Source organism: Equus caballus, chromosome 20 (assembly GCF_041296265.1).
Source record: "Equus caballus isolate H_3958 breed thoroughbred chromosome 20, TB-T2T, whole genome shotgun sequence".
NCBI classification, from domain to species: Eukaryota; Metazoa; Chordata; class Mammalia; order Perissodactyla; family Equidae; genus Equus; species Equus caballus.
In genome coordinates this window covers 9622711-9766889 of record NC_091703.1, presented here as the reverse complement: position 1 = coordinate 9766889, position 144179 = coordinate 9622711, and the positions used below count along the sequence as shown (strand labels likewise).

Sequence of the window (144179 nt, the reverse complement as noted above, 5' to 3'; positions counted from 1 at the left end):
GGACTCAGTGGCACTAGGTCCTTAGAAGGTGATGTCTGGAACTCTAACAAAGAAGGAAATTTACCCAAAATGTTGTCTGACCTCCTGAAGGCCACCTTCTCTTGTGTCACATTTTTACCAAGGCCCAACCCAAAAGTTGAAAGAACTAAATAAGTTCCAAGTAACGTTAGTGAGAGGTGTCTAAAGTCCACTTAATGGTGTCAGTTATTTCTCTTAAATATGGCTTAAACAAATGATGAAAATACTCACACCTCTCCCAACACACTGCGCAGTACTTTTTATTAGTTGGCCAGAGGAAGCAGAAGGAACCGAGAAAGGTCCCCCTGGATAGGTGGGGAGAAACTGGATCAGTACTCCATCAAATGTTACCTTCTGAAGGAGGGTACCATCTCTGTCTTCTTCAATACTACACTGCCAGCACAAAGCCCAGCCCTGGGAACAAGGTCTTTGGTGACCGTTGTTAAATGACTGACCGTATGAATAAATATCATATGACCATCATTACATTCCTGTGACATCTGCAGGGAAGGTATCATTTGGCCAGTGAGGAAACTGAGGCTGAGAGAAGTTATGGAATTTCCCTGAAGTCACACACGACAAAAATACAGGTGCTCCTGGTGCCTCTTAGAAACCAGTTCTGTCCAACTGGGTGCCTCTCTCAACAGACTGAATGTTTGTATTCTCCCAAAATTCGTATGTTGCAGCTCTAACCCCCAGGGTAATGTATTCAGAGGTGAGGCCTTTAGGATATAATTAGGTTTAGATGAGGTCGTGAGGGTGGAGCTCCCGTGGCGGATGGAATTAACAACCAAAACACTCTCTCTCTCTGTCTGTCTTCCTCTCTCTCTCTCTCTCTCTCTCTGCCATGTGAGGATACAGCAAGTGGGCAGCCTTTTGCAAGCCAGGAAGAGGGCCCTCCTTACCAGGAATCAAATCTGCAGGCATCTTGATCTAGACTTCCCAGCCTCCAGAACTGTCTGGAATGTCTGAACTGAACAGAAGTGTCTGTTGTTCATGCCACCCACTCTGTGCTACCTCGTTGCGGCAGCCTGAGCTGACTACGACAGCCTCCAGGCTGATCTGGAATTTGCTTGAGTCTCTTATCGCCACCTGATATAGCACCATATTTCACAGAATCCAAAACACTATCTCTGGTGACATGCACCAGCATTTTATGTGTACCACTGAGAGAAAAACTACCTCCAATTCCGCTAGGACAAGGCTTCCTTATCACATAGAAAATCATTTTATGCTCATTACAATAGCTTTTTAAGACCTAATTAGGCACAAATTTTATCAGTTATCCCCCTTGCACATACATTTTTTAAAAGTGAAATAAATCGGTTAAGATATTCCTAAAACTTTTTCACAGAGTCCAACTCTTTTGAATCATTCTTGACCAGAGCCATCTTGTGTTTATGTTTTGCCATGCAATGTCATATTCAGTGCCTTGAAATCACTGGCCACACAGCATTTCTTAAAATAAACCCATAAGATACCTGAAACCCACCAGAGAGGGTTCCTGCCCAGCTTTGCATCATGTGGAGTGGGCCCATTCAGACACCATCTTCCAGGAGGCTGCTACTCTGCACTGATTTGTCCCTGCCCCACCTCCCACCCCATGACCATTTGTTCACAGAGGTTGAAAGAGTGATACACATTGTCCCAAGAATTTTCTTCCAAGCTCTTGACACCCATTGTGAGGTCTTTGATGTCACACATTTCAGACAATGACCACTACAGACCAACAGTGACTATAAGATGCATCTCGATATTAGAGATGTTAAAAAAAGCTAGATGAATTTGGAATCAATGAAATGCAGTTTTATGGATTTGCTATTTGCTCCGCTGGAACATGAGAGCAGAGATTTTGCCTATTTGTTTACGCCTCTCTCCAGCCCTAGGACAGTGCTGGCATGCTCAGTGTTCAATAAACATTTATGGAAGTCGTGATTGAACTAATTCATTCATAAATTCCATTAACTTACCAGTTTAGGAGATGTTTTCTTCTTTTCAGTTAAAATTTGTTCTTTTTGTTGAAAAGCAGTATTTATTTAGTCATCTTTTAAGAGAGAAATAAAGAAAAGATAAATAACCCATTGTTAAGAGTTGTACCTAACTGATTTTTCTTCCTTTTATTCATCTATACTATCTAAATTTTCCAACATGACATTATTATGTTATTAATTTTGCAATAAAAGTGTAATATCTGCACATTATTTTAATCCATGTTGCTTTAGTTTTATGTAGCAAAGGGCTAAAGAAATCTGTACTGCATGGTAAAAGCACCATCTCAATTCAATTGTTTTTGTGTTAACTCTATTTTCAATAATTTAACTTTTAGAGCATCTGGGTATAGAGCTTCTTAAAAGTGCGTATCTGCAGCCTGAGGATGAACGGAAGGAGGCTATGTGAAGGTACTTTTGGATCAGTCAGAATCTCTGCATGAACCCAGGCGTGGGGCCGGCTCCTGTGGGCTTCAGGGAGGCGCCCTGGGGAAGTCCTCTCTGATCTCATGGTTCTGAAGAGGAGAACTGCAGTCTATCGGTGAGTCAATACCAGGCTACTAAAAGGCATAGAGCAGCTCAGGAAACTGGGGGACATATATCAGTCAAATAATCAGCATCCCAGACTGGTCCACTTCAACCTAGATGCAAGACTGGGGTGGAAGGGGTGTTATCAACTGAATTGCCCACCCCCTTCAGTTCATATGTTGAAGCCCTAACCCCCAGCACCTCAGAATGTGATTGCGTTTGGAGATAGGGCTTTTAAAGAGGTGATTGGATTAAAACACAGCCCCTAGGGTGGGTCCTGTCCAATCGGACTAGCGTCCTTATAAGAAGAGGAAATTTGGACATAACAAGAGAGACACCAGGGATGCACACTGCACAGAGGGAGGGCCATGTGAGGACACAGGGAGAAGAGAGCCATCTACCAGCTGAAGAGAAAAGCCTCAGAAGGAACCAACCCTGCCGACATCTTGATCTTGGACTTCTAGCCTCCAGAACTGTGAGAAAATACATTTCTGTTGCTTAAGCTGCCTAGTCTGTGGTATTTTTCTTACGGCAGCCCTAGCAGACTAATGCAGGTTTTGCTAATGCAGTTAGTGACTCTGAGTTAGCATAACTCTTCTTTTAACACACCTTTAACTCAGAAATGTTTATCTATCCCCTGTGGCCTCTGAGAGCTTGTACATGATTTATGGTGAGGATAGGAAGTGGGGGCATAAATGCCTTCCACCTACAGAGAATTCCAAAACTCTTATTCACTCTACTCTCAACCTTCCCCCACAGCAAACCTCCACGATTAGCTAAAACTTTGTGACCAAGAGACTGATTTGAAATCCCAAGTCCAGCTCTGTGATGGCCCAAATAGATCAAAGACAGAAACAGAAAAGGATACAGGAAATAAGAAGTCTAGAAAATACACCACCCGGTTGATAGATAGTTCTAAACTAGTTGTACCTAACAGGATGGAAACGAAAGCTTACAGGGTGGGAAAAAGAAACCGATGGACTATTAGCCTGACACTCTCCATTTGCTAAACACAGATAATAGATTCATTATCTCGGCCCCCCTCTCCTTAATAGTATGGGTTTGATTGCCCTCTTGCCTACAGGTAATTCTCCATCAAAATTGCAGGTTCTCAATTTTATAAACTACACAGGCAGGGGAGAAAGGAGGTCGGGCAGAGGCTGGCACGCTGTGGAAGGGAGGTGATGTTTCCCAGGGCTGTGAGGAAGCCAATCTAGTCTCTGTCAACCAAGGGCCTTGGAGGATGCCTTCATTCACGGTGCCATAGTGACATCAGCTGGTCGGTTCCCAAACAACAGCTTGGCTAGGTAGGAAACGGCTCAGGAAAATGTTTAAAAGTCAACTATAGCCAAAAATCACTGGGTGAATGCGATTTTTCCAACACCTGCACATAAGCTAGATTTTCAAAGTGTCTTTTATAATGATTCTTCCAAATATGTAAATTTCATAGCTGGTAGTAAGTACAAATTTAGAGGTAAGCTTTTACAAGTGGGAATTTAAAACCTTCCAGCGGCAACAATTACAATAATAAGGCCAGATAAAGTACATGAATTTTATAGATCATGAATGGATTCAATTTTAAAATAGAGGGTGGAAACCGAGCACAGTGTGAGATGGATTCTCAGACAATATTAAGACATAAAGTGCCTCCTTTTAGAGAGTAACACGGACGTGCCAGTTAGCCCAGACCCAGTGTGAAATGCAAAAAAAGGGACAATTCAGGGATGTGGTGATGGGAAAATACAGCCGTCTGTCTTAGTTAAACCTCTATTGTTGGGTTCCCAGATGAAGGCCTTCTGGAGGGAATTTTGGCATGGTCCTGAGTTTCTTAACCCTATGGTTTGCACTTTTTTTTAATAGTGCAGGAGATTCTGTGGTTGAAGCAGAACAAGAATGCAGCAGTAGAGGGTTGAAAGGAGGATGGAAGAAAAATCTAGAGCCTGTAATTCACAGCGGGGAGAAGATGGGAGATTAAGAAATATCCCTGGGATCCACAGAGTACAGTTTGAAAATAACTATCTAAAACCTAATATGTTCTGAGGGGAAGAAATCAGATGACTAAGCATTAGATGAGATAATCTAAGTGCTCAGGAAATGATTTATTTTTTAATTCAAGGTAAACTCATTTAAGGTAAAGAAAATATATTGGTAAAGAAAAAAATAAGGAGATTGATTAAAACTGAAAAAGCCCTAAAAATTTGGACATTGGGATGTTGCAGTATCGTAAAAACACAACCAATTATTCAATTGTTTGAGTTGATTTTCTCACGTACTGAGTAGCTAAGCTCTTATTTGTAACTACTGCCTACGATCACGGAGATTTCTTGCTTAATATCCATATCAGCCACAGGGTCAGGAGTTGTTCTGTTCTATGTGCCATCTTCATTCAGATTCAGGCCCAGGTGCCCCCTGTCTGGGGCACAGCAATCTTGTAGCAGAGAAAAGAGATAAAGTCAAGCCACTGAATGGCTCTTCAAGCTTCTGTTCACATTTCATTGACCAAAATAGGTCAAATGTCCGCCCCTAACATCAGTGGGACAGAGAAGTATAATCCTCACATAGGGAGACACTGCAGGCCACATGGCTACAGACAGGGACGTATAACGCTCTTATAGAGAGGGCAGAAAACAACTAGCAACAATAATACAACCTACCATTCCACTAAATGCCCAATGTCTATCACAATACCTTGTACAAAGTAGATGCTCAAGAAATGCTTTGACTTAGTAGGTGAATGACTTAATGTTGACCAGGACCTCACACTAAATGTGGATCGATTCATCTTTTCTAGTGCAGAGTTTTATCCCTTGGAGTGTTACATAGTAACTTCCCCTTTTCTACCATAATTGTCCTATTAGGAATGATCTCTCAAACATAATGTTGAGCAAAAGAAACCAGATGTCAAAAAGCACTTACTAACAGATGAATGGATAAAGAAATTGTGGTGCATCCATACAATGGAATACCACTCAGCAGTAAAAACGAATGACCTATTGATATCCACAACAACATGGATGAGTCTCAAAATAATTATGGGGGCGGGGGTGAGAGACTAAAAAAAGAGTACGTTCTGTATAATTCCATTTATGTAAAATTCCAGAAAATGCAAACTAATCTGTGGTGACAGAAAGTGCTGGCCTGGGGAGAGGCAGGGTAGAAGTGGGAGAGGTGGATAGGAAACTTGGGGCATGATAGATATGTTCATTATCTTGATTGTGGTGATGGTTTCATGGGTGTATTCATATGTCAAAATCCATCAAATTGTATACTGCAAATATATGCCACTTATTGTAAGTCAAATATGCCTCAGTAAAGCTTTAAACATGCTCTTAAGAGAGTACTGACCATATGATTCTATTTATATGACACTGGACAACAGGCGAAACTAATCCATGGCGGTCACTCTCGGGACACGTCGTGACGGGAAGGATCGCAGAGGGGTGCAGGAGATGCTGCTGCTCCATCCGGATGCAAGTTAGAGCGACACAGGTGTGTTCTATTGGGGAAAGTTCACTGAGCTGGATGTTTTGGACTGGTGCACTTTTCTGGAGTCAAGTTATGCTGCAATAAAAAGTTTATAAATGTGTTATTTTTAAAAACAAATGCAACCATCTTAAAAATATCAAAGAAAGGCATCCTGATGGATAATTTATTTATTTATGACAGAAAAATGATAGTTGTGTGATTGCAGTCCTTTATCATCTACTTTTGGAATTCGAGGGTGGTGAGCGGATTTTTCCTGCAAGTCTCCATGATTGAGGACACACCACAGGGACAAGTAGGCTGTAGACATGGGAGTAAGGAGTCGCCAGGACTGGTGGAAGGATGCATCAACATGCTGACCATGGCGCCAGCATCTCTCCCCCAACATGTGCAAATGCTGACGCCTCTGCTCTCTTGTGTGTCCCTAATTTTAGTTACTGTTACCTGCACTCTCTCCTTAGGCAGTGGCACAGGGAGAAGCCACATATATACACAAATGGTGCACACACACACACAAAACAACTCAAAAAGCAAGTGAGCTGTGTCACACTCCCACAGACTGAATAATACTGTTGCAGACAGCTGAGCTAAGATAGGAAATGAAAATTCCTAGACATTTTTATGAACTCATCATTTTCACTATTTAATATACTTAAAAAAGGAAACCTTATTCCCACCAATTGATTACTTTAATGAATAAATATAATGTACAGTCAATGGTTTGATGTTCGAGGTGGATTAGGTTTCCCTTGCTGGCAAGAATGGTCTTAAATAAAAGTGAATTGCAGATTTATTATTTTCAGTAAGCCCCATACACCCCAAAAAAGACAGAAAGTCAGTCTGAATTTCAAATGACTTTGATCTTTGTGTCTACTTTCTTTACCTGGTCTCCTCTCACACATAAAACTTTAAGATTCCCCACTAGGCTCCATCTAATAAAAGAAAAATGAAAATAACCATAACCACATGATTATCATTTAAAATATGAAAAAGGCAAAAATAAAGAACTGAAAATCCAATTTTGCATCAAATATCCACTCCTTTCCAGGTGCTGTGCGATAGACTACATAGATCAATAAAAACTAGAGCTTGGTACCTGGAAGTGAGTGCTGCCCTAGCAAAGCCCTAGACCATAGGCTAGTTTTCAGGACCAAGTGGCTGCTAGAAGTCCTGAGGGCCTTCAAGAGACTGTTAGCAGGGCTGGCCTGGTGGCGCAGCAGTGAAGTTTGCACGTTCCACTTCTCAGCAGCCCAGGGTTCGCCGATTCAGATCCCGGGTGCGGACATGGCACCGCTTGGCACGCCATGCTGTAGTAGGCGTCCCACGTATAAAGTAGAGGAAGATGGGCACGGATGTTAGCTCAGGGCCAGTCTTCCTCGCCAATAAAAGAGGAGAATTGGCAGCAGATGCCAGTTCAGAGCTAATCTTCCTCTTCAAAAAAAAGAAGAGACTGTTAGCAGAATCTTGATGACGGCCCCAAGGAGGCTTTTAGTGAGAGCTCAAAAGAAAGGGAAGAAGATGTTACAGGAAGCTAGAGGAAAGGGGACCCTTGTGATGTTGAGGCAGAAACTTCAATAACTCTTGCTGGGGAAATACGGAAATAGGAAATATACTTCTGAAAGGATAATCCATCTAAGATTTCCAGATGGAGTACTGAGGTGTCTCCTCCTCTCTTTGTTACTTACAGTAAAATGTGAGTAGAGAAATAAAGGAACCTAAAGAAACTAAAGAACTGCTCACTATAAAGGAACCAGGACTTGCAAGTTTCAAAAACAAAACTCTCTCTCCTTCCCAGCCTTTCCAGATAGGAAACAATGCTAAGATTAAGAAATACCTCTGGACAAGACCAAATCCAAGGCCTGATCAGGAAAACATGATCTAAAGACAAAGCCACGGGTGTCACTAGAAAACCTTTGTAAGATCTCAGAAGGCAATACCTCTTTCAAATAGAAAAAAGTCTCTCTAAGGGTCTTAGAGTCACTGTCCCTCAGTTGTCTTACAGGGAATCTAAGCCAAAGAAGGGTTTCTTCAAGAGATTACAGGTGTTGCCTTTGTCTAATAGAATGGATTACAAATCAGTTCACAAAAAAAGCTACGGATTTTTTAACAGAATTATATTAAGTTGAATTGAGAGGGATATACAGTACAAAATAAAACGATGTCTTTGAATGCTAAATTTTCTATGGTTAAAAAGTAGACTGAGAAATTACTCAGCTTCAACCAAGAGCCACATTGTATGGAAAAAGAAGGCTATTTCAGAGGATGAAGCCAAGAGCCACAGTGACTCATTCCTGGGCATTACGACTGACCCTAATCGTGGAACTGTCACCACGTGCCCAGTCGGATCTCAGAGTTGTTATGAACCTGTATCTGCTGTGTGCCCTCACCGTTTTTGAACAGGAGTGTCTATAACGGTTATTCCATCATTGTATGTTGGGCCAGTGAGGTCCAGATGACTCATCTCTGTAGTTCACAGGTCTTTCAGTCAAAAGGAACAGTTCTCAAGGGGTTCTTCCAGAGGAATAGTGTTCAAAAAGTCTCATCCTCACCTGGACCAGATTTAAATGATGAGATGCTGGACGTTGAGTTGGAGCCTGGCGTCACAGTGGGATGAGGCTTTGGGGCAGGACAGTTTCCATGTGGGAGGGACTTGCATTATTGTGGGAAGGGAGACTCTAGCAGATTGCATTTTCCAAAAATCGCTGCAACAATAGTTTTAGTCCCACATGCTCTTCCAGAACCTTGCAACTACTCTTCAGTCCATTTTCTCTGCCCTTGAATCAGGGGATCCTTGATCAATAGAATGTGATGGAAGTGATACTATGAGGCTTCTGAGGCTTGATAATTTTAGAAGTAAATTTTTCAAAACGTCATTGATCTGTAGGAAAGCTGCAACTCTCTTCTCATCCATAAAGCTTTGAGATTCCCCACTAGTCTCCACCAGAAAAGAGAATAAATTAAAACACCCATAGTAACTTATGACTGTCACGTGAAATACGAAAAAGACAAAAAAAGAAATAAAGTGCAATTCAGAACTGGATATACACCATTTATCTGGCACTGTCATAAGACTGAGTGTGCACAGAAAAATAAGAAGCAATCTCTATTCTCATGTAGTTCACTGACAGGGGGTACAGAATACAATGTAATATATTATATTATAATATAAAATATATCATATTATAACAATGTAAGAAGCCAATAATATAATATAATATATATAATATAATAAGACAATAATATAACACAATGTAAGAAGAGCTATAAAAGATGGCTGCATACAATGCTCTAGGTATGGAATGGGACAGCACATAATACTTTTTTGGAGGAGACAAAAATAGTTTCGTAAACATTGTATTTGCGTTAAGTGTTGAAGGATGAATAGGAATATTCCAGGCAGGCAAAAGTCATTCAAATAAAGGCCCTGAAATAATTAGGTCTAGGTTTCACTACGTGTATGACAGAAAAACACACACACAAACAAAGATATCCGGCTTAACAAAACAAAATTTTCTTTCTCTGTCACAGAGAGGCATCTGGAGCTGGTATGGCAACTCTATCATCATCAGTGAGTCAGGCTGCTTCTGTCTTGTTTATCCGCCGTCTTCCATATACTGCTTCCTTCTCATGGTCCAAGCTGGCTGTCCCAACACAAGCCATCATATGTGCATTCCAGCTGGCAGAAGAAGGGAGTTCAGAGAAAGGAAAGCTCCTTCATATGACACTTTTGCTTACATCCTACTAACACAACTTGGCCTCACCTAGATACACAAGAGACTGGGAATGCAGACTTTATTCTGGACAATCATGAGTCCATGTGAGAATCAAAGGTTCTATTACTAAGAAAGAAGTGGAGAACAAATATTGGAAGAGAATAAGAGTCTCTGCCACGATCGTGGAGAAATTAAAGGATGTGGCCCATGGAAGGAGCTGGGAGAAAATCAGCATCTTAAGAACTAGAGAGTGTAGTGGTGGGAAAGTGAAAAAGGAAGTTGAAGATAGGTGAGCACCACTCGATGCTGAGGCCCTGGCCAAGCCAGGGAATTTTAGAATGGTTCTGTAAACATTGAGTCACGTGGAAATGTTTAAGCAGACAAATGACGTGATTACAGCATTGTTTTAAGAAGGTAACCCTGGCGTCCATGAGGTGATGGCTCTCAAAGTGAAAGATAAAGAATACAGGTAGTCCAAATACTACTCAACCATAAAAAAAGACAAAATTGGCCCATTCACAACAACGTGGATGGACCTCGAGGGTATTATGTTAAGCGAAATAAGCCAGTCAGAGAAAGACGAACTCTATATGACTCCACTCATAGGTGGAATTTAGTATATTGATAAGGAGATCTGATCGGTGGTTACCAGGGAAAAGGGGGGGTGCGGGGAGGGCACAGAGGGGGAAGTGGTGTACCCACAACATGACTAACAAAAATGTACAACTGAAATCTCACAAGGTTGTAATCTATTATAACATTAATAAAAATAAATAAATAAATAAATAAAAATAAAATAAAACAAAGAATACAGGTAGTCCAGCTTTAGTAGATATTCATCACATGTGGCCAACTACCATCTCTGAACACCTTCCTCACATTTTGGTAATTTCTTTACTTATGAGTTCTATCTTCTCAAGGTAGAAGCTGGAAACTCTCAACCCTAGACTCCCTTGGAGCCATATGACCTGGATTCCACTTGTCAGCTACATAAGGCTTGGGTTCAGAAGCAAGCATCATGAGGAGGCAGCTGTGCTGGGCACTCAGTCTTCTGGCAAGTACAGCAGTAGAGTCTGGATCTTCCAGGAGCAGAGGTGATGGAGCTTCAGCATCTGGTCCTGAGCATCATAGAAGCCAAGTGGCATGCAGTGGAATTGCCAAACTGAATTCAGCTTTGACAAATAATCCTGGCCAATAGAATAGTTTCCTGATAAAAAGGATAGACTCAGCTGGCATATGCTTTTTCTTTTTGCCCTTCTTCTTAGCTGGATTGCAGATGCAATGGAGATACAGCAGCCGTCTTTCAACCATGAAGACAAGAGCAACATGTCGGAAAGGCAGAGCAGGGAAACAGAGAGAGCCTGGGCTTTTGAAGGCATAGTGGAGTGGCCGTGGACTTCTGTGGACTGCCCACCGACAGACTTCTCCTTACGTGAGAAACTGAAACCCCTTAGCGAAGCCAGCGTGCTCAGATTTCTAATGTAATCGCGGAACATAATCCTCAATGACAGACCAAGCTGCCGTAATCCATGCCTGAACCACAAGGGTGGCTTTCAAATTCACTTCCCCACTGCCACTCATTCTGCCCTACTATAGTTTCTTCACATGGCTGCCAAAGTGATCCTTAAAAGTGTGGATTGGGGGCCGGTCCCGTGGCTGAGTGGTTAAAGCTCTGCATGCTCCACTTCAGCGGCTGGATTCGCAGGTTCAGATACCAGGCATGGACCTGCTCCGCTTGTAAGATGTGCTGTGGAGGCATCCCAAGTACAAAATAGAGGAAGACTGGCACGAACGTTAGCTCAGGGCTAATCTTCCTCAAGCAAAAAAAAAAAAAAAAAAGGAAGATTGGCACAAACGTTAGCTCAGGGCTAATCTTCCTCACCAAAAAGAAAAAAGTGTGGATCAAACCACATCACTCTGCTTAAATCTTCTAAAGCTCCCCAGTGTATATGAGATAAAACCCAGAGGCCCTGTCATGGCCTGTAGCACCCTGGTCCTTATGTCCCACTCCGACGTCATCTCCTATCTCTCTCCTCTCTATTCACTAACTTCAGTTCAACCTCCATGCAATCCAGACCTATTACACTTCACGATATTACACTTGCTGTGCCCTAGAAACCTTCTCAGAGCTGGCTCTTTCATGTCATTCAGATCCCATTGTGAATGTCACCTTAGAGAGGCCTTTCCTGAGCCCACTTCCTAAGACAAATCCCTATTTTAGTTTCTTAACAGCACTTATCACTATTGAAATCATTTAAACTATTTATTGTTTGCTCGTTTTTGCCTCCATCCAGAGGATGCTCCACATGGACCAGCTCACTCTTTCAAGAGCGAAATTGAATGAAAACATTAGTTTGCTTGATTTCAGAGACCCAATTCATGGATAAAGCAGTATAATGGATAATCAAGGTGTAGAGTTATATGTTACTGAAGAATGAAATCACTCTTTTTTAACTACTCCTTCCCCCCGACAGTGTAGGGCTGAGAATACACTTTACCTCAGAAACACAAGTCATTTCAAAGCTTGTCATTCATTTGGGGCTGTACAGAAGTGGATCATAAAGAGATGTTTGCTGGGTAGTGAGCCTTTTGAAAAAGTTCCTGCAGGACTGGGGGAGCTACAATTCGGATGCAGGGGGAGGGGTGTAAAAAATGGGCCAACACTTCTCTACATAATAAACAGAACTACACTGGGGTGTTAACAAGGCAGTCAGGAAAATATTGGTCTTCTTTATGGGTTTAAATCAGGTGTCACAAATTCAATTGCCTACGAGGGCCGGGTGAGAAAGAGAAATGGGCAGGGAACAAGGTGATAAACAGTAACTACTTCACTGCCTTAGTTTTCAGGGATACTGAGAGAGGATGAGGTCTGTGTGGGACCGCAGAGAGCATGCTGTCCCTTCAGAGGGAACGGGAGCCGCTCAACCCTAGACACTTGTCCCTAAGCCGGAGAGAAGGCTGAGTGCTGCCAGATTTTCCTCTTCTTCAAGGAAAGCCAAAAATCTGGGTTTTTATGTAAAATCTCCTGGTTTCAAGTATTGTCAACTAATTCAAAATTTTTTGACTCTATGGGTCAACATCCTGCTGGATAAACAAAACACATCTGTAGACTGAGGCAGATGTGCTGGCGGCAAGTTTGTGACCCTTTACTTTCAGGTATACAACTTAAACCAAGAATTAAAGTTTTACCCTAAAAATGGGTAAGTGTATTTGCCTTAATAATGACTCATTGAACAGAATGGAGAATAAAGAGGTACAGAGGCCACACTGGTGTGTATTGGACTTGCATGTCCGTATCTTCCTTGAACTACTGCGTGGAATTAGCAATGCAAGGGCCAGATTTACTGTCCTCCCGGAGCTCTTCCCCCTGGAACAGAGTTCCGGATGAAAGAGCTCAGACGTGGGGACACACAGTGGTTGGAAGAGAGGGACAATCTCAGTGAGTATAGGATAGGATTTTCTGGAAGATCTACGGACAGCAACATCATGGAAATTAGAAAAAAAGGGGCACCTTTGCAAAATTGTAAAAATCTGTGGACAGAAGTAATGAGGTCAGAATCTGGGAATGCCCACGAGTGTATCCTGGGTATCCTCCTCCAGAAGTGTGCAGAGTAACTTCTGTATAGGGACCAGCCTTGAACCAGAGGGACAGGCACATTTGGAACATAACTTTAGACTTCTTCCCTTTGTTGTAACTCCCTGCAGATGCTTTGAGCATTCAGCAAAATCAGGTGGTATTTGAGAAAACAAGGGATGAGAGCAGAAAAGGATGGAGCCCGCCCCTCTTCAGCCCTCCACAGGCACGTCGAGAGGGAGCAATATTTATCAAGGAGTTGTATCCAGCAGAGAAATGAGCAGTTGTCCACAGCAAAGCTGGGAGCGGAGATGAAGAGGACCGTGGCCAAGAGGACAGCTCAGGAGGGACACAAATCAAAATCTGCTCTTTCAATTTATAGGAAGAAAATGGACCTTCAACACAGAAAAGCTTATGCTGCCTATAAAACGGAATCGTGGGGACTTCAGACATCATGCAATCCAGCAGTTTCTAAATTCGTTTTTAGCAGTAGCACCTCTCTTCAAAAGAAATTTTATAATTGTTGAAACTGGGTGATCGGTAATGGAGATTCATTATATTAGTCTCTCCACTTGTGTCTATGTTTGAACTTTTCCATAATAAATATGTTTTTTCTTTCTTTCTTTCTTTCTTTCTTTTTTTTTTTGTTGAGGAAGATTTGCCCTGAGCTAACATCTGTGGCAATCTTCGTCTATTTTGCATGTGGGATGCTGCCACAGCATGACTTGATGAGCACTATGTAGGTCCATGCCCAGGATCTGAACTCACAAACCCTGGGCCTCTGAAGTGGAGTACATGAACTTAACGACTATGCCACCGGGCCTGCTCCCATAACAAATACTTTTAAAGAAATATTGCACTGAAATTTAACATATGAAATAATTTGAATGCATTCAGTTTAAATACTGCCAAATTATTCTTCCAATATTCTGCATACTTGCTTAGAATCACTTCCAAGGAATTCTTGGCAGGTGATCTGCCATTGCTTAAATACTTATAATGACAAGGAGCACACTAATTTTGAGTCGGAGTTGGATGGCTCTGCTTGGGAGAAGATAATGTTGATAGCAATCCAAAACATGACTTCTTATAACTTCAAAGGAGAATCAGACAATTTTTCCACCAAGAAATTATATTTATTGTTTTTATTTTATTCAGTGCATTTTCAAATAATCCCAAATAACTGGCAAAGTTTGGTATTCAGTATCACCCTAACATATGCTACAAAGTCTGCTAGAAAGATGCTAAGAGCTATGTTTCCGTCCTCTGGGTTAAAAAGATGTGAGCCAAGTATTTAAGTAAAATTAAGATACCTACAGGCAAAACCTGACAAAGTGTTGCACTTGGTGCTACATAATAGATTGAGGTTTTTTTTTAATATCATGGCACTCTCCATCTTCACCCACCTGTCAGCTCCACATCATTTGTTATTAATTTAACACCAGAGAGCCCGGACAGCTGCAGGCGAGCAAGAACACACAAACCAGGAGCAAAGACAGCAGAACGTCCTGGGAGATTCTTGTTCACAAACTTTAAGGAAATTTGAAAAATGCCCCTCAATGTAGAGGATGCTTGATATGAAATCAAATAAAATATAGAAACACAAGATTCAGTTGCCTAATTTAAATGCAGAAACCGAGAATAAGTTATGGACAGCAGGTCATCTGTGGAATTCCAAGCAGCACTGTGGGAACACATACCTCTCTTCCTGATTTTCTTCAGCATCTCCTCCCTTCATTCCCTGGGCCCGTTCCCAGCATCAACTGATTCTAAGACAGGACAGCTATGTGCACCTCAGCAGGACGAGTTGGAGGAAAAATTGTGTCAAGTTTGCACACGGATTTTTACAGTAGCGCTCCCTCCCAAAGAATCCCGTATGACCTTCCACTGAAGAATGATGTAAGACATGCCTGTCCTGTATTAGCCAAAGTCCAGTCTCGGGGGAGTGGTCTTCACCCCAATACATGTCCAAATGCCACCCTGCTCTCAAAAATGTTTTAAAGCAAAGTGACACTTTAGTGTCGACTACATGAAAAAATATCCCCCCCCCATTAAATTTCCTAATCAAATCCCATCTACGTAGGTCAGTATGCATATAGATCCATGCCTGTTGAAAGCCAGGGATAAAATCTAAAGGTTGGCACTGACCATATTGTGACAGCAACTGACTAAATGCTCACCAAACCTCTTTCCTTTCCTTCCAGTATCAATCAGGATTCTTGCAGGAAACAGAAACCAACTCTGATGATTCAAAACACTCTAATGAAAGGACTATTTACAGAGGCATGGAAAGAATTAAGAAAATCAATGAAAGATATTGCTGTACCCAGGGACTAGCAAGAAGAGAAAGCTACTACTACCCCTCAGTTACCAACTGCTCTCAGATAACACAGCCTGTCTTGTGGTCACCCCACGTATACGAGATGGACTCCTTCTCAACTATCAGGTTGGATGTCTCCACTGATGACACTTCTTCATGCACCAGGAGAGTTTTAAAAAAAGTGTATCACTCACAAACAAAGGACTTCAAGGAAGAGAAGGGTAGATGCAAGCCTGTCTGTAAAGGCAAGAGCAAAGGGCACAGAGTGGGTTTGGCCTTCATCATGCCTGGGGGCTGAGGCTGGAGAAGGGTTCCCATGCCCAGGCTAGGGCTGCAAGGTTCAAACTTCCCACTGGTGTCAAGAACTCAAAAGGTGGATTGGTCTTCCTGACATGAAGTACCAGATGTGTGGTGGTGGGGTGGGGGACTGAGAGCCTAAATGCTGTCAATCATCAAACATCAGAAACACAGTCAGACTCTATTACGAAGCCAAATGCAAGAAGGGAGAAGGGTATAAAAACTCCAGACTCTAGCCCTACAATCTCCTGCCTGTGCCTCCCACACTGATCCTATTTGGAAACCAGAGGGTAGGAGATTCTGGGTGATGTCATCCACAGGGTGATGTCAGTCTTCTGGGGCTCAGAGCAGGGCCAAAGAGCATGGAGAATGGAACCCGGGCGCAAGTGCAGAACAACCAGCAGACAGACAGACGATATTACCCAGCCTCCCTTTGGTCAGGTGGCGTCGCAACTGAGTTCTAGTCAACGGCATGTAGACAGAAGTGATGTGCCACATTTTGAGACCTAGCCCAAAATATTTGGCATAGCCCTCAACACTCTCCCTTCTTCCATCTACAGTTCAGACTAGAAGGGTCCAGAGGAGGACTTTGAGGCCTTTAAGGATGTTGGAGCCACTAGACAACATGAGCCTGGGTCCCTAAATGACTGTGTCTATCAGAGACCCACAAGGAACAGCGACATGAGTGAGAAATCAGCTTTCATGCGCTAAGCTTCTGAGGCTGTAGAATTACTTGCTATGTAGACCACTGCAACCAATGCACGCATGAATGTTGTTGGGAAAGAAAAAGTCTAAAATGAGCTGAAGTTTACGAAAGATGCTAAGAATAATTTTTTTAAGCCATTAAAAAGAGTATTAGCAGGGGCCAGCCCTGTGGCTGAGTGGTTAAGTTCGCTGCGCTGCTTTGGCTGCCCAGGGTTTCGCCAGTTCGGATTCTGGGCGTGGACACGGCACTGCTCATCAGGCCATGCTGAGGTGGCATCCCACAGAGCACAACCAGAGGCACTCGCAACTAAAATGTACAACTATGTACTGGGGGGCTTTGGGGAGAAGAAGAAGGAAAAAAAAAAAAGATTGGCAACAGGTGTTAGCTCAGGTGCCAATCTTTAAAAAAAAGAAGAGTATTAGCAGAGAAAGACCATGAAATAATGGGCTACCTACTTTGGACCAAAGTTATCAAAACTTTGCTTCACAAGCTCCGCCCCTATACTCTCTGGCAGCCTTATGGAAGGTGTGCTGTGTTGTATGGAAGAAAAGGGAGGGCAATAGAGTCGGGGTAGGAGCTCAACAGTATCTGCCGTAGATGAGACAGGTGGGGCCCTTCGACCCCAGCGTGTAGTTTGCTCATCCTTCTGCGTGTGTACAGCTTGGAACACTCGCTATAAAGCCCATCCTCTGTCTTCAACGCTATTCTGTCTCCCTAATATTTCACTCCTACAATTGCTATTCATTTACTCTTCATTCACTCATTCTAGAAACATTTATCAAACGGCAACTCTGTGCCAGTCACCTCTTAAGTGACTTAGAGTCTACCTGGAAGAATCCTAGATGTGAAGGAATAAGCGCAATGAAGGGTGGCCAGTGCTTTGTTGGAAGTAGGTATGCGATTCAGTGGGACCCAAAAGGGGAGTGGCCAGGGCTGCCTGGGCTGGAGGCAGGGGGAAGAATGGATTAGAAAAGTCTTCAGAGAGAAGGCGCCCCTGGGCAGAGTCTGAAGGAAGCAGTACGTGAGCATGAGTCCCTCCAACAGCCTGTACTCCTCCCAGAACAGAAAGGATTCACCTACCCAGGGGTCGGATCTGTAAGAATGTGCTGTCCACAGGCTAACTCTTCACTGTAAGGGGAGCAAGGAGGACCCGCCTCTCCTTTGGGCCTTCCTTCACAGAGGTTGGGGATATAGTCCGCTGCTAAAACTCCTGTGATTATCTGCCATCCATAACCCTCAGACTGTGGTTACAGCTGTGCCAACAGCATTTCCCTTACACGTCCTCAGCTCAGCAACAGTCTTGATGCCAGCAGCCGCTGCTGGCGGGCAAGCCACAGCTGTGCAGCTGTGACCCCTGGATGGCTCTCAGGCCAAGCTCTACCCAGGCTCTGATGAACTGGTGTCCCCAAGAAGAACCTGGAGCTTCCAACTGAGTTGCCACTGAGTCCTGGGGTTATGAGGCTGCAGGGAGAACAGCAGGTAGGACTGAGTCCAACCTGGGAGAGATGGGACTATTTCATTCTTCTAAGGTATTCACTATCTGGAATGCTCTGAAAACTCAGCTCCTCGCCCTTCTTTGAGCTCCATTTCCTCATCTTTAAAATCGGGTGGTAATAGTATTTGCTTCAAAAGTCAAGAGGATCCATGAGTTAAATCAAGTAAAGAGCTTAGAACAGAGTCCGGCAGAGCAATGATAGACAAATGTTTAATAGTCCAATGATGAGGATGAGGATGAAGGTGACGATGGTGATGAGATGATAAACAGCCACTTCCTGAGCCCAAAGATGGTTCAGGAGCTCAATGAACGAGTGATTAGGGGACTAGGGAATGAAATCATTTTTCTTTTAGTCAACTGGCTGCCAACTCCTGATTTGTAGTTTTCCAAGTCATTTTCATTTGCACTGGCCTACCCACCAGATATAGGTTTTCTGCTTTCAGATTTTAATATATACTTAAAGGCAGAATTCTACAATATCCTATAATATGCATGTTAGCCATTTTGACCCATTTGCCTGGGTTTCAATATCATTCTGCATCTTTGCATGTTCATTTATTCATTCAAGAAGTGAATTTATCGAGTTCCCACTCTGTTCCAAGCCTCATGCAGGTGCTGATGACTCAGTAATAAACAGGACACAGTGAGCTTGCCAGTGGGGGCCAGAGAGACAAGAAGGCACCTTCAATACAGCGGGGTACTCGTCGGGCAGGGAGCATTCCCAAGGCTGCCGTGAGAGCTCAGGGTTTCAGGCCTAAGAGAGAGCTAGGGTGGGAGGGTGGGGGCATTCCTGGTGTGGAGAACCACAGATACAAAGGTCTGAAGGTCAGAGAGCATCTGGGGATTTCTGGGAGCCTGAGGAGACAGGCAGGACTGGAGCACAGAGCACCAGGCAGGAAGTGTCAGAAAGTGAATTTGAAGAAGTCAACAGAGGTCAGGTTATAACAGACCTTAGTTGTGGGCTGAGGAGTCTGGACTAAATTCTAAGTCCTATGAGAAACCATGGACACACTTTCACCAGGGGAGTCACAAAATAGATGGCAGTTTAAAGAGATCTCTAGAGTAGCAGGGTGCAGGACAGATGGGAACAGAGAAAAGTGGACATCGGGACCAAGGTAGGAGGTGGCTGAAGAATTTCAGACAGCTGACGATGGTGCTCGTGCTAAGGCATGAATCATGAGGACAGGAGAAGTGGACATAAAGAGCAGCTTTCAAGGGGGTGACAGTGGCCAGAAGGCAGTCTCACCCAAAAATTATATCTAGTGTAAAGAGTTTTAGCCAATCTTCCCATGCTGGGGTGGCAGGAGAAGGAAGATTGCTCTGTCGTGGGGCTTGAGTATACCCTCTGCTGTCTGCATGTGGGACACGAAGAAGAGGGAGGAGGCACCCGGACTTGTCATTTGGGCAAATGTTTGAATGTCATTCAGTGAGACGGGGACTAGGAGAAAGGGGGCAGATCAGGGGGAAAGGCACAGCAAGTTCAGGTCAGACATGTTGAGTTTGAGGTGCCCAAGAGACTTTGGAGTAAAGACTTCTTAATACAGCTCACAAGGCCCCTTCTGATCCAGCATCTGCTAACCTGTCCAGCCCCACTGCTCACCTATTCAACCTGAGCAGTTCCTGCAAAGAATCCTGTTCTCCTGACTTTACAGCCTCTGCAAATGTCATTCCTCCCAAGAGGAACTCTCCAACACCATTCCATCTCACCTCCCACCCACCAACGCCTTTCATCCTTCAAGTCTCCGCTTGGACATCGTGACCTCCTGGGAACCATCCCTGACATGCCCCCCTCCAGATTCAGCGATCCTCTGTGTTTTATTGTTCTACTTCCTGATCATTGCCTGTCACGCGATTCTAATTGTCCGTTTTCAAGTCTCTTCCCTCAAGACACCCTGAGCTTGTTGGGACGTTGTTCATCAGTGTGTCCCTGGTGCTTAGTCCAGTTCCGGGAGCATGGTGATGACTTAACGAACACAAGGGATAAATGCAGGACACACATAGATGTGAGAGGAATCTGGGCAAAGAAATAAGAGCACGTGTCGCACCTGCAACACCTTATTTCCCACGGGGTTGATGTCACTTCGAGATGGGTTTAAAACCGCAACATATTCTCAAACACAAAGTTAAGCTCTCCTAAAACTGAATATTGCCAGATAGGCACTGCTAAGAGCAATCGGATACAGTTAACAGGTTCTGGCATATGCGGCTCATTTTAACAGATGCCAGTATGACATACAGAAAGCTGTCAGGCATGCTCCAGAAAGGAAAGTCAGCCAGTTCGTGTTCCCCTTGCCAAATTAATTTCATTTGATGTTTAATTTGTATCCTAAGGTACTGTGGACTTAGAACTTGATTATGATAGCAGCAGACTACAGAAGTGTTCCATTTGACAAAAATCAAATCAAGTTATTTTTATTATGAGTAAGGCTGTCTTGATATGGATATCTCCAAATTAAAATGCAGATCTAAAAAATACATTTATTGATTATTTTAAATAAAATACAATTTTTCTCCTCTTTCATATGCTTCATATTGAGTGAAGTAGAGTATGCGTCAACTCACCATAAAAACAGGGACAGGAGACAGGAGGAAGTTAGAACCGTGTGGGCCCGAGAACCAGACAGCTGAGTTGGAATTCCAGATCTTCCATCCACTAAAGGGGTCTCAACACTGGCTGCTCATTAAGATCACCTGCGGATTTTTTTTTAACACCAATGCCTAGTCCCACCCCAGACAAAATAAATCAGAATCTCTAGGAGTATGGTATGACGTCTGCATTTTTAAAAACCTACAGCTAATTCATGCATAGATCGATTAGCTACGTGAATTTGGGCAAGTAATTTAATATCCCTAGTGTATAAAATGTACTACAGGAAACACCTGCCACTGTCATTGTTGAACATCAACTTTTTTCTTATTTAACAGTTTTTATTGTTTTTGTTAGAATTAGGCTTGAAAAAAGATCCATACATTGCAATTGATTGATATAGCCCTATAATACTTCAAAGCTGTGGGTTCTACCTCTCTCTGTCTTTTCTTTTTTCTTTGCAAGTTATTTATTGAAACAATCAGATCTTTTGTCCTATAAAGTTTTTTGTGATCCAGAATTTGCTGATCGCCTCTCCATGGTGTCACTTAACATGTTCCTTTTTCCTGCTATTATTTCCTGTAAATTGGTTGTTAGATCAAAAGCCTTGATCAGATTCAGATTCAACTGGCAATTCTAGTTCATATGTGATGATGTGTACCTCTCTCAGAAGCACACCATGTCTGATGGTCTCTGTGTGATCTGAATAGTTATTGATAATCATTGTTCTGGTCTATTATTACATTGGGGGATGCAAAACAAGGATATTCTGTTGTTTTCTCTTCGTTTGTTAGCTGGAGCACTTCTATAAAAAGAAACTTTATCCCCCTCATCAGGATTTGGTTTCCCTGAGATACAGTACTATAGGATAATGTTTTTTCGTTTTTGGGGTTTTTTTTTTTTTCCTTTTTTTTATTGAGTTAATGATAGGTTACAATCTTGTGAACTTTCAGTTGTACATTAATGTTTGTCAGTCATGTTGTAGGTGCACCACTTCACCCTTTGTGCCCACCCCCCACCCCACCTTTCCCCTGGTAGCCACTAATCTGTTCTCTTAGTCCACATTTTTAAATTCCTCATATGAGTGGAGTCATACACAGATTATCCTTCTCTAACTGGCTTATTTCACTTAACATAATTCCCTCAAGGTCCATCCATGTTATAGCAAATGGAATGATTTTGTTCTGTTTTTCAGCTGAGTAGTATTCCATTGCATATATATACCACATCTTCTTTATCCATTCGTCTGTTGATGGGCACTTAGGTTTCTTCCATGTCTTGGCTATTGTAAATAATGCTGCAATGAACATTGGGGTGCATAGGACTTTTGGAATTGCTGACTTCAAGCTCTTTGGATAGATATCCAGTAGTGTAATGGCTGGATCGTATGGTAGTTCTATTTTTAATTTTTTGAGGAATCTCCATACTGTTTTCCATAGTGGCTGCACCAATTTGCATTCCCACCAGCAGTGTATGAGGGTTCCTTTTTCTCCACAACCTCTCCCACATTTGTTACTATTAGTTTTAGATATTTTTGTCATTCTAATGGGTGTCAGGTGATATCTTAGTGTAGTTTTGATTTGCATTTCACTGATGATCAGTGATGATGAGCATTTTTTCATGTGCCTATTGGCCATCCGTATATCTTCTTTGGAGAAATGTCTGTTCATGTCTCCAGCAGGATAATGTTTTTTAACTGTGTCTTTATCTGTCCCCATTATTTATCACTTTTCAAAACGATGAATTGGCTCTTTAGAATCCTCCCAAGGTGATCAGTGAGAGTTCTTTTTTATTTTGTTCCTGTTTTCATTTTTTAGTATCATTATGAGCTCATAGATTTAAGCAAAAAGTGTTTTAATCCATTGCAATTATTTTTATTGACACTCAAATGGTCCTATCCTATTCTTTGACACTCCTTATTACTCTTTGATAAATTCTTTGCTTTCTGCTATGACTAGATGATCTAGGTTTATCTTGCAAATTTCCTATCTCAGATCTGGAATCAACCAATTCTCCAAGGAGCCCTCATTGCTGGTATTTGTAACCAGAATCTGGATACTAGGAGCTCTCAGTATGATGAAGTAGTCCTTGTTTCTAAGCTGTTTAAGTGAACAGAGCTGGATAGGAAATACTTTTTATTTTCTTTAAGATAAAATGATCATGGGTTCATACTGATATTTCAGTTCAAATTCAGAACTGAGGAGTTTAGATTTAACCTCATCTCTCTTACATCTGCTTTTCTTTTCTGCCATACCCAAACTCCCAAGTTCCAGCAACGCCACATAATTACTCCTTTGCGTTGCCCCACAGTATCCATGCCTTAGCACAGAGTACATAGTACGCATGCCTTACAATAACAATACCAACGGTGACACTGCTGATATGCTAACTGAACCAAAAATATACGCTTTTTCATGAATTTTCATCCTTAGAATAAATCTCACTAAGAATGTACAAAGTATTGTTATAAAGTCACTTAAAAGAGTTCTACACTATGCGATCATGTCACCAACTTGAGGTACAGTGTGTTTTCTTTTAATTTCAGTTTTTTAAGGATTTCTTTTTTAATTTAATTTTTTATAATTATGTCAAAATATGCATCTGGTTCCAAAGTCAAAGCTATAAGAAAAAGTACAGTTGCAAAAGTCTAGTTTCTCTTTCTGTCCTCTCCACACCATCTGCTCCATCATAGGCAATCTTTTTTTAAAGTTTTTGGTTTATAATTCCGTTCTTAAAAGCAAAAATGGCATAGATTTGTAGCACCCCCAACTTACTAGACGAATGATAACATGACATAAACATCTTTCCTCCTTGCCTTTTCCCTTAATAATATATCCTGGAGATCACTTTATACCACGATATAGAGATCTTCCTCAGTCCTCTTCAGAGATGCATAGTACTCCATAGAACTTTGGGGATGTACCAAGCTTTCTTCAACCAGTCCCCTTTAAAGACATTCGGGTGTTTACAGTTTTTGCTATCATAAATGGGATAGCATTCAACAGCCTTGTTCGTACATCTTTTTTTTTTTTTTGCCAGTATTCTATGGAACCGATTCTCAGAAGTGGGATTTCTGGGCCAAAGGGTAAACATGTATGTAATTTTGCCAGACATCACTCAATTCCCCTCATAGGGATTGTACCCTTTTGCTCTCACTTGAAATGTGTGAGAGCAGCTGATTCTCCACAGCAGCCTACCATAGAGCATCTCATCGCACCTTGGAAAGTTGCCATCTGATAGATTAAGAAACGGTGTCCATGTGATTCTAATTTGCATTCCTCTTATCGTGAGTACATTTGAGTACCTTTTTGTAGATTTCAGGGACACATAAATTTTCTGTGAAATGTCTATCCATGTTTCTAGCTATTTTTCCTTATAGATAGTATGATCTTTTCTCTCTTTTTAGAAGTTTTTATTACATTAAAGATGTTAAACATTTATAATAATATAAGTTGCAAATGTTTCCCAGTTTTTCATCTGTTATTTTTATGTTGTGTATGACTTTTTTTGCCACTCAAAAGTCCCTTTATTGTTATGGTGTCAAACGTACGGATCATCTCCCTTAGCGCATGTGGATTTGGAGTAATGACTAGGAATGCTGCCTCCTTTCCTAGGGTACAGAGGAACTTACCTAGAGTACTTGTGCTCATTGTCCTTGTACTTGTAAGCTTTTACTTTTTATATTTAAATCTCTAATGAGTTTGGAATTTATCTGTGTGTACGATGGAAGCTATTGAACACCATTTATTAAAAAGTTCATCTTTTCCCACATTAATTTGAGATGCTGCCTTTATTGTATATTAACAAATACAACCAGGTCTGTATCTGGATTTTCTATTCTGTTTCATTGATCTGTCTATTCACATGTCAACAACACCATGTTTTGATTATAGAGGATTTATTGTGTTTTATTTTCTTAAATGGCTCTCCCAGCCCTCACCCTCCATTCCTCCTTTTTTTTTTTTAAGAGGAAGATTGGCCCTGAGCTAACATCTGTTACCAATCCTCCTCTTTTTTTTTCTCCCCAAAGCCCCGATACATAGTTGTATATCCTATTTGTAAGTCACTCTAGTTCTTCTATGTGGGATGCCACCCCAGCATGGCCTGACGAGCTGTGCCAGGTCTGTGGCCAGGGTCCAAACTGGTGAACCCCAGGCCACTGAAGCGGAGCACATGAACATAACCACCCAGCCACAGGGCCAGCCCCCCATTGCTCTTTTTTTAACCCACAGAGTTTTTACGGCATTTCTTGCTCATCTGTTCTTCCAAATGAACTTTTTACTGTATCCAGCTCCAGATTTAAAAAAAAAAAAAAACCAACTACCTGTTGTTTTTTTATTGGAATTTGCTAATTTATAAATTAGAGAAGATTGATATCCATATGGCATGTCTGTTCATTTGTTCAAATATACTTTTCAGCCTTGTGTTTTTATATTGTTATTCACATAACTAACACTTCTTATTATGTTTACATCTAGATTTCTTAATATTTAATACAAAAGATATTTTTAATTATAAGTTCTAATTATTGATTTTTGAATGTTCATATTATAATCTGCTACTTCAATAAATTCTCTTATTGTTTGTAGTTTTTCCACTGATTCTCTTGAGTTTTTAAGAGATAAATCGTACTATCTACAAACAGAAATAGTTGATCTCTTATTTCCATTCGTATGCTCTAATTACTTTCTCTTATCTCAGTGCATTGGCTAAAACCCTCTAACACAATGTTATAAAATAGTGGGGATACTGAGCATTCTTGCCTTGTTCCTAACTTTACAGGAAAGCCTCCAATGTCTTCCCAATAAATAAAAAATAAACTGCTCCCTTTGGAACTTCAGGGCACACACAACACATGCATATATTAATTGCTATTTTATTGAATGTTATTGATGTGAATGAATATTAAATAATATCAAACTTTTATGAGCCTGTAGAGATGATCATATGATTTTTCTTCTTATCTGTATTAATATGATGGATTATATTCATTGATTTCCTAATGTTGGACCACCCTAGCATTCTTTTTTTTTGATGAGGAAGAGTGTTCCTGAGCTAACACCTGTGCCAATCTTCCTCTATTTTGTATGTGGGATGCCGCCACAGCATGGCTTGATAAGCGGTGTGTAGGTCCACACCCAGCATCCAAACCTGCGAACCCCAAGCCACCAAAGCAGAGCATGTAAACTTAACCACTATGCCACTGGACCAGCCCCGACCTAGCATTCTTGGAATAAATACTACTTATTCATGATGCATTATTATTGGTTTTTTGTTTTTTTAGTAAGATTAGCCCTGAGATAACATCTGCCACCAATCCTCCTCTTTTTGCTGAGGAAGACTGGCCCTGAGCTAACATCCGTGCCCATCTTCCTCTACTTTATATGTGGGACGCCTACCACAGCATAGCTTGCCACGCGGTGCCATGTCCGCACCCGGGATCTCAACCAGTGAACCCCAGGCGGACAAAGCAGAACGTGCAAACTTAACGGCTGCACCACTGGGCCGGCCACATGCAGCATTTTTTAATGTGCTGATGGATTCTATTTGCTAATATTTTATTTTTGACTTTTACATTTATATTTATAACTGAGATTGTTCTGTAGTTTTCTTGTTTGGAGAAATCTTTGACAGGTTTGGGGACCAATGTTTTACTCCCTTTGTAAAACGAATTGCCAAGTTTTTCTTCTTCGTCTATGCTCTGGGATAGCTTTACCACCATTGGGATGATCTGATCTTTCAGTCTGATAGACTCACCTGTGAACACACGTGGACGTGGTATTTTCATGTGGGGAAGCTCTTTTACTCCTTCCTCTATCTCTTCTGTAGTAATTATCAGTCTATTTAGAATTTCTGTCCCGCTGGTGTCAATTTTACATTGCACTTTTCTAGAAAATGATTCTGAAAATTTTTTCTACAAAATGTCACCTAAGTTTACACATTTATTCTCATAGACTTGTACAAAATAAATCTCAAGATTTTTAAATTTTTCTGTTATGAGGGTTATTTCCCCCTTGTCACTTGAAATTTTGTATTTGTGCTTTCTCCCTTTTCTATTCGCTATAGTAGGTAGTAGTTTGTTAATTTTGCTGTTTTTCAACTTTTGTAATTTGACTTTATGTATAAGTTCTCCTCTTTTGTTGTTGTTGTTTTCTTACACATTTCTTTTATCTTTATTACTTCTTTCCTTCTGCTCTCTTTTGGCTTATTTTTAAATTCTTTATCTAGATTTAAATTTTATTTATTTTTTATTAATATAAATATTTTATAGTACAGATTTTCCTCTTCTAACTGTATCTCAAAGATTCAAGATATTCTGCGGTTTCACCCTGTTTCCTCTTTCACCTAAGAGTTGTTTATTAGAATGTTTTCTGTTTTTAAAAAAAGCCTTTTAAAATTTTTATTTTATTATTAGTTTCTGATTTTATTGTATTGTGGTCAAAGAATCATGTTTTTGTTATTTTTATTCTTTAGGATGTATTTATGCTTTAAATGTATTTTCTTTGTGACTCAACATATGATCAGTTTTCATAAATGTTCATGTACACTTGAAAAGAAGGCATGGTACGCAGACAGCGGCCCCCAAATATATCAGGTCCTAATCCCCAGAACCTGGAAACATTGCTTTATAAGGAAAAAGGGTCTTGAAAGATATGATTAAGTTAAGGGTTTGTGGATGGGGAGACTACCCTGGGTTATCCAATTGGGCCCTAAATGCAATTACAAGTGTCTCTGCAAGAGAGAGGCGGAGGGACATTTGACACACACAAAGGAGAAGTCTGTGAAAAGACGGAACAGAAATAGATTTGAAGATGCTGGCCCTGAAGATCGGAACAACGCCGTCCTGCTGACACCTTGATTTTGGTCCAATGAAACTGATTTTCGACTTGTAGCCTCCAGAATGCAAGAGAATAAATTCTGTTATTTTAAGCCACCAAGATTGCATGAATTTGTCATAGCAGCCATAGGAAACTAATACAGAAGGTGTTTTCTCTATTTATCAGGTTTGAGAGATTTGTATATGGTGTATGTTCTGTATTATTGATTATCTCGTCTCGATTTTTTATATTCTTCCTGATTTTTCCTCCCCTTTCTCTGTCTCAGATTGAGAGAGAGATATTAAAGGCTCTTATTATTACTGGATTTCTATTTCTCCTAGCATCTCCTGTTGTATCTGCTTTAGTGAAAATTTTGTCATGTTATTGGATACATAATATTAATCACTATTTTATCTTTATTTCGTACTGTAGCCTTTAGCATTATAAAGTGCCCTTCCTATTGTTTTAGGTGTGCTCTTGTAAACAATATAATGTGAATTTTGCTTTATTGGCCAATTCAAAAAATCCTTTTCTTTTTAAAGGTAAGTTAAGCCTATATATATTTATTAATATAATCTAGATAGTTGTCTCAGTTTTGTAATACTGATTTATGCTATAGAAACTACACACACTCATACAGACAGACACACAGTCATCCACTTACGTGGTCTGTTTTATTTGCTAGCCTTCTCTCTTTCTTTTGGCATTTAGGAAAATTGGTGTTTTTGTTTTAAGGTTTCCTTTAGAATAATACCTTTATATGATAACCTTAATCCCCTCTTCTTTTGGATACTGCCTATCAGTTACCTATTACCAACAATATTGGAATTAGCTAGTAATCTTTTCTTTCTCTTTCCCTCCTGCTCTTTCAGCATCTAATTTGAAATAATAGCTTTTTTCTTCTAATTAATATTGAGGACAATCAGCAAGCTGTTCTCATTTCCATATGCTCTTCATCTTATCTCTGCATTTTTTGATAGTTATGCCAATGGTCAGAGTTTTTGATAGTTACACATTTTTGGTAGTTATGTTGTTTCTATAATGCAGAGCAGATAAGCATTGCATAATGAGTGCCTCCTTTATTTGAATCATTTTGTCACGGTACAAGAGATAAATATGTAATCAATGGCCCTTGAATATAGAAGTCAAACTCAATTTCCGGGATTACCTTACAGCCAGGACACAAGCAAGTTCTGCCAGTCACACATTCTGATTCAGAAGTGAGCAACGTTAGGAAGCACACTATGTATGGAGCTGCCATTTGTGCTGCAATAGCTGGTAGCCCAGGGCATCCAACTTCCAAAGGCAACAGTGGGAGAGGAGCAGTTTCCCAATGATTTTAAGGTCATGCTCCTGATGCAGAAGCGGCATTGGTGCTGATGGCAGTAGCAGCTGCAGTAAAATCTAATTTCTGGTGTTTGTACTTTGTAGCCATCACATGAGTGGGCAATTCTCCAGCTTGGTTTTGGAACCCTAGCTTTGAGATCGTTTCTCCAGCCTTCTTGACGTTATTGTGAACTTCCTAAAAGCGTTTAATATATCTCTCCTCTGCTTAAATTAATCAGAGTAGATATTGTTGTTTGCATCCATAAGCACTGACTAATACCTAAAGGCCACACATCTCCCATTATTGTTGTGAAGATTGAATGATATAAAGTATGCTAAACCACCTAACACACAAGAGTGCTTAGCAAGTCTTTGTTTCCTTCTGGCTTCACGGAGGAGGGAAATAAAGGATACAGAGGCAGCCACGCTAGATCATGCTGAAGTTTCTGAAATAGATTACACTCATTAAAGATACATTCAGTTCCCTTTGTCTAAGTACTGAATGCTAAAACCTCAAATGCTTCTTGGAATCTTTTTAGTCTATTAAACAAAGAGAGCAAAAGTAATAAGCTTTACATGCAGGACTGGCTATGCAAGTCATGAAGCTTGGTATTAAGAGTAGAGAGTATGACAGGGACACCTAGACCCCTTTCTCTGTGGCCACCCCTAAATTCTGTTCAAAACAAGCAAGCCACTATATTTATATGCCACAGTTGGCCACAACAAAAGGTTCTTTCAGCCAACAATACAAAATTGTACAAGTAGTGCAGTTACACTACAAACTTACAATTACAAAATTACATCAATAGTACAAAAATACATGTTCACTTTAAGGCAAAAAGTGAAATATATGTTCACCTTAAATATCGAAAGATGGAATGTCGATGTCAAAAGGAACCAGAGAGAATATCTAATCCGAGCCCATTCGCTTATACTTGGGGAAACTGAGTCCCAATGGGGTTAACTGCCTACCTAGAGTAACACAACTAATTAGTGCTGAACAGAGACTAGAGCCTCTGGCTCCTGAAATCCAGTTTAAATCTGCCTCTTTTTATATGGCATCACCTCCCTTCCTTTTCATCTGAGAAGTGCTGCAGCGGTCAACCAATTTTCTTCCCCAGTCCTGAACATCCACCTCAAAAGTAAGAATATCAGAGAAGAAAAGGAAATTCAAGGTTAAAAACCTTCAGGACTTGAAAGGAAGAAAGAAGCTTATAACTACATTAAAACAAACAAACTTTCTTTTTAACTGCATAATCTATCTGCAATAATTCAAATCAAAGTGCATGGATTAAAAAGTGATATTCCACCCATTTATCCAATGGTACTCTCCCAAAGTTATCACTTTCATCATTTGGGTGAATATCCATTCAGATACTTTATACTGGAACTCAAATCTCAGTTTAGTCATTTATCTCAGGCCTTATTTTAAATCTACCACTCACTGGAATTAAATAAACGTGAATTTTTTTAAAAAATGTTTTATTTCAAGCAAAAAGTGTGCCTAAACACTGAAAATAGACATGTGAATTCTCTCAGAGAACTGGCCTTTTTGGAAGTAGGGAAAGAGTCATTCAGTCCTCTATAAGGAAAATAAACCAATAACTAATGCACAATAATCCACTTATACGGGAATTTCCTTTGTATTTTATTTATGTTGATTTGGATAAATTCTCTTTCCCTTACATTTACTTCTGCTGCCAGTGTTAACTCATTAAGTATTGAGGGGTAGAGAATGCATCAACAGTGACAGCATATCCCACTAAACTTCTATATTTCTGATTTAGTGATTAACTACCTTGCAGCATTTCTTTGCCATTTCTCTCAGACTAATACACGTTTTGGTTATTCATGCTTCAATATGGAGAGAAAATCAGCCATTAATAGTTTTAGTGATCTTTATTTGCAATACGAGAAAGATGAAGCACTGATATGCTCCATGCATAATCTTTAAATCCATAATTCTACTGCTACTATTGAACTGCAGATTGGGAGAAGAAAAATTAGTTTTTCCAATTCACCATTACAACACAATTAAAATCCCCAAGAATAATGCTATATGTTAGAAATTCCAATAAATTGTGAACTCTTTGCTACTCAATTCAATTGTTCTAATTCACAGAGTCTTGAGTCAAACGAAAGTAAATTTCGGTTCCATTTATGTATAAAAAGTCTCTTAGCACGTCAAATGAGTTAACTAGTTAACCCTAGCAGCCAGGCCAAGAGCCTGCGGTTTAGAAGTTGGCAGATCCTGTGTACTGCGGCAACCAAAGCTCATCTCTGAGGTAGGTCCTCCAGAGCTCCAAGAGGTGAGAATCTCTCCCGACCTGTCCCACACCCCTCCGTCGGTCCCGCCCCTTTCCTTAGCCCCGCCTCCTGCGCGCAGACGCGCCTTCCACGCCCCCCTTCGTTCAGCCAATAGCCGGTGACGCTTGTAGGAGTGGGCGTTCCCTTCCCGCCAATGCGGGAGATCCTTGCTGTCCAGGTCCCGCCCCTGCCAGGAGCTCTCCCGGAAGATGGCGGCGGCCGCAGAGTTGACGCTGCTGGAGAAGTCCCTGGGGCTGAGTAAAGGGAACAAATACAGCGCTCAGGGCGAGCGCCAGGTGAGAAACGGAGGTGGAGGTGGACGGGAGTGGGGCCTGCTGAGCCCGGGTGCACCGGGCGGCCGGCACAGGCGGGCGGAGCGAGGATGCGGCTCCCGGGCTTTCCACGTGTCCGCGCCCCGGCTGGGCTGGAGCCTCTCTGTCTGCTCTTGCAGCCCTGGCTCTCGGAGGGAGGAAGGGAACCAGCTCCAGTGGGCTCGGCCTGAGCTTTTCCTCCTGGGAGATTATCATCATCCCATTCTGAGAAAGCGAGGAGGATCCTCAAAGAGCCCTTAGATAGACCAGCCTGGAGGCCCCGCGTTTGCGCTCAGTGACAGCGTTTACTGTGACAGGACCTTTCATTCAGCATGACGCGACTACCGCAGAGCTAACTGGGTGCCAAGTAGAACTGTGCTAGGCCTGGGGTTAAGGCGGACACGCTCCCTCCCCTCACTCAGAAAGTGTGCTTTTCAGCTGGGTGCACAAACATTTCAGCTATTTTAATTACAATACTGAAAAGTGCTACATTGAAGTGAAGACGGCTGAGAGAGCCCACCATGGTATTGGCTCAGTCTGGGAGGTTCAGGGAAGGCTTTTGTGAGGTCTTGTGATATCAAGTTCATTGTGCAACGTGCAGAGAATGAGAGGGGAAGTTACACGGTATGAAATTGACTGCTGAGGTATAAGGACACAGATTTCTTAGGGCATTGAAGGACATTTGTGTTTTATAAAGATCAATGTTTGCCTCTGTGGGAATGTATTAGAGGAGAATGATTGTAGGAAGACGACTTGGGATATACACATTTTTTGCCCCTTTGAAGTTTTTTCCGGATGATGTTTTCGTTCTTTCTTTTTCTGTTTTTTATTCTAGTCCGTGTTCAAATCATGTCCCTAAAGCACTATTATTATCATTTTTACAGTAAGTAAAACTGGAATGTAGAAAGGATACATGACGTGCCTGGGATCAGCAGAGTGGGCATTAGTGCCCAATGGGCCTGCTTTTGCTTTTTCCTCTGGCCTCATGCTGCTTCCTTCTCTTCAGCCACTACTCCCTAGTTTGGTTTCTGTTTCTTAAGGCACATTGCCAAGAGGTGAGTCTTGCCTTCAGGGAGCTTGTTATCTAGTATGAGAAACAGTCCTCTGCAACTAATTTAAAGCAGAACAAAATATTTACAAAATGGGGGGAAAGATTGTGGAGCAGTGTGGAGGAGAAAGTTAATTCAGACTATAAGAATGGGTTTGTACGCTTCATGGAAGAGCTGGTGTTTAATTGTGTAGGACCAATAAATTATGAAAGACTGGGAAGTTTGAGGCAACTAGGAGAGCATATAATGAGTGGTGCAATGCAACATAAACCCAGAATTACAAATTGAGGCCCAATTTTGAGGGCTTTGGAGTTCAGAGTGTCATTTCTTATTTTATTTTAATTACAATTTTTTTTTTTTAGTGGAGGACAGCTATTGAAAGTTTCTGTTTGTGTATTTGCGGAAAGGGATGAGGATGTGTGATAAGATTCAGTCATTTTTTGGAAGACAGCTGACAGCAGTAGTCCAGCAATAAGGCATCCTCTAATGTTACCAATAATAATTAAAAATGGAAAAAAATCCAGAGATTCAGCTCTAGGAGAATGGTTCATTAAATTATGGTACATCAGCACATTGGAATATTGCTTAAACAGCCATTGAAAGTGATCACTTTGAAGGCATGGAAGCTTAAGATGAGTATGAAAATAGTATATGTCCCATGATTTCAACTGCATAAGACTCGTATACTTTAGGTTGTGTAGAGGAAAGAGAATGGACTTTGGGCAAGTTACACTTTATTCAAACCCTGACGGTGCCATTACAAACTTGGTGACCTTGGTTCTTTATCTGTAATATGAGGGTGAGATTACTAACCTATCTTAAGAGATCCAATGATTAGATGAGAAAGTAACTGGGAATTTTTTGAGTAACTGTGGTGGGGTGGATAATTTATCTTCATAAATAATTCTCTTTAGAATTGTCATTTTCCCCTCACACTCAGCAACTGCGAGTTTTCTTTCCTTCTTTCTTCTTTTTTTTTTTTTTTAATATAACATGCATTCAGAAAAGCACACAGAGCTCAATGAGTTACCACAAAGTGAACATACTCAGGTAACCACACAGTTGAGGACAGAACATCACCAGCACCCTCAGAGTTCCATATTCTTTTCTTTTCATGCGTTTTTCTAAAGGAAATTATTGGTGATCTTGGAGGTAGTGGTTTCATTTGAGTGTGAAGGCAGAAGTGAGACTCCGAGGAGCTCCGTAGTGAATGGGAAGCAGCAGGTGCGGTGGAAAGCCCAGACTACCTGTCGGTACTTCCTTCAGCTTCTGGAGGGAACCTTTCAGTCTGCATCGGTAAAATGTTATCTCTCCGTATACCTCACAGAGCGCTGTTGACCTCAATGTGCTTGTGAAAGTGCGCTGCGAAGTGTAAATCATTATACCAGATACTGTTTATGGCTGAAAGAGCGGCAGCTCCAGAAAGTGCTCTCTTCTGGTTTGCTTAGGTTGTTTAGATTGTACGCCTGTTATTTATAATTGGTCTGCCCTTTGGATGATACTTTCCGTTTTCTTTTGAATGTCTCATAATGCTTCGCTTAGTTGTACATCAAGAACATTTCAGTTAATTAGCAATTTCTTATAATCTCACCCTTTGTATTGCTGTTACAATGGGGGTTTTGGGTTAAAAAGTAGGATTAGGGGCCAGGCCGGTGGCACAGCAGTTGGGTTCACATGTTCTGCTGTGGCAGCCCAGGATTTGCCGGTTGGGATCCCCGGGTGTGGGTGTGGCGCCGCTTGTTGGGCCATGCTGTAGTAGGCGTCCCACATGTGTGGTGGAGGAGGATGGGCGCGGATGTTAGCTCTGGGCCGGTCTTCCTCAGTGGCAGATGTTAGCTCAGGGCTGATCTTCCTCAAAAAAGTAGGATTCGTTTTCAGATGATTACCTGAAGCCTAGACTTTATTATCGGTAGTCTCTATTACATTTTGGAAAGTTTTCAAAATATGAATTATTGGCCGACATTTAGAGTGACCTCACTATAAATGACTCCAAAACTGATGAATATGCAATCCATGGCAACCAAGCCACTGTCACAGTCAGCACTAGTTAATGAGATAGCTAATTATGTTAGACCACATATTGCTAAAGCCAGCCTAGATCCCATTTGGTGGTTCTGACTATATCAACATGAACCCAGTGTTACTATAATTGTTTCTTTTTTTTACGGAAGTCAGGTTTATTTAAGTATGTTCACCTTACATACTTACATCCAGGATATGGATAATCCTGATTGAAATTAATGCATTATTATTAGGATTTCCATTTTCTCTTTTTGTACATACACAGTTATAAATTATGTAGGAACATTATACTGATTTTTGCAATGTTGTTACCAGTTTCATCATCAAGCATCTGTTAGCAAATGTAAATTATATAACTGCTATTTTTCTGATTTCCATTTGTACGTAATTTAGTATCGTGAGAGTATTTGAAAAAACACTTGAGGGGTTTCACAGTTTCTTAAAACTTGCAGTCGTGATGGTATGTTTTTAAAATTTATCTGAAGCACTTTTTTTTTCTTTTTAAGATTCCGGTTCTTCAAACAAACAATGGCCCAAGTCTCACAGGACTGACTACCATAGCGGCTCATCTAGTCAAGCAAGCCAACAAAGAATATTTGCTTGGGAGCACGGCAGAAGAAAAGGCAATAGTTCAACAGTGGTTAGAGTACAGGGTCACTCGAGTAGACGGGCACTCCAGCAAGGATGACATCCGCGCTCTGTTGAAGGTATCCGGACTTCACTTTATAGGCTGAAATGCGTGCATATTAACAGCAGGAATCTCTCTCCCCTGAGATTGAATAGCTGAAGCTATTGGCCATCTTTCCTTGTTTCCTTCTGCCTCGGGGTAGTTTGTACCTGTTACTACCTTTGCCTGGAATAGACTCTGCCAGCCCTCTCCCTTCAGATCTCAGCTCAGATCCCCCTTCCTCAGAAACGTGCTTGACTGTCTCTCTCTCAAACAGATGCTGTTCCTGGTGCTATATTCTTTTCCTTCATAACACAGCACCCTATGCTTTCCTTTATAATGCTCATCATTGTCAATAATTATAGCTTTGTATGATTTTTTTTTATGTGATGGCTTAATATTTTTCCCCACCACTCTGCACCCTGATTCCCTAAGCAATAAAGTACTTCCTCAAAGGCAAGGGGAAGTCAGAATCTTTGGAGGTTGTAGTTTGAAAAAAACTAGTTGATCTGACTTACTGCTTTAGGATTTGTATTTTCTTTCCAAAGAAGTCCAATTAGAATAAAAGAAACTACTGATATAAAATACAAACCAGATATGGCTCCAGAGTCACCAAGAAGGAAAAACATTCCAAATGAAATTATTTCTGTTAATTATTTATATAAAAATAAAACAAGTTTTTTTGTTTTTGTTTTTTAGGCTTAGAATTTGAAGGAACCTTAGAGATCATCCAGACAACCACTTATCATTGCAGGAATTCCTGTGTTTCCTAATTTTATTCCCATTATCATATAAATTGGTAATATAAGTTGTTCAAGAAGATCTTATAGTACTGAAAGTTTTTCATTTGTCCCTGGGGGGAGAATGGTTTAAACTGTATTCCTGGTGTTACCATCAAGAGAACTGGTAGAGAATAGATTTCAGGCCTTGTTGCTTTATAGGTCTGTCATGATCAACTATTCATCCCTAATGTCCATGCTCACCCTTCCCTCTGCCCCCTGTCATGCTCGGCAGCATTACCAGAGGGAGCAAGCATGTCTTCCCTCTAAGGGAATGTGAGATTTCAGGCAAATAAAAAGTAAATATAACTATCTCTTATCATTTTCCAAAAGAAAGGATAGTAATAAAGTACTTAATTCTGAAATATATGGACAGAATTTCATAGAATTGGGTTTCTAAGTTCGAAAGTTGTATTCACAGATATGGTATTAGGAGCATAGAAGGAATTCCACCAGACCGTTGTATCTGGGATATGTAAATATTACCTGAAATTTCAATCAGGAGAATCTGACTGGAGATAGTGACATTTTTGAAATGTACAGGGCACTGGGTGATTGGGATTGTGGTCCTTGCTGTGTTGCCACAGTTTGCTCATCTGTGCCTACAACGATGTGCCAGGTACATGCAGTTCCAGGGGGTGAATCAGTGGCCGTCAGACACAGTCCCTGCCCTGAGAGAACTCGGACTGTGGGGGAGACAAACGTGTGGGTAATGGCCTGCAGAGGGATTGTTGGCTACGTAAGCCCACAGGAGAAAGGGCGCTTTGCTGTTTTGCTTTACTTATTGCTATTTCATGGTAGTGTTTTTATTTTAAAGGCATAAATATTTATTATGGAAATTTAGCAAATAGAAATAAGCAAATAAGAGAATTTCAAACAGTGGTCCCACTATCAAGAGAGAACCGTTAGTAACACTTATGTTCAATCATCAAATATTTATTGAACTCCTTTTGTATTTTTTCCATGCTTTTTCTTTTCATATACACGTGTTTGTGTTTTATTTTAAAAATGAGCAGCTATTGGACACTGTAACTTGTTTTTTTGTTCACTGACAATGTGTTGTGAACATCTTTCCATGTCCATAGATAGTTATTTACACTGTCTTTCTGATAACCTGCTAGTACTCCATCATATAGTTATATCAGAATTGAAATAGTCTATCCTCATATAGTTACTAGCTTGTTGCTAAATATTTTAACACATTCCCATTTGTTTTCTTGGGCTAAATTCCTACAGGGGAAATTGCTGGGCCAAAGCTGTATACATTTTTACGGCTATTTTGCTCATTTGCCCTCCAGAAAAGTATATTGTTATAGTTCGGTGGTATAGAAGAGTGGCTTCTTCCACTAAACCCCTGTTCACATGTATATGACCCTTTTTCTCCCTCACTACCCCAATTTCATTACCAAAAGAAACCAACAGGTGATTTCTTTGTTCATTTGGTGTTTTTTTCCTTAAAATTATTAATGCTGTGGCATTTTTTTCATAATGCTTATGAGCATTTTTATTATTTAAAAAAATTTGCTTATATTTATTCTTTGCCCATTTTTATACTGGGCTATTTCTCTTTTTATTGGTTATTTTTAAAATTCCTGCTGTTAGGATATTATGAAAGAGTTCAATTCCTATTGTCTAAGGGTCCATTTCAGTGCTAAAAACCACGATTCTAAGTTCAAATGGCTCATAATTAAGGTAATATGTAATTTCAAAAAGCAGGCATTGTGAAACACTAACATTTATTGAGTCTAGATGGAGTATATATAGTTGTTTATTATCCTACTTTTTCAATATTATTAGAAAGTTTAATAATAGATAAGAGGAAAAAGAAAAATCAGGTGGAACTCTATAAGCAAAAATATTTTTAAAAGTTTGGCAATGGCATCAGAAAGACTTGTGGGAAAAAAACAGGAAATGAGCATCAGACATCAGGTTTGTTCTGTGAATATTTTGAACGTGTGAAATTCTGTTTTGGTAGGAAAAATGTGATTTATATCACTAATCAGAAACATATTACATAATCAATTTTTTTAAACTCCATTTTCTTAGAGTCTTTATAACTAAAGACTATAACCTTAAAAAGTCTTTATGACTAAGACATAGATATGGATTCTATTATAAGAACATTGTTAAATGTTAAGCAGTGTTAAATTATTGTTTCAGACCTTTTTTAAAAATGCTTCTTAAAATTAATGAAGATATATTTATTGTATTCTTATGCTTTGTCAGAGTTGTTTCATTTGAAGACATTTGGAGAGAAACCATCTCTAATTTAACAGATTACTATAGAATTTAAGCGGTAGCCCATACAGACCAACATATTTTACCCTCTCTACCCAAATTTTACTTTGGTTCTTCCGCATTTTTCTCCTCATTTGTGTCCACATTCCTTTATGTCCTCATCTGTACCTCTCCAGCGATTTCATATTCATATACTGTTTTGAAAATTACTATCTTTAAATGAAGACATGGGCAAACTCCAAGAGATTAAATACAATTTACCAAGTATTTACTAATTACTGAACCACTATGTACCAGGCATTTGAGATGTGATTTGAGAATTAAAACAAAATGCTTTCTCTACAGCTTGAATTTTTCTAGAATAAATGCTATTGACCACTGGCCAATAACTAGTCTTTAGACTAGTTTAACTAGTCTAAATAATAATAATAACTAGTCTTTAGAGCAGCCTGTGAGAAAATCTGATATTAGTTCATGTAACCTATTTATAAACTTTTTTCTGAAGGTTATATGACTCTTTTGTCTCATTTAATTTGAATGTAATTTAACATAAATTCCTATGCTGTTAAATTACATGTTAATTTTGAGAGAGACCAAAAGTATTCATATAATACTTTTAATCTAGATTTTTTTGTTTTCTCCAGAAACTAATTGACTTATTCATGCTGATCTGTCAAACAATACTTCTAATTTAGATTAAGACCTTTTAAGATTTTTATTTCATTTTTTAACATGTACTTTAACATTTTTTTTCCTTCAAGAGTGCCTTTTATCTAGTTATGGAGCTCAGTGCTTACTGGTGTTTTTTTGGTAATGATTTTAAATGAATTCTTTTTTGCATATACTTAAATTAACATGCCTTTTAAAAATTGATGCTCATTGTCTGGAGAACAAATGACAGAGAACTTTCTGCAGCTTTTTTTTTCTTCTTCTCCCCAAAGCCCTCCAGTACATAGTTGTATATTCTAGTTGTAGGTCCTTCTGGCTATGTTATGTGGGACGCCGCCTCAGCATGGCTTGATCAGCAGTGCCATGTCTACACCCAGGATCCAAACTGGTGAAACCCTGGGCCGCCAAAGCGGAGCGCGGGAACTTAACCACTTGACCAAAGGGTGGCCCTTTCTGTAGCTGTTTTCTTTCTTTTTTTTTTAAATGGCAGTAATGGGATTTTTTTGTTTCTTTTTCTTTCTTTTTTTTAAGATTGGTACCTGAGCTAACATCTGTTGCCAATCTTCTTTTCTTTTCTTCTTCTTCTCCCCAGAGCCCCCCAGTACGTAGTTGTAGGTTCTAGTTGTGAGTGCGTCTGGTTGTGCTATCTGGGACACCTGCCTCAGCATGGCCTGATGAGCAGTGCTAAGTCTGCGCCCAGGATCCAAACCAGCAAAATGCTGGGCTGCCAAAGCAGAGCACCCGAACTTAACCACTCAGCCACGGAGCCGGCCCCTTTCTGTAGCTTTTAATGGTACTCTATTTAAAACCGGAGTCTTTAAGGTGTTAGAAAAACTAGATGTCCAGTTGTAAAAGAATGAAGTTGGACCCTTACCTTATACAATATACGAAAAATAACTCAAAATGTATCAAAGTCCTAAACATAAGACCTAAAACTATAAAACTCTTAGAAGAAAACATAGGGGAAAAGCTTCATGTCATTTGATTTGACAGTGATTTTTTGGATATGATACCAAAAGCACAGGCAACCAAAATAAAAATAGATATATTGGACTACATCAAAATTTAAAACTTCCATGCATCAACAGATACAATCAACCGAGTGAAAAGGCAACCCATGGAATGGCAAAAAATATTTGCACATCATATATGTGATAAGGCGTTAATATCCAGAATCTATAAAGAACTACAACTCAACAAAAAAAATTAAGAGCACAGTTAAAAAATGGACAAAAGACTTGAGCAGGTACTTCTCCAAAGAAGATAGACAAAGCTAACAAGCATATGAAAAGATGCTCAACAGCACTAATCATTGGGGAAATGTAAATCAAAATCACAAGGAGATATCACCTCACATTAGGTTAGCTGCTAGGTTGGCTACTACCTAAAAAACGAGATAGAACAAATGTTGGCAGAGATGTGCATTGGAAACCTTATGTACCATTGGTGGGAATGTAAAATGGTGTAACTGCTAGGAAAAACAATATGGCGATTCCTCAAAAGATTAAAAATAGAATTACCATATGATCCAATAAGATCCAGTAATTCCACTTGTGGATATATACCCAAAAGAATTCAAACTGAGTCTCAAAGAGATATGTGTACACTCATGTTCATAGCAGTATTGTTCACAATAGCTGAGAGGTGGAAACAACCCAAATGTCTATAATGTCATTGATAGATGAATGGATAAACCAAATGTAGTATATATATACAATGGAATATTACTCAGCCTTAGAAAAGAAAGAAACTCCGATGCCAGCTACAGCATGGATGAACTTTGACAATACGCTGAGTGAAATGAACCAGTCACAAAAAAATACATACTCTATGATTCCACTTATATGTAGTATCTAAAGTAGTGAAATTCATAGAAAACAGAAAGTAGAATGGTGGTTGCCGGGGCCTGAGGGGAGGGGGAAATGGACAAATTGTTTAATAGGAATAGAGTTTTAGTTTTGCAAGATGAAGAAATTCTGAAGATTGGTTGCACAACGATGTGAATACACTTAACACTTACTGAATTGTACACTTAAAAATAGTTAAGATGGTAAATTTTTGTTACATGTGTTCTACCACAATGAAAAATTTTAAAATATACATATACAAAAAGTGCAATAAACCGATAAATTATAATTCTCTTAAGAGAAATTATTGAGGAACTTTTTATATTTTAATGTAAAAAATAAATGTAACATGAGCCTGGTTTACAAAATGTTTCCCTCCAAAAAAATAAAAATTACAGTCTTTGAGATGATCATAGATGACACTTTGAATATCATTTTCTAATGTTTTCTTATTTCTTTAAAATAAAATAAGACTAATAGTATCTACTCTTTTTAAAAATGAAGTGATTTGGTATATCATTGGTGATTTTGAATGAATCTGAACCTATTGATGTCAAAGATTAAATTTATTAAATGTCTGTATTTTGTTTTCTATAGCCTTCTAAATGTTTTCAGTCAAATGATATTGTAGTTAACTTCATTATCTTTTTTATATTAATATTTTGTTATTTGTCTTTTCTAGGATCTTAATTCGTATCTTGAAGATAAAGTCTACCTTACAGGATACAACTTTACCTTAGCAGACATCCTATTATACTATGGCCTTCATCGCTTTATAGTGAGTATTTGAAGAGTTGCTGGCTTTTTTTCTGTAATGTTCAGAATGATTTTTATTTGTCTTGAATTTAAATCAAATTTGCACTTTCAACTCATCAAATAAAAAGGAAAGCAGTTATTTTTATACAAGATAGCTTATGCAAACATTCCTTCCATGTATCCATTGAACACAGTAGCTTCCTGTTCCCTGACCTGCTTGATTCCTGTTCTTGCTTCTGCTCTTCTTCAAGACGACTTCTCTTGCCACCCTTTGGGCTTGGTCATCGTCACCTGGACCCCATCGTCATCATTCTGCTCCACCTCTACATCTTAATTCCGGTAACCCATCTTCTGGGCAGCTTCTTATCCTACCTCTTAATCTCTTACTCCCTAATCCTATAATTTTCTGAAGTAAGTTGATTCCTTCTCTTTTTCCAAATCTGTACACTTTCTTCCCCATCCAGCTTAGATCTCTTGCATAACTTCGACTACATTCCCTAATTAGGGTCTTCAGCTTCTTTGCTCTACTGTACGTTTACCACCCTCTCCCTGTATGTCCCCAACTCTTGTTCAGTCCAAATAAATGCCTTCAGTCCTCTATCCAGACTGAGCTCTGTTGGAGAAATCACAAAGCTATAGAGTGGAGCCACTGTAGATTGATGCTGTCCAGTTTCAGCTGGGCTCTCATACTGATCAACTCTTTCATGCCTCCCAGGCACACTTCTAGAACTTTAGCACTTTCCTCAAGCCCCACCCCTCATCCTCCCTCTATCTTCCATCATTATTACAGAGCCTCCCTCCCTCATTCAACTAGAAAATGGAGGCCATGGTTTGAATCCCCTCATCTTCCAGCCCACCTACACGTACATCCTCATCCGTCTTGTCTCCTTTTTCTGGCCTCAGAAAGGGTCTTGCTTTTTTCCTAGGCTAATGCATTCATCTAGCCTCTTACCTCAACTCCCTCTCTACCTCCTGTCCCCTGTCTGGATCTTCTCCCAAATTTTGTTTCCTTTCTTTCCCATATCTTCAATTTTTTCCCTCTATCTGGTCAATCTCTTTAATTTATATTGTTTCCCATCTTAAATTTATTTACAAACAATTATGTAGCACTCACTATGTTCTACGCACTGTTCTTTATGCTTTATAAATGATATTCATTTAATCCTTATAACAGCCCTAGGAGGTGGATGCTATTATTATCATCCCCTTTTTACAGATGAAGTACTGAGGCCTGGAGAGGTCAGATGTCTTCTTTGAGGTCACCCAAGTAGATGACAAAACCAAGTCTGGAAACCAGGCAGTTTGGCTTCAGAGTTTCTTTCATCTCTCTCTCCATTTAAAACCTCTCAACCCCCAACACGCCAACACCTATATTCTCCCTGTGGAACAAGAGAACCCATACATTTTTCTGCATTCTGCACCTCATACATCCAGTCAGTCAGGTCCTGTTGTTTCCACCTCCCGGGTGCCTCACGTGTGTCTCTTCCTGTGATGCCGCGTGACGTTGCCCTAGTTCCAGAGTTCATTATCTTTGGTCTGGGCTGTGGAAATGGCCTTCGGCCACCAGTCTCATCTCTTTTACAGTCCATCTTTATTGCCACTGGAGTGATTTTTCTCATGAATGTGTCTTTTTCTTTCTCAAAATAATTAAGTAGCTCGTCACTCCCTAGGATAGGAGGCCCCTCTTCATGTGACCCTGCCTTCCTCATCGCCCTCATTCTCCCCTCATGCCTCTCTCTCACCATAACATTCTCCCTGGAGTCTCCTCAGCCTGTGCTCTCTGCTCAGTGTCCTTGTGCTGCTCTTCTCTTTTGCTCCTTGGTCCCAGCCCTTATCTTCCTCCCAAATTCGTTGGTATTTCTTCAGGTGTCACTTAGTTCCAGCACTAATTTCCTGGCAAAGTCTTCTCATGCTCCTGCAGCATTCTGAAGTGCTCTTTCCTCTGTTTGTTTTTGTACCTCACAGACGGCCTCAGCTCCGGCTCGTTTCACTTTGTACTGAAATTCTTCTTGGACAGTTTCTGCCTCTCTTAAGTGATGAGCTGCTTGCGTCAGAGACTGCAGCAGTCCATTTCTGTAACGCCGCTGTTGGGCGTCATTCCTGGCACGGGGACGCAGTCTGTCTTCCCCTCCATAAACATTGAAGAACATGTTTAACATATTTCTTTATCTCTTTGAAAGAGTTTAATACTTATTTTCTCATTGTACCTCATTACTATGAAGAAGATAGTGTAGTGTTCTCCTTCCATTACAGAGAAGGAAACTAATGCTTAGGAACATGACGGGCTTTATGCAAAGACACAGAGCTCAGGTTTTGGAAGGGCCAAGACAAACTAGGTCTTCCGGCTCAAGTGTCATAATGTGCGAGGAAGCTCTTTGTGAATGAAAATACCATGATAAGGAAGGATACTTACTCTTCGTCCCCCCTCAAGCTATAATTCTTCAATTTGGATTTGCTTGACTTATAAGCATTATTTCTCTAAGAGCCCTAAGTGATTGTGTTAAGTTCAAAAACGTTATTATTGTAATGGCCTAGTATGATCCTTAATTCAGCATAATATTCTCTATTATTACACGTTTACTTATTGAGAGCTTATTATATGTGCCCATTATACTACGCTTGAGGGGCATAAAAGAAATATAAAACTCTATTTGTAAGCAACTATTGATCTCACCAAAGAGATAAGACTGTTTTATGTGAAAACAATTGGCGAGTAAGAGAAGATGGAGTCCAGTGCTGATTTCTGATCAGAATATATGTGATCAATTAAAGAGGCAGATAGAGAAAAATAGGATGGAGAATCATGAAATTGTCAGAAAAATATCTGCAGGATTTGGGTGGCTTTGGCTGTCTGAGGGAGTTGTCATCGTCTTAGAAAGCTTATGATAGTTTGACTATAAATATTGTTCGTAAGTGGATGACCATACGATTTCTCATCCAAAACAACACTTTTGACAGTGAAAGGAGGGCTATTAATAATTATGCTGGGACAACAGAAATAAAGTGGGCTGAATGTTCCTTTTCTTAGGAGGAGTATGATTCAATTTTAAGCAGAGTAAGGACATTGAGGAGGATCATGTCATGTTTCTCTTTGTACCCCTCCCAGCTCTTGGCACAACGCCTTGTGCAGCTAAATGTTTATTGAGATGAGCAATATTTAGCAATCTCTACCTCTTTATATTTCCTATTTTAAGTTGTATATCTTTATAGTGAAAGTGTAATCCTTAGTTATATACTTCAGTATAATTAAATCTAAAGTACTCTTATTAAAATGTGAAGGCAGTTTAAATAGAGCTGAAGTACTTTCATCACACCAGCCTCTTTTTATTCCATTTTAGATTTAGTATATTTTATTAGCTTTTTGAACTTCAGATGGTGACCTGGCGCAGCTTACCTCATCTCAAAATGCAGAAAGCCTCCACGGTACAGAGGCTTTGCTGTTAATAAGGTAGCTAAGGATCCTTCTGGTGGTGGCAAACCTACATCGTACAGTCTCACAACTTGGAGGAGCCCAAACTTGATTTGAGTGAGGCTGTGCTGCCAAGAGCATACCTACTTTACAGAGGGGAGCAAGAACAATTTGTTCTAAAAACAACAGCAGCACTCTTGTTGACGTTTTAAAAATATATTTAAATATGACCTTACTTAATTTTAAAGCTTCATATTAAGGGAAATGTCATCTCTAATCCTGTGTGTGATGCCTGTCCGCAGACTCGTGAAGGCCCATCAGGACCGTTGCAAGGTCTGCCTTCGTGCAGTGTCAAGTGTCGTTAGGAAGGAGAGCATTTCCCCCATCTAATTAAAAGAAAAAGATGATAATGAGGTGTGACTCTTGCAAACCAAGTGTATACTCTATTTTCATTTTTCTCTCCCTGGCGCACGCAGGTCGTGTGGTAGGGAAGGAGTACTCTGAGGAGGAGGGGCTTTCATGGAGTCTTTCTGCCAGCAGAGAGAGCAAGGCCGTAATTTTACAGGGCAACGCACTCACAGCACCAGCCGCCAGGCAATGTAATTGTGAGTCTAGGTGCCCTCGAGGGCGCTCGGTTTCAAGCACGTTGGAAGTGTTTCCTTCAGTGCTGCACCTTAAAACTGAGTTACACTAGCAATATTTAATGATCTGCACCTAGTTCTATTTCCTATTTTGTAATGTATGTCCTCTTTACATGTAGCGGCTAGGATATTATGATTAAGAATATTATGCTTATCTTTTTCAAAAAAAAATGAGTGGAATATTATGTAAATCACTCTGTTAACAATCTCTTTGGGTTCATAAAATGAGCCCATAACCACAGCATCTCTCCCACCCTGGTCCAAGTGCAGCCAGAGTGCATGGGAGAAGTACCACCTTCTCAAGGAACAGGCCTCACTGACCGAAACCCCTGCTGCGACAGAATTGCACCGTGGTGTTACATGACATCCCTTTGAGTTAGGTGTAAATAGACCCAGGTGAGAAAACAGTGATTCCTAGGTATTCCGTTGAGGCAGGGTAGATGTGCAGTGCAGATTGGCATCTGCTCAGGTTCGTCAGACAGTTTCTCATGCTGTGTTTACTTTAGCAGTGTATTTATTTTTGCCCTCTTGCATTCCTTCAATTATTTGTTCATGTTATTAAAACTTAATATGTAGTCAGCACACTGTACAAAACAGCAGTCAGGGAACCTGCCAGTCATCAGATAATCCCACTGTATTTTGTTTCAGTGTGAGCCCAGTGTTAGTTGTGGCTGAGTTACTCTATTTATAAGATCTGGTCTATCGTCATTCCCTTTGAGGAATATTACGTTGTTCTTCCTTTGTTAAATTGCCAGTTAGTGTGGCTGTTTATTATCACGCCAGTGACTCATTGCTTTCTTAAAGTGATTTCACTAGTAGATAGCAGTCCCTATGAACAGACTGTTACTCAAGATTATTAAAATCCTTTGTAACGTTGTGTGCTGCTTGACTGTAAGATTGTTATCAACCGAAATGCATTTGTTTTGAAGTTCAGAGCCGTTGGAGGTATGCTGTTCTTTTAGAAAGAAAGGAAAACTAAAAGACATAGCTGCAGAGCCGTCCAGGGACGCTGACCATAAAGAATGTCCCAAGGCAGCATGGTGCCAGTTAGAAAGGTAGCAGCGCAGCATTTCACCCTGATCTGGAATGAGGCCCGTGGAGTGCTTCTCACATGTCTTCATGGAAACTTAGTGACTAAGTATATTATCTGTTTGGCTTTAAAGTTCAAACTAGTTATCTGGTGCCAGTGTAAATAAAAGAAATGATTAAGTAGAGAGAGCCAAGCACCCCCATAGACACACTGGCGTGTAGGCCAATAAGAAGCAGGAAATTGTAACTAGAACAGTTGCGTTGTGTTTCCTGTGGTAAAAAAGGAAAAATAAAAACCTAATTGACTAGAAAGGGATGATGGAAAACCATTGTTATCAGTGAAATAGTTGATGGGGATCTCATCCAAAAAGTCCTAAAAAAAACTAAGTTTGGTGGTGGTGGGGAATCTGGTTTTTTGTTTGTTTGTCTGTTTACAGTAAGTTCAGGAATAGAACGTCCACCAAAAGAGTAGCCGAGGTAACAAATCAAGGTCAGTCGTCATTTTCTCAGACTCAAAGGACAAGCTCCAGACTTTAAACTAAAGGTTAAGTGGTAACCTGATCCTTTTGGAAAAGCTCTGTGTATTTCTGGCAAAATTGTCTGAGGGAAAGTGAACAGATTTACATTCTCTAAAATAGATCATCTACTTAAAAAATACAGGAACAAAAATTAGTTTGTCCTGTTGGTCTCTTCATAATCCTTACACTGGAGACTCTGAAATTTTTAAGTTGGAAAATATTGATTTTTGCTGTGTGTTGTATTTTGTTGTTGTTGTTGTTACTTAAGTCATAGGCCTGGTGGCAGCATATGCTAGTCCTGTGTGAAAGCAGATGCTGTTCTGAAATGTTGACAGTAAACATGCCCTTTGTCCCCTGTTTCAGAAGCTGAGTGACCAGCTAGAATGTAGATCAGACAAACATCAGTACTTTAGCATTTGCAGATGCTTTCCTCTCAGTGTGTTTTAATTCATTCCAAAAAATGGCATCTCACAGAAGTGCTGAGTGGAGACGTTTTATAGTGAAAGAATTCTGAAAACGCTAAATTGTTTAGAAAAGTGGTCAGATTTGAATCATCATATCTCAGCAGCTGTCATGAAATCAAGTTGGAGTAAAGCTTGTTACTTCTGTTTGCTTTAACTATCAGTAAAAAGGTTCACCGAAGTTGATTTTGAAATTTATTTGTTTATTTATGAAAACTCACTCCCATTGCCTGGTAGGTTTGCAGCTGTTTACTAGTGGTTGAGCTTTTTTAAAAGTCTTTTCCTTTGAAAAACTATGTATGTGACTAAGGTCACATATAGTAAAGATTTAGAAAAAGAACAAAAAGTGAGCTCTTTTACAAATATAAACTGATATTCAGTTTATTCCTCAGTGGTTAAGTGCCTTCTATATATAGCACACCAGACAGTTAGGAGTAATGTAGTTCTTTATATGTGAAATCAAGAATTCTCATTTAATAAAAAGTAACTTCTGCATAAAAAAAAGACATTCTTGACCAATTTTCTTGACTAATGTGTTAGTTTTTTATCTCCATGCCATGGACTAACTATATTGTAGGTGAAACAGTTATATAATGTATTTCTGAGAGCCACCTGACAGCCCCTTAAACAAGATGAGTCTATTGTTATAATTTGCTATATATGTATATATAGCAGCTTGTGTAGGACTTAAATTTTTATGTAACAGAAACAGTGAGACTTTCACTGCTAATAATTTAGGTAAACTAGGCCAACAGAAATAAACATTTAGACCACCCAAGAGAATGTTAAAAGATCAGATATTGATACAATAGTATCCTAATGTCATAAAGGCAAAAAGGAAGGCAGGATGACTTGTCAATTTTTCTCTTTTTTTTTGGCCTCTTCTCCCCAAAGTCCCACAGTACACAGTGTACACTCTAGTTGTAGGTCCTTCTAGTTGTGGCATGTGGGATGCTGCCTCAGCGTGACCTGATGAGCGGTGCTGGGTCCACGCCCAGGATCCAAACCGGTGAAACCTTGGGCTACCAAAGCAGAGCGCAGGAACTTAACCACTCGGCCATGGGGCTGGCCCCTCAACTTTTCTTTTTAAGTTGCCTTATAGTAAATATAAAATGAAAATATGAGCTCAGTTAAACATTTATTGAGAAAGTACTGTGTCTACCTTTTAATTGTATTGTTAATACTATTTTATATTCTGTAAAACTATTGCATACTAGAGTGATTTGTTCTTAGTTTTGTTGACCTGGTAATTTAGCAGAATATTTGCCTGTAGGCACAAGGATATGCTAAATTCTGAAGCCACAGGACACCCATCTCACTAAAAGTGCCTTCCAACAAGCAGACTGCTAATGGGTTTGAACCACATGCGGGTGACTGAGGTTTTTTTCTATGTAAACATTCCTGTCAGTTTTACACAGACTTGCAATATCTGCTAAATAAATAGCGAGTTAACAGCATGCTGAGGGTCTGCACCACTCTCACATGGCCGTGGCTGAGCTACTGCCCTGCTGGCTTTCGTTTTACCTGGCAACTCTTCATGGTTCCAGTCCAAGCTTGGTCTTAGACAAAAGTCTGAGTCACCTTCTTTGGAGCCTGAGCCCAGAGAAATGATAGGCACCAACTGTTTGTATTGCATTTTTCTCTGACCAAATCTCTGGGCATTCTGAAGCTTGATAGTAAATTCTCTGAACTGCTACATCCACTAAAGATAGAGTTCAGCTTTATTGCAAACAGTTTAGAAGGTCTGTTGTTCATCTGAGGCATATGCCGCTAGAAATAGCCCTTCCTTCTTGTATTAAGTAATAATCACTTAAAATTAAGTAGGTCATTCTCTTCTTGCGTAAAGTTTTCCCCCAGAGTTTAGCAGAAAGGAAGTAGTAGTCTATATATAGAGAGCAGCCATCCATGAATGTATAATATTTCAGTTTACATAATGTTTTCGCGTTTGGTATGTTGGATAGCAGTAAACCATTCTTTTTCTTCTTTTCTCCTGTTTTCCTTTCCAGTAAAGTAAAAAACAAACTCTTTGGGCTTCTAGATCCTGGTTTAATGTAAATTTTTCGTTTGTTGAAAACCTGAGATTTCCCTAGAAAGCACATCTGGTTTTGAACTGTACATAAAAGCATTAAACAAATGGATAGCTCGTCCAAGTGGCTAAAATTTTTGACTGCTATCTGAATATGTTGGCTTTGAGAACTGTTTTTTTTTCTCCAATTTCTATCTCCTACTCAAATGATATTAATAGTTTTGCTTATGTAATGTCTGTGTTGTGTGTGTGTGTGTGTTTTTAATCTCTACTTAGGTTGACCTGACAGTTCAAGAAAAGGAGAAGTATCTTAATGTGTCTCGCTGGTTTTGTCACATTCAGCATTATCCAGGCATCAGGCAACATCTGTCTAGTGTTGTCTTCATCAAGAACAGACTATATACGAATTCCCACTAGAAGCCCTCCATGCTGTACAGAAGAGTGATTAAAATATTTAAATGGAAAGCGTATTCGGGACCAGAGGACTAACAGAAATTGATATGCAGTCATTCTTTATTTGTTGAAGTTGATAGAATTTTTAAAGTATAAAATTGTGTCCCAATGTTTGATTTGCTCTTTAGTTGAAATTTTTTGCAATTTTTTTCTGTAAAAATTCAACTGCTGTCAAAATTTGAGTTGAGAACAAGTAATAAATTACCTTGTTTTTATAGATGAAATTTATTTTAGTAAAAGTTGCAAATCAGTGTTTAATCTTTAAAAAAATAGTCCTTTCAATGTTTGACATATTTGGCTATTTATTGACCTCTTTTTTCGTATTTTACAATTCATTTTCCCCTTATGGATATTTACAGTAGTTTGTTTATTAAGAACTGTAATAAACTGTGCCAAGGATACCGAAAGGGAAGACAGATGGATTTGTTTTCATATATTTATGTGAGCCAGTAAACGTGGTTGAAAAAACCTTTTTGTTTCTTTCTTTCCTTTAGTCAGTATTCATTGAGGTGAAACTAACTACTGAACTGCCCTAGAGGGGCCTGGAATAAGATGGAGTCCCTGTGTTGATGGTTCTTCTCTTGTTGTTGGTTTACTGGAATATGCAGTAGCTAAAAAGAGATGGGAAATTCCCACTGTCCCACTAATCTTGCACTTGATAACTACTAGATTTTTCTAAACTAAAAGCCACCTCTCATAGAAGGGCTGCTGTTGAAGCACTATGTAAAAAGAGACACTTTAGTAACAAATATATACACTTTATAACTCTTGTGGGCTGAGTGAATAAGTAAGTAATTATTGAGAACTAAAGAGCTTATATACTTACAAATAATAAGAAAAATAGTTGTTGAGCACTTTACTGTTTAATACTATTTAATATTTTGGTGCTGATGCTGAATCTAAGTAGTATACAATTCAAAATTCAAGTGGAAAGAGCAGAAACTTGGGAAATATACAGCCCTCTGGTTGAGTCCTGCTTTTATCACTTACTAGCTGTATGACCCTAAGCAAATCAGTTAACCATATTTTCTTAATCTGTAAAAATAAAAATGAAATGTAAAAGTAAAGATAACTGTCTGTTCTGAGAATTAAAGGATAACATCTAGCTCATGGCTCTCAGTAAAAGTTTCTCCTTTTGTTTGTAAGAGCCCCATTTTTGTCCTTCATGTTAGTCAAGAGATTTCATTAGCCATGTATGTGAGTATACGGTAATAGAACAAAACAGTTTTTACAGGATGAGATTTCACAATTCATTGCCCTTGGGAGCATTTTTAATTTTATAAAATGGCCTGTAAATTAGAAACTGTAAACTTGTATTTGCATATTCAGAGACTAGAGGACTCCAGCTAATCTCGGGAGTCGGGATGTGTGCGACAGAAGTAGGCCCAGTCTGTGACTGTTCATGCAAATCGCCACCCCAGCAGGGTCTGCTGTAAGCAGTCCACATTTTGTTTCACTACTGCAAATTACTCCTTCCCCTGAACACGTTTCTCATCTGCCCCTGCACTCCAGGAGGAGGTGAGCGGGACAGACATGGTCGACAACAGATGGGCTACCCAGCCTTCCCATCCCAACCATTTCATTCTTTTCCTTCAGGTTAGGTCAGCTGTGAGGAAAGGGCAAAAAGACACCTCTGTGCCTCTTTGCCAAATGTCCCCTCTTCCCCCTTCTACGGTCTGAGGCTTAATCCTCTGAATCCTTACATCTGCTAGTCAGTTCTTTAATGAAGTGCATAACATTTCTGCAGCAGACATTACCTGGAGCTACGACCCGCCACCAACGTAGGTCTTAGAGGATGAGGGGATGGCAAAAAGATAAAGACCTGGCTCCTGTAGGCAAAGGTGAGATAATGTTCTCAGTATCTCAGTTGAAACAATTATTTCCTCAGAGAAATGCCACTGGGCATCACGGGTCATTGCTGTCAGGTGCTTCTCTGCCTGAAATGCCCTTTCCTTCTCTGTTGATAACCTCTTCAATCTTCAACTTTGTCACGTCCTCCCGAAAGTCAAGTTTATCCTGACCAACCTGTCCCCTCCCACGCCCGATTCTGGCACGAACATCATTGTACTATGTTTGATTTTCTGTCTCTTCCACCATACTGTTAGTTCCTTGAGAGGAGAGACTGTCTTTTTCCCTTGCATATCCAGCCCTCAGAACAATGACTGGCACACAACAGTAGATGCTTGAAAAGTGTTTGTTGAAAGACTGTAGTCCATTTTGAGCTGACCAAGGAAAGTGTAAGTGTGAACTGCAATTAGATACAGCTGTAAATAGCAGAAGAGTTAAGTAACATTAAAGTGGGTTGTTTTTCTCTCATGTAAAAGAAGATAGACAGTCCACGGTTGATATTAAGCATGCAGCATGCAGCTCCCATCTTTCTGCTTCGCCATACTGAACAAGTAGTTTCTTTCTCAAGTTCAGCTTATGGTCTAAGATGGCTGTTGGAGCTCCAGACAACAAGTCCATGATCAAGACCTCGAGAAGGAGGAAAAGAAGAAGGCAGAAAGACTCCTCTCCCACCGAAGTCAGTCCACTTGAAGGACCTTTCTTGGAAGCCTTGATCAGCAATATCTATTTACATATCTTTGGTCATCTCAACTGGGAGGGAGGGCAAAAATACAGTTCCCTTACCCCACACATGCCATACAGATCAAAACCTGTGCTCTGTCAATGAGAAAGAAGGATCAAAGGGAGATTAGGTAGGCAGCTAGCTGTCTGTGTCACAATAGGTAGTATTTAAATGGGAAGATACCTTCTGAATGCCAAATAATCAAGTTGTAAAAGAAATTTCATTAGTAAATTGTTGACATTCCATGGGTCATCAATTGGCAGAGAATTAGCATACAATAAATACTTTTCAGTGACCACAATTTTCATGATTGAGAAGCTATTTCAGGATCCTGAAATATTCAGAGTTATGTGGATCTGTTACTACACTTTTAACAACAACAATAATAGCTAACATTTATTGAGCAGTTAGTAGGCATCAGGCATCATTGTAAGTGCTTTAAGTGAATTCCCTCCTTGACTTACTATCCCCTTTTTGCAGATAGTGAACCTAAAGCACAGATTGGTTAAGGAACTTGCCCAGGGTCACACAACCAGTCTCGGGGCTGGGATTCGGACGGGCATCTGGCTAAAACTGAACCTGTGAGCCATTTTACCAGTGTGCCAGTAAAGTTCTGCTTGATCACCTTGTGAAATTAGTTATCACCAACCTTAGAAAAAGCTGTCCTGGGCACTGGATAAAGCAAATATGTACATAATTTCAAGAATAGAAGATGATTGCACACTTCTGAATATGCTAAAAACCCCTGACTTGTACACTTTAAATAGGTAATTTTGTGATATATGAATTACAGCTCACTAAAGCAGTTTTTTTAAAAAGTGGGATAAAATACATCGCCTCACCATATATTAATTGTGAGACCTTAGATAAGTCACTGCACATGAAATTCCTCTTATGAAATAGAGGAAAACGTAACTGACCTCATTACTGATTTGCAGTGAGAATGTATAAAAATTACCTAGCACAGTGCCTAGCACACACAAAGTGATCAGAAAAGGACAAACCGCCAGGGAAGACTAAAATCAAACCCTACAATTTTATAAAGTCGGATTCTTATGTCTTTTCCCACCTGCGATCCGTGAGGCAGCTGTTCAACATGAGTCCATCTGAGATAAGACAACCTGGCGGAGCATCTTGTGATTTTGATAAAACACGAATTCATCGTATGACTTCCCAGTTTAAAAATCTCTGGTCCTCACGTCTCTCAAGCTGTTTGGAGAAAGGGACCATACTATTTTTTTTTTTTCTAAAGACAATGAAACTCCTTTAAAACAAAGTGGGGCCATCTTTGTGCATGCTGTTCCTTCTGAAAAGCGAATGCCCCTTTCCAACCATTTTCTTTCTATAATTCCCAGAAGCCTGCAGGGCTGATCATTCAATAATCCCTCAAATATTTATTTAGTATCTCCAGTGTAGCAGACTCTCTGCTGGGCTCTGGGGATAGCACCATTACATCCTCGCCCTCATAGAGTTTGCAATCCAATGGTCTGTGAACAAATTCCTCAAACGGCAAGCTTCTTTGGACGGCTGCCAGCCACTCAGCATTCTTTGAAAGTAAATAAAAATAATCAGATACCACATACTGAGCGTCTACTATGTTCTGGGCTCTGTCCCAGACACTTTACAACATTCGCATCATCTCATGTTAATCTAGGAGTTGAAGTGGAGACAGAGACTAACCCAAACGCTGACCAACACCTCAATTAGACCATACCTGGAGCCAGTCAATAAGGGTTGTACAGTTTCAGAGTTAGAGGACATAATCGGTCACCATACTATGTACTGGGGTTGACCTGACTGCCCTGACAGGATCCACGGCCCTGTCTCCTTATTCCACATGCAACTTTCAAGAACAGATAAAAAGTTCCAAGTAGGGAAGGATCATTCTTCAGTCGACGATCTATGAATTTTTCATTAATTAAAATAAATACTGGTTACGGGGCTGGCCCCATGGCTGAGTGGTTAAGTTCCCGCGCTCCACTGCAGGCGGCCCAGTGTTTCGTTGGTTTGAATCCTGGGCGCGGACGTGGCACTGCTCGTCGAACCACGCTAGGGCTGCGTCCCGCATGCCACAACTAGAAGGACCCACAACGAAGAATATACAACTATGTACTGGGGGGCTTTGGGGAGAAAAAGGAAAAAAGTAAAATCTTTAAAAAAATTTTTTAAATAATAAAAAAATAAATACTGATTTTAAAACAAATAGAAATAATAGAACTGGAGGCTATATCAAAGGCCATCTGTCTTTAGGCACAGTTATACCCAAAGCATCCAAGACATCGTGAGGTATTTTGTGGAGCTCCGTGATGGTAAATCTCCTTCAAGTAGTTGCTATCACAATGTGGTAGAAAAAGTGACATAATTTCAAGAAAGACATAATCATGCATTCATGACCCAACTTCCAGGTAGAGTTTATTATCCAGATTCAGCAATAAAATTATTGCACTGAGGTTTTTAACAGCTATGTGGGCATTCTCATTTTTCCTCCCTGTGAAACACAGGTCCTGCATTGGCTCCGCCCAGTTAAACCCGAAGCCAGTTACCCAGTCAGTAACAGGCACATTAGGTTTCCTGCAGGATGAAGGCAGGAAAGTAGGAGTGGAATGAATAGGAAGATCACCCACTGCCGGTGCATCATTCAAGAACCCTGCTGAAAATCCTTCCAGAATAGCTTTAAGACGTAGTGATAAAAATTTAAGCAGATAGTTAGGAAAGACTAGAACTCTATTATAATCAGGCACATGTACATCATACCGAAAGACAAAAAACACAAGTATTTGACCAGTAATCAAATTAGAATTATGGTGAAGTATAGCTTTTTCATTCATATTTTTTTTTTCTAACATTTGACTTCATTCCTTTAAAAAAAGTCAGATGTTACACAAACTTTAATATTCATCCAGCTTTGGCAGAGATGTGGTGGTTTAATGGATTAGAGCATTTAGCTTTTTACCCCAGAGAGCAATATTTCTTCTTTCTCTCCATAATTAGATAATCTGCTCCAACCCATTACCAGGGCACTAAATTTCAAATTCTCCATACACCTGAACAGGCTGCTACATATCTGGCCATCTTAATTTTAGTCGTGATTTATTGAAGCTGAATTACATTCCCAACTCTTCCTGGAGCTCTGGGTGAATTTTATTGCAAAAGCAATGAGGAGTAAGTTACCATCATATATCTCTCTTGATGGGCAGAGCTTTTAGATACACAAGGGGCTCTATATCCCACTGCTCCATGACTTGTATGCTGGATTTATAACATGGTGAAGCTCAGCTCTAGGGTTACGTACAGGTATATCAGAGATGAGATGGGGAATTTGATTTTGCAATAATGATTACTTGTTGCTGGAGCCCACATTCCTGCAGGCTCTGCCTTTATTCCCCATACTGCTGGTGAATAAAACTCATTCCAACTGCTACCTAATCTAGCAAAACTCATCTTTCACTTACAAGAGCGGCCAAAAGAAGGCAGACAGGAAGTCAGGAGATTTTGAGGTGTTGGCCATTTTTACTATTACGTCTCATGGATTTCTGCTTCTATTATCGTGATTCCTTTAGGAATATTTTCATCTTTTAAACTTCAGTTTCTTTGTGGGGAGAATGAAAGCTTTGCATCTTTTCCAGCCTGGTGAGTTAATTTGATGGCTCATTCGTGCTGTCTCTTCCACTTCAAAGAGGCTGGGTCCCTAGGGCTGGCCAATTGTATTATGGATCCTGCAGATTTGGCTTGCCATTCCTGCTGAGTGTCATCTGTCCTCGAAGTCTTGCAGTGGATAATTTTTGTCCTCCCTAACATCATCTGCTTGAAAAATTTGTGCCTGGCAGGCCTGTCTGTCCACATTAAGCTTGAAATACAGTAGCCACACAACTAATTTGACAAGGCATAGCTCTAAACAATAGGGCTGCAGGCTTCCTTTGACCAAGACCACAAACTTCCAGCCATCTGATTACAAATTCCAAAGTTTCTTTGGTGCAGTCCACAAACTAGTCTGTTCACGCAAGGGAGGCTATCCTTCTTCCACTGCCCCACTTTTCCTGACTTTCTGCAGTGCGTGCGCACACATGCACGGACATGCGCATGTGCACACACGCATGCGCGCGCGCGCGCGCACACACACACACACACCCCCTTACCTTAAAGGGCCTTAGAGATTTTTAACCCTCTGGTTGGCCTCACCAGTTGCGAGGTTCTGACTGTTTTCTGCGTGGACTTGAGCCTTGTCACTTGGATAAAAGAACTGTGGAGTTGACTATCACTGTCAGAAGGTTGGGGCATGGGTAATAGACATTGCACTAAAGCAGTGGTTCTCAGACTTTAACATGCATCCTAATCACCTGAGGCTTCTCAAACCACAGATTTCTGGGCCCCAATATGAGTTTCTGACTCAAGAGGTTTGGTGCGGTGACCACCCCATAAGAACCACTACACTACACCTGTCCGAAGCTTAGGTGAACTTAGACATAGAGCAGCTGCTTTCATCCAAAAGCTTGTGCTTTTGTCTTTGTGAGAAGCTGAGTCAAATTTTCTGAAGGTGTGACCAGTGTGGTGATGGAGCACGCCACGTTCCTACTGGTTGGCCCTGTCACAGGAGCACAGTTTCTCTCCATAATGGCTCTTGCAGTAAAGCACGGTGTGTTCTCCAGGTGATGTACTTACACCTGAAGCGTATCTCAGTGGAACAAGTAGGATTCAGTACAGGAAGGTTCAGTGCAGGATCATAAAGTTGCTGCCACTGAGAAGACCACTCATGCCAGTACACAGTGTCCTACTTCCCACCAAACGGCCCCGCAGGCCTGGGGTGCCAGACGCATTTCCAAAACTTCATGAAATTAACATGCAGTAACATTTAGTAGCTTACCCCAAAAGACCCTCTACTTTTTTCCCTCCTTTGCTTTTATCAGTTTCTTCCATTTTTAATTCTTTTAACCTGCTTCAAAAATAGGTTAGACAAAAGGGGATAAACAATAATGCCAACAGAAAACGTTCCAGAGGAAATTGCATGGATTTGATAAAAAACAAAATAGATTCAGGAGTCCCCTCCCCTAATTATGCTTATGCTTGGGTTTATACTAATGAATGAATTTCAATTATGTTCTCAATATGTATGTAATTAAATATTCATTTTATTTTTATTTTCTAATTTTCATTAGATTCAATATGGAGTTAGCAAATAATTTACCCTGAAGTTAGAACTTCTACTAAATTAACAGTATTTCCATGATTTCTATGTCTTAACTCTCAGAAAGCACAATAATTGCAAAAATCCCTTTATAATTCCATAGCTTAAAAGGTCCTAGGTACTATCACCATAAGCATCTTTGCCTCAAGCATTTCCACCACACAACCAATTGGCCTCAAGGCAATTTTGCTGTAAAAGACAAAATCACAAAGAATAAAAGAGGGCCATTAATTTAAAAGGACATAATGAACCATGAAAAAATGAATAACAAAGTTAAAAAGACTTTATTGCAAAATACAAAATATTTGAATACACATAAAATGTATGTTTGTAGATTCATGGCAATACTGCACAAAGAACTGATTTTATTTATTTCTTGTGGATTATATCTAAGCACTTGTCTTCCTTCTGTGCGAAACATGGGTTCAACTCAGTGCCCTCAAAGAAAAAGCCCTCGGCCCTGTTTTTCTCCTCCAATGTAGTGTGTTTCAAAATAAGAAACCAACTCTTGGGGCAAATCATCATCATCTGTCAGCTCGATAAAGCCATCAATAAATGTCACTAACTGGAAGAAATGCTAACTATTTTAAGATCACCACCGCCATCATATCTACTTGTCACTGTATAGACCATTGAGGGCTGGCTAAGATTTATCATACAAAATTGGGAATAACTGTGAGAAGTTCATCAGTGGAGAAGTGAGACGATAAAACAAAAATCTGTCAACCAGTCATTTTATCTTTTATAGCAAAATTGCCTTATGGACAATTAGCTATGCAGCAAAACCGTTTGCAGCAAAGATGTTTACAGCAAAAACACCAGTTTAAAAGTGTCTGACATTGAAAGACTCTGAAAAATGATCTTGTATAGAGTGCTATAAAGGTGGGAACATCTATTATTAAAAACAGGAGAAATATTTAGCGTATGATTCCATGTATGTAATATTTTGAAATAAAGTTTTAGAACTAGAGGATACATTGTAGGTTGCCTGGGGTTGGGGCAGGACAGTGAGGAAGGTAGGTGTGGTTACAGAAAGGCACTGTGGGGGATCCTTATGGCTTTGGAACCATTCAACATCTTAACTGCAACGATGGATACGTAAACCTACACATGTGATAAAACTGTATTGAATTAAATACACACACACAGTGAGTGCAAGTAAAACTGGGGAAATCTGTGTAAGATTGGTGGATGGCATCAACGTCAATATCCTGGTTGTGATATTAACATTTGCAAAATGTTACCATTGGAGGGAAACTAGGCAAAGTGTACAAAGAATCTCTCTGTATTATGTTTTACAACTGGGTGAGAATCTACAATTATCTCAATAAAAGTTCCAATTAAAAAATACACAAAAATCTCATCAATCCAGAGACAACAAGAGATAAGACCTTCAAGGAAATGATATAGAGTCCTTTTTAGCCTCAAAACTGCGAGATTCCATGGGACAAAGACCAAGGACACACACATAGCAGCCCCAGCTCCAGCCCCAGCCAAAGGTGTAGGGCAGATCAGCACTACCAATGTGGCTCTTCTCTCACTCTTCACTGTCTGAGCTACAGTTTAAAGAGGAGAAAGAAACAGAGGCAGACACGACCTGAGCATCCCAGAGAACAACGCAACTCAGTACTGTGCAGCACAATACAACCAAACAGGTAGAACATGTATCTACAGGCTATAAAGAAAAGTAATTGTATAATGATTTAATGTTGTCCCCTGTGGTGGACCGTAGCCTCGTGAGAGAACGAAAAGGCTGAGTCAGTCTTGCTCACCGCTGTAGCCCAACTCCTAGCACTGCACTCAGCTCATAGAAAGTGCTCAATACTTACTTGTTAAACATGTTTGAATGAGAAAATGAAAAGCTCTTATGGCCTGAGTCAGTAAGGCTTCTCTCTTCCTTCTCTCCAGATCTCCCTTCCCCACTCTCTTCACCCACCACCTAACCTTAAACACTTAAATAGGGACCAAAGCTGTTTCTGCCCCATACAAGTTGGGCAGTCATTTAACCTCTCCATGCCTCAACCTCCTCATCTGTAAAATGAGGATAATAGTAATACCTACTTTGAAGGACTGCCATGAGGATTAAATGCATTAATACATGTAGAGCATTTCCAACATGATCTGGCATGTCGTAAGTACCAGGTAAGTGTTTGTTCAATTATAACACAATTCTGACTGACTACCGGAGTTAGCACCACCCTCCACAAGATGGCCCTCACTTCTGACACTAGCCACAAGCTCCGGGGTTCCCAAGCCACCTGTGCTTCTGTCGAGCTGTCTACAAATTTCGGGGGTTCTCACTTTACCCTCTCAGTTTCAATAATTCACCAGAACAACTTATAGAACCCAGGAAAGTGCTGTACTTATGATTACAGTTTCATTGTAAAGGATACAAATCAAGATCAGCCAAATGAATAGATGCACAGTGTGAGGTCTGAGAGGGTCCGAAGCTCAAAGCTTCCGTGTCCTCATTATGTGTCTACACTCTCTTGGCACATCAATATATGACTACCAACCAGGAAGCTCACCTAAGCTTCAGTGTCCAGAGGTTTTTATTGGGGTTCGATTACATGAAATTTCATGATTGATTGAATCATTAGCCATGTGACTGAACTCAATCTCAAGCCCTCCTCTCCTCTCCAGAGGTAAGGCTGATATTTTGTGGCTCAAAGACCCAACTCTTTATTTTATTTTATTTTTAATTCTTTTTTTTATTGCGATAATAGTGGTTTACAAAATTATATAAATTTCAGGTGTGCATTGTCATATATTTAGATTTCTGTGTAGATTACAACATGTTCACCACTCAAAGACTAATTATAATCCATCACCACACACATCCCAAATCACCCCTTTCCCCCTCATCTTTCCACCCTTCCCCTATGGTAACCACCAATCCAGTCTCTGTTTCTATGTGTTTGTTTGTCGTTATTTTTATCTTCTACTTATACGTGAGATCATATGGTATTTGACTTTCTCCCTCTGACTTATTTCACTTAGCATAATACCCTCAAATTCCATCCATGTTTTCACAAATGGTTGGATTTCATCATTTGTTATGGCTGAATAGTATTCCATTGTGTATATATACCACATCCCTTGATGGGCACTCAGGTTGCTTCCAAGTCTTGGCTATCGTGAATAATGCTTCAATGTACGTGGGGGTGCATATATCTTTATGCATTCATGTTTTCATGTTCTTTGGATAAATACTCAGCAGTGGAACAGCTGGATCATATGGTAGATCTATTCTTAATTTTTTGAGGAATTTCCATACTGTTTTCCATGGAGGCTGCACCAGTTTGCACTCCCAGCAGCAGCATATGAGAGTTTCCTTTTCTTTACATCCTCTCCAACATTTATTATTTCCTGTCTTGTTAATTATAGCTATTCTGACAGGAGTAAGGTGATATCTCATTGTAGTTTTGATTTGCACTTCCCTGATAGTGATGTTGAGTATCTTTTCATGTGCCTGTTGGCCATCTGTATATCTTCTTTGGAAAAATGTCTGTTCAGATCTTTTGCCCATTTTTTAATTGGATTGTTAGGTTTTTTTGTTGTTGAGATGTATGAGTTCGTTATATATTTTGGATATTAACCCTTTATCTGATATATGGTTTACAAATATCTTCTCCCAGTCGTTAGGTTGTCTTTTCATTTTGTTGATGGTTTCCTTTGCTGTGCAGAAGCTTTTTAGTTTGAGGTAGTCCCACTTGTTTATTTTTTCTATTGTTTCTCCTGCCTGGTCAGACATGGTACTGGAAAATATGCTGCTAAAACTGATGTCAAAGAGTGCACTGCCTATGTTTTCTTGTGGAAGTTTAATGATTACAGGTCAAAGCCCCACCCCTTTAATCACATGTTGGTCTTTCAGGCATGGCCAGCCCCAACCTTGAAAACATTTCAGGGGCCCAAATAAGTGACCTTGTTAGTATAAACTCAGGCCCACCATGAATAACAAAGACACTCCTATCAGTGGGGAAATTCCAAGGATTTAGAGGTTATCTCCCAGGAATCAGGGACAAAGATCAGCCAAGTTCTTCAACATAAATAAAGTTTATAGGCAGAGGGCGCAAGGAAGGCATTCCAGGAAGGGGTCATCTGAAAAGAAAGAGGCAGAAATAATGCCTGGCATGGTAGAAAGACCTGCCTAGGTGACTGGGCTTTGCTATACTGGAATGCACCAGCCTTGAAGTCTGCAGACCGGTGTTCTGACCATGGTTCTGCTATCTGATAACTATAGCGCCGTCAGCTGGGAGTATATGGATCATTACAGGCCATTGTAAATCCTTTCTATGAGAAGTGGGCATAATTTAAACACACACACAATTTAGTGGATTAAAACAACAAAAATGTATAATTTCTCACAATACTTCATTAGGCAGTTTTGAAACCAGTGGCGAGACAGCCATGAATGATTACTCTTAAAAGTCCTGTAGATAAGTAATACATTATCAGACTCCCACTAGGTTCCTTATAGATAGTATCTCTGACATTTGGGTCACCATGGTAACGGGTGCTTTGGTTGTTTTTCAGGAACTGAGAATCGACTCCTTGTCCAGTTCAGGCTGGTTGAGACCACTGACCCATAAACTGGGCCTGCGCAAATGTCTGATAGGTGACCTTTTGACATCAGAGGAGCTGAAAACTGCACCCTCAGATCATGCTAACGCTGCCGTATTGCGAACATGTGTCCTATGAAGCACAATGAAGCTTGACTGTGTTTGCACAGATCATCAAATACCTCACTTTTCCTTACCTCCAATCATCTATCCCCACACTTCAGACCACTCTGCCCCTCTATCCCATAAATATCTGGAATCCCCGTTTTCAGGGAGGCAGATTTGAGGCTCATTCTCCCATCTCTTCCCTTGGCTGCCTTGTGAATAAACCCTTTCTCTGCTGCAAAACTCATCATCTCACTGATTGGCATACTGTGTGGCGGGCAAAATAAGCCTGGTTCGGTAACAGTTTTCTGGCTCCATGTGGTGGTATCAGCTCCACTGCAGTGCATGTGACTGCATTCAGCTGGCTAATGGCTGGGCTGAAAGATCCAACTGTAAATTGTAAAGTGCTAAACAAGTACAAAATATTATAGCGGTGGGTGATAAAAGTGGACTGGAGAATGAAAGCAGATTATACAGGGCTTTAAAAGGAGATTGAGGACATTATTGTAACAATAATAACAGTTATTGAGCATTTGCCATGTGCCAGGCACCATACTAAGTTCTTTACAGGTATTGTCTTCTTTAATCATCACAACAACCTTACAAGATGGATATTTTATTGCCATTTTACAGGAAAAAAAACTGCAAGCTTGTGGCTCAGCCAGAATTTGAACCTAATTCTGTCTGGTTCCAAAGTCTTAACTGTCGCATCCTGAGTTCTTTTATCACTTGTATCATAGTCAATCAGCAACTGGATAAGGGGAGGTAGCAGCTACCCCAGAACTACCGAAACAGTAGTTTTGGAGACAGAACCCAGAATCTGCATCTTTAACAGCCACATTAATGTGGGAGAAGCTCACACCACTATAGTGAACCTTCTAACTATAGTGAGAAGTACAGTTGTTCAAAGACAATAAGAAGACAAGCTTACAGGAAATTTAGTCTTGCAGGTGCAGAAGAAAACTTGAATAAGGAAAGTGCCTAGAAAAGGGGAGAATAATGAAGGGCTTTAAAAATAATTATGTTTTCTAAAGGTTGATACTAAGCTAGGGAAATGGAAGTAAGACTAGAAAGGTTAGAAGTCAGACCCAACAAACTGCAATTAACTAAGTTTACATTTTATCTATTAATTCATCTATTTAATGCCTCTTTGCCTTTGGGCTCGATATTTCCTCTGCTAGAATACTGCATGTTCCATCTTCGCCCCACCCCCATGGCTAACATCTCTTCATTTCAGGTCTGACGACAAATATAGGCCTCCTCTGGGAAGTCTTTCCTGGCCACCTCTCACCCCCAGGGGTCCCATACGTTTGCTGCACCTTCCTCCATCCTGTCGTTTATAAGCCATATATTGTACATGTTGGTTTATGTTCCCTCTTCAGCACAAGACTGTCAGACCCTTGAGGGTAAGGACTGTGCAAGAAGAGGGGAGGGAAAAAGGAGAGAGTAAGAGATGATTCTTAGAAAGAACCACTGGGTAAACATAGGAGGCAAAGGAGCCACAGCAAATTTTCATATTGTCTCAACAGGCAGAAGACTTGTTGAGAATACAAGATGAACTTTATGGAGTTCGCCAAAGAGCAGCAGTTAGACACCTGTCAGCCTTGTAGATGTCTCTTCATGACTACGATAATTCAAAGGAGCATAGCAAACCGGTCCCTTCTGTAATTACATGTATTTTAATCTTAGGTCAGGTAACAACTGGTTGAAATTTTGTAAATACAAATACCAAGAACAGATATTTTTTTCCTCACATTGGCACGAATGGGTCTGATAAGTGATTTGGGCAAATTACTTAATTTGTTCGTTAGAAATGATAAAACTATTCCTCCGAGTTGCTATGATGATCAAACGTGGCAATGCACGTCAAAAATGCTTTATAAAAGATTGGTGGTAGATAATGACATATTTATACCATTGCTAATATTATTCCGTGACTGTATCCCTTCTCCTTCAACCTCACTAAACCAAAATAAATTCTAGCAAGTTTAAGGAGGAATAATAGAGTTCAGCTCTAACTTCTAGGCATCTTCCCATTCCCGCAGCATCTGCCCTAATCCAGCATGGCGGCATCAACTTCCTCAGTTCACATCCCTGGCTATAGTACAGAAGCCTTACCGGAACCACCCGCCGGGTAGGCTCAGCTTCTCCGGCGCCCTTTGATGACGTTAAACTCCGTGCCTGGAAAGCGGTCGGCGCAGGTTTGCGCAGGCGCAACGCGCCCGCGGGTGGGAGGAGCTGGTCGGGATGAGTGGTGGAGGGACGGAGACCTTTGTGGGTTATGAGGCCGCCACGAGCGGCGGCGACAAGAAGAGGGACTCCTTAGGGACTACAGGCTCGCCAGCGCACCTCATTATCAAGGGTACGGAGTGGTAGGGCTATCGTCCTCTTGGATCCCAGCGCAGCGCCACCTCCGAGGCGGCGACCTGTGACCCGGGGCCGCGCCCCACGTCGTCCTCCAGACCCCGGGGTGCCTCTCGTTTGTGGGGGTTGGGGGAGTCGTGGCCCGTGCCCGCCTGTTTCCCGGTGCCGGATGCCTCCCAGTAACAACAACCAACCCAGTCCCTCTTACTTCCTCAAAAAAGCCCCGGGTGGGAGCAGTCGGGCCCGCCTCCTCTCTCTCTCCCCAAGCCCGGGACCCCGGGACGCAGAGCCGCTTTGGACGCGGCCTCAAGACCCACCTGTAACGCGAAGAGCACCGAGCTTGGGAGTCTGGGAGGGCTTGCTCCCCCAGGCGGGTCCCTTAGGGGTTGTGTGACTTTGGGTCGTTCGCTTTACCCGCTCTGTGACCCTGTCTGCTTCTGGGTCATGCAAGGAGTAAATGGGACAACATATGCAAGCGTCTTTAAAGCCCTAAAGCGCCGTACACATATACAGATGTCCCTTTGTCCTGTCTGCTTTGAGCTGGGAGAAAGTTACAACCTAGTTAAAGCCTGGATCCTCACGGATCCTGAATTAGAGTCGATTCCCAAAGCTCACAACAGCCCTGTTTCCTGCAGCAAGATCTTTGCTGGTTAGATACTGCACTTTCTCATCACCGTCGTCTCTGAACCCCATGCCTGTCCTGCCAGTCCCACCGTCCTGCATTGTTGGAGCCCTTGTAGGCTTCCAGAGTCCTTCAGCACCACCCAGGGAATGACATCTTTCCGTCTCTGCCTATTTCATTTTAACCTTATCTGTCAAGATTGTAGGCAGCCCCAGCACAGCTGGCTGTGGCTATTGCTAGACTTCAGGTTGACTCTTAAATCTAATTAGGAGTGCGGGAGTGGTGCATGGGTGCTAGTGCTAAATTGTAATTGTTTATACGTGCAATCTTAGTGAACTATTAAATTTTTTTAAAATTGTGGTGAAATACATGTAACAAAATTTATCTTAACCATTTTTAAATGTACTGTTCAGTGGTATTAGTACGTTCACAGTGTTGTGCAACCATCAGCATCATCCATCTCATCTTCCCATTTCTCTAATGATTTCTCTAATGATTACTGATGTTGAGCATCTTTTTACGTTTTTTATGTACTTATTGGCCATTTGTGTATCGTCTGTGGAACCTTCTCGTCTTCCCAAACTGAAACTCTTAACCAATTAAACACTAACTCCCCGTCCTCTCCTTCTCCCCTACCTCTTGCAACCACCTTTCTACTTTCTCCCTGGATGTGACTACTCTAGGTGCTTCATATAAATTAAATCATACAGTATTTGTCCTTTTGTGATTGGCTTATTTCACTTAGCATATTGTCCTCGAGGTGCATCCATGTTGTAGCGTGTGTCAGAATTTCCTTTATAAAGCTAAGTAGTGTTCCATTGTGTATATATACCACATTTTGTGTATCCCTTCATCTGTGGATGAACACTCGGGTTGCTTCCACGTTTTGGTTACTGTGAATAAGGCTGCTGTGAACATGGGCATGCAGATATTTGTTTCAGTTCCTGCCTTCAATTCTTTTGAGTGTATACCCAGAACTGCAATTGCTGGATCAAATGATAGTTCTATTTTTAATTCTTTGAGCAATCGCCATACTGTTTTCCATAATGGCTACACTATTTTACATTCTCACTAACAGTGCACAAGGGTTCCAATTTCTGCACATCCTAACCAACACTTATTTTCTGTTTCTTTGGTAGTGGCCCTCCAGATGGGTATAAGGTAGTATTTTGTAGTTTTGATTTGCATTTCCCTAATGATTAGTGATGTTGAGCATCTTTTTATTTACTTATTGGCCATTTGTGTATCATCTTTGGAGAAATGTCTATTCAAGTCCTTTGCCCATTTCTTAATCAGGTAGTTGTTTTTTGTTGTTGTTGAGTTGTAGGAGTTCTTTATACATTCTGGATATTAACCCCTTTTCAGATGCACGATTTGCATATATTTTCCCCCATTCCTTGGGTTGCCTTTTCACTGTGCTGATTGTATCCTTTGATGCACAGAAGTTTTTGATTTTGATGTAGTACTTTTTTTAAAAAAGATAATTCTGAACAAGTTTTTCAAGTTAATCCAAAAGTGAGTTGTAATTGAAAATATGTCTAGAACTGCCTTGGCTTTTTTTATGGAACCATTAACTCATCGTTCTGAAAATCTATTTTCAGTTCATCTTATTTGAAGACCATCACTTGTAAACAGATATTTGTTGAATTTTATTGCCACAGTCCGGTGAAAGGGAAGCATATAAAGAAGTGATTTTGATCCTTATGCCCCGGGTCTTTGAGGGTTTCTGACCCATGGGTGGGCGTTTGGAGATTGGGACTGGAAGACAGGAGGTGCTTCCTGGAGGAGGGAGTGTCTGATCTGAGTCTTGAAGAATAAAGTGTTAGCAGTTAAGAAAAGAAGGCAAGGGTATTTTGGACTTGGTTTGGAACAGCATGAGCCTGGGCATGGAGGCCTGAAGCAGCCTAGCATATTTGGGAAACTACACATATTGCTGCAGTGTGACTCTGAGAGAGGTGGGGTTTGGTGAAAATCGGACCATAGAAGACTTCTTGCCTTTTTATGGAGATTGCAATTTTTCTTGAATGGCAGGAAACTCTCCAGCAGTTATAAGTACGAGTCATGTGGTTAGATTTGTATTTTAAATAGAGCAGTCAGGCAGATATCAGTCTATCTTCCTCTTGTGCATTGTGTATTTGTGAGTTTGTCTGCTTGCTAAAATGAATTTGTGACTCCACAGTCAATATTGACAGTGCTGTCAGGGTCTGTCTCACATACGTGGAGATTTCAGTCTCCCTATGCACACATTCCTGGCTGAAATTGAACAAGGCCACACTCTGCTTTTTGATTCAGCTCTCATACTGTAAACAACTATCCTTTTTGCTTTCTATTTAGTGCCACATTTGCATTTTTGTGCTTTTTATTGGTGATTTCGCTGTTTAAAATGGTCCCCAGATGTAGTGCTGAAGTGTTCCTAAGCGCAAGAAGGCTGCATTATGCCTTGCAGAGAAAGTACCTGTATTAGAGAAGTTTCTCTCAGGCATGAGTTACAGTGCTGTGTGCTTCGTAGTTTGTGTTCAGTGTTAATCAACAATCCAGAAAAAGGAAGGAAATTTACTGATCTGGATGTGAGGCCACTCTGGAAAGTACCAAAGTAACATTTATAGTGTGTGGTGGAAAAGCAGTTAAATTTGTGGATTCATGAGATGATGACCAGTAAAGAAAGTATAGTGGACAGCATTGTTGTGAAGCAGAAAGCTGAAGAAGTTTATGTTCAGTTACCAAGGGTCGGGAAAATGTTATTATACTTGTGGGTTAGTGCTGGCTGGCACTTTCAAAGGTGGTAAAGTGTGAAAAATGTTAAACTTGGAGGTGAAGCGAGTTCTGCAGATCAGGAGGCTGTGGAAGAACTTTAAAAATACCTACTAAGTGTTATACAGGAGACAGTGTTATTGGAAGAGCAGATTTGCAGCACTTAGATTGGCATGTTTTCCAAGGATGTTGGTAAGCAAATGTATGTGACACAAGCAGTGTTTGGTTGACAAAAATGTGACCAGAGGCTTGCAGGAACGTAACCCTATATTTCCTCTGGGAGCAACAGTTCAATACTTGCTAGTTCAGTGTTTGAGGCAACTTTATAAACATCACTACTGCAAATAACGACAATTGACTCTATATGGAGTGGGTTATAGCAAGGTATGACTAACTGTTGGAATAGTTCAAATGAGACAAGCAGGGGTGGAAAAGGGGATGGAACTGAGAAGTAGTGAGGAAGAATAGCATCTGTATGGTGACACTGTGGGAGTTACCAGGAAAAATTGCTATGCAGTAAATTGTTCTCTGCGATATGTGAAGATCCACATGTTACATTAAAGGCCTCCAAGTTCAGGGCCAGAGAATAAACTTCTCCTTTTATTAGATCGTGAGAGATCTGCACTTTACTGTATTTCTCCTTGCTTTATAGTCACATAGCGTGTTGACCTTCCATTAAAGTGCTTATCTCTGTCTGTTGTTTGAAGGGATATTTGTCTAACTCCCACATTAGAGAATAATTTTTGGAGAACAAAATTTTGTATCTTTTATCTTGTATATCAGACAACAAAAGAAGGCTTTGCATGTAGCAGGGCTAGAGTTAGACTTACGTGAAACTCTGTCGCTTACATTTATATTACGAAACTTAGAGAATTTATTTGTAATCCTTGGGATTCCTGCAAACTCTGAATTATTATAACCTGCTTGTTTTGTTATTGTGGTGTCATAACAGAACTAGTTAGTGGCTCAAGTTCTATGGTAATATGTATTTTAGAATCCTTTTTTTCCCCCCGAATCTTTACTCTCTTAGTTTGGAGCATATTTTGGGTTGTAGAAGTGGTCATTATCCACTTCTAAACAGAAATGAATTTCTCTCCAAAGGCTTAGTAAATCCCCGTTATCTCAGGCCACAGAAGCAGATCTCCCTAAATCAACAAAGCTTAATGGCTTCTCAGTCATATAGAAAAATGCGTGTTGACCCCTGTGCCCTCTGTGGATGGTGTAAGTAATTTGGTCTCTGAGATGCTCACGAGAGGAGGGTAGAATGTCAGGGCAGTGTAGTAAGTGGTTTGGTCGCAGTCTATGCCCAGGGGCGCTTTGGGAGCATAAGCAGGGGCACTCCCTGAAACCTAGGAGGAAGCTGGATAGAATAAATGACAATTCCAAGGAAGTTTGATATCTGAGCAGTTTCGAAGGAAGAGCAAGGATTAAGTAGTTGGGGAAGGGTTCCAGGTGGTGACAGTAGCATCAACTGTGGCAAGGATGCATGAGGCAGCATGGCGTGTTTGGAAAGCTGCAGCTAGTTCAGAATTGCCGCCAGGGGAGGTGAGGTTGGAGCCAGACTGGGGAGGACCTTATGTGGCTTCTGGGAGGCTCAGACTTTAGCCTCTTAGCCAACTCCGTTTGAAAGACACTGGTGTTCCTTGAGATGCGAATAGATATTCTTTGCAGAGTAGGTTCTCTTGTCAAATAAGGTCTATAAATTTCTGCATACAATGGCCCTCACTTGGGCATTTGTAATTTGTGTTAATACACTATAAGCTCCCAAAAGATCTCAGGTAATGGAACCTGTCTAACCAGGTTTTATCTGTTTCCCAAACTTAACTAAGCATAGCACTTTTTTTTTTTAATGAACTTCTATTATCTTCTACTAGAAATGTTCTGGGTAATGAACCATTGAAGGATTTAGGCAAAAGTAATACTTCTGTTTTTTTAGTTAGCATACTTCCAAAGATGTATCCTAAAAAACCTCAATAAAATAGACGATTGGAATGTGCCCAGTTGTATGTCTGCAAAAATAAAAAATTTGAGGAACAGATTATACCAGTGAATGAACATGAATGGTACATATTCTTATTTGGAGATTTAATTTCTCCAGGAATTTTGAGCTTTACCACTTAAACTATACAGTTATTAACAAGTAGAATAAATAGAATGAGTCACCAAAAACAGTTAAAATTCAGAACTTTTTTTCCTTAATTGTGACTTTTTCAGACCTATCAAAAAGCATAGAGACTTATAATGAATGCTCACCACCCATCTTAATAGATAAGCATTAAGAGCCCACTGTGTACTTGTCTCCAAGTGCATTGCTCTCCTTCCTCCCACAGGTAACTGCTGTCTTGAAATCAGTGTTGATTGTTTGTTCTCCTGCATTTCTTTATAGTTTTATTGCTTCTGTATGTGCCCCGAAGGTAGTGATATTTTGCATATCTTTAAAGTTTATATAAATGGCTTTATCTTTCTGAAACTTGCTTTTTTGTTCAACGTTATATTTGTGGGATTTATGCATGTTAATAAATGTAACTCTAGTGTGTTCATTTTACTTGCTGATTTGTAGTGTTCTCTTGTATGAGTTTGTTTAGGTTGTTTCCTTTTGACATTACACTCCTGCTGTAGTAAATATTTATAAATATCTCTTTCATTTGTGTGAGAGCTTTTCTAGGTTACCTACCTAGATATGAAATTGCTGAGTATGTATGTCTTCAACTTTATCAGATATTGCCAAATTGCTCTCAAAAGTACTTGTATTAATTTACCGCCTGTGGATGAGATTTCCTCTTATTCATAGTCTAACCTACATTTTAGCCTTCAAATATTCATGGAAAATGGGAAGACTAAAACAAGCTAGAGATTGTGCCACTTAGCATGGATTAATGTTGAATTTCATTTTGTCTTTATAGATCTTGGAGAAATTCATTCAAGGCTTTTAGATCACAGACCAGTTATTCAAGGTGAAACCCGTTATTTTGTGAAAGAATTTGAAGTGAGTATTTAAAACTTATTTTGTAAAAATACTGCCCTAATTGTTAGTTTGTTATTATATGCAAGAGAAATTCTCTAGTTTTAAAACCTCTGATTTCCGTTCATGTGTTTGTAAAGTATACAAAGTAAAACTTATTAAAAGGCATTACCATTAATGGAAGGAGCACGAGAGTAGGAGACAAGAGACTTAAGCTCAAGTTCAGCTGCCTACTCCTGGGGTATTTAATGTCTGTCGACCTCAGTTTTTTTAATCTATAAAATCAGATATAGTGAACAAAAGATTTTAAACATGAATGAGTCTAGGTTTTCCAGATCCATTTTCTGTATTTATTTTCTCAGTGGGAGCATCAGCACCCATCCAAAGGACTCAAGTTAAAACGTGAGAATCATTTTTGGCTATTAGGGCCCACAATCAGTGACCGATTGTTCTAGACGTGACCTCATAAGTTTCTTTCCCTTCTGACTGTGTGCCTGCTTTATCAACCCAGTAAAATCCAGTCTTTACTGCTGCCAGAGTGCTCTGACATTATTTCACTTTTTAAAACCCTTTGATAATATTTGCTGTCTATAGGATCAAGTCCAAGCATCCTTCTGTGCCCTGGCCCCTAGCTTTCTAGCTTTACCATCTGCCACCCCACCTTGCGTGCTATGGTCCAGCAGTTCTGATGCACCTCCCTGCCATCCTGTTTCATATTACTGTTGTTTTGCACGTGTGTTGGCTCACTGTGTATTAGACAGTAACATCCCAACCTACTGTTGGGTAAATGCTAAATGGTCTTACACAAACAATTTTGTGATTCTGTGGCAGTTGAGATTCTGTTTTCAAATGGAACTCCAACCAAGCAGGAAGTCTAAATCTCCCAGAAGGGGAGAACTTTTTTGTTAACACTTTAAAACTCCAGAAAGCCTGGTACAGAGCACTCAAGATAGAGGGACAGAGCTGCAGCTTTAGATACTGCTTTTGGTTTCAACGGACACTGTTACACCAAATCTGCATAATACCTACGTCACAGCGTTGTTGCGAAGATTAAACGTGTGTGTGCATGCGCACCCACGTGTGTGTCTGTGTCTGTCTCAGAACAGGAGCTGGTTCTTATGTATAACTGACTGTTAGCTGTCTTCATGATTACTGTAGTTGTGGGATAAGAATAAGGTGAACACAGAAAGTCATCCAGAGACCATTCCCTTTTCATGCTGTATAAGGATGATTACCGATCCCTTAGAATAAAGTAGTGAGAGTCAAGTCTGGGCGTGGCATGACTGTGTTCTCTGCACAGTCTCTCAAGGCTAAAATCAAGGTGTTGACCAGCCTTTGTTCTTATTTGGGGCTCGGAGTCCTCTTCCTTCATGTGAGGGTGGTGGGACTCAATGCCTTGCCGCAGTAGAATGATGTCCTCATTTCCTTCTTAGCTGTCAGCCAGGGCCCCTGTCAGCTCCTAGAGGCCACTCACATTCCTTGCCACATGGCCCTTTTCATCTTCGAAGCCAGGTAAACAGAGTCTCCTTCATGTGGAATCCCTCTCTTGCCGAGAAGAGCCCGTTCCTTTTAAGGCTCACCTGATTAAGTCAGGCCCACTAAGGATAATCTCCCTTTCTTAAAGTCACTTGGTTTGGGTGGGACCTTAATATATCTGCAGAATATCTAAGCAGCAGCATCTAGATTAGGGTTTAATTAAGTAACTGAGAGAAAGTCTGTGTACACTAGGGGCAGGGGTCTCAGAGGCCACCTTAGAATTCTGCCTCCCGTAAGCTTTTACAACTACCTGATATTTTTCTTATTATTTGCTTATTTATCGCCTGTCTTCTTTCTTTAGAATATGGGCACTGTGAGAGTAGGGACTTATCTTTCTTATTCTCTGTTGTCTTCAAAATGCCTAATCCAATGTCTGATGCATTGTAGGTGCTTAATATGATTCAAAAGAACACGTAGCAGAGCTTCAACTAAAAGTTGGGTTTTCTGACATCCAGTGATGTCATAAGTCATCTTTTTCATAAGTCATCCTTTTTTTGCTGGTCTGGTTAATTTGAAATACTGAATAGTTTTTATTAAAAGAAAATTGTAAATATTCCTTTAAATAGCCACTTTAAGTTAAAAGAAGCATAGAATTTTAGAATTAAGATGGGTTCTCTAATCCAACCCCCTCACTTCATAGAAACTGAGCCCAGAGATGGAAAGCAATGTGTGACAAGTCATACGGCTAATTAGTGGCTGAGTTATCTCTGGAATACAAGTGTCATTTTATGTATCTCAGTATATCTTTAAATAATGTAGATGGTTTCTGTGAAAGGACTGTGCAAGTGAAACTGAGTCTTGAATGGAAGATGAAAGAAGTGTTACATAAATGTCAGCTCTCACTTCCTGTTGAAATCTACACCTCTTTTAAGTGAGATAGATGATATTGCCAAGAGAAGGTGGGCATTTGTCTGACAGGAGAGGAATTACCTGCAGTCCGCATTGTTAAGCCCTCCAAGATCTTTTTGGAAAGGAGGCTGTGTTGAAGAGTAGAAAGAACATGGGCCTTGGAGCTTGACATATCTGTGTTTAAATCCTGACACACCTCTTACTAGCTGTGATTACTTGCTTTACTAAGGCTTAGTTTCCTCATTTTAAAAATGAGAACAGTGATACATGCTTCAGAGTTTTTGTGAAGATTAAATGAAATACCGTTTTTAAAAATTCCTGGTAGGGGCGGGCCTGGTGGCGCAGCGGTTAAGTTCGCCCGTTCCGATTCTCGGTGGCCAGGGGTTCGCTGGTTCGGATCCCGGGTGTGGACATGGCACCGCTTGGCAAAAGCCATGCTGTGTGGTAGGCGTCCCACTTATAAAGTAGAGGAAGATGGGCATGGGTGTTAGCTCAGGGCCAGTCTTTCTCAGTAAAAAGAGGAGGACTGGCAGTAGTTAGCTCAGGGCTAATCTTCCTCAAAAAAAGAAAAATTCTTGGTATACAAGTGTTGGTAGCTGTTATTAAGAGAAAGATAGCAGCAAGTACAATCAAATAAAAATATATTAATTCAGAATTTTCAATAATTTGAATGAATTTAGTTTCAATTTTTAATATCTTTAGGGAAAATAGGCATTTGCTAAGCAAATAGCATTATCTTAGGAAATGTGTACTAAAGAATAAAATTTTCACACCAGGTATGATAGATACAAGCTTATGTAAATGTCTTGAGCAGGACAAGAGCTTGAGCTTATTATATTGATGAATAAGAAAGACACGGATGCACACTTCAACGAAGCAAGGCGTTCTCTTATTGTTGTTGAAGAATGGTCTCTGAAGGGCTCATAAATATTTTTTTTTTTTTTTTTAAAGATTTTGTTTTTTTCCTTTTTCTCCCCAAAGCCCTCCCGGTACACAGTTGTATATTCTTCGTTGTGGGTCCTTCTAGTTGTGGCATGTGGGACGCTGCCTCAGCGTGGTTTGACGAGCAGTGCCATGTCCGTGCCCAGGATTCGAACCAACGAAACACTGGGCCGCCTGGAGCGGAGCGCGCGAACCCAACCACTCGGCCACGGGGCCAGCCCCAGGGCTCAAAAATATTTTGTTGGCTAAGTTTGAGTTGTTATCTTCAACTAAATTGTATGCAGCTCCTTTCCTTGAAAAGTGCTTGATCCAGTCTGTTCGCACAATGACCTCTGCCTTGGTCTTCCTGAGGGTTTAGTGTAGCATGGAAACTGTCCTGTACATCAGGCTCAACTCCCTTTTATGTATATCATATTCTAACATTTCCTCTCAAACGAGAAGAGGAAAGCTGAAAGCATATTAGAAACTTTAGATTTGAATAGATATCTGCATTATTTACAGTTCTTTTCTATCTTGATGGTCTAATTAGTAAAAGTGGTCTTTGTCCTGAATTGCACGGTTGCACAGAGAGGAATGGTGAAGCAGAGCTATCAGTATGTGCTACAAGTTTCATCTTCTCTATACCATTTAAATACAGTTCACTTTAAGGAATACTGGCTAGTGCTTAAAACTAAAGTTATGGTTTATGTATTTTAAAAGGTTAACACACCTGGCAACAATCATCTTTTTCTTTATAAAATTTTATTTCTAAAAAGAAGAGAATAAGTGCCACATGGTGGCAGCATTACATAAATTATCGAAGTTCTATTATAACATTTTAACCTTCTCTTTTTGTTTGTAGTATTTCTGGATGGTTGACTGGCTTTCTCCCGACTTTATGCCAATCTTTTATTCCCTGATTCCAGTGAACGTTATGAGCAGAGCTCCCAGTGGGACCCTTTCAGGGAGCATCAGTCTGGTAGTGCCAGCAAGTAGAGGCATTGTCTGCTCCTCCATTATCTTTCCAGCCGTAGGGGAGATGTCGTGGCCTCTCTCGTCTGGAACAGAGAAGAGACCCATGTTAGTCAGCATTGATGAAGTGCTTATGGGATATATTGTCCCATACAAGATCCTTATTTCATTTTTAGCAACCTTCATTCTTTCAATGCTTTATTGAATAGTTATTGAGTACCTAGGTGTATCAGTAAGGAATGTGTTTAGTTACTAGTAATGGGTACCTGAAAAATAGTGGCTTTGACAAGTGCTTACTTTTCTCTCACAATACCCAGAACCTAGGGCTAGTATGGTGCCTCTACAATGTCAGCTTTTTCTTCCAGCTTTTCCTTCTATCTCCCTGGGGTGTTGCTCTTATCCTTATGCTTACAAGGTGGCTTTGGCAATTCCAACCATGAAAGGAAGGTAGGTGGGAAACAGCTAGCAGTCTCTGTTACAGACACATTACCACTCCAAATAATATTTGGGTGTTGATAGGAAGAAAGAAGAGGAGAATGGATCCAGAACTATCTGTCATACTAGATATGTAAAGATAAATAAGAAAATGTCTACCTCCAGGAACCTTACAGTCCAGGGAGAAGACGACATGTAAACAAAGAATTTTATTTTATTTTTTTTTATAATTTATATATGGTTTGTTAGGGTTCTAAATGTGATCGGTCCTTATCAGTGCAGAAATACTGGCACTAAGAAGAGTTTATTTTCTTGTTCCTGTATTTATCAGTAATCAGCTTTTCTCTAGACTAGACTTTAGGTCGCATTTCTTGCTCATTCTTGCTTCTGTAAACAGGTCTAATAAAAATATACTCCAGCTCTCTCACTAATTCAATAATGCAAGTAAGATTGTTTTGAATTCTTTATCTCAAAAGAAGAAAACAAAGCTTATTCCCCCTAAAAAATTCAAGGAAGTTTTGAAAGAACCAGTAGTAATTAAAAATTAGTTTTTGATTTCAAGCTTGTGTGCATGGCTGAGGATCCTGAACTAGCTTTCTACATGCTAAATTCTGCACTGTCACTGTTGGAGGAATTAGAATATGTCAGAGCATGAAAACTGTATATATAGCTATAAAAAAAATATTAGCTCATATGGTAAAAACTTAGAAAAGACGCCACATAAACTCTCAATCTCGGATTAAATACTGACGAAAACCTACCAAACCACGTGTCAATGGATTTATTGTTTTTGCACAAATATTGAAATGACTCACAAAAAATTTTAAGACATTGGAATGGAAAGGTAGAGAGAGTTTGGGCTGTCGTATATCAATACAGAGAAAATTAGCTGGTTTGAAATATACAAGCCATGAAATAGTTTAGTGGTAACTGTTATTTAAAAGCAGAACTTAGATACAGAAGAAGAGTATCAAAGAGGTCACATCTCACCAATGATTCCAATCAGTTGTTCCGTGGGAGCTTCACTAAAACTCATTCTCAGGCTATACCTAGGACCCTCGGGAAAGCAGGACAATGATAAATTTGCTGTGACTGCTTAAATTCCAGAGTAGAAAGTACTAAAATGACGGTCAGATATTTCCCCTTCTTTGCCCATAGTTAACTTCTTTTAGTTACAGTGAATTATCATTGCAACATCGGTGGGATTGGAATAAATAGAGATCAAAATAGATAGATGATGATATGTTTAAAGTCAGATCACTTTGTTTATAACAAATTTTTCTTAATTCTAAAGAATTTATGCTGCTCTGCAAAGAGATACTAGAACCTGTAAATACAAACTAATAAATCTGTCAAATGATTAAGTGAGTCCCATCCAATGAAAAGATAAAGATAGGCTGCTAAGCACAGCAGTAGAGGATGATCAACAGGAGTTGTTCAATTTAGCTATTAACCAGGAAAAAGGAAATGATGTCATGAGAGGTAAAGGCAGTGGGAGGAGATAGAAAATGTCCCAAATGTTGAAAATGGGAAAAGTCAAGGATGGTCTCTTGCAGGGGGGTCATCTTCAAGGAACTGAAAATTTCACTACACTGGTTGCAGTTCATGTTTTCCTGGGAAAGTCTCTGAGGTAGGGCCATTTCTAGTATACAGATAAATATCCATGAAAAGATAAATATGTCTATGAAATTTGAATTCTATTTAATCCATCGTAATACATTGTTTTAAAAATCCTACATATGAGACTACCTATCCTATGTGCATATTTAATGCAAGCACCCAAGGCATATTTTCTTGAAAATATCTAACTCGTAGTCACTTTCCTTCTCCCTCTGCAAATATGTTCCTTCCTTCAACAAGCTGTTCTCCAGCTTCCCCACTCTTAACTAGATTCCCTTCTAGTGTGCACTCAGCAAAACCTGTCTGCTTAACAGAAAGAAAGAAAGAAAAAATTAAAAAGTACCCAGAGAGGAGGAGAAAGGAAGAGAGCACATTATGGCTTGGGCCTAACCAGGGATGAGAGATCCTGCATATCCTTCAGGGATGTGGTCCTATGGTCACATGTCACATCTGCAGTGATAGGCAGCTCAGAATTGAGACAACTGTAATCAGAGGTCTTCAATCCCCCTTAGCCATCAGGCAGTATTGTGTCTGGGTCCCCTGAATTGGTTTTGATGAGGATAAATTATCCATAGACTACACGTGTGAACAGAAGTTTTTACTCAGAGCTGTAAACATATAAAAATCTCTAGAAACGGAGTTAGAAGACTTGGGTTCTAGTCTTGAAATTGCTATTAACTATCTTTGTGACTTGAAGCAGATGACATAAAGTATTTGAAACTGTATCTTCATCTGCTGAGGAATGATATTATGCTTTTTATATCATGCCTTCACTATCCAGGTTTTTCCACAAAAAATAGAATTCCTTCTAGATATCTTTTTTTTTTGCTGAGGAAGATTTTCCCTGAGCTAATATCTGTGCCAATCTTCCTCTTTTTGCTTGAGGAATATCTGCCCTGAGCTAATATCTGTGCCAGTCTTCCTCTGTTTTGTGTGTGCCACAGCATGGCCACTGACAAGTGGAATAGGTCCACACCCAGGAACCAAACCCAGGTTGGTGAAGCAGAGCATGCTGAACTTAAACCACTAGGCCACAGGGCTGGTCCCATAATTCCTTCTAGTTCTCTTTTACTCTTTTTTTTAGACAATTTTCTTACTCCTTTTTGTGGTCTTCTCTTTCCCACTTCAGCATTTCTTGTAGAACTTGTTTCTTGGTGATAAACTCCTTTAATTTTTTGCTTGTCTCGGAAACTCTTACCTCTCCTTCCATTCTGAATGATAACCTTGCCAGGTAGAGTATTCTTGGCTGTATTTTTTTCCCTTTGAGCACTTTAAATATGTCATGCCACTCTCATCTAGCCTGTAGAGTTTCAGCTGAGAAGTCCGCTGATAGCCTTATGGCATTTCCTTTGCATGTCACTTGTTGCCTTTCTCTTGCCGCTTTTGGGATTCTCTCTTTATCTTTAATTTTGGACATTTTAATTATATTGTGTCTCAATGTGGGCCTGTTGGTGTTCATCTTGTTTGGTGCTCTCTGTGCTTCCTGTACTTGGATGTCTCTTTCCTTCCTTAGGTTAGGAAAGTTTTCAGCTATTATTTCTTCAAATAGATTCTCTGCCCCTTTGTCTCACTCTTCTCCTTCAGGGACACCTATAAGGTGAATGTTAGTGCTCTTGATGTTGTCCCAGAGTTCCCTTAGACTGTTCTGGTTCTTTTTAATTCTTTTTTCTTTTATCTGTTCAGCTTGGGTGACTTCCTCTAGTCTTTCTTCCAGCTTGCTGAACCGTTCTTCTGTATCATGTACTCTGCTATTGAATCCCTCTAGTGAATTTTTCATTTCCACTATTATAGTCTTCATTTCTGATTGGTTCTTTTTTATATTTTCCAATTGTTTGTTGATATTCTCACTGTGTTCATCCAGTCTTCTCCCAAGATCAGTGAGCATCCTTTTGAGTTTTTATTTGAACTCTTTGTCAGGTAGATTGTTTATTTCTGTTTCATTTAGTTCTTTTTCTGGGGTTTTGTCCTGTTCCCTTGCTTGAAACGTATTCCTTTGCTTCCTCATTATGCCTCTTTCTTCGTACTTATATCTATGTATTAGGTGAGTCAGCTATGTCTCCTGATCTTGGAGAAGTTGCCTTATGTAAGAGATGCCTTTTGAGGCCCAGCAGTGTGCTTCCCTCTCATCACCAGTCCAAATGATCCAGGAGTGACCCCTTTGTGGGCTACTTGTGTCCTTCTGCTGTGGCAGGGCTGCTCTTACTGCAGGTACCCGGGGAGTCTAGGCTTTCCCTCCCTGGCCGGCTGTTAGTAAATCAGGTTTGGGGAGCCCCAGCACAGTTGGCTGCAAGGTCTAGTAGCACACTCCTCTTGCAGTTTTTCTGTTAAGTGAATAGGTCCCCAGGGTGGCTGGTTGCTAGGCTCAGGGACTTACAATTGCTGTAGGCCTCAGGCCTGCAAGGCTGTTGTTAGCTATCTTAGGATTGCAGCTGAGTGGTGCTGGGCCCATGCACAAGAGCACCCAATTGTTTCAGGCTTTGGAAGGTGGGGCCCAACCCCCTGGAATGTACACAATCCCCACTACAAAGGCCCCCACACTCTCCACCGGTGCCCTCCACAGTTCCCCTGTTCCTCATGCAGGCCCTGCCCCACAGAAGCAGACACACTGCCCTGCCTGTGGAGAATCGAGGCACCTACTCTATGCAAGCTGACAAGTAACCTGAGGGCTTAATGTTGGGTGGAGTCAGTCCCTAGGGTGCGCTGCCTGCTCTGGCTGAACTGGATTAAATCTGAGCTCTAGTGTGTGTGGCAGACCCCTGGGCTAACAGGCCAGGGGAAGAACTGCAATGGTGCCTGCCAGTGTCTGTGTGCACCTGCCTGTACTAGGTGACAACAATGGCCGCCACCAATGTCTCAGTCTCTGAAGAGGTCTCACCTCGCACTGAGATGCACCCAGAGCCTACCAGGTGAGTCTCTTTTCACCAAAGGGCTGTGCACCTTTCTTTCTGGTGATTTTAGGTTGCTCTCTGAGAGGGGTGAATTTGTATGTGGGCCCTTTAAGAGCTGGCTTTTTGCTGCTTATGTCAGATAGCTTTTCTGGGAGGTGTTCCCCTTTGTAGTTAATAGCTAGCAAAGTCAAATAGTAGGACACTCGTCTCAGTTGTGCTGAGTCTGAAGGATGCTTATAGTGGTAACGCACTGCCGCTCGGGTCCCTCCTCTTCCAGGGAGGGCTCCGTACCCTAGGGTGGCTCCCACCCAGCTGGCTGTGAAGCTCCACCACTCATAAAAGTGGCTTATTTCTCTCCAGAAGGAATTTCTGTCTCTTCCGCCTCAGTCAGGACTGTCCCTTGTGGGGTGCTTTTTATCCACTTTTCAGTTCTCTCTGTCAGGTACTTTTTCCAAGAATAGCTGTAACCTGGTTGTGTTCATGGGAGGAGATGAGTTCAGAGTCCACCTACACCACCATATTGATGAGATCTCTAAACAAAGAATTTTAATGGTAGAATTATTATGATAAAACAAGCACAAAGTGCTTGAGGTCTCAGAGGAGGAAACAACTCCTAAAAGAGCTGGGAGGGAAATTTACTGTGGAAAACAGTATGGAGATTCCTCAAAAAATTAAGGATAGATCTACCATATGATTCAGCTATTCCACCGCTGGGTATTTGTCCAAAGAACATGAAAACACAATGCATAAAGATACATGTATCCCTATGTTCATAGCAGCATTATTCACAGTATCTAAGACTTGGAAGCAACCTAGGTGCCCATCAAGGATAAGTGGATAAAGAAGATGTGGTATTTATACGCAATGGAATACTACTCACCCATGAAAGATCATCAAATCTGGCCATTTGTGATAACATGGATAAATAAATTCTGGCTCAGCTATAGGCTATTTATTTCACCTTAGACAAATTATTTCATGTCAAGGTGTCTTAGCTTCCTTATCTCAAAGCCCTCTCATTATCTCCCCCAACTCTCCTGAGCGCGCTCTAGATTTTCCCATTGTGCTCTTCTGAGCCCCACCTTCTTCCCTCCGTCAGTCTTTCATATTCTCTCATCAGGACTCCTCACCCATAGACTGCGCCTCTGGTTGGTCTCTCCTGGCCTACAGTGGTCTCCACCATTCTCTGACTCACTCCAGTGCATTTCCAAGCTCTACATTCTTCCAGTTTCTCGCACTGACCACACACAGAGCTCTAATTTCCTGGTTTCTCAGAATCCCCAATGCCCAAAGCTTGTATTTCTGAGTAGTTTTCCTGGATTCCTGGATGAACAATACTGCGATTTTAGTCGGGATTATGGCAGATGTGCTGTATCTCATTTTCAGGTACAGGAAGCAAGAATTTCTTTTTGTTCCCCCCCCAATTTTATTTATTTACTTATTTTTAATTGCAGTAACATTGGGTTATAACATTATATAGCTTTTGGATGTACATCATAATATATTTCAAATACTGTGTAGATTACATCATGTTCACTACCCAAAAACTAATTATAGTCCATCCCCTCACACGTGAGCCTAATCCCCCCTTTTGCCCTTCCCACCCCGCCATGGTAACCACCAATCCATTCTCCATTGCTATGTGTTTGTTTGTCATTGTTTTTATCTTCTACTTATGAGTGAGATCATACGGTATTTGACTTTCTCCATCTGACTTATTTCACTCAGCATAATACCCCCAAGGTCCATCCATGTTGTCACAAAATGGCCGGATTTCATCATGTCTTATGGCTGAGTAGTAGTCCATTGTGTATAAATACCACATCTTCTTTATCCATTCGTCCCTTTATGGGCACCTGGGTTGCTTCCATGTCTTTGCTATTTTGTATAATGCCGCAGTGAACATAGGGATGCAAGTATCTTTATGCCTTTGCGTTTTCAGGTTCTTTGGATAAATACCCAGCAGTGGGATAGCTGGAACATATGGTAGATCTATTCTTAATTTTCTGAGGATACTCCATACTGCTTTCCATAGTGGCTGCACCAGTTTGCACTCCCACCATCAGTGTACAAGGGTTCCCATCTCTCCACATCCTCTCCAACATTTGTTGTCTCCTGTCTTGTTAATTATAGCCATTCTGACCAGAGTGAGGTGATATCTCGTTGTAGTTTTGATTTGCATTTCCCTGATAGCTAATGATGTTGAGCATCTTTTCATATGCCTTTTGGCCATCTGCATATCTTCTTTGGAGAAATCTCTGTTCAGATCTTTTGCCCATGTTTTAATTGGGTTGTTGGTTTTTTTGTTGTTGAGCTGTATGAGTTCTTTATATAATTTGGACATTAACCCCTTGTCTGATATATGGTTTGCAAATATCTTCTCCCACTTGTTAGGTTGTCTTTTTGTTTTGTTGATGGTTTCCTTTGCTGTGCAGAAGCTGTTTAGTTTCATGTAGTCCTGTTTGTTCATTTTTTCTTTTGTTTCCCTTGCCCAGACAGACATGGTACTTGAAAATATGCTGCTCAGACTGATGTCAAAGAGTGTACTGCCTGTGTTTTCTTCTAGAAGTTTCATGGTTTCAGGTCTTACATTCAAGTCTTTAATCCATTTTGAGTTGATCTTTGTGCATGGTGTAAGAGAATGGTCTACTTTCATTCTTTTGCATGTGGCTGTCCAGTTTTCCCAACACCATTTATTGAAGAGACTCTCCTTTCTCCATCATATGCTCTTGGCTCCCTTGTCGAATATTAGCTGTCCATAAATGTGTGGGTTTGTTTCTGGGCTCTTGATTCTGTTCCATTGATGTGTGTGTGTGTTTTTGTGCCAGTACCATGCTGTTTTGGTTACTATGGCTTTGTAGTATATTTTGAAATCAGGGAGTGTGATACCTCCAGCTTTGTTCTTTTTTCTCAGGAATCCTTTGGCTATTTGGGGTCTTTTGTTGTTCCATATACATTTTAGATTCTTTGTTCTATTTCTGTGAAAAATGTTGTTGGAACTTTGATAGGGATTGCATTGAATCTATAGATTGCTTTAGGAAGTATGGACATTTTAACGAGGTTAATTCTTCCAAACCAAGAGCATGGAATATCTTTCCATTTCTTTGTCTCTTCTTCAATTTCTTTCAACAATGTTTTATAGTTTTCGGTGTACAGATCTTTCACCTCTTTGGTTGTTTATTCCTAGGTATTTTATTATTTTTGTTGCAATTGTATGGGATTGTATTCTTAATTTCTCTTTCTGTGACTTTGTTATTAGTGTGTAGAAACACAACTGATTTTTCTACATTGATTTTGTATCCCACAACTTGACTGTATTCCTTTATTGTTTCTAAAAGTTTTTTAGTGGATTCTTCAAGGTTTTCTAGATATAAAATCATGTCGTCTGCAAAGAGTGACAGTTTCACTTCTTCTTTTCCAATGTGGATCCCTTTTATTTTTCTTGCCTGATTGCTCTGGCTAGGACTTCCAATACTATGTTAAATAAAGAGTGGTGACAGTGGGCATCCTTGTCTGGTTCCTGTTCTTAAAGGGATAGCTTTCAGTTTTTCTCCGTTGAGAATGATGTTTGCTGTGGGTTTGTCATATATGGCCTTTATTATGTTGAGGTATTTTCCTTCTATACCCATTTTATTTAGAGTTTTTTTTATCATAAATAGATGTTGTATCTTGTCAAATGCTTTCTCTGCATCTATTAAGATGATCATGTGATTTTTATTCTTCATTTTGTAAATGTGGTGTATCACGTTGATAGATTTGCAGATGTTGAACCATCCCTGCATGCCTGGAATGAAACTCACTTGATCATGATGTATGACTTTTTAATGTATTGTTGTATTCGATTTGCTGGTATTTTATTGAGGATTTTTGCATCAATGTTCATCAGTGATATTAGCCTGTAATTTTCTTTTTTTGTGTTGTCCTTGTCTGGTTTTGGTATTAGGGTATTGTTGGCTTCCTAGAATGAGTTAGGAAGCCTCCCCTCCTCTTCAGTTTTTGGGAAGAGTTTGAGAAGGAGAAGTGTTAAGTCTTCTTTGAATATTTGGTAGAGTTCACCAGGGAAGCCATCTGGTCCTGGACTTTTATTTTTTGGGAGGTTTTTGATTGCTGTTTCAATCTCCTTACTGGTGACGGGTCTATTTAAATTCTCTACTTCTTCTTGGTCCAGTTTTGGAAGGTTGTATGTTTCTAAAAATTTATCCATTTCTTCTAGATTATCCAATTTGTTGGCATATAGCTTTTCATAGTATTCTCTTACTATCTTTTGTATTTCTGAGGTGTCTGTTGTAATCTCTCCTCTTTCATTTCTGATTTTATTTATTTGAGCCTTCTCTCTTTTTTTCTTGGCTAGTCTAGCTAAGGGTTTGTCAATTTTCTTTATCTTTTCAAAGAACCAGCTCTTGGTTTCATTAATTTTTTCTATTTTTTTTTTTAGTCTCTGTATCGTTTATTTCTGCTCTGATTTTTCTTATTTCCTTCCTTCTGCTGATTTTGAGCTTTGTTTGTTGTTCTTTTTCCAGTACCTTTAGATGCGCTTTAGGTTGTCTATTTGGGATTTTTCTTCTTTGTTGAGGTAGGTCTGAATTGCTGTGAACTTCCCTCTTAGAACTGCTTTTGCTATATCCCACAGATTTTGGCATGTCATATTTTCATTTTCATTTGTCTCCAGGAATTTTTTGATTTCTCCTTTGATTTCTTCATTGACTCAATCATTGTTCAGTAGCATTTTGTTTATCTCCACATTTTTGTGGCTTTTCTGGTTTTCTTCCTGTAGTTGATTTCTAGTTTCATTCCTTTGTGGTCAGAAAAGATGCATAATAGTATTTCAATCTTCTTAAGTTTATTGAGCCTTGTTTTGTGGCCTAATATGTGATCAATCCTGGAGGATGTTCCATGTGCATTTGAAAAGAATCTGTATTCTGTGGTTTTTGGATGGAATGTTCTACACGTATCTACTAAGTCCATCTGGTCTAATGTGTCCTTTAAGGCCAGTATTTCCTTGTTGATCTTCTGTTTGGATGATCTATCCATTGGTGTAAGTGGAGTGTTAAAGTCCCCTACTATTATTGTGTTACTGTCTATTTCTCCTTTTATGTCTGTTAATTGCTTTATATATTTAGGTGCTTCTATGTTGGGTGCATAGATATTTACAAATGTTATATTTTCCTGTTGGATTGTTCCCTTTATCATTATGTAGTGCTCGTCTTTGTCTCTTGTTACAGTTTTTGTTTGAAAGTCTATTTTATCTGATATAAGTATTGCTACCCCCGCATTCTTTTCTTTGCCATTTGCATGGGATATCTTTTTCCATCCTTTCACTTTCATTTTGTGAGTGTCTTTAGGTCTGAAGTGTGTCTCTTGTATTGCAGCATATACATGGGTCTTGTTTTTTTATCCACTTGGCCACCCTGTGGCATTTGATTGGAGCATTTAGTCCATTGACATTCAAAGTAGGTATTGATAAATATGTATTTATTGCAATTTTATTACTTTTTTTTCCCTGGGTGTTTTAGTAGTTCTTCTCTGTTCTGTCTTTTTCTCTTGCTCTCTTCCCTTGTGGTTTGAAGGCTTTCTTAGTAGTAGGTTTGATTTCTTTTGTCTTACTTTCTTGTTTGCTTATTATAGGTTTCTGATTTGTGATTACCATGAGGATCCTATTTAATATCCTATGTATATAACAGTCTATATCAAGTTGATAGACTCTTTAGCTTGATCTCTTTCTAAAATCTCTACTTTTTCACTTCCCTCCTCCCACATTTTATGTTTTTCAAATCATATATAGTCTCTTGTTTAGTGTGTGTCTATCCATTACCCTCTTAGCATTGAAACAGGTGATTTTAGTACATTTGTCTTTTAACCTTCATATTATCTTCACAGGTAGTTGATCTGCTGCCTTTATTATATTTTTACCCTTACAAGTGATTTTATTGCCTGTTTTTTTTTGTTTTTTTTTTTATAATAATTTTTTTTTTTTTTATCTCTGTGGTCATTGCTTTCCCACTTAAAGAAGTCCCTTCAGCATTTCTTCTAGAACTGGTTTCTTGGTGATAAACTCCTTTAATTTTTACTTGTCTGGGAAGCTCTTTATCTCTCCAGGAAGCAAGAATTTCTTGAGCCAGCCCTGATGCATGATACTTGAAGTTTGACACTGTGACTGCTTTGGCAACCCGGCTTCAATTCCTGGTTGCAGAACCACACCACCTGCTGTCAGTAGCCATGTGGTGGCAGTGGCTCACATAGAAGAACTAGAACAACTTACAACTAAGACATGCACCCATGTACTGGGGCTTGGGGAGGAAAAACAAGAGGAACACCAGCAACAGATGTTAGCTCAGGACGAATCTTTCCCTACCAGAAAAAAGGATTTTTTGTTCCCAGTCTCCTCTAGTCACGAACTTCCAGTTTCCGGGTTTTCAGATTCCCAACTTCCAGGAATCAGCCACAGGGTGCTGAATCTTAGCCAAGGTCTTGTTTTCCATCAGACCACACAATGTATTCTCTGAGGCTTGGGTGGGCACTGATCCTAAAAGCCTCTGAAGCAGCGAGCTCAGGGAGGAGGCTGTCTGGCCCCAGGATGTTCAATGCAGCATTGTAAGAGGGAAAATTACAAATCATTCAAACAAGCCATCGATAAGAAATGACGAAACGAAAACTTATTTTAGTTTTAAGGAATGCTGCCCCAAACCCACAAAGACTAAACTATGGCTGTCCACATTGACATGTTAAATTCTCCATGTAAAATATAAAGAGAGATCAAGTTGTTGGGGGTTTTTAGTACAATCCTATACAATTCTAAAAGTATATATTTGTTAACATTTGAGCTTTGACAAGGATATATTCTTATTTAATTTTGATAACTGAAGATTCTATGTTTAGCAGAACAAATTATAATTTTGTGGTTGTTTGAGGATACTTCTTTTAAGGGGGATGAGAAGTTTGGGGTATTATAATTTACAACAAATATCTTCCATGTTTTACTTGTTATCAAAAATAAATCAAGGTTTTAAAATAAATAATGTACCCTATCCAGGTAAAGACAAGCATACAGTTGCTGAAAAGCAAAAGTATAAGGCATAATATATTCCAATTCTAATTCTTAGCAAGTGCTCTGCCCAAATGCTTCTTGAAACTCATTGTGCAAATACAGCATCTGATGTCTTTTGTTAAACTGCAGATTCCAATTCAGGAACTGTCAGGCCTTTACCTTTGGTTAGGAAGCAAGACTTACTGTGGAGCAACCTCATGGTCTGCATGTTAAATATGCATTTCAAAATACTTTGAAAACTGATACCTGAATTGACTGACAATTCTTTACTCCACCTCCAAGTTCAACTAGTGCAATGAGCAAAGAAAATAAAACAGGTGCAGTACTTGAGAGAAAACTCAACACAGTCATTATCTGCAGATAGCATAATCATCTACCAGGAAAACTGCAGAGAGTTCACTGACACGTACTGAGTTCAACAAGATGTATACAGCAAGATCAAAATACAAAATACAATGGTTTATTCCATCAAGGGAAAAACCAATTGTAAAATACAATAGCAAAACCTGTTTAAAATGAAAGAAATAATACTTCAGAAATACCTAGGGACAATCCTACAGAAAATGCATGAAGCCCACAAGGAAGAAAATATAAAGTTTAACTGCAAAACATAACCTACATAAAGAGAGAGTTATACTGGTGTGGTGGGGAAATCTTAATATTTTAAGGAAGCCATTACCTCCAAATTAATCTACACAATCAATGCAATCACAATCAAAGTTCCAAGATATTTTTCATGGAACTTAGTAAACTAGCTATAATGTTTATGTAGAAGCAAAAATACAGAAGGAGAGGCAGCACAGTTGCAAAGAATAATCAGTGATCAAGTGTTCACATTTTCCCATTTCTTACCCTCTTCTTTGTCTTGACCAAACTTTAGTCAGGCTTATCTCTTTCCTCCAGGCCCCAGAACTCTGCTTACCCTCAAGCCTGAACAAGTACAAAAAGGGGAACTGCCCCCCTTGTCATTTTCTCCTGAATTGACTGACCACAGCAAGACTCTTCCCCTCAGAATCCATTGTTAGGGTCATGCAAGGACTCAGGGAATATTGTTCACCTGAGCCTTTCCTAAGGCATTATTATATAATCAACAGAATGAGTTTCAGACAACCAAAGTGATTGGCGAGACTTCTACCTAACAACAGTTAGTAACCACTAAATATGCATTTGCTTACAGAACCAAGACCAAATGGTGGTTATAAGGGAGACAGTATAACATGCTGTGGCTCTGTGTTCTGACAATGTAGATACAGTCTATCAGAAAATGGAAGGAGCGAAGAGGTTATATGAAACGTAGAATATCCTCACTTGTTGCCTTATAAATATTAACTAGGAGTCAATTCACATTGGATTCTGAGGGAGGGGAAAAAGCTAAAGAAAGAAGAGATGACCGCCTAATATTAATATTGCTTATTGTAGGGGACCAGTAGACAATAGCCAAAAAGTGGAGACCAAGGGTATTATATAAATTGTTAGTATAAACATAACCATGAGAGCAAAAACGCCCACTTTTCTAAATGCTGAGAGATACACCAAAAAGAGAACAGATAGACCACATGACCGTAGAGAGAAAGATTACATACATAGAGTGTGTGCGCTTATGATTTTGACTTAGAAAGTGAAATAAGAAAAGTCTTTATATCATGTTTCTGTTTAAGAAGGAAGGAATTGAAAAAATATGTATCTACACACTTACACGTATGCATGTGTGTATACATACACGAGTAAATGAGGATGTATATCCTTATACTGAAAACAATGGCAGGATAAAAATCTTAAAATAATTACCTAAAGAGAGTGATAGAAGGAATAGGGTACAAAAGATAGGGATAGAAGCTAGACTTTTTTGAATATATGTTTTTTTAGAGATGTAGTTTTGGAGCTGTGTAAATATTTTAGATAATTTAAAAGAAAATTAAATTTTAAGAAGCAATCTCTAAAAATCAAGCAAAATGTAGAAAAGCAAACCTATGTTTCCAGATGGTGGCATTGCCAATGCAGAGAGAAATTGTTTTCTTTCTTTCTTTTTTTGGTGAGGAAGATTGGGCCTGAGGTAACATCTCTTGCCAATCTTCCTCTTTTTTTTTCTCCCCGAAGCCCCAGTACCTAGTTGTATGTCCTACTTGTATGTCCTTCTAGTTCTTCTCATGCGGCACGCTGCCTCAGCATAGCTTGATGAGCTGTGTGTAAGTCCTCGCTCATGATCTGAACCAGCAAACCCCAGGCTGCCAAAGTGGAGCCTGCTAACTTAACCACTATGCCACCGGGCCGGCCCCGAGAAATTGTTCTAAGTAATTTTAAAGCAGTAATTTGTACATTCCTAGTGAAATGTCCCTTTAGAACAAAGAGTTTAAAAAAAAACCCTCAAGTGTTTTCAATAATCATTTTGCTGATGCTAGTATTAGTATTGTTACTTGACTGAATTAGTGATGAAGCAAGTGAGTCATTATATGGTGTTTTGAGAAATGGAAAGAAACAGATAAGACAGAGAGGGTCATTAAAAACCCTATCATCCTGAATTTGTTTGACTATGAGTATGAACTTAAAATGTATCTTTTCTTTTAAAAAAAATACCTATTTCCTCTCCTTGTCCACTGAAAGGTCTAGAACTAATGACTGACCCAGGAGCAGTGAGCACCCCTAGTACCCAGTCTCTAAACGCCATTTCTGAATACCAGTGGTATTTAGAGACCTGCTGATTCCAAGTCTGGGTCAGGAAATGTACAAGATTAGCCTGGAGCATCAGGCCATGTCAGAAAGCAAAGAAACTATTAAGGAACACTAGGGCTTTGTCTAATGTGTTCCAGAGTCGACCTGAACGGGCTCCTACTAGACAAAGATAGGACACTTTAAGCACCAATAAGGAGAAATACTGTAACAGATTGAAAAGCTTCAAATATTTTTAAATCTATGAGTCATGGGAATATATAAAAACAAACAAAAACCTTTAGAGAATACTAGAGAACCACATCATTATTTTTAAAACTGGTGAATAAGGAGAAATAATAATTTTATTTTGACTTTCATATATGAGCATTCCTCAGAGTAACCAAATAGTTGATGAGGGCAAATTTCTCTTTATAGAAGTAGGGATTCCTGCTAATAAATGAAGACGGAATGCTACCAACAGCCTATTGAAAGTATGCAGCCCACCTCTGAAATATTCTTAAAGACACAAAACAAAACAAACCTTGAATCTGATCAAGCCTCTAGTTCTAACTGCTAATTTACAGGAAAGAGAAGAGACAAAGGAATATGTTAAGCAAAGGAAAAAAAGTGATGGAGGGGAAATCTATAGATTAGAAAAGATTTAAGAAACATATTAACCAATTGCAATGTCTGAATCTTATTTAGATTTTATTTTAAATAAACTGGGAGATAAAAACCATTTATAACATTTGAGGGAATGCAAATCCTACCTTGATATTTAATGATATTAAAGAGCTGTTGTTGAGTGTGTACGTGAGAGACAGGAGAGAGAAGAGAGGTGGTCTTATTGTATCTTTTCTTTAAGAGGAGTCTGTCTTTTAAAGATAGATGTTGAAATACTTACAGTGGAAATGATATACTCCCTGGGATTTGCTTCAAGAGAGTCTAGGATTGTGGGCAGGGGCATATTGTTCCAGAGGGAACAAAATCAGCCATGAGTTGAGCATTGTTGAAGCTTCGTGATGAGTACATGAGGATTCATTATTTTATTCTCTGTCAACTTTTTCATATGAGTTTTAAATCTTTTATTATGGAAAAATTAGAAAGAATAAAAATCTGGCCACAGCTCTTCCATTAGGATGGCTCAAAACAGAACAAAGACCCCAGTAACATAATTAATATTATTTTCTTGGAATCAAGTTTACCACTCTTCTTTTTTTAATAAACTTTTTGTTTTGTATTAATTTTAGATTTACAGTGAAGTTGCTAAGATAGTGTGGAGAGTTCTCATATACCCCTCACCCAATTTCTCCCATTATTAATGTCTTATATTACCATACTACATTGGTAAAAACTAAGAAGCTGACATTAGTACATTACTATTAATAAAACACCTGACTTTATTTGGATTTCACCAGTTTTTCCATTACAGTCCTCTTTCTGTTCTGGGATCTAATCCAGGGTACCACATTGCAGTTAATTGTTATGTCTCTCTTTGGTCTGTGACAGTTTCTCAGTCTTTCCTTGTTTTTCATGATCTTGACAGTCTTGAGTTCTGGCTGGTAGCCTGTAGAATGTCCCCCAATCTGGGTTTGTCTGATGTTTTTCTTAAGATTAGATTGGGGTTATGAGTTTTTGGGAAGAGTACCACAGAGGTAAAGTGCTCTTCTTGTCACATTACATCAGGGGGTGCTATCACCATGACATCGCTGATGATGTCAACCTTCATTGTGTCTACTGTGAGGTTAATATTTTTCCCTTTCCTTCCTCTTTTCTTTGGAAGCAAGTCCCTAAGTCTAGCTCAGCCTCAGGGGGGGCAGGGTGAGGTGTTAAGACCACCTCCAGCTTCAGTGCTTCACTAGAAAAACTCAAGGACTCAGCATATAGTTGTACTAGTGACTAAGTTTTATTATGGTGAAAGAGTACACAGCAAAATCATCAAGGGGACAAGTGCATGGGGAGAAACCTGGACAAAACCAGGTAGAAGCTTCCAAGCATCTTCTTCCGATGGAGTCACACAGGATGCAGTGCATTCCCCAGCACTGAGTTGTGACAACGTGTGTGAAATGTCATCTACTAGGGAAGTTTGCCTGAGCCTAGGAGTCCAAGCTTTTTACTGGGGACTGGTCAAGTAGGCAGTCTCTGCCTAGCATGTATCAAAATTCCAGACTCCCAGATGGAAAGAGGTGTCTTATCATTTACAGAAAGTTTTATACAGTCATGCACCACATAATGTTTTTGTTGACGATGGACCACATATATGATAGTGGTCCCATAGATTAGTACAATATAGCCTGGAGGTGGAGTAGGCAATACCATCTGGGTTCGTATCCGTACACTCTGATGTTAGCACAACAAAATCGCCTAATGACACATTTCTCAGAACATGTCCCTGTCCTTAAGTGATGCATGACTGTACCCGTGTAAGGAAGTGTTTACTGGTCAGGTTCTCAGCCCGCAGGCGAAGGCCAGCCTTACAAGCAGCCTTCCTAAGGATAGTAGCCTCAGGCCTTCAACGTTGACTCTTGGCTGCACAGGGAAGTATCTAATGGATGCTTGAGCTCACATTTTTATTTGAGAAAAATGGAATCAGATAAAAAATAGTATAATAATAGAAGCTATATGGTAAGAATGAAAATAATGAAATTAAAATCAAATCAAAGGTATCTAATTTCTTTCTCTGCCCTCACTGAAGGAAATATGTAGCAATCTAGGCCTCTTTCTTGTTCTTTTACTGTATCTCATGCCATTTTTAAACATTGCTATAAAAATATTACTCACTGCAACTTTTAAAACATTTCATAATAAAAAAATGCCTCGAGGTTGTGACCTCATTTATTGCCAAATAATTAGAAGAAGGCTCTGTAAATTTCAGTAATGAGTAATAGCATAACCAAATCTGGGTGGAAATCCCAGAAAGTAATTACCAAGATTTAAGACACGCTATGTACTAGTCACTTATTTTCTTTTAATAGGAAAAACGTGGACTTCGAGAAATGCGAGTTCTTGAAAATTTGAAGAATATGATCCGTGAAACAAATGAACATACAATTCCTAAATGTAGAGAAACGATGCAGGACAACTTAGACCAAGTTCTCCAGAGATGTAAGCCATTGACTTTTTAATACTGCTTTATTTCCAATGAATGCTGTGCCAAAATGTGTTTCCTTGAGTATTTTGGTGGGATGTGGAGAGAGAGAAGTCTAAACAGAGCATGTAAGAGGGAAGCCCTGTCACAGAGAAAGTGGTTTTCTAGTGATGAATGAGTGTTGCCGTTGGTGTTAAGAGCATTAATCTCCAAAGCGAGACGTGTGCTTCTGGGGTACATGGAGGTGGTCCTTTTAGAATGTGAGAAAATCAAAGCAGTTTTGACCTTTAAAAACTTATCCATAAAAAAAGTTTGATGACCTTCTTTTTCAAACAGGATACTAGAGTTAACTTTTTTAAAAAAAAATCCTGTCATAAATGTTTGTATCTTACCACTTTTTTCATTAAGCAGAATATTGTAATGTGAAGAGAGAGTTGATCAAAAAGAATGTTTATGAAACACATCAAATCATAACATAACATAAAAGTTTTATTAGTACCTAATTTTAAAATCAGAAATATGTCAGAAACTCATGGCTTCTCCTTGGATCTGTATTGACACTTTCAGCTTGTCCAAGGATGATGCTGATAAATAATGATAGATTACTGAAGTGCAAAATGAAAAAACAGCTTTCTGGGGGAAAAAAATAAAACTCGCCAGTAACATATGGCCTGTGAAGGGGAGCAGGGGACAGGCTTTGGTGAGCCCGTCTTTGTGGGTCTGTCCCACTTAGTCTTTTGTGGGCTGATGCTCAAAGGAGGCTGGCACGCATATCCCCCAGGATCACATTCGCTTTCTTTAGGGGGATGGCAAAAAGCCTAAAATTGACTTGAGGCCTTTGCATTTTACTGCAGATGTGCCCCGTTTGTTCATACTGTCACTTCCTTAACCTCGACAAACATTCTAGATATTATGCTAAAACTAAAACTCAGGTTATTATTAATAAGAATATGTATACATTTGAGATGTGCCTGTAACTTTCCTTTTCTACACTTTGAGTATGTAAAAATAAATTGGGCAAAGCTTGGTAAAAATCTATGAATGGTTATTTTGACTTGTTTCATTCTTGGGCTGAAGTTATTTCTGACGTGAGGACTAGCCTCTGAAAAGTAGACACTTCACAATGAAATAGAGAAGTATTGCTAGTAATGTGAAATCCCGCCCGGAAACATATTTTCCTGAAAGCAAGGATTAAAACACATAAAACTTGAAGTTAACTAAGGTTTTAACATCTGTGGACTACTTGGAGTCTCATTGTTAGCTTTAGAAACCCAGCAATGACTTTTGGAGGGGTTTTCCTGCTCGAGCAAGAAAGACTTCCTCAGTAGGCTCCAACATCAGTATTTTTTTGTAGCTATTATCATGAACGTCACAGCTATAATGGAGATAATTGTCTGCTTTTGTAAAGCTCATGTAGTTTTAAGAATTCACCTGGGCCCGGCTGTGGTTCCCGGGGAATTTCAGTTTAAAAACTTGACATTTTAAGTCATAGTGCTGGCTTGTTTATTTCTACTACTAACTAAACAGGGGGTTGTGCAAAATCATGCAAACGAGTGTTTATGCTCTTTTAAGAGCAATTACTTTATTTTTTTTATTATTTAAACAAAGGACATATGTTTAAGTAAGAAGAAAAAGGAAATGAAGAAGAAAATAAGAAAGAAAAAGAAAGGAATAAATCACTTTAATCACAACCTAAAGAAAGCCATTGCTTTTTAACTTTGGTGAACATCATTTCAGAGACCTTTGTGTATATCCAAACAGAAGGATGAATGGAAGGATGAATGGATGATAGCTGAATGAGTAGACGGAAAGGTCTGAGGGAGAGAAAGAACATGTGATAAGGATAAGATCATACAATTTTAAGTTGAGGTATTAATTTTAAATTTTATTTGAATTTAACAGAACAAAAACTTAAGTGAATACTTAAAATAAGTGTTTTTTACTATAAAAGATAGTTGTTACTAAAACATCATTCAAAGAAAAATAATTATAAAAAACATCCTGCAGTTAGAGCCCCATTGTTATTGTTTCTGCGTTAATCAGTGCCCTGTGAGATGAGCGGTTAGGACTCCTATACCTTCCTTCTGTGTCTCTTCCCCACCCTCTCACTTGGGAGTTTTAACTTTGTCAGGGTTTGCAGAGTATTTGCTTTCTATCCTGCAGGTATAATGCTGCCAATTGTTAATTTAGTTTTAGACTATTCGATTCCTTTGTTTCTGATTTATTTATTAGATCTGTAATGATGTTAGAGTTCTCAGTTTGTTTCCTTAGCTCTGCGATCTCATTTTTCATTTCATGCTGTTTGTTTGACGTCTTTTAGTTCATACAGTTATTTTGTATTAAAAGTACCTATGGAGAATTTTATTATGGAGCTTTGCTGTCTTACATGTCTTTCACATACTTTGTTCCTTTCTCCCCAAATCTGTTTCTCTACAAATTAAAGCAGGTTAGAGTTCTAAGAATTTTGTCAACTCATTTTCTTTTTCTGACTGTTGGGGGTGGAGTAGTTACGGTGAAGTTAGGAGTCTCAGTTCTTATGCTCGTATTCTTAGTCACCACTTTTCACAGTTTATAGTTTACAATTACAGTTCTTACTTGTTCAGTAAATGATTGAATTTTTTTACCTTTTTTAAAACTTATTTATTTTGTGAGACATTTAGGGAACTAAGTTTGTCTGATTTTGCTTCATTCTGTCTCTTTACCTAGAAATCTTTAAGAACTCATTATGATTTAAAATACTAATTTTTTATAGCACTTCAGTAGTTAGAATTTTAATCTGTGTTTTCTTCATTGACTGTCATAACTACAAAATAATTGCTTATTCTCCTCTCCAGTTTATAGTTGAGGAAACTGAAATTCATAGTGGTTTGGCATCCATGGTTCTCCAGTAATAATTGGAGGAACTATAGTGCAAACCCAGTTCTTCTGACTCCAAAGCTCAAGTTCTTTCAACTTCAGGATGTTGTTTCTGTGCATCTTTAAAAAGGTAATAAGGAAAGTTGGCCTTTCCTTTTGGGCCATCACTTTCTCCTGGATTTTCTCCCACGACTTCGGCTCCTCCTTCTCCGTCTCCTTTGTTAGTTTCCACTTCTCTCCTTGGCTTTTAACATTGGGGTGCCCTAAGGCTTGACTCTGGGATATCTTTTCTGTCTATACTCACTTGCTCAGTGATTTCATACAGAATCACAGCTTTAAACATCATCTGTATGCCAGTCCTTATTCTGCGTTTATGTTTTCACCTTGGACCTCTCCCTGGAATTCCAGATTTTTACATCCAACAGCCTAGTCCACTTAGATGTCTAATAAGCATCTCAGTGTAACATGACCAGAACCAAGCTTGGGTTCTTTCTTCAGTTCTGCTTTTATCTCATTCTGTCCCTGTTCAGTAATGGCGTCAGCATTCACCTAACCGCTCAGGCTGAAAAGCCTGAACTCCTGTCTCTCTCTCCCTCAGCATCTGTCTTTCTCTGGAATGCTCTCTCTCCATCTCCTCTACCTCCCTCCTTCCTTCTTTTACTCTTCCCTCCTCTCCCCATCCTTCCCTTCCCTTTCTCATTCTCTCTTCCTTCTCTCACATGTATTTTATTAGCAAATCCTTTGGGCTCAACTTTGAGAATATAACCAGAATCTGATCACCCTTACCACTTCACTTCTAAGCCACTATCATCTCTCACCTGGATTGTTCTAGTAGCCCCATAACGTATCTTTAAACTTCTCTCTTTCCTTCCTGTACTGTGTTCTCCATGTTGGAACCTGAATGATCCTTTTAAAGTGTAACTTGGTGCTTGTCATTACTATATCAGAATCTCCTCATCTTGCTTAGAGTAAAAAGTCAAAATCCTCAAGTGGCCTGAAAGTTTCTACATGATGGCTCCCACTCTGATTTTTATTTCCTACCATTTTCCTTTTCTTTCACTTTGTTCTAGCTACACTGGCCTCCTTATTCTTCCTCCTGTGTGCCAAGTACATTCCTGCCTCAGGGCCTTTGCACTTGCTGCTCCCGCTGGAATACTCTTTTCTCAGATTTCTGTGCATTCTCATTTCCTATAGGTCTCTGCTCAAATGTCAACAGTGAGACCTGCCTTGGCCACTCTGTAACATTCGTCCTCTCTCATTCTGGCATTCTCCGGCCTCTCTTACCTGACCTTGTTTTTCTCCATAGTGTCCATCACCACCTAGACATGCTAAGTATCTCTATGTTGTTTCTTTTCCCAACTAAAATATGAGTTCCATGAGCTCAGGGACTCTGATTGTTCTCTGCAGTATCCTTGGCATCTAGAACAGTGCCTGGCACATCGTAGCCACTAAGTAATTATTTATTCCTCGAAATGAGTGAACGATGATTAGCCAACATTTGCTTCTAATTCCAAACCAAGATTATTTTCTTATGTATGTGTTTGAGATTTATATATATGTACCGTGACCAAATGGATTTGCTTCCCTTTTATGCGAGGACAGTCAAGACATTGTTAATTGTTGTATGTGGCACAGTTACTGTATGCTGCTAATCTCCTCAAACAATCTTTTGGTTGAGAGAAAATAATTTGATAAATTTTTGGCTGTTTAAAGTCAACGTAGTCTCCTAAAACACTGAGACAGCTGTAATTCCTGTTGAATTAGGTGTGATGTGATGTGAACGTGAGAGGAAGCGGGGATGGTGGGTCCTCTCCTCTTGGAGGCTCTCCTCATGAAGGAAGGGAATGATTGGTGTAGTCAAGTGATTTTCTTAGATTTTAGAAAAGCAGATTTCATTAGATTCAGAAAGCAGACCTTTGTTATTGTGTGGCTAAAGAATTAAAAAGTAAATTACTTCAAAGGGAGTGAAATTTCTAAAAATGGTTATTCTGTCAAAGCAGAAAGACAATCCTGATAAGGAACAAAAGTGTGCCTTTGTCAGATGTGTTCTAGTTAAATTTTTAAAGGATATAACAAATGATGAAATAAATGTCATAGTCCTGTAACTCTTCTTTTAGATTAAGATCTGAAATGATCACAGAATGATCTGAAAATGATGAAGCACCCAAAGACCAGAAAATGGATTGTTTTTAAGTTATGTTCAGAGCCAGAAGGAAAAAAGAAAAAAAAACCCAAGCAGGAAATGAAAGAACCACTACTCAGGAAAGATGATGTAATATTAATATGCCGCAGAAAGAAGGCAGATCTAATCAGCTCCTGTTTTGTTTTCATCTTTTATGTTAAAACAAACAATGATTGGGAACCTAATTTTTAGTACTAAAATATTATCTTTGATATAACTAAAATGAATGGTTACTGATAAAAACATGACTTTTTACAAGCAGAAACCTGCTCTTTACCATGTTCTCACAGGGAGAGGCCTAACATTTTTCTGAAAGAGAGTCACAGTCCCTGCCCTGTCACGGAACTGTGCCCTCGCTGGGGCCAGGTTGGGGCGGGAGAGGAAGGCATATTGTACAGCATCTGGGGGAACCTCCGTTTCAGCAAACTCAGGATGATGTAGTAGGATGCACACGTTCCTCATGAAGGGATTTCGAAAGTGAGAAAATCCTTATAGGGAAAGGATTAATCTGGGAGGACTTTATGAAGCCAGTAAACCTTGAAGTGGGCTTTTAAAACAAGTAAAACATTTTCATTAGAGGAAAGGAGTAAGGAAAGCACCTGCAGTAAGGATAGTACAATAAATAGAATAGCAGTAACTCACATTTCTTGACGTCTCACTGTGTGTGAAGAACTGCTCTAAGTGGCTTTTATTATTAATATTAAAGTTATTTTTAAGCATTATATCTATTGTGTTATCTCATTTAGTTCTCATGTCACTTCTGAAGTCCTTGTATACTGCGGTGCTGAGAGATTCAGAGCAGCAATAGTAACAGCCCCGGGCACATAGCAAATGCTCAGTAAATATATGATGAATGGGTGAGTGAGTGAGCAAGCAGACACGCCCAGGATCAGTTACCCAGCCCATTAAGTGTTCAGCTCTAGAGTTGGTTGACTAGGGCTGACTCAGCCTGCACACTGAACAGAGAAGTGAGTGAAAACATTTGTGTACAGAAATAAAATGGATCCGGTAAAGGAAGAAGTTTGAGTAACTGATGGATTAAAACCAGTTTCACTGATGAAATTGTAAGAGAGTAGAGTGCTGAGGGTAAGAGCCAAATCTTTAGAGTCGGAGATCTGATTTTAAATCCTGCTTTCTGTATTTATTGGTCGTATTACCTCCTTGAGTGACACTTCACTTCTTTATGCCTCAATTTTTTGCAGATGCCAAAAATCTGTAAAATGGGATAGTGATCCTCTCCTAAATAGGAAAGTGGGATTAAGAGGAAGAACACATGGAAAGTACTTAGCACAGGTCTTGGCACATAATTATCCTCAATAAATAACTATAGTAATTATTACTAGCAGTTTTGATTCATTAGAAAGGGAAATAGCTCAATGAAACCAGTCCAGAGAAACTTCAACCTGGCAGTGGCAGCCAGGACAAATTGGAAGACAGGAGAGCAGAAGCAAGAAGAATAGGGAAAAAGTTGTTGAAGCGTTCTAGATAGCAGTTACTGCCCACAAGAGAGTAGTGGTATGAAGGAGAAAAAAGGAGTGGGAGGTTAATGAATCAGAGAGACACTGTGAGGGCGTAATCAATCAGAATGTAATGATAAATTTATCAGGCATTTTATCTTTTTAGAGAATTCTGAGGTCACTGTTGACAACTTATTGAAATTAGTACTTAAATGTCCTTGGCTTGCAGCTCAAAGCTCAAGAATTGTAATGGTTCTAATTATGACATCCTGAATATGTTGGCAGAACTTCTTTTTTTCCCTTCCAGCCACCCTACCATGACCAAAATAATACCAGTTTTTTTGCGGTTTTTTGAGATCTAAAACAATCCAAGTATTTTATTTTTTCCAGGTAAGTCTCTCCTTGAGGGAAGGCTGCTGATTGAAACCCCATTGTCTGTTTTATTTCAGTGCACGCAGCTACTGACTCAGTCTGTAGACTCCAACAGAGGGAGCAGGAACGAAAAAAGGTAAAAGTAGATCATTTGGATAATGGGGCCTGTAAGTCCAGGGCTTTTATTATCATCATGTTATTAGCAGTTGCTTTTGATCAAAAAATTCTCTGAATTTGTTTTCTTTTATAGCAGTGATTTAAAAAGATTTAAAATGGCTAATTTATTGAAGATGTGTTGAGGTCTGGGCACATGATTATACCATCCATATTTTTATAATTCAAATTGCAGATCTCTTTTTTTTCCTTTTCAACATTTCCGTCTTTTCCCTGAAAGTGGTGTTTGTCTCAGGGAGGAGAGAGAATAGGATTTTTACATGGAACAAAAAATACCCACCCGATTGGAAATATAAATCTTTCCTTTGAGCCTGAAGCGTTGAGTGTGTTATGTATATTTCTTCTAGAGAAGGAAGCATTCATGCCTGTGGATGATTATTTAATGAATAGTCATAAGAGTGTGTGAATCACTTGCTGGGTAGTGCTTTGCTTATTTGAATTATATCTTAACTAAATTCAGATGTGGAAAAACAGCACAAGAATTTAAGTTCCTGTGATAATTTGGTGTTTTCACTTAAAATTTTCATAAAGTACTTTTATAGCTTATTTATTGCTCTAAAATAATAGACTTATTAAGAAATGTTGAAAATGCTAAGTCACCCTGAAAATAATGCCTTTTTGCATGTGTGTATATCAACAAATGTTACTATCTCCATTTCTCTGGAATGTGTGGTGGTTAATCCACAATAATAATTCAGATCTGCACGGTATGAAAATATACCGGAGTGAACCTTGCTAGAGTTAAAGTTTCTGCACCCTCTGCTCAACTCTAAAGGTTGATACAAAGTTTAAAAATCCAACAATTTGATGAATCAAGCCTTACTGAAAGGACTAGATATTTAAGCCAGGTGGGAAGGCCGCCCACAAGGAGCAGGATCCCAGCAGGCCAGGTCAGGGAGCAGGGCTGTTGCCAAGCAGGTTGATAAAATGGCACGGCAAAGCCATGGGCAGGAAAATCTGGAAAATCTGTGTCAGGGTGTAGTGCTCGCACGGTGTCCGGAGAGCACTGTAAAGGCAGGCACGGGCGCGCAAATGAGCTGTACCAGCTGGACGGCAGATACCTCTTTAGTTCTCTACTTCGCTGGGTGCCACTGGGATGAAAGAGTTTAGTTTATTAAGTTTGAGGCAATTTGTTCACTCAGGAACTAAAAGTCTGGAAGAGGAGGCCCAAGCCACTAACACTAAGTAATGTAGGATAAAGAGCGAGCAGTGGTCAAGATACAAAGAGCTTTGTAGGAGCGTGGTAAAAGGAGCCATTTCTTAGGAAGATGGTGGCATTCAAGCCCAACCTTGATTAGTGAGGAGGAATTCAACTGACAGAAAACGGGAAGAAAGATATTGTAGGCTGAGGGATACAGTGTAAGCAAAGGCAAAAGGCGTGAGAAGTTAATAGTCTTATGGAGCCTGGTGTGTAGCGTGTCTGAATGGGTATGTCTGGAGATGATTGTGGATGTTCTTGAATGCTGCATTAAACAATTTGTTGTTGAAGGCACCAGGAGCATTTCTGTTTTTGAGAAGCAGAAAGACTGTTTGATAGAACATTTGCTGTAACATATGCAATTCTCTTGGCTTTCAAAATAAAAATTGAAGAGGCGTTCCGTGCCGCATGTTGCCTTTCTAAGAAACACGTTGCTGTGTGATTTAAGCAGGTTCATGAGAATATGCTCTCACATTATTGGTCTTTTTTCTAAGACATTGTCAGAGCAGTTAACGATTCTGATAAATGGCAATTCTTGTCATTCTTGAGCAGAACTAACCTAAAATTAAATTATAATTGGAATAATTCCTCTTGTTACTTGGAACTTTTTTCACATTTGGTGTATTAACCATATATAAGTAGGAAAATGACCAGGTTAGGTAAAAAAAAAATACCTGGTATCTTCTCTTTCTGGTGGGTCCCTTTATTTGCTAGCTGTGTGCCCTTGGACAAGTTCTTGAGCTTCAAGCTCCTCGTCTGCAAAGTCAGTACCTGTTCTGCTTGCCTGATAGATTGACGTTCTTCTTACCTGTTAAATAGTTTTATATAATTTATGTGCAATGGCTTTGTAAATTGTATAGCACTCTCCAAATGTAAGCCAGCATTTTTGCCTTGCCAGCTCAGGCTTTTGTTTAAGTCGCTGGCAGTCACCCTGTGCCTAAGAGACCTGCTGTGGTCTGTTAGAGTTGGTGAAGCACTTGAGAACCCTGCCCATTCGTAATTTTCTAAATTAAATGAACTCTTCCGTGGTGGCCTCAAGAAATACTAAAGCCCTTAGAATGTTTTAGTCTTAAATATATTTCTTATAGACACTATGTCAGAGAATATTACTAAACTATTTTTTCATGGCATACACATTAAAAATTAGTATTTTAGAATATACTGAAATGTTGTGTTTCGCTAAGAATTGGCACGGAGTCTATGAAACCTACATGCATAAGCAGCTACCCTGATTATTTTCTTTTCCCAAGATAATTTAATAAAGTGAACCAGCTGAAAGTTATATACAAAGATCCCTTTTTTAGAGCTCAGAGAAAAGTAGAAATTCTTTATATTCTTCCAGGGCAATAAACTTTGTCGTTATGTCTTTTTTAGTGCTTCCCCTAGTTAGCAGAACATTTCAAATATGAATCTTTGAGGACTTTTTTCTTATTGACCATATCTAGCTTTTGCCGAAACTTTGATGAGTTTTCAGACTGCATAAAAAGACATAGAGATGAAGTTTAATTTCTCATCTCGCAAGTATGTACAAAGTGAAATTGACCTCTAGCTGCATTTTACAATCCAGTGTTAATCCTTCCCCTTGGTTTTACTGTTGGCTACATATTTGAATGGCTCTCAGAACAAAGAAAGATGGGAGTAGTAATAGAATAAAATAGACTATTACCATTAATCGTTAATTCTTTTATGTCAAGACAATTTGTGGAATTCTGTGGGAAGTAAATTATGATAAACGTCATTCATTCAAATCGCATTTCCCGCGATTGATATCCTACAATGCACATTCCCCAGTTATTTGACATGTGTCTTGAAAACTACCCGTTAATACAAAGTTGCATTTTAGGTGCTAGCAATAAGAGTAGTGAAATGAAAATAGAACTAGCTTATAAAATTCATTGGCGCCTGAAAATATGCCATCAGGGAAGATGGGCTGGTTAATATCTGTCAGTAGTTTAAACTTTGGTTCATATACCAGGTCAACTTGTGAAGCCCCGTTCAGTCAGACTAGAGATACTCATAAAGTAAACATGAATCCTTTGATTCATCTTGTCCATAAATATTTATTAGATTTATGATACTCTGTGATACTGTCTTCATGAGAGCAGTGAGATAGCATGGCTTATACGTTGTTCTTAATAGAGTTTGAAAATGCAGCATAATAGATCAGTATGGACTACTCTATGTAAAATCATTGTTGACAGTTGTTATTCTGACACTCCTTACCAAAGTGAATACTTTTTTGTTTGTCTGTTCGGCATATGTAAAATTAATGGCATGTGTATTACTGAGAGATGTCCCAAAGGGCCTTTTAGACCTTAGTTGGCTTCTTCAGTCTTTCCCCTTAGACCAGGGTTTCTCTCCCTCCGCACTGTTGATATTTGGACCAAGTAATTCTTTGTTGGGGAGGCTGTCCTGTGCTTTTTAGGATGTTGAGCAGCATTCTTGGCCTTTTAGCCAGAAGCCAATAGCTCCTTCCCCTAACCTGTGTTGTGATAAACAAAAATCTGGGGGACAGAAGCATCAAAATCACCCCCTCGCTGAGTAGGCATCTCACGGGGATCCAAACTGGCAAACCCTGGGCCACCAAAACTGAACATGCAAACTTAACCGCTGTGCCACCAGGTCGGCCCACAGAGATTGCTTCTTAACAAGCCTCACAGGACAAAACCCCTAATGTTAAAGAATAACAGTGAGAAAAAAATGCAAGTAGTGGTTTTTTAAATTTTATGCAGATAATCATACCAGTAAAAAAAACTAAAAAATTAAAAAGTACTGTAGAACCTGAGGGAAAAAAGTAAGAGATTATTAAAGATTTTTTTTTTTCCTTTTTCTCCCAAAGCCCCCTGGTACATAGTTGTGTATTTTTAGTTGTGGGTCCTTCTAGTTGTGGCATGTGGGATGCTGCCTCAGCATGGCCTGATGAGCAGTGCCACGTCCGCGCCTAGGATTTGAACCGGTGAAACACTGGGCCGCCGCAGTAGAGCGTGTGAATTTAACCACTCGGCCACGGGACCAGCCCTCTTTTCTTTTAAAGATTTTTTTTTCCCTTAATAGTAAGAGATTATTAATTTTAAGTACATTAATATTTTTTTTGAAAAAAGGAAGAAAAACAATGTCTACATATTGGTCTGTCACAGTAATGAATAGTAATATTATAGTTTGCTTTAGATTCTTATGCAGGTTTGTTAATTACTTCATCAAATTTGAACTTTGCATATTCAAAGTAAATAGTATAAATGGATTTATCAACCTTTCTTGACTCATAGTTGATTAAAAATGCTTTTTATTAATTTTAATTTTGAAGAATTTCTTTTACATGAAAAAACAGATATGTAGTTTGGAAAAGTTTTAAACATAAGAGTAAGTCTAAAAGAGATTCATAAAAATCACACTTGACCATAAATTCCAGAAATTGCAGTACTGTCTTTGTTTCTTTGGAAACCATTCTAGTAGGTCAATGTCTCCACAGTATAAAAATTTTAAGTCCAAGGGAAAACATATTCAAATTTAAGTACAAAACAATGGTAATGTAGAATGATAGAATTGAACTAATTCAGGTAATTGCTGTGTTACCATTGTTTAAATGCAAGAATATTTAATAACCCTGGGGTTAGAGAGACTGAGCATCCAGAGAAAGCTGAAATGATTCTGAACTGGTAGGAATTTTCTTTTGAAACGAACATGTGTAGCCGACTTCACCTTTGTCTGAGACTGGCTATCTAACTGAGAGTCCTCTAAATTAACTTCAATGTGGAATACAAAGTTTATTAAAGGGGAAGCAATAAAAATGTCCTAATTTGAAACATGTATTATTAAAATTTGGCAATAACCTCAGCAATTATTTAGAACTTAGACCAAAGAAAGAGTTTTGGTTTAGGAGTATTTTATCACTGACATTGTTCAATGTTGCCAGTGCCTGGTGATAGTAAAAAACCGCTTCCAGTTGTTTGTGGCATTGATTTAAGTTCTGTACAGACAATGCACCGCCTTATTGCTTGCACCCAGGCTGAGCTCTCCCACCCTCCTGCTGCGGGTATGCCACTAGTACATATTGTTATCATTGTGAAAGAAGAAAGCTGCAGACCATCATATGTTCTATGACTTCATTTTGTTGTAATTAAAGAAATATGTTTGTATAAACATAGGAAAAAAGTCTGTAAGGGTACCTATCAAACTATTAATGATACTAAGAAAAAGGATAGTAGGGAAAGGATTTGGTGTGTATGTGGGGGGAATTATCACTTTCTATTAGACTTGTATGAATCCGTTTGAATATGACTGGTGAGATATGATCATTGTTTTTCAGAGGTATTTTCATTAGAGGAACCCTTATTTCAAAGTAAATCTTCCACAGAACCTTATTTATTGAACATAAAAGCAGAATTACTGTGTTTGAAGCCGTGCTGTGTGCAGGTGATTATGATCTGCAATTAGCTCAGTATTTATAAAAGGTTTTTCCTTATTTCTGAGGTCTTTTTAGTTGTAAACAGATTCACTGGCATGTTTGGCTAAATCTTTGGATTTTATAACTTTCTCGTGTATGACCTGGGAGGCATGCTGATGTTAGAATTGTTTCAGTAGGAGTGAGGACGTATTGTGGCACTCCTTTAGGAGGCGGGATCTTTGCTTCTTCAGATTAAGCAACAGTCCAGCTCCTTGTCATTCTATTCTAGTAAAGTTATAGCTGACCAGACTGCCTTTCCTCACGTTTTAATAGCGATACCCTAAGATAACCTTCATTCCTAGTGGCTTAGAATACTTTTTAACTTTCTCCTAGGTGATATGTAAAATATAGCTAACTTGGGGTTTTTCGGCTATTTTATGCAAAAAACCTTGTGTGTCTAGAAATCTTAGAAAATGAATTACTCTGTATAGCCAAGTTTGCCACAGAGCTGAGATTTCTGTCTTCTTTAAGCACGATACAGATCTTCCTTGAGTTACAACGGGGTTACATCCCGTTAAATCCATCGTAAATTGAAAATATCCTAAGTCGAAAATGCATTTAATCCACCTAACCTGCCGAGCATCATAGCATAGCCTCGCCTGCCTTCAACCTGCTCAGAACACTTACATTAGTCTGCAGATGGGCAAAATCATCCAACACAAAGCCTATTTTGTAATAAAGTGTTGACTATCTCATGTAGTTTATTGAATACTGTACTGGAAGTGACAAGCAGCGTGGCTGTCTGGGTGCAGAACGGCTGTAAGCGTATGGGTTGTTCACCCTCGTGATCGCGGGGCCGCCCGGGAGCAGCTCTCACAGCGCTGCCCAGCATCACAGAGAGGCTTGTGCCGCATGTCGCTGGCCCGGGAAAAGAGCAACATTCAAAATTTGAAGTATGGCTTCTACTGAATGCTTATCACTTTTGCACCATCATAAAGTGGAAAAATCCTAAGTCCAACCGTTGTAAGTCGGGGACTGTCTGTGCTTTTATAACTTTAACAATTTTGGATGGAAATCTTTAAAAATATATTTCATACTATTCTGGTTTTTATTAAAAAATTATTGAATGTTACAAATTTTCTTTATGAATTAGAAATTATTAAAAATATACAAGTTTTATGTTACAGTGAATGCAATGATATCCTCAAGGAATAAGAAAGAAAGGAAGTTTCTCTGTTTCAAATGCCCTCAGATACTGTGTGTTTTAAGTTTTTGTATTTGTCTTCTCCTTTACTGTAAGACTGACATCTATCATTTTTTCCCCCTCATTTATCAGCGTTTCTTTTTCTAATTGTGACTTTTAATGTGGTGTAGTTTTGGAAGCCAGTTAACCTGGTTAGAGTTGCATGTAAAGTGGATTCACAATCAGAAGAGCTTTTCATGAAAACTGCGATGTTTGTAAATGGACTTTCTAGCATCATTTCTTTTTTCTTCAAGGTCCCCGACTTACAACGGCTTCAAGGTCTTACCATATAGTTCTCAACGAAGTTTCAGATAGATGTTATTTCCAGGTAGCTGAGTTTTCTTTGTGAAGACTACAATATTGTCAGTAAATGAATGTATAAGCTGCCCCTCCTTTTCTTCTTTACTATTTGTTAGAAAGAATGCAAGATTGCCTAGCACTTATTGTTATTAAAGGTGGGAGACTAAGAAAAGATAGTAGAGTGACTTCAGGAACTTCTTGATAAGAAAGCAAGACTAGATTTTCAGTTGGGTTCAGGAGTAGTCAGCATTCAACTCCTCATGACCTGGACTATGAGGCCAAGAAGTGATATGTCTTATGTGAAAAAGCTACTTGGCTGTATATATCTTTAGTCATATATTCTGAAACTTGAAAACAGTGATACTGGTATTTGGCCACATCTTAATTAAAGTCTTTTCTTATAGCCAAGTGGTAAATAGTGGAATCATCGGGGAGGAATGAATTGCATATGGGAGTAGGAGGCCGAAACTGCTGCTTCCGAGTTGCCCGGATTGTCTGAATTATTACAAGATTCTGTAGCTAGAATTATGTTACTAAAATTAAAGAATAAAAAACTTAAATTGCGGAGAATAAAAGGATAAAAAGTGATTTGATCTGCCTTCTAGATGCTTTGCTTATGATTTGTATAATACTGTTTACCTTTTACTAAGCACCCCAGGCAGTGAGCTAGACACTTGACATGTATTACCTCTGGTCTTTACAGATATTATTTATGAATATAAAGTATTATTTTCTGCATTTTAAAGTTAAAGAAACTTTAACTTGCTCAGAGTTGTGCAGCTGGTAACAAGTGAACCACAGTTTGAAATGAGGTTTTTTTATTGTTTTTGGGGGGTTTTTTATTTTTAAGATTTTTTATTTTTCCTTTTTCTCCAAAGCCCCCCTGGTACATAGTTGTGTATTTTTAGTTGTGGGTCCTTCTAGTTGTGGCATGTGGGACTCTGCCTCAGCATGGCTTGATGAGCCGTGCCATGTCCGCACCCAGGATCCGAACCGGTGAAACCCTGGGCCGCCGAAGCAGAGCACGCTAATTTAACTACCTGGCCACAGGGCCTGCCCTGAAACAAACGAGGTTTATATGCCTCTCAAATCTTCATTTTTCTCCATTGAGCTGACTGGATAAAGTGCTGCCTGGTGGGAAGTGGAATGAGCTATTGTCTTGTGGTCCACATCACAGGGTCAGCTGAGCCAGTTATGTTATTTCAATTAAAAAGAAAAGAATAATCTATTAAACAACATTTGAGCATGCATTTTAGTATTCTCTGTATTTATTTATTTATTTTTATTTTATTTTATTTTTTTTAAAGATTTGTTTTTTTCCTTTTTCTCCCCAAAGCCCCCTGGTACATAGTTGTATATTCTTCATTGTGGGTCCTTCTAGTTGTGGCATGTGGGACGCTGCCTCAGCGTGGTTTGGTGAGCAGTGCCACGTCCGCGCTCAGGATTCAACCAACGAAACCCTGGGCTGCCTGCAGCAGAGCACGCGAACTTAACCACTCGGCCACAGGGCCAGCCCCTCTGTATATTTTTACAGCTAAAGCAAGATGCCATTTTGAGGAAGTTTATTTACATTTTTCTTTATTTTAGTCTGACTATGGCTTTTCTCTTAGAATATAATAGTTTTTGCAAAAGTTGCATGAAAAGACTTTAATGAACTCTTCATGTTTTATTCATCTTTTGGAGAATTACAATCCATGAGGCTGAAAAGTTAAAAAGTGTTTTGTATTTTGTTTAACCTGCTTCACGAATTTATTGAATCTGCAAACGCCTCCTTAACCCTCTTTTCCCACCACTGTAATTCCTGTTCGGATCCCATGGGTCTGTGGGACATATTTTAGGGGAATGTCTCACTATAACTCAAACCTCAGACTCACTTCAACCTCTTCACTTGCACCACTTCCGTTCTTAGGAAGACACATCAAACCGACAGAAAAAGGTCTTGGAATAGCTTCTTTTTTGTCTTGTGAAAGTGACTTTTAGCTATGTATGTAACACTTCCTCTGGAAAGATCTGATTTGTATTTTGTGATAGAAAAGGCATGGGTTTGAGTGTCGTAAAGACCTGTTTGAGTCTACAACTTCATAAGAGTGACCACAGAGAAGTAAATGTTGTCCTTAAGCCTTCATTTCTTCATCTGTAAAATTGGAATAATGTAATCCTATAGGAAGGATTTTTAGAAGTAGATAGGATATATAGAATGACTAGCAGAAATATGTATTTCATAGGTACTTAGAGCATGAGGGCTTATTCAGCCCTTCATCCTGCTTCTCATCTTGACCCAGACGAGAGAGAAAATAGAGCAGCAAGGCCTATATGGGCAGCGTGAAAACCCAGTTCCCGTCTTCTTCCTATTAGCGTCTTTCTGGTGGCCAGCAGCTGGATTACCAGCATCTGAGTGCACCAGTGTCCTGTTCACATTAGAGCACTGGAATTGATAATGACTTTAGGTGCTTTCTAGGTTTTTATGGTATGCATCCGTCATGGTTTTTGCTTGTTTGTTTAGTAGGACTTAGTTTCTGTCAAAACTTAACTTCTAAAGACATGTATGTAGAATCTTCGAGGCAGGGGTATAGTTATTTTTCATACTCTCTTTTTCTCTTTAGCTCTTTGTTGTCCATATTTAAAGATAATTGAAATTATACTAAATGTGTGCCTTTTTATTTATACATCGTCTCATCTTTATTGTTGTGGTACTCAAAAGAAATGAATCTTTTCATCCTTATATAGAAATATTAAGGAACATCTCAAGAAGAACTTAGATATTTGACACAGATGCTTTTGGTGTTTCTTTGCTTTAAGGAATGGAAATGAACCAGAAGATATTTCTTGAGTTCTTTTCCAGTGATTAATAATCTATGATTCTTTTAAATGCATCTAAAAAATATTTTATGTGAGGCATACATTTTCATTTCTTATAATGATGATTCTTTTGGCATATATTCTTTAAATTTGATTTAAGAATTATATGTAGTTAAATGGAATTTGAGGAAAGACAGAGGTAGAAAATTACTTGGATTGCATTCAATGTTGTCATTTAAAGATACTAGACATTTTTAAAATTTCATAAATGTGAATATCCATATTCAGTCATAGTAAGAGAGGCCTTCGCCTTAGATGTTTCTAATATGTTATGTTCCTGTTAGACATTGAAACTATAGTGCAATTTTGTCATTGTGACTTTCAAGCTGATTGCTATAGTAACCAAACATCAAGAGGTAAAGTTATGTTTGTTTCTTCTGCGTAGAAAAATAATTGTCTGGAAAATGTCATGTGACTTTCAAATTTTCTTTTCTCAGATTCATAATGACCATTTAATAGCTAGTGAAAAACAGCATATAATCCAGTGGGAGGATTTCATGAAAGAACAACACAATAAACAGGCTGAAGTGGATGAAGAGCACAGAAAAGCCGTGGAGAGGCTTAAAGAACAATATGCCGAGATGGAGAAGGACCTAGCAAAATTTTCAACCTTTTAAGAAACTTGAAGCCCAACAATGACAGACTAATCAGAAAACATTGACTACTCCCAAAAAACTATGCTCACCAAACCATTTAGCCTCTGCTTCAAGCTTAGCAATATATTCAATGGCACTCTCACTTCAGAAGAAAGAAGCTTCTACTGGAGTCTTAATTAAATGTTTAATAAAAGAAGAGTGCTACATCTTTCCAGTTTTAAGTGCCTATATATGATTATTTGAATGGGGAGGAGTAGGAGGAAAAATGGGATAAATGTATTCTTTGTTAATCAGAATTGGTCTTCTTTCCATTGATTATCTCAGAGAACTGTAAGTGTAAACTTGTTAAAGAGAAAAATAATTTAATTCGTTCTTTTACAGGGTTAATACTAGTTTATTATTGTGGCTTAGAAGGCAGATATAATAGCTGCCTGTCATGGCCGCCTCGGCTATTGGAAGAATGTGTAAAGTGTTATTCCATGAGTAATGTAGACAGCAATGACTGTCCTGGGAACAAAGATCACATTTAAGAGAGGCAGGAGTCCAACCCTGTCTCCCCTGCGGCAGAGATGGCCGTGCTGCTGGTGGACCTGCCCGTTGGGAAGCTTACCGGTTTTGCAGTGCAGCATAATGCCGTGTGTTTCACTGGGTGACAAGACACACGGTGAATTCTGTGGCCTTCCAGCACTTAATATGTTCAGCTTTTAAAACATGCTTAGAAGGAAAAGCTTACCAAAAATATAGTTGACTTTGAGCCTTTCCAAGAACCATAATCTTGCCCATAGTATTTACCTCATTTTTGTGTCTGTTTGGCTGTGGGTAAGCTTTGTAAGATAAATAATGTCTATATATATTTCAACTGTTTAATGAGTAATCAGCACAATCTGCCAAGGGGTCCCTCTGGAGCTATATAAAGATTCTGGCTCTGAATAAACCAGAAGTATTTGCCCACATGGCAAATGATCCATGTTAAATGTAAATCCTTTTTAGTGTTTAACGTCTGTTCTTATAAGCAGGTGTATTATGATGAAACATGTACCAATTCTGTCATCACTGTGATCTTTAAAAATCTGCATTTAACAAGTCTAATTGAGGAACTAAGTTAATTTTTTATTTACCATTAACCAGGCAAAGTTAAATGCAATAATTTCAAGAGATTTATGGCAAATGAATTTGAGGTATAGATAAATCTTTCAAATATTTTTTACTGCTCTTCAGTAAAGAAAGGCACAAGAAAGAAAATACTCAACTCTCTCATGTTATCTCAGTGTTGCTACTGCAGAAAAGTGACAATGCTTGCTTGTGTAAATTTATGGCTTACTGTCAAAGCTTCATTCTTGGCTGCATGTTGAAAATGTGATTAAAGTTAATAGAGGAGATGAAATAAGTATTTGAGATTTCTTTCAATAACACTGAACTTCTGCCAACTTTCTCTGTCCGCTACTGTAGACTTGACAGGTTCATCAATCATCCTCTGGTACCTGGACTAAAAAGAGCACTTGCTGACACTAAGGCATGTTGGAATTTTCTTAATTCTCTTTTAGTGGATGGAAAAAAAAACATACTTCCAAAAATATCGCACACATGAAAAGGGAGGGGAACCTTAAATGAAAATTCCCTTTGTACTGTATGTAGGCAGTTTTAGGAATGCTATTAATTGCCAATGCTCCATTGAACAGATGCTGTAACCAAGAAATCAGGACTGTGTATGTGAGAAGGGAATGTATCTTAACTGTGGTTGCTCAACTTGTGCAGCCAAGATTTCTCATAGTGTTTGTTCATCTCATAAGAATAATAAATACTTTACCATGTGAGTTTGTATATATTACGTAAGGATCTAAGGGACTTCTTAAACCAAAATGAATTGATGGGCTTTTTGAGCTTTAAACATTAAGATGATAAATTATTTCTTTGTAACTTTGTTAGCTATTCAGTATTACTTCTAAAAGAGACAGTTGGTTTGCCTTTTAATATTTTTAGTAGTGAACACTTTCACTTATATTTCCAAGTTTCCAGAACACCTTTGATATGTTTATTATTTATATATAAAAATTAACTTTAGTAATTACATAATTTACAGCATTTTTGCTGTTAATGCTGTTGAGCAGTGATAATGTGGGTTCTGTGTACCTCAGAGGGTTATTTATGATGAAATAATATTTTGTCATTTTAAAGTGCTATAGAAATGTTTAAGTTCTAAGTATTTTCTGTTTTTCATTATGATTTCTTTTTTGACTCGCGTGGGCTTTTTTATTTCCTAACATGTAGATTTTTAAATTCTTCTTATTGTTCTTATTGTTGATTTCTGCTTTAATTGAATTGTGGTCAGAGGATAGATCCATATATGCCTGATGTGTTGAAATTTGTTGAGATTTGCCTTATGACCTAAAATATGGTCATTGTTTGTAAATGTTTCATTAGTGTTTGAAAATATGCACATTTTCCAGTTGTTGGGTGTCCATTAGACCAAACTTGTTAATTATTTTGTTCAAATTGTCTCTATTTTACTGTTTTTTCCTCTACTTGATCTCTCAGATTCTGGGATGTGTTGAAATTTCCTTTTCTAGTAGATTTTCTGATTTCTCCCTGTAATTCTGTAATTCAATTTTTGTTTTAAATATTTTGAAGCTTTGTTATTAGGTACATACAAATTTAGAATTGTTTAATCGTCCAATTTTAGAATTGAATCTTATATTTATAGTCATAGCCTCTATTTCTAAAAATGTACTTTATTTCATTTTATGTTGCTTTAAAATCTGTATTTTTAAAAACATATTTATATAGGCCATACCAGCTGGTTAGTATTTGTATAGTATATATTTCTTTATCCTTCTGTTGGACTTTTCTGTTATGTTTTAGATGTGCTTCTTAAAAATGGTAACTAGATTTTTTTTTTCCTTTCTATCTGATTATTTTTTAACTGGAGAGTCTAATCTAGTTGAAATTACACATATATTAGGATTTATTTATACCATATTATTGTGCTTTTTGTCCCACTTTTTTCTGTTTCCTCATTGCCCTTGTTATTTTGCCTTCTTTCAGATTGATTGATTTAGTTTTGTTTTTTCATTTACTTTTCCTCTACTAGTTTAGAAGGTAAAAACTCAACTTTTATCTTTTAGTGCTTACCAAGAAATTTAATTTGCATAATTAACTTAACAAAATCTAAAGTTAATATTGTTACTATCTTCCTAGACATTGTCATTGGAGACTTTTGAACCAAGTTTGATTTCCTCCCCTCAACTTATAAATTGGTGTCTAGAATTTTAGTTTTATTTTGGTCTGACTCCAAAAAATAGTTATTTTATGCAGTCAGTGTTTGTCTAGATTTACCTACAAGTTTACCATTTTATTATCTTGGAGAATTAGCTGGGTATATAATTCTGGATCATCAGCTGTTTTCTCTCAGTATTTAATGACATTATTCTCCTATTTTCTTGCTTCTGAAATGACAGTTGTCAGTCTGATCAGTATTCCTTTGTAGCTGTGTCTTCTCTTTCAGGTTATGTTTAAGGTCTTCATCTTTGGTGTCCTACAAACAAAGTCATTATCCTACAATGTGTCTAGCTGTGGATTTCTTTTCATTATCCTGTTCAGATTCATTGAGCTTCCGAAGCTGAGAATTAGTGCCTTTCATAAATTCTGGAAAATTCTCAACTTTCATTTTTTTTGACTATTGTACCTGCCCCATTCTCTGTTCTCTCCTTTAGGAAATCAAATTAGATTTATATTTTATGTTGCACTCTGTTCTCCATATCTCTTTATCTCTGTTTCATGTTTTCTATCTCTGTATGTGTCAAATTCTAGATAAGTTCTTTAAATCTTTTGTCTAGTTCGTTAATTCTGTCTTCTCACTGTCTTTAACCTATTTAACCTATCAAGTTTTTAATTAAGGTTATATTTTTTTTCATTTCCGGAAGTGTTGTTTGGTTCTTTCTCAGACTTTCCTGGTCATTTGGGATAATTCCATTATTGCCTCTTTTTCTTTTTTTTAAACATAGTAAATGTACTTATTTTATGTTCTGTATATGATAATTTCCATTTTCTTGTCTTTTTTGTAGATCTGAATCTACAGTTTGTTGTTTTGTCTAAAGCAACAAGTTTATGGTGACTTGTTTTCGAATGTGGTCAGTGATTTTGATTGTGAGTTCATATCTTCTGAGCTTTATTTTGGGAATTTGTTTTCTTTGAAGTGTGTGCCTACAGAGAAACTTTTTTCTTCCAGCCGCACCAGTCTGTTTCTTGTGGCGCTGCTAGCCCTGGACCTCTGCAAAGTCAGTTTCCACCTGGGATTTCCTGCCTCTCCCTCCCCGTCCTTCAGTGCATGTGCGTACACACTCACACACGCTTGTAAGTAGTGGGAATTTCATCCTCACACACATGGGAGTGTTGCGCTGTGATAGAGCATTCCTAGAGGAGACCTTTTCCTCCTTCACAGCTCTACTTCAAGTAAAGAAGAGAAACTGCAGGTGTTTACTTGCTCACTGAGAGTGGTGCCCTTTGGGGAGTTCACCAGTCCTGCTTCTCCTCCAGCTCAGTCCCTGTTAGGAACTGAACTGTGTCCCCACCTCACATTTGTGTGTTGAAGGCCCAACTCCCAGTGTGACTGTATTTGGAGATAGGGCCTGTAAGGAGACAGTTAAGGTTAAATGAAGTCATAAGGATGGGACCCTAATCTGATAGCACTGGTGTCCTTATTTATGAGACAACAGAATGCTCTCACCACACACACAGACAGAGAAAAGATCATCTGAGGACACAGCAAAAAGGTGGCCGTCTACAAACCCGGGAGAGAGGCCTCGCCAGAAATGGAATTTTCCAGCACCTTGGTCTTGCACTTCTTGCCTCCAGAACTATGAGAAAATAATTTTTCGCTATAGTTTAAGCTACCCCATCTGTGGTATTTTGTAATGGCAGCCAGAGCAGACTAATAGAGGCCCAGACCGTGATTCCTGTCCCCACGCAGGCATGGCACCTTGAAACAAGTCCTTCTAGGCTACAGTGATGGGGAGATGCTGTTAGCACAATTACCACTTCCAGAGCTAAATTACCCACTTTTTCCTCATCTGCCTTCAGTTGTTTTCATTAATTTGCTGTGAACTTAGCCATGAATTAAAAATACACATTTTTTTTCTGGCATTTTTGGTGTTCAGTAGCTGTTGAGGTTTCTAGGTACAGAAATGGCATGTTAGACAAGGATATGTTGATTTTATTAAAATTTATCCCCAAAAGAACGTGACCATATTCTAGTATAAAAGATACCTTTTCTTTCCATTATTGTGCCAAATACTTTCTGTCTGATTGCTGCTTTTTACTATCTGTGAGCAAATTTGTTTCTATTACTACTATTGGATTCTTTCTTTTTACTATTTGTGAGCTAATAAAAGCAGATAAGAGTGCAACAGTCTTGTTGTGAACCTGCATAACTCATATGAATATTTTGTTTGGGATTCGTTTTTCTTCTTTTCAGAACATTATTGTGGTTTGTGAGGATGTCCCAGGGCCCTACTATGGACGTAGACAGAAGTACTAGATCTGTGGTATTAAACCCAAAGTACCATTAAAATCTAGAGGAGTCACAAATGCCTCTGAGATGCGTCGTGAATTCTCTTCTTTGCTCCTGTAACACGTAGGCTATCTGGACACTTCCATTTACTTTCTGAACTGTTTCCTAATGTACATGTGTTTCAATATATTGGGTTTTGGTTGCCATTGCAATCAAAAGGTGGGGGGTTTTATTGCTTTGGAATTTAACATAATGACAGCCTTTCCTGAATTTGTACCCGAGGGGCTCTTTTTTCCCATTTAGGGCTGTAAGTCTATATCTCAGGATAAAAAAATACCAGAAAAATATTTTAAACATTATTCAGTCAAACTATTTGAAGCTACCATTATAGAAAAAGTATTTTCTAGTAGTTCTTAATCCTACAGAAAAATTTTATAATTACTTCATTAATTTTCAACTCCAATAAGTGAATATTAATATTTTATTAACTTAGTGCAACTCAAGGTCATACAATGAAGGGAGGATTGAAATCCGTCGTATCACGTGCTGCCTGCTCTTCCTTGTTCTTCTCATTTTTAAATTTTAGCTGCTGAAAACAGTGCTTTCTTGTGACTTGTGTCTGGCAACAATAGCAAAGCAGGAGTTTCATATTTATGTTTCATAAGCAAGAGAAAAGAAACTTAGATTTTCAAATATGATGCACTCCACAGAGCAATAAATTAATAAGTAGACTAACATTTGATCCCCACAAAAATTCTAGGTTCAGATTATCTCTGAAGAAATAGTCAAAATCACTTTAAGGTAAGTAAACACAATACTTATATTTGTATAACACAGTTTACAGCTTCCAGTGTGCTTCTAAGGACCTTAAATGTAGTTTAATCTCACTTCATCCTTATAACCAAGACATACTGACTCTATTCTTTTATAGAAAGAGTTAAAAAAAAATACAAGGAACATCATGTTTTGCTCACCTAAATTTGAGCTAACCTCCACACATCAGATAGAGTAACCAATACGTTTTTGGTTTAAAAAAAATCCATAAATGATATCTTGAAAATCCATAGTACAGATGTATCCCCAAATTTTTCTTTGTAATTACGTAGTTTTTAAAAAAGAATGCTTTACGTACTACAAACATTAATAAGTCAACATGTGAAATTTCAGTCTTCTTAAATATTCTGAGTTAATAAGGTATGTACTACTGTTTGGTGATTTATTGGATGGTTAGGCTGTGCCACAGGATAGAGTATAACATGAGTGCCACCTGGGGAAGGACCAGTGGATGGTTTGAGATTACTGAGAACAGTCAGCATGCACCAGGTTCACGTGGTCCAGCTAGTAAAGCAAGAGGAGAGAGAGATTGCACAGGACCCAGCCCCTTGCAGTGCACCCTGCCCTCTTGGCCAGTTCATCTACTCCGTAGCCAACACAGGCAGTACTATACTTTTTAAAAATTGAAATGAATAGAGAATATATGGTTTCCATCATTCCTTTGGAGTAATTGTTTTCTCCTCTTAAACTTAAAAAAGAAAATTAAGTTTGGTTGAGACCAGGTGGGCATGGAAAAGTTAGCCGCCATAGAAATATTATCACTGTTTATAAGTGAAAAATTAGACTATAACAGAAGTCAATGTCATCCTCAAATAGAGACAGTTTCACTTCTTCTGTGATATTATATATAGAAAATCATAAAGACTCTACCAAAAAATTGTTAGAATGAATAAACAAATTTAGTAAAGTTGGCAGGATACAAAATCAATATACAAAAGCTAATCGTTTTATATACACTAACAGTGAACTGTCATAGAAATTAAGAAAATAATCTCATTTCAATTGCATCTAAAAGAATAAAATACCCAGGAATAAATTTAACCAAAGAGGTGAAAGATTTGTACACTGAAAACTATAAGACATTGATGAAAGAAACTGAAAAATAAACAAGTAAATGGAAGATATTCTGTGCCCATGGATTGGAAGAATTAATATTGTTAATGTCCATAATACCCAGTGGCATTTTTCACAGAAATAGAACAAACAGTTCTAAAATTTATATGGAACCACAAAAGACCCCAAATAGCCCAAACAATCTTGAGAAAGAACAAAGCTGGAGGCATCACACTTCCTCATTTCAAACTATATTACAAAGCTATAGAAATCAAAACAGTATGATGTTGGCATAAAAACAGACACATAGATCAATGAGAACAGAGAGCCCAGAAATAAACCCACGAATATATGGTCAATTAATTTATGACAAAAGAGCCAAGAAGACGCAATGAGGAAAGGATAATTTCTTCAATAAACGTTGCTGGGAAAACTAAACAACCACATGCAAAAGATTGAAACTGGACCCCTGTCTTGTACCATACACAAAAAACAACTCAAAATGAATTAAAGACTTGAATGTAAGACCTGAAACTGTAAAACTCCTAGAAGAAAACATAGGGCGTAAGCTCCTTGACATTGGCCTTGAAAATGATATTTTGAATCTGACACCAAAAGTAAAAGCAACAAAAGCAAAAATTAACAAATTGGGACTACATCCAACTAAAAATCTTCTGCACAGCAAAGGCAACCATCAACAAAATGAAAAGCCAACCTACAGAGTGGGAGAAAATATTTGCAAATCATATATATCTGTTAAGGGGTTAATATTCAAAAAGTATAAAGAACTCATATAAATCAGTAGCAAAAAACAAAAATCTGATTTAAAAATGGGTGAAGGAACTGAATAGACGTTTTTCCAAAGAAGACATACAGATGGCCAACAGGTATGTGGAAAGGCGCTCAACATCAGTAATCATCAGAGAACTGCAAATGAAACCACAATGAGATATTCTCTCACACCTGTTAGAATGGCTGTATCAAAAGACAAAAGGTAACAAGTGTTGGTGAGGATGTGGAGAAAAGGGAACCCTGGCACACTGTTGGTGGGAATGTAAATTTGTGCAACCACTGTGGAAAATGGTATGAAGATTCCTTTAAAAATTAAAAATAGAACTACTCTATGATCCAGCAATTTCACTTTTGAGTATATACCCGAAGGAAATGGAATCACTATCTGGAAGACATATCTGCACCCCCATGTTTATTATAGCATTATTTAAAATAGCCAAGACATGGAGACCACCTAAGTTTCTCATTGAGGGGTGAATGGATAAAGAAAATGTGGTATAGATATATATGCAGGGGAATATTATTCAGCCATAAAAAAGAAGGAAATCCTGCCATTTGTGACAACATGAATGGATCTGGAGGGCATTATGCCAAGTGAAATGTCAGACAGATGCTGTATGATCTCACTTATATGTAGAATCTAAAAAAAAAAAAAAAAAAAAACAAAAAAAACCCAAACTCCTAGGGACAAACAGATTGGTGGTTGCCAGAGGTCGGGGAGTGGATGAAATGAGTGAAGGGGATCAAAAGGTACAAACTGCCAGTTAAAAGATTAATCAGTTCTGGGGAGGTAACGTACTGCACGATGACTATAGTTAACAATACTATATTGTATGTTTGAAAGTTGCTGAGACAGTTCATCTTAAAAGTTCTCATCACAAGAATTACGACTGTGAGGTATTGGATGTTCAGTTATTGTAGTCATTTCATAATATATACGTATGTCAACTCATGCACACCTTAAACTATTGCAATGTTATATCAATTATATCTCAATAAAACTGGAAGAAAAAAGTCAGTGTAGGAAGTTAACTAGACTGTGTTTAAAAGTTTCTCTATTACTCCATAGATCTAATTCTTGACTTCTATGAAATTGCCCATGTTGCTAAAATTACAGTTCTTCAAAGAATTCTGTAAATGTTTTTAAGGTTTAATATAATACATTTCCTTAAAATAGAACTTGTAGAGAATTTGAAAAGAAAACCACATCATTTTTTTAGAAACTTCGTGTACTCAGAAATGCTTAAGCAACTTTTTTGTAAATATATCTTTTTAAAGAAAATAGTTCATAAAATTACAGTGAGATCATTGTCGCAGAAAAAAAGAAAAATCTGATGTGGTCAATTATGTATTAAATAAATTTTGTTTTAAAATAATTACATATCAAATAATCTCTTAAAATGGAAAACATTAATATTTAATTTTACTAAGAAATTTTGATGCTAAAGAATCTGTTCTTCACTTGAAATCTGAAATATACAGCTAAAAGCCAGCAGGTGTCACTGTGATCACTGGACAAAAATACCAAATTGTAGGAAAGCATGTACAGTATCTCAATCCTTTTGAGAATTGTCTTTTTGCCTAACTCTCTTCACGTCTCAAACATACAGATTCTTTCACTATGTAATTGATGTGAGAGTTTCATTAACAGGAAAAGTGCAGTGAAAGCCCCCTGCTGATGTCTCGGACTTTATCTTGAGGTGTAGACTAGTATACAGTTCACTAGGTTGCAATTTCTAGAACCAAAATCTAATCAAGAAACAGAGCACTCCCAGGAATGTTCTCAAATGGATTTTGAAAAACCCTTGGTCCTTTCCACCAAATTAAGGTAGAGTTACAATTCCTAAATTAATTTTTAGAGACAAACTTACGGTAATTGATGGAAAATAATAAGAAGAATTAAAAAGCTTTTGTTGGGCTGTTTTTTTCCACCTAGTATGGAAGCCAAGTAGAATTTAATAAGCATTTATTCATTGGAACGTCACGCTGTGTCTGGATTCTATTCCGAGAGACATATTCTCAATAATAGCACACCATCTTAAAGGAATTTGTAATAAAGTGCGCATCTAATAATAAAACAAGAAAAACTAAGACCGTAGTGTTATATAATATATCAAAGACTATGATATATCTAGAAAGTGATTTATGATTAAGTGTATTCCAAGTAGGAGCTATCTTTGTGAATTGTGATCAGAGAATCGTTAGTAATAAAGATAAAACTTGAATTCAATAGGATTTAGAGAATGAAAAGGATGGCAAATACCTGGTTCCCTTCAGTTCAACAAGTATTTATGGACTACCTGTATTCCAGCCACTTTATATTCCTAGACAGATAACCAAGTATGAAAAAGTGAATAAAGCTTGGTTTCTGCCTTTGTTTGTCAAAAACACGGATGGAAATACTGGCAAATTCCAATGATAATTAATAGACTTCTTTGATGTTGAAAACAATGGTAGATAAGACGAAATTGGGAAGTACACTGGTTTGGAAGTCAAAAAACCTAGGTTTTAGTCATGCTTCCGTCACTAAATTTATACAGGGACTTAAACACAGCACTTAGACAATTTTCACGTCATTTCCAATTTTAGTAATTTGTGCTTATCCTGTAGGTGAAGGGACTCTTGGAGTCAGTGGCACGATGAAAGTGTTACAGGAACGTTGCTCTATAGACTCAGCTGTGTGACTGATAGAGGAAATTACCACCCTGCACGTGGATTTTTGAGAATGTAGCTGAAAATAGCCATTCCTAGTCCAGACAGGGCAGGATAGAGATGAAGATCTTGGTTTGGAATTTAAGATTGTGGGAAGTTTTAACATCCATATATAAATAAGTCTATGTGCTGTTTATATTACTTATGACAATTACTAGCACAGCTTCAGATTTAGATAATGAGCCCTCTTGCCTTTTTATATCTATTCATAATTGTTAGCCCAAGTGACTGAATTTTTGCTTTTGAGAACACCAATCACTATAAATTAGGAAAATCAAAAGATACTAAGATATCAAAAAGATATCTTATGTCTTTTAGATAAATATTTTGCTTTTATATAATTAGTGAGAAAATACCATGGTGTTTTATTAAGCAGCTACTCCTATTTAAGGATTTTCCATTTCCTTTCCCGGAAGACTAAATTGTGCAAGGACAAAGAATGTATTTTATGTGCCATGCTTAGAATATGTGCTGATTAAGAAAGGAAAGTTCTGTCCATAGTATAATGCTAGTCCTGAGTTTGATTAAGGAAGGTTTGAATTATCCTTACTATTTACATTACATTTGTGTTTTACACTGATTGAACGTGAAGATAAAGACCAAAGGAATGTGTTCATTACTCTTAGTCTATACCATCACTAGACTAGATTTCTAGTCTATCTTTACCTGATTTAAAATATTTGCTATTTCTCTCAGAAAAGCTTTTAAGGTCAACTATATACTGTGAAAGTAGAGGCTTGACATCTTCTCTCTCTGAAAAAAACAATTACTCCCAATTAACAAATATAGTTTTTTTTCTAAAAATTTAGGTCATCTATTTCGAACTTGGAATGAATCTTCAGATAGAAACAATGATGTACATAGGGATTAGGCTCTAAGCTAGCCCATGAAGACTGTCGTGCCTCAAAATATAGGACCAGGGGGCCGGCGCCGTGGCCGAGTAGTTAAGTGCGTGTGCTCCACTCGGTGGCCCGCGGTTTCATGGGATCGGATCCTGGGCATGGATATGGCACCGCTCATCAGGCGATGGTGAGGCACCATCCCACATTAGCACTATCAGAGGCACTCACAGCTAGAATATACAACTGTGTACTGGGGGGCGTTGGGGAGAAGAAGAAGAAAAAAAAAGAAGATTGGCAACAGTTGTTAGCTCAGGTGCCAATCTTTAAAAAAAAAAATTATAGGACCAGTAGTATGTAATGATGTAAGCTAGTAATCAGCCCCTGTATTTAATGATTTTTTTGAGAAATGAATCCAGAGTATCAACACGTGGGACCTGGAATGCACCTTTCTTGCTGTAGCTGCAAAGTAGCGTTGCCAAACAGGCACAGGGGAAGCAGAATCTCTTAGTTCCTGAGGGGAGGCTTCTAGAGTTTAGGCCAAACCCTTCCAGCCTCACACCAGTCTACTTCCCTTCCTATTGGTACACTTACTGTCTTGAAACGGAAAGTTCTCCATTTCACTTCCAGATGAAGTCTGTTTCTGTCTTATCTGGTGCTGAAGAGATTTTGAAGTTTTTAATAGGATTTGTTAAGAATAAGAAGTAGATGAGAAAAGAGAAGCGCCCCACCACCACCACCACCACGCACGCCAACACATCCTTATATGTACTAGGTGACAATGACACATCTTTAAACCTGCCACTGGATAAAGGCATCTCCATTTGCAGATGCAACGAGCTTCCGTAACTTTTGACCTTGGTTTTCTAAGTGTGGGCTGTTCTGTGAGGTGACAAGCTGTGAGCTTGCTGCCTATAGGATTACACTGGGACTGGAAAAATGACAAGTCGGGCTGAAGGGAAGTCTCCAAGGGCTCATTTTCATTTCTTTCCTTCTTTCTTGCCAAAACTAGCCCTGCATTCACAGACCTGAGTTACCATGAAGTAAGTTAGGATGGTTTTGGAGATCCCAGGTGCCAGTGGTGTCTACAATCAAAAGACTGTAACAAAACACCTTCCTTTCTTCTGCATCTGATTTGTATATGCATATCTCTTGCATCCATCTTGGGTTTATTGTCCTAGAGTCTCATGTAGGTATCTTCTTAAGGACACAGACTAAGACCATCGCTGAGTCCTGGAATGTGTTACCAATGTTAATCGCCTGCAAAAGAGGTGATTCTTAGAGAGGACAGGTGGGTGTGAGACCCTCTCTCTGCTCTTCCCAGCCTCCCCTCCCCTTTCTCAGTGGGACTCTCAAAAGTTTAGGCACACTTGACAGCATTCCTAGAGGGTAGGAGTCACAGAGAACCTCTGCCACATGGAGGTAGTCAGGGAATCATCTTTGTAAGAGTGCCTGAGCCAAAGATGAGTGAGTTATGCTTTATAAACCATATTATCTAGTTTTATTTTTGGCTATTTCCATTCTGTAACTCCCAAATCCTAAGTGAAACCTTGTTTAAATGTTCCATTGTGATCTCACCTGTGTGAAGGGACTTACGGAGAGAGCTGTCCCTCAGCATCAAACATGTTTGGTGGTGATGGCAGGGAGAGATCTCCAAGCACAAGTTGGTTGCTGTACCTGTGAAGTCTGGTTACTGCTCTCCAAGCAGAGATTGCTTCTCCCTTGTCCACCTAGGCGCACCTGGATTTGATTTTAATAAAGGAGAGGGCAAGTTCCCATTTTAAGTGTTAGGCAAAGGAAGACTCAGGGCTATAGCAACTGAAAGGTACGAGGCGATATTTCACTGTTGCTGTGGCCAGCTGACTGGCTGAGCGAAGCCTAGATGCCTATTTGTGTGCCACCTCATGTCTTCAACAAAATAAAACAAAACCTTGATCAAATTTGTACCCAAGAAGAATGCATGTTTCAAACATTAGTTGTTGTCAATTAAACAAATTTTCTTTTGTTTCCGTTTTTTCAGCAGATGAAAAGATAAAGATTTAGAGATTATGCAAAAAAACTTTAACATATTACAAATGTGTTAGAACTGCCACCGAAATGCCCTCCCTAGGGTCCACATTTACCCTCTTAGCTACTGCTCCGTTGTCTGCTCACAGTTATAGCAACATGCCTGGAAAGAGCTGTGGGTGTTGGCTGCTGTCTCCGCTGACCGTACCTTGAGCCCTTTCCAGCCCATCTTTCAATCCCACTTACCCACTAAAACCCCTCTTGTCAAGGTCACCAGCACCATCCATCGAGTCAAATCCAGTGACTGGCTCTGAGTTCATATTATTCTACCTCAGCAGTTGACATGATTAGAAAGGCTCCTCCTTCTAGAAACACTTTCTTCACTTGGCTTCTGATTGCCGTACATTCCTGGTTGGCCTCCTGCCTCTCAGGGTCTTCCTCGTCTTCCCAGCATCTTATTATTGATATGCCTCGCAGTTAGACCTTCAACCTATTCTCCTCCCTGCAGCCAGTCCCATCACTATAACTGTCAGCTCCCAAGTCTCCAGCCCTGACTTTTCCCCCTAGCATATGCACCTGCCTGATAGCATCTCCACTTAGATATCTAAAAGATATCGCAAACTTCAATGTCTAAACAACTCTTGATGCCCCTTCCTCCCAAAGCTGCTCCTCCCCTAGTCTTCCCTATCTCAGTATACAGCACCATTATTTATCCAGTTTGCTTGGATCAAAATCCAGGCGTTGTGCTCAATTCTTCCCTCACACCGCACATCCAATCCATCAGTTAGCCAAGTTGGCACTGCCTTCATAGTATATCCCAAATCTAACCACTGATTCTTACCAACTCCACTGCTACAATTCTGGTCTAAGCCAGTGTCATTTTTTACCTAGACTACTGCTTTTTAACCAGTCTCCTTGCTTTCACTCTTGCTCCTCCCTACCAATCCATTTTCCACACAGCAGCCACATGTCTTTTAGAAAACATGATCCAGGTCGTGTCATTCACCTACTTAAAACCATCTGATAACATCCTTTCCCATTCAATAAAATCCAAACTCCTTGCCGTGGCCTGTGAGGAGGTCCTGTCTGCGTCACATTTCATCTCCCACCTCTGTGCACCTTGCTTAATTTCATCCAGCCATGCTGGCTTTTCTGCTGATCTTCAAACATATCCAGGCTCACTTCCACCTGGGAGCCTCTCCCTGACATGCTCCTCCCCTGGATCCTACCAAGACTCCCTCCCTCACTTTCTTTAGCTCTTTATTCAAATGTTGCCTCCTCAGAGAGGCCTTCCCTGACCACTCAGTCGAAAATAGTAAGCTCACATTTGTGTTTAATGTCTCCCTGACTAGAACATAAGTTCCATGAGGTCAGGAACCTTGTCCATCTTATCCACTCTGTATTCTCAGTGCTTGGCATATGGGACTTACTGATTGGACGGATGGATGGATGGATCCGTGGATGGATGCATGGATGCCTGGATGGATGGGTGGATATGCTGTAGTCTAGCACTCTTCACCTGGATTTCTTCACACCTGATTTTTTTTAAGCGTAATATGAAAAAACTGAGGTATTTCTTAGTAGTTTAATTCTACATTTGGTAGTGGATTTTCAAAAGCAGTTAAAGATAACACATCCTTAAACTTCTGAATGACAATGCTAGGCATAGATATTCCATAGTAACAGTTTCCTCTTTATTGAAGTATCATATAGCAATACAGCATACTCTAAGGGAAAAATAAAACATCTCTACAGTAACTATTGGAAGCTAATGTTGAATCATAATAGAACTATGGTGTTTCTATTAAAAATATTTTGACTCTAAATAGAAAATTTTCAGTCCTTCTCATTTCTTTAACAAACCATCCAAATAATAACTCTATTAAGAGGAGCTAGGACCATTGTATCATAACTGAGTCAGACAAAAGTGTCTGAGAGCTATGAGGGATGGGAAAGCTGAGAGGGTAACAGTGTTCACTAAATTCCATCACTGCTACTTCTTAACTAGGTGACCATGGGCAAGTTACTTATCTTCTCTGTGCCTCAGTTTCCTCATCTGTAAAGTAGGGGTAGTAAAAGTACCAAAACTTAGCTCATAAGTTTATGTTGGGGATTAAATGAGTTAACTTATATATTTAAAACAAAGCCTGATGTATAAGTGCTATCTTTAATGTTTACTTTTATAATAATTTCTTATTATCATCATCATTGATTCTAGATGTCCATTTGGGGATTTACTGTTTGTAATCCATCCATGAAAAGATTGATAGGTCATGATCATCAGTAGTTTAAGCTTCTTAAGGTGAAGTCCACAGCAGTTCTGCTTGGAGCACTTAGCTGAATTAGACTGCTTTCTGTGATCTTAAAATACATGTTAAAGCCAAAGAAATGCTAGTTTTGTAAATCCTTAGATGGCACACCCATACAGCTGGTACCACAAATGATGTCACATTTCAGGAAGATCGGCTAATATATTCCATGGAATCAAAGGTACTTCTCAGGATGAAATGTGTTTTATTTCTGGTTCCCAGGCTAGTCTTTGAGACCCGAATTAGAGAAAAATCTAGCCTTTCAAACAGGTCTCTGCTGCACCCGTTTTGATAGCACTTAATTTACTGAAGTTATTTATTACCACATTTAGCAATTTGGTGAAATTTCTCATTTCTCAAAACAAGTTTTGCTTACGCCGTTTCAAAAGAATGTTATTGGTATGTGGGTAGGTTGTCTGGGGCCAGCCTCTTATCTAGAGACCAGATTCAGAAAGTCTGAGTTCAGCGAAGTGACTTAGACTGCATGCTTTTGTTTTGTTTTGTTTAATAAGCATGTGTGGGTCTTGCTAAAACACAGTGCTACCCCCATCTAGGAACAATGCTGCACACATCATTTCCTGAAATAATCGAGTTGGAAGGCAATTATCTACTCACAAAACAGGCTGAAACAACAGTTCCTGATATTCTTCTCAAATACTTTAACTTCCCAAGGAATCCGGAAAAAATAATTCCATGAGACGGTGTTGTGAATGAAGGTATGACATTTCAGTTTCCTTCGCTGGAATCCAGTGACCAGCAGACATGAATTACTACCCGCTCGGCGTTCCTGAGAGGGGCTCTGGCCTGGTGAGTTGTCTTTGCTTTGGAAACCGTACTGCCGTGTGGCCTCTTGTGAGACGATGGCCTTCGGTTCCTTTTGGTCCACTTTTGGGAACCGTCCCAGAGATTACTTGCAGCTTCTGGAAGTATGCTTAGTCTGTGACATTGTTTTGCTTTTACTCCTGAAGAGAATTTGGGACGTCTGTTTCAGACTCTCCGGATGAGAAATGTATACTTTCTAGAAAGAATGAATATCCATTTCATCAAAACATGTTTTATAGTAGTGTGAGAGCCCTTTGAACCCTGTGGCCCTTTTCTGTTGAAAGTGAGTTGGTAGATATTCCTGATAAGAGCTGTCTTCTCTGTGATTGTTAACAATCTACACTTCACCAATGTGGCCTGATGATGTCCATGGCAAACAATCGCAAGAAGATTAATATTTAAACATTGTCTTCTGGAATTCTCATATGAAGGGAAACTGGTACAATAAATTATCTCATCCAGGAGGCACACACAGGGTTTCTTCTTCATAACCTGAGAAAAAATTGAGGACAGTCATCTGGATGTTGAGCCTGTACGATGCCAATTATAAAGCTATTTGGAACTTCCAGAAGATTGCCTGTTTCGAATTTCATCTGAATGTTTGACTTTGTGTTGATATATCCTCCCTACTAAATAATAGGTGTAATATATTGTGTGTGAGTGAAACAAGGAGTGACATTTAGCAGAATGAAGAGAAACTTGAGACACTGTAACATGACTTAGGGAGGTTGTATAAGCTGTCTCCAGAACTTTGTCCCAGAAAAGTAGACTATTTTCAGTCTGGCTTGTTTGGGTATTCATAAACCTTCTCCTTGTGTGGAAGCTTAGTGTCTTTTCAGTCAGACACATCAGAATCAAGTTAGTGACATTTTCTCTAATCAAATATATGACTTTTAAAAAGGTAGTGTGAAATTTGCATTTAAAATTGTTTATTTCTTATTGTATCAGAAATTTGCCAATTCTTTGGAAATAATGGAAATAACTAAATTGAGATTTTTTCCTTTACGATGTCTTTGCGCTTAGCCTGGCCCTTACTTGGCTGAGCAACATGGCTGGCAGCCTTCCTCTGGCTCCTCATGGCCACAAGTCCACCTTAGAGGATTCCTTGCCACTTGACATCGTCTTCTTTCAACTCTTACAGACTCTCTTCAAGCCAAGAGATTCAAACTGAGAAAACTATAGATGGAAATGAGTCCATTTCTTTCATTAAAAATGTAATAAGTAAAATTAAGAATGTCTAAAGAACAGTCCATGACAAAAGCAAAAGGCAAAAGTAGAGCTTGAACCACCAGACAGTAATGGATAGAAAGGAGACCATTTGCCGCCCTGGGGGTTGTGGTTAAGGTAGTCTTTCTGGGTGGAAGAGGACTGGGCCATAAGGTCTTGGCACTTTGTTCCTTCTGTGGAGCGTGCTGGGGCCAGGTCTCAGCGCTCTCAGGCCTAGTGTACGAATGTGGGGAGAATGAACTGTGTCCGGAGCCTGACATCAGTTCTTTGTTGTTTTGGCTCTAGTTTGTATCAGTGGAATCATTTTTGGCTTCTTATCTTGACTCACTCCCAGGATTGGCTTAATACAATAGTTAGCCAATTCTATAAATTCCAGTTACCTTAATAGTCTTTATAACTACCTCAGAGGGAAATCACCAGCTATGAATGATCAACACATCTATGAAGCACTTAAATCTTAATGGCTGCCATATATATTTGAGGATGGGTACTATTAATGTTTTCTAGTGTCAACATTATTTCCTTGGTAATATACCAGTGCAGTAGGATATATTAAACCTTTTTAAATACCAAGAGTTTCTTGGTCTTTAACAACTAGGTACATCACAGGTACTAGGTGCCTGAACAAACCAGGTACATAAAGTAGGAAAGTTAGAGTTTTTTTCTCATTTTCAACTCATTGCCACTCATGCTAGGTAAATGATAGATTATAAATCTGCATTTACCATAATACCATTTTATAAGCATTTAAAAATATAGAATGAAATTTTTCTAAAGTAAAATCTGTCTTAGACCACATCCAGGGGGCTGCATTGCTAATGCAGTCCACATTTCTCCAATTCTTACGATGTACTTTGCAGGGTACAGGGGATGTAAACAAAGTATACTAACGTGGCTGTGGCCAGTAAAAACTTTAGGTGAAGAGGCAAAGGCTAACTTAAATGAGATAGTTGGAAAACAATTTAAAACTAAATTTTAGATCTCTTGGATCGTACAGGAGGAAGAAATCACTGTAGGCCGAAAGAGTCCATTCTATCTTCCTAGGAAGCTTCATGGAAGAGGCAGGGTGTAAACGATGAGTGGAGTGTAATTGGACAGAAAAGAGAAATATTTATGGAGCCTCTTTTGAATGCCAGACTCCTTGATGCTAACTTCATATACAAAATCTCATTAGTCCTGCAGAGTAGACACTAATATCCCTGTTTATACGCAAGACTGTTAAGGATTGGAGAGATTAAGTAGCTTGCTCAAGCTTACACAACTCGTGAGTTGCTAATAAATAATAGTTAAGATTATTGACTCTGAATTCCAGGCAGTTTTGCATTTGAACCCCGTCTCCTCTACTGACTGGCTGTGCTTAATATCTTTATGCTTCAGTTTTTTTCACCTTGTAAACTGGGGGAAATAATTATAGCTACCTCATAGGTTTATAGTGATGAATAACCTATGTAATGAGACAAAGAACTTAGCATAGTTTCTGACACAGTGTAACCACTCAATAAATATTTAAAATATAGATACAGGGGCTGGCCCTGTGGCCAAGTGGTTAAGTTCACGCGCTCCGCTGCAGGCGGCCCAGTGTTTCATTGGTTTGAGTCCTGGGCGCGGACATGGCACTGCTCATCAAACCACGCTGAGGCGGCATCCACAACTAGAAGGACCCACAACAAAGAATGTACAACTATGTTCTGGGAGGCTTTGGGGAGAAAAAGGAAAAAAGAAAATCTTTTAGAAAAAAATAAATAAAGTAAAATATAGATATATAGAGAGAGTTTGATTGAGATTCACACCTACATCTTATCTGACTCCAAAGTCCACACACTTTGTATTATATTACCCTGCAGAAGGAGCAGGTAGAAAATTCCAGACAGAAGAATAAGAACAAGGGTTTTGTCTGCTAAAGAAAAGTGACGGCCCCTTCATGCCTAAAGTAGGGCTGGGTTGGTGAAGTAATGAAAAGTGTTTGGACACCTCAGATGGAAGCTAATTATATGGGACCTTAGAAACCAGGCAGAGGACTTGAGACCACATGCCCTAGGGACCTGGAAAGCCAGCTATCCATGGACAGGGGGCTGGAAGTGTTGCTCTAAGCAGACTATGGGGTAAGGGTGGGGGTGCTGGAAGTCTACTTGGGAAGCTGCCAAGTAAAGCCTGAGGTAATGTGGTTCTGCACTGGGGAAAATAACGGAAAGCTTTTGAAGAGGACACATGGGAGGATGCTCATACGAGCGAGTGGCACCCCCTCACACAGCTCACAGCACAACTGCTTGGCCCTCGCTGGCACCCTCGCTGCTGGGGGACCCACCCCGTTCCTGATGCCCCGCTGCCCTGGCTTCTCCACTGTCGACCTTCAGCTACCAAAGCTGCAGTCAACTTTAACTAAAAATGATCTGCCTTGTTTAAAAGAAAAAGTCAACAATGTTTTATTCTATAAACTGTGATTTATAGATGAATCACAAAATAAAATGAATGAGAAAACTATAGTACCAGAGAGCCCCTTAAGGTATAATTTTTCGGTTTCAGCAAGACTCACATATTGTTTTAACACCTACCTGTAATTTACTAAAGATTTAGTAAATTGACTACACTTCTCAAAGACTTGACATTTCTAAGTTCATGTTCCCCCTTTTCTCCCCATTTTTAACATCTTCACTGCTAACGTCTATCCAGCTTGAATGCAATACTGCCCAATCTTCTTTCTCAGTAATATAGACTAGTCGTTATACCTAATAGGCCTTATAATTATCTACAAAGGTTAATATCTGAAGACTAAAAAAACCAAGTGGCGTGTATTAGCTGAATAGCTCCTGAGCAAATCCTTTGTTTATTAAACTAAAAGCTATCCTCTAAAGATACTGCTGACATATCAAAGGAGCCTGCATCTGGCAAATTGTTAATAATTATTGTGTGTTCAACCAGTAGCTGGAATTAAAACATGTAAGAATTGTAATAGTAGTAATTATGTCACGTGTTAGGAAAGCGTGTGTCCTAGTGGTTAGGAGTATGGGGTGGAAGCAGCCAGTCACGGGCTGAGCCCTGCCCTTGCTCCTCGCGCCTGAATGAACTTTGCAGTTCCTTCACCCTGTCCAACCCGCAGCTTCCTCGTCTGGTTGCTGCGAGGGCTAAATGGGATACTATTTGTGTAAAACAGTATCTGGCACTTTACAAATGCTCAGTAAATGTTGGTACTTACAGTTGTGTCATATGTGATAGTTTACAAGAAAACTTGCTCACATATTTGTTTTATCGGAGACTGTCAGTCCTGTGAAGTAGGCAGGAACAGTGTTATTATCCTCATCGGACGTTAAGAACTGAAGTTCACAGGGGCGGGCCCCATGGCCGAGTGGTTAAAGTTCCTTGCACTCTGCTTCAGCGGGCCGGGGTTCAGGGGTCTGGATCCCGGGTGGGGACCTACTTCACTCATCAGCCATGCTGTGGGGACATCCCACCTACAAAATAGAGGAAGATTGGCACCGATGTTAGCTCGGAGCAAATCTTCCTCACCAAAAAAACCCCAAAAAAACAAAAAACCTGAAGTTCACAGAGATGTTAAGTAACTTTACTAAAGTTAATTAGTGGCAAATATAGGACTCAAAGTCTGGTGCTCTTTCCTCTCGATTTTTGAGCTGCACATGTCAAAAACAAGATGGTGGCAAGGAGCCCTGACTTTCATAGGTTCAAGAGCAGATCCCTGATAAGAGTAGTTTCACACCAGTCCCAGACAGAGATAGCAGATGGCGGGGTTTTCCTGTCTGTGTCATTCAGATTCTCAGGCTAGATGGTGAAATGAGAAAATGAGGGTCAGTGTATTGGGTTTTAAATAGAGTTAAATTTATTCAATTTAAAGGACTGCCTTTTACTTTAAGGTTGCATCTTTTGTACTTTTTGGTGTTAAATTATTCTTACAAAATGATAACAGAATAAAGTTATTTTTTGTTAACATCTCTACTTGAGGTAATAGAACTTTGGCAAAACCTCATTGGGCCACAGATTTTGTTTTATAAATTCTTCTAGTCCAAAATTTGGGAATCACCGCTCTAAAGTGATTTCACTATTTTATGTATTTGTAGTTTGTTTACAGCGTTATTTGCTTTATCTGCATTAAGCCATAAAATCAGGCACTTGGATTTTTATACAACTTTAATTTTCTCTCTCTTTTTTGTTATCAAGGTCACTGATTCTTCACTTTTTTGGCAGAAGTCACAGACTGTTTCTAGAATCTGATGAAAACTGGATTCCTCTGGCCACCTGCAGCACCCAAAAGCACATATGTGAACAGTTACTCATGCAAACTGAGCAGGTCAAATTGGTGGCAGTGACACCAAGGAACCTCTAGGTGGCACTAGTTGGTTTGTCATGTAACCCATTGTGTTTGTTTCATCTTGTTTGTTTTGCTCTGTCAGGTCTGAGAGCTTATACAGGTCAGATTGGTTTTACAAGAGACTGGTGGGAGGCTCAGCGTCAGGACCCAAAGTTTGTTTGGAAGATCCTACCCCTTGTGTGGTTTTTCAGGTAGAACTGTCGTTTGATGGAAGATTGTGAAACATTGTTAGAATATACTGTGTTGGCACTCATGTACAGTTGCTGAGAGTATAAACTGAGGTAACCTCTTTGGAGCGCAATCTGGAAATATCTGTCAACTGTTAAAATGCACACACTTGTATTTGTACGTTAAGACATGTATATGAAGATCTTTGAGCCTTTCGTATGTGAGCAAAGTACTGGAAACATGTAAATCTCCATCAGTATGGAACTGGTTAAATAAATTATGGTATATTCAAACTAGAATACTATGTAGCCATTAAAAAAGATGAAGCAGCACTGTTTATGACAAAATGGAGTGCTCTCCAAGATAATTGTTAGGTGAAAACGCATTTTAAAGGGAGAAAATGCACACATAGGTGGGTTTGGCTGTTTCTGGAGTATACGTCAGCAGCTGGTGATGATGACTGCCTCAAAGGTGGGGACTGGGGAGACGGGTCTGCAGTGAGAGAGAGACTTTTTCTATTGATTGTAGTGCCTAAATGATTTTAATCAGGTCCTTGTATTACTTATTGACAATTTTAAAAAGCTAGTTTACAAAAGGGAATTAGGGGCCGGCCCCGTGGCGCAGTGGTTAAGTGCTCACATGCCGCTTCAGCAGCCCAGGGTTTGCTGGTTCGGATCCCGGGTGCGGACACGCCACTGCTTGACAGGCTGTGCTGTGGTAGACGTCCCACATATAAAGTAGAGGAAGATGGGCATGGATGTTAGCTCAGGGCCGGTCTTCCTCAGCAAAAAGAGGAGGACTGGCAACAGCTCAGGGCTAATCATCCTCAAAAAAAAGGGGGGGGGGAATTAATTTTTAAAATTGCTATGTTAAGAAAAAGATATTAGAGAGTATTTAGATTAAACTGCCCAAATGAAAGGGAATGATGCAACGTGAACAGACTTATCTTTTTGCCTCATTCTCTAATGTGAGAACAAGGGGGCATCTGATAGAGTTAAGAACTGGTACATGAATAAATCAAAGGAAAGGGCTTTTCATGCAGCATGTGGCCAGTCTAAGGAATTTACCGCCACAGGGAGTCATAGCGTCAAATATTGTGGCTGGATTTTTTTGGAAGTCTGGTCATTTACATCCAGTCATAACATTTGTAGTTATGCAAGAAAAGATAAGGGTAATCAAATCTGATGGTGCAGGATGTAAGCTGATCATTGCAAAGGAAGGAATTTCTCCCCAACTTCTCTTCTTTTTTGGCTTCTTCCAGTGCCTCAGAATAACATTACACAATTAGCTAGGTCCGCTTTGAAGAATTGACAGTACTTCCTCTGAATCATTAGGTATTATCCACGGCCAAGGGAAGGACTCCAGACCTGCCAGGGCAGCAAAGCTCCTAAGTCTTTTTTTCCACCCAGAGGGATGGCCCCTTGGGTTCAGAGCTGAGTGCTGGGCCGGGCAGCCCTCCTGCTGCGCTCCGCTCCTGCCATTCCCGGGAAAGAACGAGTTCAAAGGGCCTCGTGGGTCTCAGCTCCTCTCCTGTGGAGCTGGCCATCTCGTATAAACAACGAACCCCAGGTGATTGAGGGAGGGACTGAATAGATATTCACAAAATAATTCATGCTTTTTTCTCTTTCTCTTTTCTTCTTTGGCTCCAACTAGTAATGAATCCCCCCACCAGGCGGTAGACAGAAGACGTAAACCAGCGTTTCCCGGTCTCGTTAGCCCAGTAACAGGTGTGACATTGTTATTGGTTTCGTTCATCCACATGACTCAAGAAATACTGCACCCACATACGCCTGTCTTATGTTTTAGGATCAAGAGTAAAATGTATCAGATTGACTCGGATTTGAGCAAGTAAATGGAGTATAGAATAGCATACTATGGCAATGTGAGCAAGAGAAGTTGCACTTAACAAAATCCCCCGCAGAATGACTCCATTCTGTCCCTCGCATGTGACAGGGCCAGGGCAGGCCCCTAAGCATCCAATCACGTGAATAAGAGGACCCTCTTGTTAGAAGGAATTTCTCCGTATTATGGTACCCAGTAGCAGGCAGACGGGGTATTTGTGTAGGATGAATGTGCTTGCCTTTTTCGGTGTTTTGCTTTGCAGGGTCTTTTCTGTGAGCCAGCAGCTGGAGGACATGGGCACAACACAGTTAGTGATCCCAGGCCCATCTGGTGGCTGGACACAGGGGCACAGCATCTTCCATGTCCCCACAGACGAGTCTCAAAACAGTCAGTCATCCCAATACCCAAAGCCAGGAGAAAGTTTGTTTCCATCATTATTGTTTGGCTTAATTACATGCTAAAAAGTTCCAACTGAACTTTTTAAAAAACTCTCATTACATTTAATTATAATTCCTTTTTCTCTATCCCAACCCATTGGCATGATGACCAATCCCACTTTCAACTTTTTAGGAGACCCATTACATTTCCAGTGTTGTCCAGTAAAATGTTCTGTGGTGATGGAAATCTTCTGTATCTCTGCTGTCCAGTGTGATAGCCATCAGCCACATATGACTGTTGAGCCCTCGAATGTGGCTAGTGGGACTCAGGTGTTTAACGTGGTTTGATTTTAATTAACTTGTAAACAACAATGCCATCTGAGCTTTACCATTCCTATGTCCCAGGCACGTTTTGACATTAGCATCCCAGCAAATATACAGAAGTGATATAGCCATTTTCATCCTTCCTGGGCAGAGCGTTGGCTCTCTTTTTTCTCATTAAGATTTAAAACCAATACTAAGATATCATTTTGTTGTTTTCACGCAGTTTTAGGAAAAGTGATACAGTCTCGTCATTATGCAAAGGCTGCACTTGTTACTCGGATCCTGTCATGGGGCCTGCGTTTATACCTGATACCTGAATGGCAACCTCAACAAACAACACTAGTGAGGCTTCTTTTTCTAAATGGAATAACCTTGAATAAAAATCTAAAGATCTGATTTTTGCATAGCCAAGAGCAACATGGGGTACTGGGAAATTCCATCAGTAAGCCAAGCAACTTCTTGGCAGCAGGGACCATGTCTTTTATCTGTTTCCTTAGTTCCTAGCATAAATTTTAATAAGTGCTTCTCAAATGAGTGAATTAGTATGTGAATGGACAAATTAATGTGGCTCAGAAGTGATGCTAGTAACATAACACCGAAGAAGTCTTTCATTAAAGCACCAGGTGGCCTAGCAGGTGTCTTTATGAGCAGATATGTATGAAAAGACACAATTCAAGTAATAATGTTTTGGACTTATGGAACAACTAATCTAAAAACACCGCAAACTCATTACAAACTCATCTATGACTAGTTTGAGTACTGTACAGAATAAATGGTATCCTACATTTATAAAATCTACAAGTCCAGAAAAATTTCCATTTTCCACCAAAGTTTTACTTCTATTTGAATTTATTTTTTATGGTGGCCTTCATCCCTTCCTGACCGTTCCTTATCGTCTCCACCTGCTTTTTACCACTGCACTGACAGACATGGCATGGTCTGGTATGTGAAATTACTTTGTAAACTAAAGCCCAGGGTCGTCCTTTTGTAGATAAGAAGAGCCTCATTTTTCTGCTTTAAGATGCTTTCACAGAATAACCTCCGCTTTTCCCAGTCCCCTGTCTGCTTTCTTCGTTGTTCTCACCAAAACAATCCAGCAGTTTCTTCACCTAATCAACCCATTCCTGCCTTTAAGCCTCTTTTTTTCACGTTGTGTCTAATGACTTGTCTCTCCTATCATCTCAAGCCTCAATTCCTCCTTAGTATCAAAACACGCTTGAAATCCCAACTCATATGTAGAAGTTTTCTCAAACAGCAAAACCAATGTGTTATGGAAGAAAGAACTCAGAGCTCTAGGTGGTATGATAACTGATTTAAAAATCTACTGGTGCCACACTAGTTGTATGATCTTAGATAAATTGCCTGACCTGCCTGGGCTCATTACTGCCTATGTGAAAGGGGAAGGAGGAGTCTGGGTGAGCCCAATGATCCCTCCACGCGCTGAAGTCTGTGGGATTAGGTATACCATTCACTCCCTACCATCTTGTCAAGGCCCTCGATAATCACATGCTCCCTGACTATCAAACAATGCTGCAAATGCATTCTGTAATGAATTAGAAATAATTATACACTTAATTTATATGAAATGTATTATGTGCACAGCTATGCTTTCAGCATACTACCATGAATGGATGAGTATTTAATATGCGATGGTAATAAAACATTTATAGTGGAGATTTGCTTCTGTTAATGGAAGACTGGTCAATTCAGATCAACCCTCCTCAGAGAACAAATTTTTTTAAAAAATTGGTTGAATACATGGAGGAGTATCTTCATGAGCTTGGAAAGGCAAACATTTGTTACACAGGACACTAAAAGCTTTGACCATAGATGACAAGACTGATATATTGGTCTTCTTAAAACTTTGAACTGTGTGTTATCAAACAATAACATTAAGAAAGTGAAAAGGCAAGCCACAGAGTGGAAGAACATATTTATAACATCTATAACAAAGGATTTATAGCCAAATAAACGAATAGGAAAAAGTCAGAAAGCCCAATAGAAAAGATGGGTAACAAATTTGAACAGTCAACTCATAAAAGAGAATATCCAAATGGCTAATAAACATATTAAAAAGTGCTCAATCACATTATTCATGGGGAAATGCAGATTAAACCACAATGCAATACTATTACACACACATCAGAGTGGCTGTAATTTAAAAGATTGACAATACCAAGTGTTGGTCAAGGCATGGGGCAATGGATACTTCTGTAGTGCAGATGGAAGTATAAACTTGCACATTTTGGAAAAAGTTTGGCATTATTTACTAAAGCTGAGCATGGGTCTTCCCAAAGACCTAGCAATTCCATTCCCAACAGGAGTGTGTGCCCAGGTTTGCCCCAAGACATCCAGGACTATCTACAACAGCAAGCTTTGTAAGAGCCTCAAATTGGGAAGAACTCAAATATCCACCAAGAGCATAATGGATGAATAACTTGTGGTATTTTCACACAGTGGGATACTATGCAGCCCCACAAAATGAGCTAACTCAACTACATGCAATAATAGGAATGAATCTCACAAACATAATCTTGCATGAATGAAGCTGTACATACTATGTGGTTCCATTTATATAACGTTTAAAACAGTAAAACCAATATCTAGTGGTGATAGAAGTCAAAATAGTGGTTACCCTTGAGAAGGTAGGAGAGTAGTGATTAGGAGGGGGCTCAAGCTGAGACTTCAGGGGTGCTAGTCATTTTCTAATTCTTGACCTAGGTGATAGTTACACGGGGTGTTCTCTCTGGATGATTCATTGAGTTGGACACTTCTTTTTTAAAGATGAAAACATATGATTATGTTTATTCAAACTAGGATGTATCATTTAGTGAGCTCTGGGCTAAATGCTAGAATTGGAAGGTGAATCAGAGACAGTATCTAGCTTCCAGGAGTTCAGAGTCTAGCTATGGACAATGACCTATAGACAAATTGCTGTGACATAACAACGTGCTAAGTGTCATCAAGGATCAATATACAGAATAAGATTAGGACTAGTCCTGCCTCATAGGCTCAAGATTGGTTTCTCTTAAGGAGTGAACATGGGAACTGGGTCTTAAAGTATGATCATTTCAACAAATGAAGACAGCTAGGGATGTTCTAGGTAGAAAGTACACAAACATGAGCAAAGTTTGAAAGTGCAGGCACGTTCACACAGCCACTAAAGATAATGAGAAAAACCAATACTTATTAAATTTTGCGTTAGTGCTGAAGATGGATAATAAGACTGCCAGGAGAGTGGTGGGCTGCCCATAGGCATGAGTAAAATTAGAATCGAGGGAGAAGTTTTGTTCATCTTAAACTCCATGCCTGGATCTTAGCTTCTTCACAGTGGATTTATTTTATGTATTTAGTAGTAGCCAAGCACTAATAGAAGTAAATATTGAAATTAAAAATTACCCATATCATTGGGGAAAAATGTGAGTGCTTCTGTGCCCCTGTTCACACTCTGCTCTCCAGATGCTGGTAATGCTTCCTGAAACACAGCCAGAAACACGTCTACTTTGTGGTTTTCTATTTGCTTACACTGCTCACGCCACCACTACCATCCCCACTTGCACGTCAGCATGTACCCTAGATAATTTCTTCAAGTGGGCGAGCAACTCTTCACTGACATTCGAAGAAGCACAGAGGTCCTATTTTGTGTGTGCCTCCCTGGGCATTTAACACGGGACCCTGTAGACATCCATTGATGAGTCTGTCTCTCATATTCATGATGTCCCCTTTCCTTGCACAGTGGGTGCACCTGTGATGCTGAGCAAATGTTTGTTGAAACCACATTAAATAAAAGCCCAGGTGGTAAGTGGCCCTAACAGTGCAGCTGTGGCATCAGAGAACTTATCTTTAGTCCCGTTAGGGTGTGGACTGACAAGGGGACCATCTATCATCCAAATGAAGACACTTTTGAACATGGAAAAATGCATGATTCATACATATGCTAGGGGAAGACCCAGGATTTTCTGGAGGAAACAGAGAGATGGTCACCCTCATATGACTGTCACCACAGGATTATTATAAGATGTTCAAGTCACCCTAGAAAGTCTCATCTCTCCTGTGATCCCAGTCCCATGTGACTTTAGAAAATTCTGGTAGACCCAGTGCCGCTCTTGTCCTTTCTGGATCTCTGAGAGGAAGGTGGTCCTGAGACTAGAGCAGGCTTCCTCCCCCTGCGTTTCCTCAAGAATCCCAATTGAGACACACTCCGTTTTCAAGGTCAAGCTCTCAACTCATGTGGATCCTCTGGGTTCCTGCTAAGTTGCCGAAGCTTAGTCTTGGCCCACGTGGGAGCTGTGCAGATGCTGAGAGGAACTTGGTCCCCGTGGCCAGTGTTTAGAGTCTAGACCATGTTGTGTCTGCAGGGAATACGCGATGTGCAAGGCGCAGCAAGCTCTTACTCCACCCTGTGCTTCTGCTTCAGAGACAGAACCTTGCCCAGAGCCCGCTTTCTGTACTGCTCCTCTGTCTACTGTAGGGGAAAATTCGCCGTTTTTATCTCCCTGCAGGCACTTCCGAGGCCACGGGATGGTTTCCCTGATTGCATGGGGATAAGGTCAGGAGACAATAAATGTCTTGGTAGACTGGGGACTTCCTAGAATATGGAGTCTGACCAAAGGGGAGATGAATGACAAAGATATAAATTCTCAATTAAAGAAAACAGTACCCCTAGCACCAAAAAATACTTTCCAGGCTATGTAAGTAATACATAAACATTACAGCCGATTAACGTTTGATAAACTATTAACTTCCCCGTTTCTTTGATAGGAAGGCTGTGAAGTGAGATAAAGCCGGGGCACTCTATGGAGAACAAACATCTCGGCATCCAATAAACCTCAAAATGTTTCTTTTTTTGTTTTCAAGACTGGTTGCTATTTCCTCCGTGACTCTTGTTTATTAATGCGTTGACTCATCTAGAGTCAAGCGCCGTGTTTCCACACCCGAGAGATGGACTTGCACATCTGCCAAGTGGAGTCGGAGCGAGAGATAACAGCCAGCGACAACAATAGTCTTCCTCAGTCCGTCGGCCAAAAAAACTTTTGGCAAAGTGGCTGAGAATAACTTATCGTCAGTGCCCTGAAAGCTCTGAAGTTCTGGAAGCACAGAGTGGTCGTTTGCCAGACAGAGATAACGGGCAGGATGCGACAGCGAGCCAGACGCGTCCTGGAAGTCAGGGCTACACCTGGCAGACGCTGAAAAGGAAAAAGGGATGAAGCAGCCAATTAGCACGTGGTTTCCTGGTTGCCCAGTCCTGGCTGTCAACACAAGCGAATGTTCTTGAGTTAGCCAAAAGGAGTGAGTTTATTCCTGGATCGTGTCAAGAATGCTTAATGGTTTATGCTGCAGGGAAGAATTTCCATAGGTGTGATTTTTTTTTTTTTTAAATTAATGCCAGCAACTTATCTTGAAGAGAGAATCTGCTCATTTTCAGTGGCTCTTGTTAAAAAGCACACGGTCGTGTGATGAGCTGAGGGTTTGATTGTCTTATAAATCATCCTCTCAATGGTTGACACATCTTTCCTTCTCAAAGGGTGGCTTTGACAACCTGGAGAGGCAGGGGAAGATGTCTCAGAGATTGGACCTGCTTGTTCTGAGCTGCCTAGGGAGCATCTGAAACTAGTATTAACTGTTCTGCTCCCTAGACTTTTCCACTCTAGTCGGTAGATGCACCAGGTGGCATCACCCTTGATAGTTTCTGTCGTAAATTTGCGATGAAAATTTTCTTCATTGTCTCATAGAACTTTCTAGAGTAGTAACTAAAACAGCAATAAAGGAATGATTGTTTTAGTCATAAATTGAATACTGTACCATAAATCACTTAAACTACACGAGTCCTTTCCAACATGTTAGTGCTAATAACCATTATTAATTTGAGGGCAGTAGAGAGCAAGGAATCTGAGTTCTATTTCATCAGTTTTCAAAGTCACAGAACTTGTTCTTCAGCAGTGACTCAAAGCAGATGTCATGGCCTGCTGAGCTACTGGAGTTTTGATACATAATTGATATTTATGTAGTGATTTGAGATTCCAGCATGAAAGTTCCCACGTCAGTGCTGAGTAATTTAATTACACTGTGTGTAAGTACAGCATATTCTTTCTCCTTACCTAACACCTGCTTCAGTTATAACAGTTGTTATAAACTACTCAGCATCATCTCCAGACGTATCTATCAAGTGCTAGGTCACTTAAAAAAAATCCCTCCAGATTTTATTGCACTTCTTTTTCTTACTATGTGGGTAGGTCTGTTTTTATATGTTGGTCATTTAAACCCCCTGAGGGGAAGGATCTCATCAGAGTGTGAGTCTTATCTCAGTAGAAGCCATGTTTACTGGCTGTCATACTCAGTATTTTCAGTAAGATTTTGGCAAGTGAAGGTGAGGCTTAGCTGTGGCTTGCTTAGACTTGGGTAAGGACCACACACTTCGGTTGAAGCCTCTTTATCATTAGTCTCTTGCTCTATTTAAGATTGTGATTATCGATCTGATCTCAATAATAGCCAATTTCTTACGCTGGGCGGTTCACTAATTTAATATACAGAACTCAAAGAAGTTTCAAGGTGAGAGAGGTGTAAAATTGACTGACTTGTTATGAGGGCATTTTAATGCACAGAGCTCTAAAGATAGAATTCTGAATGTTGTGGATCTGCCCCCCTCGGGCTGGCCATCCGGAGAGCAGGTGGGAAAGGATATAGGGATCCAGAAGCCCAAGGGTTGTCTCCTGAGTCATCTTCTCCATATAGAAGGACAGGACCTCATGGAGGAATAATGCCTGCTCACTCCACAGACGGCCTGCAGTCTATATGTACATATGAAACAAAGCTGGGTGCTTATTATGGAATGAAATAGGCCCTTGTCTCATCTCAGCCACTTAACCCCCAATCTACACATTTTCTTATAAACAGTTATGCTTTGAGACAATAATATTTTAGAATACAAAATTGACTAAGGTAAAAGTGATTACATTGAACACATTTAGGGCAAATCACCTGAAAGTTAAGGAGAAGCAAAAATAATCTTAATTACTACTAGATTACTATATTTTCTCAAATCTAAAATGCACTTTACTATTATTGTTTATTTATTTTCTTTGCTGAGGAAGATTTCCCTGAGCTAACATCTATTGCTAACCTTCCTCTTTTTGTATGTGAGCTGCCGCCACAACATGGCCCCTGACAGACCAGTGAAGGAGATCTGTGCCTGGGAACTGAACCTGGGCCGCCAAAGCAGAGCTTGTGGAAATTAACCAGTAGACCACCAGGGCTGGCCCTATTGTTTTTTTTACATGTTACCATTTCTGAAATGGATAGTGTCTTACAATGGATATCTCTATGCAATGTGGTGGTGTTCCTTTCTTTTCTCACCTCCCCCCAAAAGCCTGTTATTAACTCGTCATCTCAAAAAGCAGTGACTTCTTAAAACTAAGGAAATAAAGAGGCCAAGAATTAAGCAGAGAACAATTTTTCTACATTTCCTCAGAGCCTGTAATTTTACATATTAAAGTTTAAAGATTAAGTTTTTCCCTCTTTGATTAAGTGGTTGTCCTTAAAGCAGTGTCCCATATGAGGATGACCATCCTACTCTGTGTTGCTTGGATAAAATGTAAGCAAAATCATTATCCATTTTGATATTTAGAATTTCTTCATTATTGTCAGTTAATGACTCAGAATGGTGAGAAATGAAATAAAATATAAAATCCAGTAATGTTCCCATTTGGAGCTAGGCCTCTAAAAATTCCTGTATACCTTACCAAGTCTTGTGTAATACGTGTGTGCACACTACAAGCAATGTGTAAATGCTCCGTCTCTGCCCCGGGTGGGTGTCCTGCAACACGATTCTGACACCAGCTGCCTGGCGTTAGCATCACACGCCACAGGTTTAAGGGCTCAGTCTCACAAGGCTGCCCTCACTCCAGACACCAGCCAAAAGTCTCAGGGCCACCCACACTCCTGACAGAATAAATTCAGGCATTCCCGTGACTCCCTTAGGTTCGATAACTCAGTAGAATAACACAGAACTCAGGAAAGTGCTGTATTTACGATTACAGTTTTATTATAATGGATACAAATCGTGACCAGCCACATGGAAGAGACGTCCAGGGCAAGGTCTGGAGAGTCCTGGACACAGCTTCCCTGCCTCTCTTTTGGAATCTGTGTGTGCCACCATCCTGGCACATCTGTGTGTTCACCAACCAGGAAGCTCCACTGAGCCTCAGGGTCCGGATTTTCCTGGGGTTTCATTGAGTAGGCGTGATTGATTAAGCCAATGGCCACATGATTGA

The 144179-nt window shown here is 39.4% G+C and overlaps 2 protein-coding genes and 1 long non-coding RNA gene across 6 annotated transcripts; 2 read left to right on the top strand and 1 right to left on the bottom strand.

Annotated features, from left to right (window-relative positions):
* Positions 1–31270: 31270 nt before the first annotated feature.
* Positions 31271–51145, top strand: EEF1E1 (eukaryotic translation elongation factor 1 epsilon 1). The gene is made up of 4 exons (XM_001490875.6): positions 31271–31456; positions 35049–35249; positions 41425–41520; positions 49859–51145. The coding sequence occupies exons 1-4, from the start codon at positions 31370–31372 to the stop codon at positions 49997–49999; spliced, it is 525 nt and encodes a 174-aa protein (XP_001490925.1). The 5' UTR covers positions 31271–31369; the 3' UTR covers positions 50000–51145.
* Positions 42499–57637, bottom strand: LOC138919345 (uncharacterized). Its single transcript, XR_011429475.1, has 2 exons — positions 56741–57637; positions 42499–54150 (listed from the first exon to the last, which is right to left on the bottom strand). It is a non-coding gene; the product is annotated as an uncharacterized lncRNA (long non-coding RNA).
* Positions 57638–64626: 6989 nt separating this feature from the next.
* BLOC1S5 (biogenesis of lysosomal organelles complex 1 subunit 5) lies at positions 64627–137583 on the top strand. Of its 4 annotated transcripts, XR_011429473.1 has the most exons (8): positions 64627–64815; positions 71094–71176; positions 93043–93172; positions 100100–100158; positions 115002–115126; positions 133048–133389; positions 135020–135093; positions 136133–137583. XR_011429473.1 is itself a non-coding variant. In XM_070244069.1 (6 exons), exons 1-6 carry the CDS (start codon positions 64701–64703, stop codon positions 133211–133213), a joined length of 654 nt encoding a protein of 217 aa, XP_070100170.1. In that variant the 5' UTR covers positions 64627–64700; the 3' UTR covers positions 133214–133665. The 4 variants fall into 4 exon arrangements, 3 of the variants coding, with proteins under 3 accessions (XP_070100170.1, XP_070100169.1, XP_001490897.5); XM_070244069.1 differs by lacking the exons at positions 135020–135093; positions 136133–137583 and having other exon boundaries at positions 115002–115102; positions 133048–133665; XM_070244068.1 differs by lacking the exons at positions 135020–135093; positions 136133–137583 and having other exon boundaries at positions 133048–133665.
* The last annotated feature ends 6596 nt before the right edge of the window (positions 137584–144179 follow it).

Bases quoted from the DNA above. Each gene is read 5' to 3' on its own strand.
- EEF1E1 (XM_001490875.6), top strand. From the start codon at position 31,370: ATGGCGGCGGCCGCAGAGTTGACGCTGCTGGAGAAGTCCCTGGGGCTG. The intron at 31,457-35,048 runs GTGAGAAACGGA...TTTCTTTTTAAG, and splicing joins GCGCTCAGGGCGAGCGCCAG to ATTCCGGTTCTTCAAACAAA. The intron at 35,250-41,424 runs GTATCCGGACTT...TGTCTTTTCTAG, and splicing joins ACATCCGCGCTCTGTTGAAG to GATCTTAATTCGTATCTTGA.
- BLOC1S5 (XM_070244068.1), top strand. From the start codon at position 64,701: ATGAGTGGTGGAGGGACGGAGACCTTTGTGGGTTATGAGGCCGCCACG. The intron at 71,177-93,042 runs GTGAGTATTTAA...TTCTTTTAATAG, and splicing joins ATTTTGTGAAAGAATTTGAA to GAAAAACGTGGACTTCGAGA. The intron at 100,159-115,001 runs GTAAAAGTAGAT...TTTTTCTTCCAG, and splicing joins GGGAGCAGGAACGAAAAAAG to CCGCACCAGTCTGTTTCTTG.